Here is a 101,565-nt window from a genome sequence, read left to right on the forward strand (position 1 = left end):
TCTCGTTCCACTATGACTTGGGCGTCGATAATGGACACCATTCGTTGTAGGTCCTCATTCCCACCCAAATTAAGGAGTAGGTATCGGTTATAAAGGAGGCTCCTTCGGGTGTCATCTGAGATAAGAGGCTGGGCCAATTGGGGGATAACAACCGGTTGTGGTACCGGTTGAGGTACCGGCGGAGCTTCTGGGGGAGTAACCGGTTCTTCCGACAATTGCACCGGACTAGGCGGGGGCAAGAATGTGTTTCTTCCATCGCAATAGCAGTACCTTCATCTCCAACAAACTTCTTCCGTCGTTTCAAAGGTCGTCGAATGTTCAAACAAACTTTAACTCTCATAGGGTCCGGCGACATAGCTGAAACATTTTTCATATCATACTCTTTATAGTGGCTAACAAAATTTCTGACCAATTTAGTCAACATCTCATTATAATAACCAGAAAGGAGGTCTTTAATCAGAATCCAAAATCAAAACAGATATTTTTTTGCCTCTAATTCCATAATAGAAACCCCTCTAAAGGATGTCATGAATCTATCAAAAGAGGTCTGCATATTCTGAAAATTGATTGGATTGTATGTGAGAAACATTCCTACTATACAGAAATCATAAGTGACGATCGGAATATCTCTAGAGCTCTTAATAGGGATAACAACATCTTCTTCTTTATCAATAGTCAATTGATACAGATCGTCTTCCATGGATAAGGGAAAAAAATAAATTAAGTTTAAGGAAGAAAAAAATGCGAAAATATCGAGTTACAAATGAATCACAAAAAAAATTTATTGATGGCTAATACAGTTAAGACAGTATTTATATACATTTTTGTAAATCATCCTTTATTTTAATGATTGAATTTATTGTTTGTCAGTGTTGCAGGCAATTTTAGTTTTTGTAATCGTTTCATTATATAATTTTTATCTATTTTATTTTTTACATATAAAAAAAGTAATTTATTATTATTATTTTTAATTATATTCATTTTAAAAATATTAATTTCATTAAATATTAAAAAATATTTTAAAAAATTTATTATAATATAAAATAAAAAAATAATAATTTTAGACTAAAAAAATGATAAAAATTATAGAACAGAATAAATATATTTTATTTTATAATTTTTATATAAATACTTTTCTAGTGATAATTTATTTTTCAAAATCTAATAATCTTATAAAATGTTTAAATTTTATTTAATTAATCGTAATATTGAATTATTATTATTATTATTGTAAATGAGAGCTAAACCGTAGAAGTTTTTTTTTATTATTATTATGCAAGATTGTATTAAAAGATCAAATGGGTGACTAGTTAGAAGGTCCATTGCTTAAATATGAACTAAATCAACAAAGGAAAGTCCACTCAAAATCAAGCCCAGCCCACAACAACTGCCTACTCCAACAACGCCTTCCAGAATCGTCACGTGCAAACTAGCATCGCGAGGATCAGCAAGCACTCGTAGGGCTGAGCGTAAATCGGTTTAAACCGAAAAACCGAACCGAACCGAACCGATCGATTTCGGTTTAATGGTTCGGTTAATCGAAAAGTTCGGTTCGGTTCGGTTAATATTTTTCAATTCATTCAGTTTTCGGTTCGGTTCGGTTTAAACGTGTTAAATAACCGAAAAACCGAAAAATTGATTTTTAATATATTTTTATTATTTAAAATACTGGTTTGATTTATATTTTTAAATTTTATATGGATTTATATGAATTTTTTAAATATTATCCTTATATATTGAGACAATTTTTATTGATAAATTTATGTGAAACATTTATTGAATTATTTTACTGAAATTAGAAGAAAAAATTTTTAAAAAATACAGATTTCGGTTTGAATCGAATCGAACCGAACCGAACCGATTTTTATCGGTTCGATTCGGTTCGGTTATATTTTTATAATCGATTTTTTTGATTTTTAATATTTTTACAATTCAGTTTTCAGTTTTTTCAGTTCGGTTCGATTTGAAACCAAACCGACCGATTGCACAACCCTAGCAAGCAGGCATCCAAAAAGCAAACAACCATAAATCACAACCCCACACCTAGAAAACAAGGCTCAACTATAAAAGAAATAACCAAAGATAAAAGTAGAAAGTGCACTTTACTATTGCCAAGCACAGTCTCGATTGAAAATTAGGGCGCGGAGAATTTGATTCAAATTAAAAAAATTGATTTAATTAAATTAATTTAAAATTTTAATTTAATTTTTTATTTATTTCAATTCGATTTAATTTTTAATTTTAAAAATTTTAATTATTTCAATTCGATTCGATTTTAATTAGAAAAATTAAAAAAAATAAAATCAAACCGATTAATGATAATAATATATTATTTTCAATAATACAGAGCGATTAGATTATATTAAGATTAAAATATTTTAATTAAATTTTAAAATATTAAAAATAAAATATAAAAAATAAAAAATTTATTTAAAATTTAAATCAATCAAATCGAATTGAACTGAATCAGATTGATTCGATTCGATTTTTAACTAAAATCAATTTAGTTTGATTTTTATAAAAACTAAAATTTTAATTTTTAATTTATTTAATTCAATTCAATTTTAAACCGAATCGAATAAATGCTTGCAATCTGAAAATAGAGGCAATGAAAGATCCAATGACATTTTTATTCTATATAATTATAAAGCAACACGATTGAGGGAACCTTGATGTCGATATTCCATCAATTTAAACCATCCGATTCCAATCGGCCCAAGAGAATAGTTTTGCCAAATAAATTGATCCTTCTCTTAAGATAATGGCAAATTTTTTTTAATTAATATAGTGACAATTTGAAGATAGTTTTTATTTAATATTTTATAAATAATTAATGCGAAACTTACATAAATAAAATTTAAGCATTAAATTATTATTAATTTTAAAATGAGCATTATTTTATTGATTTTCCTAAATATTGAAAAGATAGCTGTAAATTATCCTTTTATATATATAATATTTTCTAAAGAATTCTATTTCATAAAATATATTTTTTTTAAAAAACTTATTTTATATCATTTAAATGTTTTTTTTTTTAATTACGCATAAGTTGCATTTCAAGTTTACTGCCATCACCTTTAGCACTGCCAGCGACATCGTTTTACTGCAAAAAAACATAAATGAGTGGATCATAAGGAAAATGGAGCAAAATAAAGTGTGTCCGAAATAAAGAGGAGCACCAAGTAACAATAATCAAATACACAACCTATTTCTCAGGCAAAGTTTCCAGAAAATATCAAAAGCTATGCACACAAATTCCTTCTGAGATCATTCATGAAAGCTACTGATGACCGCTGGATTTCTCCATCCTGATCTGGGGCCAGATTCATGACGACAGCCCATTACTTGGAGGTCCTCTAGTCTCTCGCATGAATCAGGACTAGCCCGCTCAGCCTTAAGACAGGGGTCCACCCAAACCCCCCAGTCAGACCGGCCCAGCCCATTTGGCCCTGAAACCGGACCACCACTTGGTTTGGTCTCTTTCTCTCCAACCCTATCGTGAGAGGAAAGAACAATAAGCCCAATCACTTTGCAGCCTTGTCCATTCGCGCGCCGAAGACAATTAAATGGCCGCCTGACACAGGGAGGGTCACTGCATTATCCGTACGTACAAGCCCATACGACAGAAAATGTGGTTCTGTAGCAGAAAGATCGTGACACGCTACTGAAAAAGCAGGATAAAAGGAGAGACATCCTCCTCACAGGGTAGGTTTTTCTAAGCTAACAGAATCATTTGTAAACCCTATTTGCTAGATCTCAGATTCGCATAATTTTGAAGGGACCATTCGTGAAACAAACTAGTACTTTGGTCTCTATTTCATTCATCTTTTAAAAAAGTTCTAACACGAAAATACGGACATCCGAATAATAAGTTTTTCATATATAAGATTAAATAAATATAGACGGACAAATCAAATCTCTCCGATCAGCGTATAACCCATCAAAAGAACAAAATTATACCAATTGGAGAGAACCATTAAGGGTAAGCGAACTTTGATCGGCTGAAGGCAGCCTCTATTGTACACACGCAATAGACCCTCACACACACAAGAGACAAATGCCTATTTGAAAGAAATTATACATTTAATATAGAGCTAAAAATAAAAATATTGAAATAAAATTCTGTATTTTATTTATAACAGCTCTATTTTAATTTATTTTAAATAAATTAAAAAAGAAAAAATTTTGAATTTTAATTCATGAAGGCCATCTAACTATTTTTTTTTTTAATGATGGACAATATTCTCTCAATGGATTCTTAACAGAGAAAGTAAACAAAAATATCTTTCCTTGTTTTTAATAGAAAATTTCTATGTCCTCCCCTCAAAAGCCTTTATCAAAACAATTTTTATGGAATAATAAAAAATTTATTCTTAATTTATTTTTTCTAAAATGTTTCTAGTAGATATTAAGCTATCTAATATATATATTGGGTAGGAACAAAAGAGCATTAGTCATAGAATTCGTGATATCCAGCTACTTGGATTCTTAACTTGAATTCTTATAAAATACACTGTAAGTAATTTTAGATAATAAACTATATGAATAGATTATATGATATAAGGTGAATTCGTGTGTTATTTAATTATTTTGATCCTAAAACATTTATGAATTTTTCAATGGATGATGGGCAATTTTCTATTTTCATTATTAACAGAGAAAGTAATAGTCTCTCTACAAAAAAAAATCTCTCCTTGTTTTTAATAGAAATTTTCAATGCTCACATCCTTAAAAGTATTTATCAAAACCAGTTTGATAGAATAATAAAAAGTTTATTCTCAATTTATTTTTTCTAGAATATTTCTCGTGGATGTTAAGCTATATCATATATACTTCGAGTAGGAATAAAAGAACATTAGAAGCATTAGTCATAGAATTCGTGATATCCAGCTACTTGATTCTTATGGAATACATAATTTTAGACAATGAAATATATGTATGGATTATATGATATAAGGTGAATTAGTGTGCTATTTAATTATTTTGATCTTGAAAAAATCATGAATTTATTTACCAAAAAATTAAAAACTATTTTTTGAGAAAGTATTCCTATAAAATAAACAGCGAGTTAGTCTTATACTTATAATTTAATTTCTAGTTAGTAAAATTTATTGTAGGTGTATATATATAATAGGCTGAAAATTATATAAAAATTTATAAATTTATATATTACCGATAAAAAAATATTATTCTAATTCGTGCGTGTTATTATTTAAAAAAAAGAGTGATTGTTATTATTATATATATATATATATATTTAATTATCCATAGCAATTTTAGGTAATAAATAAATAACCATAAATTTTGAACTTATTAATTTAGCAAACACAGATGATATTTTCTAAATTTAAATCTCTCAAATTTGAGATATCTTATCAAACCATCAAGAAAATGAGTTTTTTGTGGCAAAAACTTTTTCCACTAAAATACAAATTTCATCGCTATAAATATTAGGGGCGAAATCAAAATTCGCCACGAAATTGCCATTGAAAGTGCAACACAAAAATTATAGCCGCCAAATATTTCCTACTAAAGCTCAATCATTTTTGTGGGGGCCATCCAAGGCTAATCATTTGTGGTGAACATTGTTCCCTGATGGGAGCGGGTATTAAGCGGAAACAACCCAGATCCGAAACACATATCAAGGGAAACTAAAAACATAAATATTAACTGACCTCTTGAAGCGCAGAATCGCTCACCGGTCTTTGTTCCTAAGATCTTGGAGTCACCGACGATCTTCTGCAGTAACCCTAGCTATCTCTCTAGAATGTTTTTCTGAGTGGGCAGAAAAGAATAACGCTAGCGTCTTTTCAACTTAGGGTTTTTCTTATTTATATTCTTCAAAACGTATTTTCCATAGGAAAATAACATTTAATATAAATAAATAAATAATAAATTATTTTATTAAAATAATTATCAATTACTTAAATAAAATAATCCATTTATTATTTAAATAAAAACCCTATTATTCCAAACAACTAGGGTACTACAGGGACCGCAGGAATAAAATAAATTAGGCCACTAATTACAATAAGAACCTATGTAGGACCAACATATTCTTATTATAATTAATCAAGAATTATACCACTAAAAATTCATGATTGAACTCCTTATTTATTTTACAATTCCACAACATAATAATATTATGTTCTCCATGTTAAGATTACTGATGCTGTTATTTAAATAACTCACTGACAATTTATTTAAATAACAATACAACTTTAAGATTGTCGCTCAACTTATTTCATGTGTCGGATTCAAAATCCACCTGCAGGGTTTACACAATGAAACCTTATAAGCATACTTAAAGTGCATCATCAATCTCTAAATCGAGACATGGATTCCATCATTAATTAATATTTCACAAACACAAATTATCTTTGCCCAATCCACCGAGAATATTATTCCAATAATGAAACTCACCCTTTAATGAATCAAAGCACAAGATAACAAATGCTTGCTCATATTAAATTAAATCAAGATTAAGAACATAAACTATATTTCTAATGTCCTAGAGAATATGTTTAATAGCCAGTATAAACATCCATTCTCTATTTGGTCCAATTAGATACATACAAAATGTACTAATCACAATTATTGATCATATGCTGAAAACCAATTTATTTAATGCAAAAATCTAATTAAATACATAGATATAATTGTCAATAGAAAAACATAAAAACTATACTATTACATTTGCATAGTTAATAGTATATCTCTATCAATCTCCCACTTAGACTCATAACCATGCATCAATTATTCTAACTCCCATTCCTTCTACATGACTGTCAAAAGTCTTTGCTGGTAAGCTCTTTGTAAAAGGATCAGCCAAGTTGTTTTCCGATGCGATCTTTGTCACTACCACATCACCCCTTTGAACTATGTCACGTATCAAATGATACTTTCGCTCAATGTGTTTTGCCCTTTTATGGCTCCGTGGTTCTTTCGAGTTTGCAACTGCCCCGCTATTATCACAATAAAGTGTAATAGGCGATTGCACTGAAGAAACCACACCTAGATCCATAAGGAAGTTTCTAAGCCATACAGCCTCCTTAGCAGCCTCAGAGGCTGCTACATACTCAGCTTCCATGGTGGAATCAGCAACACAAGTTTGCTTAATACTCCTCCAAATTATGGCTCCACCTCCTAAGACAAAAACATTTCCTGAGGTAGACTTTCGAGAGTCCCTATCAGACTGAAAATCTGAATCTGTATATCCAATGGGTATAAGATCCTCTGACTGAAAGACTAACATATAATCCCTAGTTCTTTTTAAGTACTTGATTATATGTTTGACTGCAGTCCAATGTTCTCGCCCAGGATTAGACTGAAATCTGCTAACCATGCCAACTGCAAAACAGATATCAGGTCTAGTACACAGCATTGCATACATGAGGCTTCCAACTGCTGAAGCATAAGGAACTGCCTTCATGTTCTCTATCTCATCAGGTGTCTTAGGACACTGATCCTTAGATAGAGTGATTCCATGTCTGAAGGGAAGAAATCCCTTCTTGGAATCTTGCATGCTGAAACGAGCAAGAATAGTATCAATATAAAGTGCTTGAGATAAACCAATCATTCTTTTCTTGCGATCTCGCATGAGCTTGATCCCAAGAATATGAGCAGCTTCTCCCAAATCCTTCATATCAAAACGCTGGGATAACCAATCTTTGACAGAAGTCAACATACCAACACAATTCCCTATAAGCAGAATATCATCCACATATAGTACCAGAAAAACAACTTTATTACCATTCCATTTCTTATACACACAAGACTCATCATGACACTGATCGAAACCAAAAGTTTTGATCGACTGGTCAAAACAAGTGTTCCATGACCTAGATGCTTGTTTAAGCCCATATATGGACTTATTCAATTTGCATAGCAAATTTTCTTGTCCACTTGTTATGAAACCCTCTGGTTGCTTCATATAGATGCATTCATCAAGACTCCCATTTAGGAAAGCTGTCTTGACATCCATTTGCCAAATCTCATAATCAAAATGAGCAGCAATGGATAGAAGAGTTCTAATAGACTTTAGCATGACAACTGGCGAAAAAGTTTCCTCATAATCGATCCCTTCTTTTTGAGTAAACCCTTTTGCAACAAGCCTTGCCTTATAAGTTTGCACTTTACCGTCTATACCCCTCTTTTTCTTATAGATCCACTTGCATCCAATGGGTTTAACCCCTTTTGGTGGTTCTACAAGTTCCCAGACTTGATTAGAGTACATAGACTCCATCTCAGATTTCATAGCTACAAGCCACTTATCAGCATCTTTATCTTGTAGTGCTTCATCGTAACATGCTGGTTCGATATTCACTTCTTCAGGGATTCTGTCAAAAGCTTCTCCCAAAAGTGTATATCGAATCGGCGGTCGTCTAATTCTCCCACTACGACGAAGTACTACATTTTGTGCAATCTCACCTTGATCTTGCTGTGGCTGTAAGGCCAGCAAGTCAATGACTGGTGGTACTACATCCTGGTCATGTTCTAGAGTGTCAACATGTCCTTCATCACCCACAGGCAATGAAATGTCAATAGCTCCAACATGTTCTTGCTCATGTAAAGTTGGATCAACATCTGCAATTTCAGTTCCAACATAACTCCCACTACTTTCGGGCTGTAGTGAAATGTTGGGTGCTGAATGTTCATGCAGAGGTCGATCTACTGGTCCACTAACATGTCTCCCACTACGTTGAGGTAATGGAATGTCAGCTCCGACCATGGATGGATCAGGTTGGTTTTTAAATGGAAAAGTTCTAGTTGGTATATTCTCTCCTCTCAATTCATACAAGGCTAACTGACTTTTGGGAATATGGTTTCTAATATAGTCTTCCTCAAGATAATGTGCATTAGTGCTAACAATGACCTTTTTATCTTGAGAACTATAAAATAGACCACCTTTCGTTCCTCTAGGATATCCAATAAAGAAGCATAAGTCTGTTTTTGAATCCAATTTATCTGCTTTCCCTTTCAGCACATGGGCTGGGCAACCCCACATCCGAACATGTCTTAGACTAGGCTTTCGCCCAGTCCACAGTTCTGTAGGAGTTTTAGGTACTGACTTAGATGGAACCAAATTCAAAATATATGCTGCTGTTTCTATTGCATATCCCCAAAACGAAATAGGCAAATCTGAATAACTCATCATTGATCTAACCATTTCCATAAGTGTCCTATTTCTCCTTTCTGCTACACCATTCTGTTGTGGCATACCAGGTGCAGACAACTGTGAGGTAATTCCTTGTTCTGTTAAATAAGCAATGAATTCCCTAGAGAGGTATTCGCCACCACGGTCAGACCGCAATGACTTGATATATTTTCCATGTTGTTTCTCCGTTACTGCCTTGAATTCTTTGAATTTCTCAAAGCATTCAGACTTACGGCGCAACAGGTAAATATACCCATATCTTGAGTAATCATCTGTGAAAGTCACAAAATACTCAAAACCACCCCTAGCTTGGACACTCATTGGACCACACAAATCAGAATGAATCAATTCAAGCACATCACTAGTTCTATTACCCTTTATAGGAAAAGGCCTCTTAGTCATTTTACCTTCTAAACAAGATTCACAGGTTGGTAGTGCCTCTACTTTCAATGAACTCAATGGTCCATCCTTGACCAACCTAGAAATCCTATCTAAATTAATATGACCAAGCCTTAAATGCCACAAATAGGTATGACTAAAATCAATAGGACGTTTTCTTTTCAATGAAACAATGACATCAAAGTTATTAATTTCAGAATTAGGAATTTGCAGTTCAGGTGAAACTTTGAGAATAAAAAGATCATCAATCATTGAGCCAGAACATATCATTTGTTTTCGAAATTTAATAACGACTGAATCATCATAAAATTCATTGAAACAAACCGAATATCCATTCTTGCTCAAACTAGAAACAGAAATCAAATTCCTTCTAATAGAAGGTACATATAAAACATCCTTCAAAACCAATGTTCTTTTATTCTCAAAATTCAAAGAAACATTTCCTATAGCTAGAACTGCAACTTCTGTGCCATCTCCCAGAAAAATGCTTACATCTCCTTCACTTAGCTGACGAGTTACCTGAAACCCCTGCAATGAATTGCAGACATGATTAGTGGCTCCAGAATCTACACACCATTGGAGTGTAGTCAACACCGCTAAACAAGTTTCAACTATCAGCATATAGAAAAAAGATATACCTTGCTTCTTCTTGGCTAACCAAGTTGGACATTGTGCCTTCCAGTGACCAGGTTGCTTGCAGTGAAAACACTTGCCCTTAGGCTTTTTCACAGCACCATTTGCATTGGGCTTAGCCTTGTGAACATTTTTCTTCTTCTTACCCTTTTTCTGGGCAGAAGAAGAACCTCGCTCAGTATTAAGCACAACAGGTTGAACTCCTTGCTTAATGATAGTCTCAGCAGCTACCAGCTCATTCAGCAATTTAGACAGAGTAAAATCCATCTTATTCATGTTATAGTTCAGACGAAACTGCTGAAAACTGGCGGGCAGTGTGTTCAAGACCATTTCTATCTGTGTAGTCTGGTCAACCACAGCACCTAGAACCTCCATGTCATTCAGAAGACTCATCATCTTCAAGACATGAGTTCTAACAGGGGTTCCCTCTTCCATTTTGGAAGTAAGAATCTCCCTCAGTGCATTTTGCTTGGCCGCACTAGTTTGGTCTCCAAACATCTCCTTGAGATTTGCTAGCATATCATAAGCTGTGTCCATCTTCTGATGCTGATGCTGCAAAACATTTGACATAGAAGCCAAAATGTAACATCGCGCCATCTCATCAGCTTTAACCCATTTCTGGTAAGCCTTGGTGTCCTCCTCAGAGGCACCCTCACCGGGTTTTTCAGGACACTCTTCATTTAGCACAAACTTGTACTCCTCAGCAGTAAGTAAAATGTCCAAATTTCTTTTCCAGTCAACATAGTTTGAACCCTCAAGTTTGTTTTGGGTAAGGATGTTGGCAAGGGGACTGAATGATGCCATTTCTATTGTAAGATTATGCATTAAACAACAAAAAAAAAACAGCATAACAATAATAAAAAAAATGAATTTAAACCAAAAATTGCACATTGACAACAATGATATCAAAATTCACATATGCATATCTAAACATTCATGAATAGTAACCTCGATGGGAGAATTCAACCAAACACATGTTATGCATATTATAATAAGATAAGACCAGCACATACTACTCGATGGGAGATAACATGCTTCTTAAATAAAAATTAATATGTGGGAAAAAATTATATCTAATTCATGTCCCCAATTAATTTATTCAGATGGAGAATTAAATTAATATAGACAAATTAGACTAGCTCAGTAATTATATTAAAACATGACATCTTCCGATGGGGAAGAAATGCAAATAATCACAACTAAAAAGTAATAATTAACACCCACAAATTAATTTTAATATAATTAAAACTTTAATTAAAAAAAATTTAATTAAAATTCATTATAAAGTAAATTTTGCAAAAATAATAAAAATAATGGGACCATTTTGCAAATAAAATTACACATTTTGGACTTCAAAGTGAATAAAAATATATATGGGTCTTTTAAAAAATTTATAAAAATAAGAGCACCAAAACAGAAATTCGGCAGGCAGCAGCTTCTTCTTCACGAAGAAACCCTAGCCGCCGCCGCCACTTCCCTTCAAACTCCATGGCCGCCGTCCGAAGAGCTTCAACCGCGCCGGACCAGGACTCAAGCGGCTTTGCGACCACCGCCCATCCACTCCAGCACCTAGAAGCTCGCCAGCGATCCAAGCCAGAAAACCGATTGGTATTCTTTGCTGCCGTTTTCAAGTTCCGGACGTCAAACCAGTCTACCGGCGACGAGCTAGCGAAGGTTTGAGGCCTTACGCACCGCCTGCCGACGACGAGACTCCGGTTTCACGCCAACTCACCTTCTGTTCTCTACAGTTCATTCTGTTTCCCTTTTTTTTTTTATTTAATATTTAATCACAACAATTCGTTTTTCCAGATTTTTAATCAAAAACGATTTAAATTAAAACCAGTATATAAAACAACAACAATCATGTTTCAATCGCCAGAAAACATCAAACGAACAACATGATATTAATGGCAAAATGAATTTAGCCACCCTGTATGGTTTCGAAAGGCTCTGATACCAATTGATGGGAGCGGGTATTAAGCGGAAACAACCCAGATCCGAAACACATATCAAGGGAAACTAAAAACATAAATATTAACTGACCTCTTGAAGCGCAGAATCGCTCACCGGTCTTTGTTCCTAAGATCTTGGAGTCACCGACGATCTTCTGCAGTAACCCTAGCTATCTCTCTAGAATGTTTTTCTGAGTGGGCAGAAAAGAATAACGCTAGCGTCTTTTCAACTTAGGGTTTTTCTTATTTATATTCTTCAAAACGTATTTTCCATAGGAAAATAACATTTAATATAAATAAATAAATAATAAATTATTTTATTAAAATAATTATCAATTACTTAAATAAAATAATCCATTTATTATTTAAATAAAAACCCTATTATTCCAAACAACTAGGGTACTACAGGGACCGCAGGAATAAAATAAATTAGGCCACTAATTACAATAAGAACCTATGTAGGACCAACATATTCTTATTATAATTAATCAAGAATTATACCACTAAAAATTCATGATTGAACTCCTTATTTATTTTACAATTCCACAACATAATAATATTATGTTCTCCATGTTAAGATTACTGATGCTGTTATTTAAATAACTCACTGACAATTTATTTAAATAACAATACAACTTTAAGATTGTCGCTCAACTTATTTCATGTGTCGGATTCAAAATCCACCTGCAGGGTTTACACAATGAAACCTTATAAGCATACTTAAAGTGCATCATCAATCTCTAAATCGAGACATGGATTCCATCATTAATTAATATTTCACAAACACAAATTATCTTTGCCCAATCCACCGAGAATATTATTCCAATAATGAAACTCACCCTTTAATGAATCAAAGCACAAGATAACAAATGCTTGCTCATATTAAATTAAATCAAGATTAAGAACATAAACTATATTTCTAATGTCCTAGAGAATATGTTTAATAGCCAGTATAAACATCCATTCTCTATTTGGTCCAATTAGATACATACAAAATGTACTAATCACAATTATTGATCATATGCTGAAAACCAATTTATTTAATGCAAAAATCTAATTAAATACATAGATATAATTGTCAATAGAAAAACATAAAAACTATACTATTACATTTGCATGGTTAATAGTATATCTCTATCATTCCCAATAAAAAATAATACATTTGTGGTAAAAAATTCCCCACTAAAAGAAGAGACAACAGTGACAAAATAGTTCCCCACTAGAAGCTAAATATCTGTGGGGAAAAATTTCCACACTAATAATTTGATTGTGGCAAAATTAAAAGTTTCCCACTAATGTCAATTGCTAGGGAATTATTATTATTGTTTGAACACATTTTACTAAACCTATTTATTACACATTTTAGTAAACCTATTTATTACACATAATTGTAAGTGATTATTAAAGAAATATGTATATAGAGAGAGATAGAGTATAAAAAAAATATAAATAATTAAAGTAAAGTATATTCATTAAGAAACTCAAACAAGACACGTGAAAGTCACACGACAACATATTAATACAAGACTATAATACTACAATTTAAAATCAAAGTATTTACTTTTATAAATTAGTAAGAATCCATTTGTCTTTTTTAAAAAAAATTCATACACTAAACACTTAAAAGTCTAATATGAAATATGTATTCATTTGTCCACTTGGATGAACATATACGTTAAATTTATCAAAATAAAATAATATCATTCGTAATATTAGATTTTATGAATGGTGAATTAACCATAGATAAAAATTTTAACAAATAAACAAAAAGCCTAGGAGATTCAAGTAGGGGTGAGCATTCGGTCGGTTCAGTTCAAAACCGAACCGAACCGAATAAACCAAAAACCGAAATTTTAATATTTATGAAAACAGAATCAAACCGATTTTGGTCAGAAACCGAATCGAACCGAACCGGTCTGATTCGGTTCGGTTTGATCGGTTTCGATTTTTAATAATTTTTTATTTTTTACACTTTATTTTTAATATTTTAAAATTTAATTAAAATATTTTAATATTAATATGATTTAATTTCTCTATATTATTGAAAAAATATATTATTATCATTAATCGGTTCGATTCGATTTTTTCAGTTTTTTCTGATCAAAACTGAACCGAACCGAAATAATCGAAAATTTTGAAATTAAAAACCGAACCGAACCGAAATGTATAAAAAATCAAACCAAATTTTTAAATCAATTCGGTTCGATCGGTTTTTTCAGTTTGAACCGAATACTGCTCATCCCTAGATTCAAGTACTATTTCCAGTTGATCTCCTCAGCTTGAAAAAAATATTCCCTATATAAATTTAAATAAAAGTAATCAACCATTGAATGGAGTAGCCAAAACAAGAGTAGGGAGCCAAATAGGCATTAGGCTATATATACATTGGTGGTTGCATGCAGTATTAGGCAATTGTTAATAGCGTGGTCATCTAAAAATGATGATCCCATGAGCTACGAAGCAATAAGATTTGTCGATTTTCAAACCCAATCACTAGCTAAAAACAAGCCTTGGTAAAAAAATAATTAAATGTTCAATCATAAATGCTCGCCTGGCATAATATATAAGATTAGACAGAAAATGTACAATTAAAAAGGGAAACAATTGAATGATACGAAAAAAAATTAAAGATAAAAAATCGTAACCATGTCTAAGTGATAAAATACTGAGTAAAAAAATCCAAAAACAAATACCATTACAAAATTGTATAAGTCAAAATTAAGTACAAAAAAATAGCAAATCAGCAAGAGCCAAAATTAAGCAAAACAAACAGCAGCTTAAGGGGTTCAACAGCCAACTTGAATTCAAGATGATATCATATATATATTTTAACATATGGATGAGAGGACCTAAAAGCATCAAAGCTCAGAACCATGACCTCAAATCTAAAAATGACCTCCTAATATATCAACGAAGTCAAGTTTACATGGTTACATGTCTCTGATTCACTCCTTACTTCATGATTATATGTCTCTGATTCGCTCCCCACTTAGCATCACTGCCATTACCATCTTAACCATCTATTTTCAAAATCAAGTCCAACCATGTATTCTCATATACCACAACATTATATATTATTTTTTAAGCAACTAAAGAATAAATTATTTGTTGTTTTCACCTTCAGAATTTGCCGGTGCATAAACCTTTAGAAGCATCACACTACCTCTCTTTGTTGTCCCACTCACATGTAATTAGTTCATTACAAGACAAGGAATAGAAAAGCTAGGAACAAGGTATAAATTAATCAACACTACATAAACTCTCAAAATAGAACATGGTAAAACACTCTTTAAAATAGGGAAGTCCAGTGCTTCCAGCAGCTAGCCTGAGATCAAGCATTGTATGAGAGACAGTCACATATAGAAGCTCAGCAACCAATTTTAAGCATGTCATTCTGTAATTATCAAAGAGGTAAACATGATCACAAGTTTCAGAAGAGCATAATGAAATAGAGCAAGCACACCCAATTGCAAATTCTGCATAAAAAATAAAAAAATAATCAAAATTGAAAAGGGGGAAATAAAGTGTCAAATGTGACATGAAAGCTTTTTTAGGGCATTGGGAACTTAGTAATTTGGCCTTCAGAATTATTTGTAAAGACATTCAAGGGATGCTAGGAGGTCCTCATCTACTACACAAGCTATTGGTATCAATTCCTTCCTAAAGCTTATGTCAATGGACAATCAAGTGGACTTTCGTCTAGTGAAATTCAGTGCATGAAATAAGGACTATAAGGGCTTAAAAAAGACCCAAGTACTTCCAAGTTGGATCCAAGAAGATCCCCAAAACTGCCTTACTGTCATAAGGAAAAAAAGCTAATCAAAGCCCATTGAAGATAACAACTTATCAGTTGCTAAAGGGGAAAATTAATGAAAGTGGATTTGCAAATTTAACAAGAACTGAAGAATTACTATAAAATGTATGGTTTGCTAATGGCCAAATCAAATCCCATTAAAGTGAAAAAGACTAAAGACCATACCCCATTAGGTTTAGAGCTTCAATGAAACCCTACCTTAAAATGCACTATTTACCAAATCAATAATGGAAAAGACTTCTTAACTAAAAACACAAATATCTATGTTTAGTATGATTTATTTTGTAATTAAAATTTTTAATTAAATTTTTATAAAAATATGTACGATTTTTTTTAATGAAACTTTTATAAATTAAAAAATAAATAAATTCTTATATTTCAAATGAAAAACTTAATAAGAAAGAAATAAATTAAATTAATTTGATTTTGATTTCAATAATGGGTAACAGAATTAATAGACAATTTCAAATAAAAGATCATATTAATTTAAAAGCAGGAAATAAAACCATAACATAAAATAAAATAAAACATTAGAATAATAAAGAGAATATAAATAAAAATAATTTTAAAAAATTTTCCACCGAAGAAAAAAAGGAAACTAATGAAAATGAAATTTCATCACTTGCATATTTTGAAAGGATTTCAATCTCACTCGAGCTAAAGCGATTTGCAATTATTTTAATTCATATAATAATAATTTGCAAAATTAAGATTTCAATTAAAAATTAAAAAAATAACTATTTAAGCTATTAAATTTAATGAAACTTATTAGTTAATTTATTTATTTAAAAAACTCAATAAAATTTTTATGAATTATTAAAAAATTTACTGATATTTTATTAACTCTTTTTAAAAGTAAAACTATTAGTTGTATTAAAAAAAATCATCAAACAAAGAGACGATCGTGTCTAATAGATTCTCTAGCTAAAATATGAGTGGTTAGAGTGGCACAACGACAAACTCATCTAAAATATCAATTCTAGAATCTAACAAAAATTTACAATCATTCAAAATTAAACCCAGTTCAGAAATATCTAAACGTGGAGATTGAAGAATTTGAACCACCTGCAAACAGTTCATAAAAATGCAGCCATTAAAAAGCAAAAATTCTATCGCAAAGAGCAAACAGTGATGGAGTGTAACACCCCTTACCCTAGCAAGTATAGATAAAGCAAGGTCTGTCACAAACTATACCTTTTAGACATATCAAGACTAAACAATTTTCTTTATCTGTAAATACCACGTTTTAGATAGTCCAAGTAAATTTTATAAAGCGATTAAGGTAAATGTTTAAACCAAAATTTTTGTAGAGTCTCCTCTTTTTCATCCACATTTTACCCTGTAGCATATATGAAAAACACATGCAACATTATCAACTGTTATTTGACATCTTACTATTCTTTGATTTACATGACCTTCATAACTCACTCTATTTAATATGTACATGCCAAAATAAAACTATACTATGCCTCAGAGACTCAAAACAACCAGCTATGATAATGGCCTTGATATCTGATGTAGACCTCTAATGAACTTCGCGTGCCTACTCTATCTACAACCTGCGTGAGGTAAAAACCAACACGCTGAGCTAATGCTCAGTGGGTGATAACAACAAATAGCTCGCATATATAGATAATCAAGTAAACAATTATAAGCTAGTAAATGCAAACATGTTAACATTCACCAATAAGTTCACAAGATCAAGTATCAATCTTTATTAAGATCTTAGCCCTTATAAACACATAGTAGGATCGACTAGGTAGATAAGGAGTTATAACGGTAGGCACTAAGTGCCGAACGGTAGGCTCAGAGGCCAAAACTGTGATAGCAGGGCTCTGTGGCCATGCTTATGAGGTACCTGATAAGTAACCTCAAATATAGATCATGTATCGGTAGCAGTACTGCGAACTCTGTATGTTTATATGGCATGCCATACCCTTAAGCTAACCTCGACTCCTATTACGTTTACCAGGGCCAAGTATCATTAACTCAATGTATCAATGTAAATGCATGTCATTTGAAGCTATTTGATTTCTTTTTCCAAAGTACATATATCATATGCCAAGGTTTACAATATGGAAAACTCATGGCAAATAGTGCAAAACTTTATTGACTTAGCATTTCAATATAGAAAACTACATTCTGCCATATATTGCATAAACTTTTCAAGCAGTTTAGAGTTACAATTTGACTTCAGTTTCTTCATAAGAAATGTACATTTATGTCTTATCTTTCCAACAAGGTATGGTTCATGCAAATCTGATCATCCTATCTTAAGTTATAAATTTTTCTTTACAAGCTGCTCAATAAGGTCTTAATCAGTCCAGTATTGGTACTTGTTTATAGTATCACAAAACTTATCAGATTCATGCATTTCCATACAAATTCAAGCTTAAGTGTCTTCTAAAAAGTTTTAGGTATACTTCTTAAGATTCATTTGGCACTGGTCTTAACAAATTTCACTGAGTACATAATTAGTTATGGTATACTCAATAAACTCTGTTCCGGATGTACTACCACTGTATCCAGTTTAAGTTCACTTGCCATTTTCATCATCTTACCTATAGATTCCGAATTTGGTCAATTCATGAAAGTTTTAGATATTTGTCTTAGCTTGCATTTGGTATATCTTAGGCCTAATTTCAATATAGACACAATAAGTTATGAAGTTAGTACTACAAGCTGTCCTGTTACAACCTATTCTGTCAGATTTACACTTTTAGCTCCCATGTTAAATTTCTTTACTCTAAGCCTTTCAAACATCATTTTACCATTCATATAACATATTTATACAATCAAAGCAACATTTCCAGCAAGTAAAATCAACCCCTAATTTCACTTATTCATGGCAGAATCAAAGGAAAACAGAAAATCATTAAAACACCAAACCTTTCTTGAATTCTTCTTTTCTTTTCCTCTTCTAATCTCTAGCTATCTGTAACAGCCCGGAAACCGAACTGCCACCGGCACTAGGATCCAGATCGACTTAAGGTCGCCGGGACCCGTAGTAAGCCTGCTATCCTGTGTATACCTGTGAAATCCCATACATGATCATACATTTTCTGTAAAACACATAAAACTTTTCTTCATTCCAAGGCTTAACCTGTGCATGCACTCTCTCTGTTCTCTACCAATCCCTACTAGAGCTCCTCATGGCTCTAGGCGGATCAAACTCATAATGTTAAGCCTGGTTTTGCTCATACAACAAGAAAGAAACATACATAAACTGATCATGTGACTCTACAAAGGGATTACAAGTCTTATAAGTCAAGCACCATTCTATACACTGTACATATACATTATCTCTATACACTTACATGTCCACACTAGCTAGTACACCACTCTGTACTCTTCCTGTACTCTGCTGAGTTCTCTCTGACCTCTGAACCTGCACCACTGGAATTAGGGGAGAGGGATGAGCTACGATAGCCCAGTGAGTAGAATAGTAATAAAATAACAGGTGATAAAACATGCTCTCATGGAATGCAACATATAAGCACATCACCTCGGCCGGACGGATCAAAACTCCCTCTATCTCATCTGGGGTACCGGAGTACCATGTGCCTGGTCCCCGTAGGGCTGTTCCAGGTCTTTGTGCCTGGTCCCCGTAGGGCTGTTCCAGGTCTTTCCTCTGAGGGCTAATGAATCCTCACGAAGTCCGTGCCGTCTCACATAAGCAATGTACAAGGAGCAATGCCAAGTACAAGGATAAATGCAATGCATCATCTTTGTGTACACTAATGCACTCACCCTATAGCATATTCATGATGCATGAAGCATGATAAAATACTCAGTTCTCAGATTAAAACATTACATTCAGTTAAATTCCACTCACCTCTGGTTATCTTTGCACTGACACTGCAGGTTCTGACACTGGACTCACTGCTGATTTCCCTGATTCCTCTGGTCCATACCTACACAGGTGGACTCAAATGAGGGACCAAACTCACTCAAGAACATCTCTAAGAAACTCCCCAAAACCCCTCTAAACAAACCGAAAACCATCACATAAAACATGCAAAAGAAAGCTGGACAGGGCACTTTCGGCGGCAGGTTCGGCAGCCGAAACCCCACTCCAGAGACGAAACTCATGCATGTTCGGCGGCACCTTCGGCGGCCGAAGGTCTCGTCCAGAGACGAAACTCACACATTTTCAGCGGCCGAACTCCCTCTTTCGGCGGCCGAAAGTCTCTTTCTAAACCGAAAGCCTAGCTTTCGGGAGCAACCTTTGGCAGCCGAAACTGCCTCCACAAGGGGTTCGGCGGCCGAACCTTCCTTCGGCGGCCGAACCTGGTTTTGCCCGAAGGACAGAACCCTGCTCTGTTTCATGCAAACTTTGCCCAAAACCCTACAAACATGCATATCAACTACTCCCAACTAGCATATACACATATATATGCACAAAGGGGTCTAAAACTACCCTAAACCCCCAAACAAACATAGCACATAACACTTAAACATGTTTGAACACCACAAATCACCAAAAACCTCACCTCAACCTAAACATGCATACTACCCATACAAACCTCATAAAACCTTTCAAAATCATCAAAGAAGCTCAGGATCTTCACTTACCTCTTACACAACGTGAGGATGAAGGATCCTAACGTGGAGATATGAAGAAAAGCTCTTCCAAAGCTCCAAGCTGCAAAACTTGGTTCTTTTGCTCAAAACCGTCATAAGTCACCAAAACTCTTAAAACTCTTGAAAGATTTGATGAAAATCATGGAAAACATGAAAGTCAACGTAGGAGAGGCTGAAACTCACCTCTGGCTGCAAGTGGAGGAGAAATAACCTCCTTCCACCGACCCTTGGCCCTTTTATAGGTGGCTGGCCAGACCACCTTCGGCAGCCGAACGTGAAGCCGCAACCATGCAATGTTCGGCGACCGAAAGTGACCTTCGGCGGCCGAACCTTTGCATTTCTCCCTTGTTGCTTTTCTTTCAAAACTCAATGCTTTTCACACTTCAAAACATGAAAACAAGTGAAAAGACCTTGGAAAACATATGCATTACCCTTCTTGAGGGTTCCGACACCCGAGATTCCTCCGAACTACAGGAATTCCGATGCCGGACTCGAGCCGGGTATTACATTCTCCCCCCCTTAAGAACATTCGTCCCCGAATGTCCCTAACACAACATAAACACATAGAACAGGGGAAAAACTAACCTTAAAACAGATATGGGTATTGCTGGAGCATGGACTCCCGAGTCTCCCAAGTGCACTCTTCTAGGTTGTGGTGGTTCCACAGAACTTTCACCATTGGTATCTCCTTGTTTCTTAGCTTTCTGATCTGGGTGTCAAGGATCCGCACGGGTTGCTCTACATAGGTGAGATCACTTAAGATTTCCACCTCAGGTTCACTAAGAACCTTCTCTGGATCTGACACAAACTTCCTCAACATAGAAACATGGAATACCGGGTGAATTCTTTCCATAGAAGCCGGTAAATCTAGCTTATACGACACAGGCCCGATCTTCTGCAAGATCTCAAAGGGACCAATGTACCGTGGAGCTAGCTTACCCTTCCTTCCAAAGCGAACCACTCCCTTCATCAGAGACACCTTAAGCAATACCATATCCCCCTCCTGGAACTCTATCTGCTTCCTACGGATGTCTGCATAGCTTTTCTGTCTGCTTACAGCTGTTCTGATCCTCTCTCTGATGATAGGCACTAACTTGCTGGTTATCTCAACTAACTCTGGCCCTGCAAGAGTTTTCTCTCCTACCTCTTCCCAGCAAACAGGTGTTCGGCACTTCCTCCCATACAGAGCTTCATAAGGAGCCATCCCTATGCTAGCATGATGGCTGTTGTTGTAGGCAAACTCCACCAGAGGTAGATGCTGCCTCCAAGAACCGCCAAAGTCTAACACACACATTCTCAGCATATCTTCAATGGTCTGGATGGTCCTCTCTGACTGACCGTCTGTCTGTGGATGGAAAGCAGTGCTGAAATCCAACCTTGTGCCCATTTCGTTCTGCAGACTCCGCCAAAACCTGGAGGTGAACTGAGGTCCTCGATCTGATACTATCGACACTGGAACTCCATGCAACCTTACTATCTCGTCGACATACACCTGCGCCAACTTGTCTACAGAGTAGTTACTCCTGACTGGAATGAAGTGAGCAGATTTAGTGAGTCTATCCACAATCACCCATATGGAGTCTAGTCTGTTAGACGTCGCCGGTAACCCCACTACAAAATCCATAGCTATGTTCTCCCATTTCCATTCTGGAATCGGCAGTGGGTTAAGCATTCCAGCCGGCTTCTGGTGCTCTAGCTTCACCCTTTGACATGTCTCGCAGGCTGACACGAACTGTGCTACTTCTCTCTTCATTGCTGGCCACCAATACACCCTTCTCAGATCTTGATACATCTTGGTGGCTCCCGGGTGAATGCTATACCGCGCATAATGAGCTTCCCTCATAATGTCTGCCTTCAAACTGCTATCATCTGGTACACATAACCTCTTACCGTGCCGAAGAATCCCCTCACCGTCAAATCTGAACTCTGCACTGTGGCCAGACTGAACAGTCCTGGCAATCTTCACTAACTCGGGGTCTTCGTGCTGTTTCAGAGCCAATTGCTCTAGAAACACTGGTGTCACTCTCATCTGTGCGAGCAAAGCACCTGTACCAGATAACTGCAACTGTAAACCTTCTTCCACGAGCTTGTAGAAATCCTTCACCACCGGTCTTCTCTCTACTGCAATGTGGGATAAACTGCCAAGTGACTTTCGGCTTAAGGCATCAGCTACAACATTAGCCTTGCCCGGATGATACTGGATCTGACAATCGTAATCACTGAGCAATTCTACCCACCGTCTCTGCCTCAAGTTTAACTCTCTCTGACTTAAGATGTGCTGTAGGCTCTTATGATCCGTATAGATTTCACACTTTACCCCATAGAGGTAATGCCTCCACATCTTAAGTGCAAAGATAACAGCTGCCATCTCCAGATCGTGTGTCGGGTAATTGCACTCGTGCTTCTTTAGTTGTCTAGAAGCATAAGCTATTACTCTATCCCTCTGCATCAACACACAACCTAATCCCACTCGGGATGCATCACAGAACACTGTGAAATCTTCATCACTGATCGGCAGCGCTAACACCGGTGCTGAAGTCAACCGTCTCTTCAACTCTGCAAAACTCTCCTCACATTCCTCTGACCACACAAACTTCTGATTCTTTCTGGTCAGTCTGGTCATAGGAACAACTATCTTCGAGAAGTCCTGAACAAACCTCCGATAGTAGCCTGCCAAACCCATAAAACTCTTGATTTCTGTCACTGTAGTGGGTGTAGGCCAATTGGCTACTGCCTCTACCTTTTTGGGATCTACTGTTATACCTTCCTCTGATACGACATGTCCCAAAAAGGAAATGCTCCTTAGCCAGAACTCGCACTTGGAGAACTTGGCATACAAGCCATGCTCTCTCAAGGTTTGCAGCACTATCCGCAGATGCTGGGCATGGTCCTCTGCATTCCTGGAGTACACCAAGATATCATCAATAAAGACGATCACAAAACGATCCAAGTACTCCCTGAAAACCCTGTTCATGAGATCCATGAATGCTGCAGGGGCGTTAGTCAACCCGAACGGCATCACAAGGAACTCATAATGCCCATATCTGGTTCTGAAAGCAGTCTTGGATACATCTCCTTCCCTGATCTTCAACTGGTGGTATCCGGATCTCAGATCTATTTTAGAAAAACAACCTGCTCCTGCCAGCTGGTCGAATAGGTCATCGATCCTGGGTAACGGATACTTGTTTTTGATAGTGACTTTGTTCAACTGTCTGTAGTCGACACAAAGTCTCAGAGATCCATCCTTCTTTCTGACAAATAATACTGGAGCACCCCAGGGTGAGGTACTCGGGCGGATGAAACCCTTAGCTACCAAATCCTGTAACTGCTCTTTCAACTCTTGTAACTCTGCTGGTGCCATCCTGTAGGGAGGAATAGAGATCGGTCTGGCACTGGGCATCAACTCAATCTCGAACTCTATTTCCCTATCAGGTGGTAGTCCTGGAAGCTCTTCAGGAAACAAATCTGGGAAGTCTCTAACAACTGGTACTGAGGATGGTTCCCTAACCTGACTGTCTAGCTCTCTCACATAAGCTAGGAACCCCTGACACCCCTTCCTTAACATCCTACGAGCCTGGAGGGCTGATATCAAACCCCTAGGTGTCCCTCTCCTGTCTCCTCTGAAGACACACTCTGACCCATCCTGGTCTCTGACACTGACTACTTTGTCTCTACAGTTCAGGGTAGCATCATACGTAGATAACCAGTCCATCCCTAGAATGACATCAAAATCTGTCAACTCTAGAACCACCAGGTCAGCTGGAAGGTATCTACCCTCTATGCACACTGGACTGAACCGACAGACTGACTCTGCCAAAGATGGATCACATTTGGGTCCACTGACCCATAGAGGACACGCTAACTCAGACACCATCAGACCCAACCTCTCTGCAGCTCTAGAAGAAATGAAAGAGTGAGAAGCACCGGGGTCCATTAAAGCATACACCTCGGAACACCCAATGATGAGATTACCTGACACCACCGTGTTCGACGTGTCTGCCTCCTGCTGAGTCAGGGTGAAAATCCGTGCTGGGGCTGATGGACCTGCACCTCGGGAACCCATCCCTGATGAAGAGGCTGCCCCTCTTCCTCTTCCTCTACCACTGCTTGGTGGTATGGCTGAAACAACGGGCTGTACTACACTGCCCGCACTCATCTGCTGGGATTGTGCAACCAAAGACGCCTGAGGACATTCCCGTGCATAATGTCCCTCCTGCCCACATCTATAGCAGGCTGTGGATCCCAACTGACAAGCTCCTCTATGCTGTTTGCCACACCTCTTGCACACTGGAAAATCTGCGCCAGAACTGGAGCCACTACTCATTCCCAGACCCGACTTAAGCCTGTTCCAGAACTTGCCTCTCTTTCCTCTGAATTTCTCCCATCTCTTCTTACTTGCACTTGCTGTACTCTGTGAGGAGGAACCGGGTTTAACACCAGAAGACTGTGCCTTGATTACACCTTGACTTATGGCACTGGCCTCCATCTTTCTCGCAGCATCCACAATAGCGTGGAAACTTTCCTTCTCCGCATGAAGAATCAAAGAGAAATACCTGGGATGAAGCCTTGTGGCATATCTCTTTGCCTTCTTCTGATCTGTATCATATGCCTGACCGACATATGGCAACAATTCCAGGAACTTATCTGTATAGTCATCAACGCTCATCTCCTCCGTCTGTCGCAACTGCTCAAACTCCACAACCTTGAGTTCCCTGGAACTGTCAGGAAAAGCCCATCCAGCAAATTCGTTGGCGAACTCTTCCCATGTCATACTCTCAAGTCTCGGGTCCACATAGTTCTTGAACCATTCTCTCGCTTTCTTGCACTTTAAAGTGAACCCTGCCATCTCAATGGCTCTACCGTCATCTGCTCCCAACTCACTTGTTATCATTCTGACTGCACTGAGATACTCAAAGGGATCATCTCCTGTATTGAATTTAGGAGCATCCAACTTTAAGTACTCAGTCATCTTCACCTTACTTCCCCCTGAAAAACTGGGTTGCTGTGCTTCCACAACAGTGGCTACTGGTTCAGGAGGTGGTGGTGGAGGAACTGGTTCCCTCACTTCAGGCTGTACTGGACTTGGATGAACAGGTGGGGGTGGATACATGTGATATGGTGGATAGAAGGAAGGATAGGGCATATATGGCATGTAGGGTGGATATGGAGCAAAGCTGGAGTAATCCGACGTGCCTCCCATCGGATACTCTGGGCCCTGAGGAAAGGGTGGATAGACAAACCCCGAGGCCTGTGCGCCTCCTTGGGACTCCTCCATACCTTCTTCTGACCTTCCTCCACCCATGCTTACATCTCTCCTCTGATCCTCTTCCATCACACCTCTTTCTGCTACTGACCTTCCCCCTCTGCTTACTCCTCTCCTGCTCTCGTCAGAAGACCTTCTAGGGTCTCGTGACGTTCCTTCCCTGCTTGACCTGTGAGATCTTGCCCTTGGCAAGGCAGGTGGACGAGCAGTTGTACCCTCACTTACAGGTGGGACTCCAGTCAATCTCGCGGATCGACGAGTTCCTCGCATCTTCACTCGCTGGAAAAACAACAAATCACATAACACATCAGCAACACATCACAAACATGCACATGCATAACTCATGGCATTGCACATCAGCCTATAGATAGGACTAACATCCTATCCTCGTGGACATGTTTTCCTATGATGCTTGACCTGCTAAACCTCTCTATGAGCCCAACTCTAGCTCTATCGGTCCGACCATGTGAACCTAAGGCTCTGATACCAATCTGTAACAGCCCGGAAACCGAACTGCCACCGGCACTAGGATCCAGATCGACTTAAGGTCGCCGGGACCCGTAGTAAGCCTGCTATCCTGTGTATACCTGTGAAATCCCATACATGATCATACATTTTCTGTAAAACACATAAAACTTTTCTTCATTCCAAGGCTTAACCTGTGCATGCACTCTCTCTGTTCTCTACCAATCCCTACTAGAGCTCCTCATGGCTCTAGGCGGATCAAACTCATAATGTTAAGCCTGGTTTTGCTCATACAACAAGAAAGAAACATACATAAACTGATCATGTGACTCTACAAAGGGATTACAAGTCTTATAAGTCAAGCACCATTCTATACACTGTACATATACATTATCTCTATACACTTACATGTCCACACTAGCTAGTACACCACTCTGTACTCTTCCTGTACTCTGCTGAGTTCTCTCTGACCTCTGAACCTGCACCACTGGAATTAGGGGAGAGGGATGAGCTACGATAGCCCAGTGAGTAGAATAGTAATAAAATAACAGGTGATAAAACATGCTCTCATGGAATGCAACATATAAGCACATCACCTCGGCCGGACGGATCAAAACTCCCTCTATCTCATCTGGGGTACCGGAGTACCATGTGCCTGGTCCCCGTAGGGCTGTTCCAGGTCTTTGTGCCTGGTCCCCGTAGGGCTGTTCCAGGTCTTTCCTCTGAGGGCTAATGAATCCTCACGAAGTCCGTGCCGTCTCACATAAGCAATGTACAAGGAGCAATGCCAAGTACAAGGATAAATGCAATGCATCATCTTTGTGTACACTAATGCACTCACCCTATAGCATATTCATGATGCATGAAGCATGATAAAATACTCAGTAGTTGATATGCATGTTTGTAGGGTTTTGGGCAAAGTTTGCATGAAACAGAGCAGGGTTCTGTCCTTCGGGCAAAACCAGGTTCGGCCGCCGAAGGAAGGTTCGGCCGCCGAAGGAAGGTTCGGCCGCCGAACCCCTTGTGGAGGCAGTTTTGGCTGCCAAAGGTTGCTCCCGAAAGCTAGGCTTTCGGTTTAGAAAGAGACTTTCGGCCGCCGAAAGAGGGAGTTCGGCCGCCGAAAGAGGGAGTTCGGCCGCCGAAAGTGTGTGAGTTTCGTCTCTGGACGAGACCTTCGGCCGCCGAAGGTGCCGCCGAACATGCATGAGTTTCGTCTCTGGAGTGGGGTTTCGGCCGCCGAACCTGCCGCCGAAAGTGCCCTGTCCAGCTTTCTTTTGCATGTTTTATGCACAAAGGGGTCTAAAACTACCCTAAACCCCCAAACAAACATAGCACATAACACTTAAACATGTTTGAACACCACAAATCACCAAAAACCTCACCTCAACCTAAACATGCATACTACCCATACAAACCTCATAAAACCTTTCAAAATCATCAAAGAAGCTCAGGATCTTCACTTACCTCTTACACAACGTGAGGATGAAGGATCCTAACGTGGAGATATGAAGAAAAACTCTTCCAAAGCTCCAAGCTGCAAAACTTGGTTCTTTTGCTCAAAACCGTCATAAGTCACCAAAACTCTTAAAACTCTTGAAAGATTTGATGAAAATCATGGAAAACATGAAAGTCAACGTAGGAGAGGCTGAAACTCACCTCTGGCTGCAAGTGGAGGAGAAATAACCTCCTTCCACCGACCCTTGGCCCTTTTATAGGTGGCTGGCCAGACCACCTTCGGCAGCCGAACGTGAAGCCGCAACCATGCAATGTTCGGCGGCCGAAAGTGACCTTCGGCGGCCGAACCTTTGCATTTCTCCCTTGTTGCTTTTCTTTCAAAACTCAATGCTTTTCACACTTCAAAACATGAAAACAAGTGAAAAGACCTTGGAAAACATATGCATTACCCTTCTCGAGGGTTCCGACACCCGAGATTCCTCCGGACTACAGGAATTCCGATGCCGGACTCGAGCCGGGTATTACACTATCTCCTTTCCCTTTGATGTTCCTTCACCTATGTCAATTTATATCTTAGGGAAGGATTGAATAAACTATAAATTAAAGCTTTATAATTCAACTTTATGCATGAAGAAATGAGATGATGCTATTTCCTACTCATTTCTAAGCTCACCTTTGATTTTCAAGCTTGGTGCATATGGAACCCTAAACTTTTCTTCTTCAATTCTTTCACTATATGGCTGTTCCTTTAGCTCTTGATCTTAGGATGAATTTTTGGTTAAAGAAAGAAGCTGATTTGGTGAGGTTTGGCTTGGCTTTGGTGAGGTTTAGCTTAGCTTTGGTGGGAGAAAGACAAGCAAAGCATTTTCTTTTAACAAAATGGATGACCTACGGCAATGGGAAGGAAGAAAGAAGACAGCCACTTTTTCTATTTTGCTTTGTCATTCTTTCATGCATAATTAGGTGACACATCATCCTTTAACTTTCCATATTTATACTTTGACCTACTAAACTCTTTACCATGTTTCAATTTAGTTTTCAAACTTTCAATATTCATAGATTGACCTACTAAACTCTTTACCATGTTTCAATTTAGTTTTCAAACTTTCAATATTCATAGATTGACCTACTAAACTATAAATTTAGCCTTTAAAAGTCCTTTTCACTTAAGCAAGCATGATGGATGTGAACAAGCACCTCAAGCAAGCACGTCGGGAAACCCTAAGCACCTCCTTTTCGGGACTCATTCCCGACTCGCTAATCACACTGTCTGCTTTATTTCTGGATATGTCTGTTTCTTTATTTGAGTTTTCTATGATTCAGTTATTAGCATATTAGAGTTAAGCTAGCACCTCCCCTAATGCCCCTTACTCTAGGAATGAAATAGCCTACCGATGGCACTACTCTACCTATGGGTTTGAGGATGTTACATGGAGAGCTAAAACTTCAACGATTATCGGCGTACTATTACATTCCGAAAAATCAGAAACACTACGTTAAAATATATTTTCAAAGTTCTCCACAACAAAACCGTAGCCAATAAAATCTTAAACTTGAAACAAAGTCTCATCAACTGAAATTGTCCAAACTTGGTACAAATTCCGGCGGAGCAAAATTACCGAAATCACGCGGTCACAGGTTTATAGGTCTCTGGTTCCGACAAATAGGTGCTATGAAGAAATCACCCCAACTAAACTTGATTTCTTCTTTCTTCAACTTCAGCTGCAAGTCATAAAAAGTCTCTACATGATCCAGTTTCTCACATAGATAGCAAAAAATAGTCGTCTTTCATATTGAAACTTCACAGTAAACACAGTACCATCATCCCAACAAACTTTTTCCACCGTTTCAAAAGTTGTCAAATATCCAAACAAACTTTAACTCTCATAGGACCTGACGACATAGTTTATATCTCCTTTCATTCCCTATAACAAATATCTTTTTGTCTCTAATTCCATAATAGATACACCCTCTAAAAAATATTATAAATCTGTCAAAAAGATCTGCATATTCTGAAAATTAATTGGATTGTATTTGAGAAACATCCCCACTATATGAAAATAATAAGTGACGATCAGAATATCTTTGGAACTCTTAATAAGAATAACAATATCGTTTTCTTCATCGATAGTCAATTAATGTAGATCATCTTCTATGGAGAAGTGGAAAGAAGAAGTTAAGTTTAAGGAAGAGGAAAATACAAGAGTATCGAATTAAAAAGTGACCACATAGGAAAATTTGTATCGAAAGTCGCTAAAGAATGGAGGACTGGTCTTTTATTAACTTTAAATATTAGGTGTATTATTATTTAATTGATATAATATAAATAAAATTTATTAGTTAATTTTTTAATTTTATAAAAATTAAACTAATTAGTATTTTATTTTATATTATTTTAAATTTTTCTTAATATTTAATAATTAAAATTAATAAATTACTAATTAATAGATTTTTTAATAACTCAAAAATATTTTAATATAATTTTTAAAATTAAATAACTAAATAATAATTTTCTCCAAAATTTTACAAGTTATTACTATGAATCACAGATTTAAAGGTGTTGTCTTCTAAATTTTAATTTTCAAATTGAAGCACGTTGAATATATATGAGTGAAATTGAAGTAAACTGCCACATTTAATTCTATAGACCTTTTTTTAAAAAGACTAAAAGGCTGATTTTTTAATTGTTTTAATTAAATAAAAATTTAATAAACTATAGATTTGGGTACTTACTAAAATCTCAGTTGTTAAGTTCTTTTCTACCCGATTACTCTCTCCTTTTCTTTTCCTTCCCTCGTATAGTCATTCATAAATCTGTATTTATTTTTAATTAAGATTGTATACTTTTATTTAAAAACTAAATAAATTCAATACTTTTTTTCATTTGCCAATTAAATTTATATACTTTTGTTAAGAGCTAAATAAATCATAATATAATATAATATTATTTTTAATAATAAAATATTTTTTATAATAAAATTTCATTTCTACAATTTAAAAATTATTTACTATTTCTATGTATTTCTTAAAAATTTTATATTAATAAAGATACAAAATTTTTGATATTTCAAATTTAAAAAAAAAATTATTATTAAAAAATAATATTATATTAAATCATGATTATAACTATGTTTATTGTGGAGATTTACTTTATATTAATATAAATTCTGATTTTAAGAATTGATACTTTAAGCTTAGATTCAATATGGTGTATTTTTTCACTCTGAAGCCTACTCAAATCACATCCAAATTAATTCGGTTATGTTTTATTGAGTTATAATTAAAATTAGTTTCGTTCGGTTTTAAAATATTTAATTTATTCAATTGTACGTAATTGAAATTCATTATAAATAAGATAAGTTTTTGTTCAAATTTACGTTATTGGAGATTTAATTGCATTGAATTAAAAACCGCTGCCCTAACCTTGTCATCCGAAATGTGGGACTAAAGTGGGTATCAGAATTTGTATGTTGCTGGGTTGATAGTCCTAGTGATTGTCAATAGAATAGTGGGCGGTTGGGGGTGGACTCCATGGATGCTTATATAGTGTTTGATAAAAGGCACAAGTAAGAAATTTTATTATTTTATTTTATTTTCTTTCGGTTTATTGCTAAATGTGTCTGCAGCCCAGAGTTTCCTTGCTTTTGGCTATGAATAAATTAGTTAGGATACCCAATGTTCACATTGTAAGAAGGTTGCACATAATGTGTCTGTGATTATTGCTCAACCCTCATCCATTTAAGTAGTGGATATTGTTTTATTTGACGGAATTTTTACGTTTTAAGGCCTGTATTCTTAAGAACCGTTTCTAAGTAATTCAATCTCTTAAGTTTCTACATTTAGATATTTTAAACTGAGTTTGATTTTGAATAATTGTAAATTTTTATATCTTTTAATGGTTGTATTCTTATGAACTGTTTATAAGTAATTTAATCTCTTCGATTTCCACATTTAAATATTTTTAAAATGAGTTTGATTTTAAATAATTATAAATTTTTGTTAAATCCTAAAATTGATATTTCTGTTAGATGGGTTTGTCGTCATGTCACTCTAACCGTTTATATTTTAACTAGAAAATATATTGAATATGGCAGTTTCTCTTTCTCTTTTTGTGATGATATCTCTTTTTATTTGATAAAATTTTATTAATACAATAAATATTTTTACTTTTAAAATATATATATATATATATATATAAATTGATTATACTGTCAAAATATATATATATATATAACTTAAATATATTTTGGATCTATAATAAATTGATTCACGTAAAAATTTTATAGTCGTGAAAATTTTAAAAAAGTTTTTGCATAAATATAGGTTATATATATATTTTTTATTTTTATATTTTCATTGAAAATGGTTGGAATTTGTGGTTGAATTGAAATGACTATTTTAAACATTTTATGGATTAATTGTACAAATAGTTGATATAAAATTAAATGACAGATGACTTTCGGGAATGGTTACCACGACTTTCTATGATATTGTATAAATGATTTTAATGCTATTATATGGTAGGAGAATAAATTGAAAAATTATAAAATATGGATCGTGTGATGTCCCATGACTTCGTGCGATATTATACAAGCGATTCTAATACTATTAAAATATAATTTTAGATGAATTATTATTATATTAAATTATTTCAATATAACTATATGCTAATTAATATTTTAATTATTGTAAATATAGATATTGTGTTTGTTATTAAATATAGTAATAGATTAGGACACTCCATAATATTTTAATTCTTATAATTGTGGACATTGATGGTTACAATAAATATAATAAATTAGAGACTTTAATAAGAGCTCATATTTATATTTTGAAAAATAAATTGAAAAAAAATGTTAATTTAAAATTTTAGGCAAATGGCAGAAAGTGCAAACCGAACTCCAGTTCTTGAAATTGACATACATACATTACCGTCCCACTAAGCAGTCATAACAATAAATTTGTCAATTTATTCCCCTAACATAAAAAAAAATCTCCAAAAATTGCCTCTATGTCAACAACAAACTTCTGAAGATATTTCCACGCCACCAATATCAATTCCACCGTTCGAATAAATTCTACAAGCGGACGGCTATGATGTAACATTTTGTTCCCAGAATGAATTCTATCACCGTAAAGGATAAGAAAAGACCAGTTAAAAGTTGCCACGTAACATCAAAAATGAAATGATTAGATAAACGATAGATACAGAGGGGCTCCCAGCGGCAAATTGATATTCTCCAGTGACATGGCGAGGCATATTACCCACCTGTTGTTCATGGTTTTTAAAAGCGGAGATTTCCAAATTTCTCTTTCAATATTATTATTATTATTAATAGGTTAATATTTATATTTTTAAAAAATATATTAAAATATTTTTATTTTTTATTTTTATTAATAAAATAATTTTTTAATTAAAAATAAATAAATAATAAGAAAAATAATTTTTAAATTTAATTTTATCTTTAATAAAATTTCTTATTTAATTATTAAATATTATTATGATTAACAAGTCAATTATTATACTTTTAAATATTTATTAAAATATTTATATTTTTTGTTAATAAAAATTATTTTTAATTTTTTATTAAAAAATTAAATTAAAAAGATAAATAATTTAATTTTTTATTATATTTTTATTAAAATTAAATAAAATAATTATTTTATTGATAAAAATAAACGTTTTAATAGATTTTTTAAATTTTATAGATTAATTAATATTAATATTTAGAAATTAAATAATTTAATTTAAAAATAATATTTAGTGTTTTATTCAATTAAAATATTATTATTTAATGATTAAAATAATGAATTATAAAAAATATTTTTTATAATAATTGATTAATTACTAGTAAAATAACTACATTAATTAAAATGACTATTAAAATAATTAATATTTTAAAATAAAATTTAAATGATTTATTCCGCATAAATAATTATATAAATAATAAATTAGTAATTAAAAATTTTAATTTTTATATAGATGTATACTTAAAATAAAAAAAAATATTGATGCATAAAAGCGAAGTGTTTAAAATATATACATAACATTAACACATAAAATAACAAATTAATTACATTTATGTTAGCTATATAATTGATTTTATATCTATTAATAAAATATAGTCCATATAGTTAAATAATAAATTTTATATTATAGTTCTTAATACAATCACCACTCCATTTACTTTTTAAAGATCAATTTACTTGTGAAAATAATTTATATTTAAAAAATATTTTTTAATAAAATAATTTATTTTTTATTATTTAATTTTAATTTAAAAAATAAAATATATTAATAAATTCATATATTGAGATTTTAATAAGAATTTTAAAATATGAAAAATAATTTTTTAAAAGAAAAAGTCATTTTTAAAAAATAATTTAATTTTTATTGATAAAAAATATTTTTTATTAAATAATTTTTTAAGTATTTTAAATATTAAAAAAATGAAAAATATAAAAAATATTTTTCACGGAGAATAAAGTTAAATAAGTGTGTATTAAACAGAAATAAAATATAAATTTAATAAATATATTATAATTTTAAAAACGCAAAGTCTATAATTTGAAAACAATAAAAAAATTAAATTCATTATTTAAAAAAGAAAAAATATAAAATAATACGTAAATAAAGACTAATTAGGATATATAAAAATATTTTTTTAAACAACAATTTAAAAAATAATATTGAGTATTTAATGGAGTCAAATAATACATATTTATAGTAATTGTTGATTAATTACTATTAAAACAACGTATATTATCCCTATTAAAAACGCTAGAATTACCAAAACAAGAACCCTCATGAGTTTTTCGAACTAAATAAATTAGATGTTAATTTATTTATATAAATTTATTTTGTTTAAAACTTGATTTAAATAAACTTAGGAATATAAGTACATGAATTTTAAATATTTTTGTAATTTTGCGTCTCGAGTGCTTATAGTGGCAACTACCAACTAGACGAAGTTTTTTCCATTATATAATTTCCAGGAAGGTACATTTGTTGGTATCTGGTGGGTCCCATTAAGCAATTGGAGAGCAAAGAAGCGCAAGTTTAAGTAGCGGCCTTTCGTGCATGCTTTGGAGGGCAGGGCCGGCGATTCCACGGCCACACAGAGAAAGAGAGAGAGAGAGAGAGGAAAGTAAGAGATATTTTCAGATTTCCAGACCTTTCTCTCTCTTCTTCTACCAGGTACTCTACTCATTCTGCTTCTATCCTGCATTTTCCTTCTCTAGATTTCCTTTCTGCTCACATTTTCTGTTTGGTATTTGGTTTCATTAAGTGTCTTCGTTAAAATCCTGTGAAATTCGCCTGAAATCTGTGTTTTCTATGTAATGTTACTCAGATCCAGGTAAAAGCTAGTAATTTCTATTTTGTATTGTAGATTTTTCTCATCCGCATTAAGATCTTCTTTTCCGAGCTTAGATTTGATATATTTATGAATTTAATTTGTAAAATCAGTTATCGGAAATTTATTACCGGTTGTTTTCCGACATTGAAATCATTTTCCTTTTTTTGTTAAGCTTTCGCTCTCTGATGGAGGCTTTACCTTAGTTGATCTGGTGTCCTGTCTATTCCGTGATTTCCTTTAGGCTTGTCACGTGACTTCATGCTCAGTGCTCTTATGTTTTTTTTTTTAAATCTAATACGTTGTTTGGTATGATAGCTCTCTATTTTCTATTATTATATGAGTGATTATCGTTGTTTGGTTTATTATTAATTAAGAAATCTCTGACGGCGATTTCGTTTTGTTTTAAGCGGCTTTATACGGCATCTTGATTTTAATACTGGAAAATGCTTGCTATGGTGTTCTAATGCAATTTCTTGCTTTGGATTCTCCGGATTCCTTATTGGTTTCTCTCTTATTTTATTGAAAAGGTTTTTTAAGGAGTTATATTTTAAATTTAATATCGGATCTTGTATTCTTGTTTGACCGCACATGTAAAGCAAGAATCCGCCAACGGTAGGTTTGTAAAGAAAAGTACGCTAGTTTTGATTTATTAATTTAACACCGGCACTTATGCTAGTCAATATAGGAATTTGCACCTAACAAACATCCAAACATAAATTCCTACCATTGGAATCAAAATGGGCGGTTGCGGCTCAGTGCGGGGAGTCGTGACGAGGTGAAATTAGTTTGCTTTAATCCCTCAAATAGCTGTGATGTGTTTGGCCAATAGCAATTGATTTGGTGGAAGATTTCTGTCAGTGTCACAAAGGAATTGTGTCTGTTCTGGTTAAGAGCGGACTTATTGGAATACAAGCGTTTTTCTGAAGCCACCATTATCTTTCTTTCTTTCTTTCTTACTTTTTTTAATTGTTTGAGACCCCACCTCTAGTTGCTTCCTTTAACTGGCCGCACGGAGTGAAATTTGGGTCCGATTCATTTTGGCCGATAATTATTGACTACTGTAGAGTTCCGGTGAGCTGGGTTTTATCTGTCGATGAAGTGGTTCACTGTATTTCAGCTTTTAAGTTATTTTGGATTGTTGATGGAGTTGTAAACTAATGCTTATTATGGTCATCCCTTGTCTTGGAAAGTCTAACTTTGTTGCTCCAAAAGCTGGTGCATGGTCTACAATTAGTGGTTTTCAACCAATGGGTGGCCCAGAGGGTCCGGTATTGCCGTATTGGAGTCTCTATTTCATCGAATATTTAACAATAATAATAATAATACTAATAAAAAGCAGAATCGATTCATCATCACGTGTCTACATGTGCATGAAGGCACTAAAAACAGAATTACTGCCCCACAGGAGTACAACTGTACAAATTCACATCACTCTGGTACAAATTAGGCTTCACATCTCGTGGACAACCCACGATCTGGCAATTTTTTGCCAATTTGCCTTGTGAGTGCAAATTAGTGTCGGCTTGCTGTGTGTATGTGAAAGATAATTTTCATCTTATTTTTTATTTTTGTGGACCTCGTCTACTTGGATTTTACGGAGCTTATCTGGCATGCTGTGACGTTGATGTTAAACTGTGACGTGTAGGCAAGTTTAGCTCTTGTGCTATCGTAAAAAGAAATTGATGGCAGATAGAGCAATACTCGTAGACGGGATAGAAGGGGTTTTAAGTTAACTCCATTGGGAATCAACAGACTACACAAATTCTGCTTATACTACCACTTAAAATTTTATTGTCGGTTCCGGAACCCTTTAATATATTTTCTTACTCTAAGTGATTTCTGTCTTTAAAAGTCAGCATACTATACATGCTGCGCATATACCGAATCTTGGTCAATTGTGCAATTAGATTATGCACGAAACAAGTGACCGACCACAAGAATTGAAGTATGAAAATTTTGACAAGCATAAATTGTTGCCATTTTGCTTTATGGTAGACTTATCGTTTGTTAATTGCGTGGTCCATGAATGTCTCATGTTCCATTTCTCATCTGAATGTCTGGTGTTACTTTAAGGAAGCATGGGCATTGCCTCGGCTTTCCCCCGACCATTTCTGCATTTACTTTTATTCAAATTCCATCTAGTTTCTTTGTGTTAAGTTATCTCTTTTATTTTCCGCATTCATTCTAGCATCGAATTTAGTTTTATGCCCTCAGTTTAGAAACTGCATTCTGGTGCACCGTGAATTTTGGTTATTTTCTTAGAAAAAGGGCATTTTAGCCTGCTTGAATGCCTATGACGCATATCAAAAGGATTTTCCTTACTGATACTCTTTGGTACATATTTTACCAATGATGATTAGTATTAGGTGAAGAATTGTGCCATTTCTTACACTGTCAATTTTCTGCCATACTAATCCTTTGTGCATCTAGTTTAAGATTTTTATTGCTTGGTTTGCTATATCTGTCCTTACAATAGGTATGAACCTTCCTATTATTATAGGAATTACTTTCTCTTATAGGATTACAGAAGGAAAGAGAGAGAGAAAGATAGAGATGGAACTGTTCCTATTCAAGCTTTCCTTTTGTATCCTCGTGCCTAAGGTTCTTATGAGAAACTGCACGGGCTCTAACTTGATGCATGTAAGATTTAGTGAATAGTTCATTGAGTCGGGTTTTAGCATGATTTGATTTAAGTTAGAGTTTTACATGTTTTTTGTGGTTAATTGACGGTTGATGTTGTAATTGATGGTTTATTTTGGACATGTTAATGCCTCTAGATTGGATTTAGTTCATTATATATCCGCCATGGAGTAACTTACATTACAACCCTTATTTCCAGGTTGTGGAGCCATGGGAGCCGGTGGCAGAATGTCTGTTCCTCCTTCACCCAAGAAGTTGGAATCTGAAATCTTGAAAAGGGTTCCTTACTCAAAACCACCATTCACGCTTGGTCAGATCAAGAAAGCTATCCCACCTCATTGTTTTGAGCGTTCTGTCCTCCGTTCATTTTCTTATGTTATTGTAGACCTAACCGTTGCCTTTATTTTATATTACATCGCCACCAACTACTTCCAACTCCTCCCTCATCCTCTCTCCTATGTGGCCTGGCCAATTTACTGGTGCATCCAGGGATGTGTCCTCACTGGTGTTTGGGTTATAGCACACGAGTGTGGGCACCATGCCTTCAGTGACTATCAATGGCTTGATGATACAGTTGGCCTTATTCTCCACTCCTGCCTGCTGGTTCCTTACTTTTCATGGAAACATAGCCACCGCCGTCATCACTCCAACACAGCCTCCCTTGAGGAAGATGAAGTATTTGTCCCCAAGAAAAAATCTAACACCCGTTGGTTCGCCAGATACCTTAACAACCCACTAGGCCGTCTCCTTACACTTATTATTACTCTTACCCTTGGCTGGCCTCTGTACCTATTATTCAATGTCTCAGGCAGGCATTATGATCGCTTTGCCTGCCACTATGACCCATATGGACCTATCTACACTGACCGTGAGAGGGCTGAGATATTCATATCTGATGCTGGTGTTATTGCAGTCGCCTATGGTCTCTTCCGTATTGCTGCAGCGAAGGGGCTTGCTTGGGTAGTCTGTGTTTATGGAGTTCCTTTGTTGGTGGTGAATGCATTTCTTGTTACGATCACATATCTCCAGCATACTCATCCTGCATTGCCACATTATGATTCTTCCGAATGGGATTGGCTAAGAGGAGCTCTAGCAACCGTCGATAGAGATTATGGTATCTTGAACAAGGTGTTTCATAATATAACAGATACTCATGTAGCGCACCATCTCTTCTCAAAAATGCCACATTATTATGCAATGGAGGCAACAAAGGCCATTAAACCAATTTTGGGCGAATACTACCAATTTGATGGGACTCCTTTCTATAAGGCAATGTGGAGGGAGGCGAAGGAGTGCGTTTATGTTGAGCCAGATGATCGGAGCAAAGGCGTTTACTGGTACAAAAACAAGTTTTGATTATGAGGAAGTTAGCAAAATGGTGGTCTTGAAAGTTATGGCTTTCTGTTAGGAGTTTGTGTTCCCTTTATTGGTAATTTAGGCTGTTAAGTTTTCTTGGATTGAACTTTGAACGTAGTTGTGCCTTTGCTTTGGAATAATTTTGTCTTAAATTATGGTAGAAAAATTAAAAATTGCCGTTCTGTTCTGTTCTGTTATCATGAATGGAAGACTTGTTCCTTGAGCAGAATGACAAACATGCCTCAACCAAGTCTTATCATGCATTGCTCTTGACTTGCATGATGGATTATTATTATTATTATTTTCTAATAAGCGAAGCCAAATGTTAAGGATGGTTCAAAAAACCAAAAGAAAAAGGTAAAGGAAACTTCAACATCCACTGTTTGTCTCTCCATTTTCTCCCCATATGACAAGAATCAGAAGCAGGATATTCCCTTGCCTCACCTTTCACCTAAAGCTACCTCCCAAAACGTGAGGCCATGCGTACAAAGACACATAACTACAGCTTTAAAGATGTAAAACAAAAAAATCTCCGACTACAATTAAATCACTATTTTGCTTATATGAAGCACACATATAATCAAGCAAATCTATAGTATTAAATTTGCTAAAGCATCAAGCTTTTGATGATTACTTATCCTAACTACTAAATCCCACCTTTAAAAAAAATGTATTGAAAACATCACAAGTTTTACCTGAACCCAAGCTATTATACCTATTCAACATGTATATGCTGTATCATCTAAACTAGCCTCTAATATTACGATATATTCAAATTTTATTAGTTAGATATATACATCTAAATGCGTGTAAAATTTCTTTAAGAAAACAGTTAAAAAGTCTTAACTTATTAATAACTTTGAACATTATTAAGAATATACCAAGTATTAGCATTTGAAAAGATGAAATGATTAGAAAATATATAAGTGGAAATAAACCCACAAACCCATTCTCTTAATATTTTGAATTGGATATGATCTTGCCTTCTTTAATTCTAAGTATATTGTGAGTTTTTTCATATTTTTAACAAGTCTGGAAATGAATGGGAGGCTAATTGCCGTGCAGTAATAGAGGTTAAGAGTAAGAGAAAGAGACATAAAGAAGAGATTAGGGTGCTTTAGAAATATAATGATTTGTAAACTAAAATTTCATTTCTTTCACGAAAATATTTATTTTTTTGAATGTTTAAACAATTTAATAATTAAAAAATATTAAAAAATTAAGTTATTTTAAAAAATAATATTTTCCATATTTTTTTATATAAATTTAATAATATATTTTATTTTTTAAATTAAATTAAATAATAAAAAATAAATTATTTTATTTAAAAATATCTTTTAAAAAATATTTTCTTAGATAATTTATACTGCTTAAAGCATTGTTGTTGCATATATAATTTACAAAATCGCAAATCCCCTTTACATCTTTAAAGCTGTAATAAATGATTTATACTGCTTAAGACGTTGCTGCATACATAAAATAATAAATAGGCCGAATTTATGTTAATAAAAAAGAAAAAAATATAACAATAATAAGTGGAAGATAATTTATTAGTGTTGAAACCGTCTCTAGAATTTTAATGTCGCATTTAAAATTTAATAATTTTAATTTGCTTCTATTTTGTTTATTTTTTTTAATATATTAAAAATGTCACTGCTAATAAGAAAATACTCTTGTAAATTAATCTATGTATATATCTAAATCTTATCCGCTGATTGAAGTATAACAGCTAACTATTTTAATATAAAACATTAATACGATGCAAATTATTATCTATGTCATTCAAAATTTGTTTCAGAGTTTATTTTAATTATTAATCATTTAATTTTCATATTTCATAGTATTTAGAGATTAAATAACAAAGTATACAACTTTGTGTCCATTAAGAAACAAACATTTAGACAGTGTAATAATTCTTTAATTATATTCCACACCAATTATACAATACCCCTTTGCGTCCATTAAAGAATAAATATTTAGTCAGTGTAATAAATTATAAACTTATAATTTTTGTTACTGAAAATTACATCCCAACACTTTGAAATAAAAATATAATTAACTTGAAATCTTATAAACTAATAAAATATATATAAAAAAAATTATGTTATTAATACTTAAAAGATATTTTCTATAATTATTTTGATTTTAATCCATTTTGTTTATATTTCACTATTAAATTAAATTCTAATGATTCATCTTACAATGATTATTTGACACAGTGAGATTTATCCTATAAAAAACAAATTATTATAAGAACTCCTTAATCTATTTTTAATGATGACTATAACTATAATTACAAATAGAAGTCCAAAAAGGTTATCTTGCTTGTGTAGGACATCAGTTGTGGCATAAAGTATTCTTCTCTCTGTTTTCTTTTTTCTTTTTTATCGATAAATAATGCAGTTAGATCGATGTTGTCAACTATTGACACTTTAATACTCAAATTAATAATAATAATAAAAAAATAATATTTAATGAGTAAAAAGAGTTCTATAAAATATCATATATATGTCTAAAGATGATTATTTTCTTAAAATTTAAAATTAGGTACGAATATAAAGATATATTCTTAACTACTAACGAGTTAATTTATAGATTCACTTACTTATTGATTTTATTTTTGTTATTATAAATTATTTATTATCTATTATCTATGTTTACTTGTTAAAAAATTAGAGTAATTAATACCTGAATTTGTTAATGTTCATATAGTTTGGTAATTTTTATAGGTGAAACTTAAGGCTTGTTCAAATCCAATATAGAAGTTTTAACACAAATAAAAATATTTAAAATCGAAAAAAATATTATATAATATCCGATGATGACCGTTGGGTCTCACCACCCCGGTATAAGATCCAGGCCATGATAGTGACCTGATCCAAAGGTCCTAGTGCCCTTTTAACGAGCCGGCTTGAACAGCCCAGCCTTGAGATCGGGCCTTCTGCGGACCTCAGTCCTTTCACACCAAGTCCGGCCCGAGACGTGACAGGAGAAAAGATAGCAGACTTAATCACCTCGCAGCCCCATTTACACGCACGTCGGAAGAATTAAATGCCGCCTGGCGTGAAAAGAATATCTGACGGTTTCGTACGTACAGACCTGTATAACAGAGGTAAGTGATATTGTAGCGGAAAGACCGTTAGGCATCACTAGCAGACAAAAAGAAAAGAATAAAGGGGAGAGAGTATATTTCCCTCACCTAAGCCAACCCAACCATTATAAATCTCATTTTCTCTGGATTTCAGATTATCACCCGATAAATTTATATATTAAATTGATTAAATGTATGAATTAATTTATGTATTTGAGTGCGTATAAATTTTTTAATTATTAATAAATATCTCATTGTCAAGCACGAGGATTGACTAAATGTGGAGTAAACAAGAATAGTTGCTCTTAAGATGAGTTTGACGATAGCAATTTAAGTGTTTACATTTATGGATAATGACCTTTTTAGGTCCGTTACAATGTAGTTAAATAATAATAATAATAATAATAGAGTGGTTAAAAGACCCTTGACTTGTATGGTCTGGGTCTTCCTTCTTCATACATTTCAACTTACGTCATATTCGGAACCTAGACAGAATCAATGCATATTGGGAGCAATGAACACACAAATTTTAATGAAAACATGTTTTTTTTTTTAAAGGTTATTTAAAAATTTTAGTTAATAAAAAATAAATTATTTTTTAAAAAATAATTTTCGCTTTTAAAAAAAAGTCATGCTATATTTTTAAGACTTTTATTAAAATTTATATATATAAATTTATTAATAAATTTTATTTTTTAAATTAAAATTAAAAATAAATTATTTTAATAAAAAAAATAAATTAAAAAATAGGTGTAATTTTTATTGTGAAATGTTATTTATAATAGAAAAAATAGACGTTCGGAACTATTATAAAAATGTTGAGATAATATAATAAAATCATAACGGTCATATTTAATATTAAATGTGAATATCAAACATGGAACAACACAAAAATCTCATAAATAAAATTTTTAACGACTATAAAATCTTTTGAATTATCAACAATCCCCACATATTTTAAAAAGATTTTCATTGCTGAGTTTAAAAATTCAGTGCATATATTTCGAATTTGATGTATTTTGAATTTGATGTCTTTTGAATTATGAATCAGATTTAGATTAATAAGACTTAACATACAGATTAATCAGTGAAACTTTCATTTTTATGAATCAAAAATTATTTTTTATATGCTAATATCCTATCAATCTCATACCACTCAATAGATTTTTCAACATTATTTTGTGCTAATAGGCCATGCGTACACTTGATAGTTTATAAGTGCTTTAAAAATTATACCACAATCTCATAGAAGCAGCTCCTTTCTACATTTATATAGGTGATATCATCAAATGTATACTACAATTTATACACCACCCATAATAGATATTAATATCATTAAGTGTATACTATAATTTATACACCACCTATAAAATATATGAATATCATTAAAAATTTTAATCTCATCCTCCCATTAATGCAGTGTAGCACTTCTCACACTATAAGAAGGTACAATATTAAATAGTGTTAGCAGAACTAATAAATAACTTTTATTACCCATATAAACTTTTTTATGGGACCTCCAATTGTAAAGGTTGGATTCCTATCACTGTTAATTTCAGATTGGCTAAGTTTCATTCTGTTCTCCTCAATATTTCATTTATTAACTTCTGTTTTGAAATATTTAGTCAAAGAATTGGCCAAATTCACTTCTAACTCCGCGTAATTAATAGATATAATTTCATTTTCAACAGCTGCTTAACCACATCATGTCTTAGACAAATATATCTACTTTTACTATTAAAAGATTTATTATTTGCAATAGTTATTGTCGTTTGGCAATCACAATATCACTATTAATTTTATATTGGCTAAGCTTCATCCCCATCTCCTCAATATTTCATTTATTAACTTCTTTTTTAAAAGATTTAGTTAGAGAATTGGCCAAATCCACTTCTGGCTCCACGTAATCAACGGATATAATTTCATTTCTCAACAACTGTTCAACCATATCATATCTTAGATAAATATGTCTATTTCTACTATTAAAAGTCTTATTCTTTGCAATAACTATTGCCGTTTGGAAATCACAATATACGAATAATATTGATTTTATTCTCAATATAATATTTGCTAAGAAACTTCTTAGCCACTCAAGTCTCATTGTCATCTAAGCCACTCAAGTCTCATTGTCATCTAATTCCAGAATAATAAACTCCGACTCCATGATATTTTTTATAATAATAATTGATTCAAGTAATTACACAACTATCTAAATTAAATACATAATTTCAATTAGCATCATTGTATTATTCTAATACAGTGGAACATCCATCATATAAAATATCATAATTCATGGTACCTCTCAAATAATTCTTAAGTTTGACTAAAATAGTCCAATGATCATGATTAGATATGTGTAAATATGTTCAATCTATATAGCATAAACTATATTAAGTCTACAAATTTTATTAAATGCAATAATTTTCTAATAATATATGTATATCTAAATTGAACAATAATATAATTTCTATTCTTTTTTAAGAATTAGTATTGTGGGGTATTGAGATATCTAAATTTTTTAAGAAAAAGTTCAACATTAATGCTCTTGCGATATAATTATATTATCATTCTAATTTTAATACCCGAAATCACATTTACTCACTTTATATATTTTATATCAATTTTATATATGTCATATCATAATTTATATCAAATATAAATATATGAGCACATATAACAAGTAACCATTCATTCATCATTTATTAATTTCAATAGAAAAAGTAATGAACTTAATCAAAATTTGGTCAAATTTCTCACGCTACTACTTAAATACTTGTTTCAAAGCATATAAAAATTCAACAATTTTGTAAATTTTATTTTATTCTTCTTTCAAGTTGTACCACAAATTTGTTTTTACAAATCTCTCAAAAATAAAAATTCAATAGATAAATAAAGTTTTATATAATGAAACTAAAATAATTAAATTTAATTTTTTTCTTAATATTATTAAAAATAAAAATAAAAATAAAAATAAATAAATGTAAATTTACCCTTCAAAATAATAGCATAAAAAAAGACGGTCATAGGGATTAATAAATCATAAAAAAATAAAATTATAAAATTTATTTATTTAGTTCATTAAATAGATATGTCAATTAACCAAGAAAATAATTTAGTTAATCTCGTCTAATTGTCTGGTTGGTTCAATCTGATAGTAATTTGTTTAAAAATTATAATTATTTTTTAAATATCATTAATATAATTATCCCGAGATTATCTCTATCGTGACCGTCTTTTATGACAGGGGATTTTTTAAAGTCTATAGGCCATGTTATAAAGGTAGTTTGTTATAATTCCATAGTAAATTTATTAACTTTTTGGTATAGTGATAAATGACAGAATAAATCAATTATAGGGACATTTTTTTTTTCAAAATAAAAATAAGAAAAACAAATTATTATTTCTATTAAATTTAAGGTCAAAATTAGTAAGTCATTATTTAGTCATTTGACAAAATTAATAATTTAATCTTTATAATTTTAAAATTAAATATTTATTTACAAGAAAAATTTAATAATTAATTAATCTCCGATCTATTAATCTTTTTATTTCTTTATAAATTTTGAACATTGTTTCGTTAGCAAAGCAAATAAACATTTACTATAATATCAACAACTAAGTTTTAATGGTAAATTATTAGAGAGCCAACTATAAAAAAAAGAAAAAAAACAAAACTACATAATTTTGTTTGGCTGAAATCAATTCATAATAATAATAATAATAATTTTAAGGTAAAAATAATTTTTCCCCATAATTGTTTTCATAACTTTTTACTTAAATTAAATTTTTATTCAATACAATCAATAGTTTATATTTTTATGAGGTAAGAGATTGGTGGGATTATTAAATTTGAATTATATTTAATTTACTACATAAAAATTAATTCAGAGGTAGAGTGTCTATGACCCTTTTAAGGGGTATATTCCAAATCGATATTTGATTCTCCCTCATGTTTAAAATTTTATTGGAGTCTAAAATATTTAAAAGACTTTAATGTATGTTAAATTTAGAACAAGTTTAATTCATTTTCGATGTTGGATTCATAAATATTTCACACTTTAATATAGTTCTAAACATGAGAGAGGGTATTTAATTTCATATTTATTTGAAATAGAGATAATATGCTCTTTAAAAAGGTTTTAAATACTTCTATTTTTCAGCACTCACAAGATTTAGTCTAGTGATGAGTGCATCTGAGTAAATTTGAGAGATCTCATTTTTTACTCTTACAATTTCCATTTCAAAAAAAAAAATTATTATTCATTAAGTTAGTTTTTAAAATGAGTTAATTCTAACTCAATTTTAATAGCAACCATAATAATTTTTTTAGTGTTTTATACCATTTAAACCAATGGTTTTATTAATACTATTGCCAAATTATGTTTGAAGCATATTTTACTTTCCGATTAAATGGTTATAAATTGTCTGAATTTTAATTATTATCATAATTTATTTTATTGTGTTTCGCATTCTCATAATTTTTTTTTTCAAATAAGAAGGTTAAATTTTTGTTTAAAAGTTTTCTTGAAATCATTTGAAAAAATTCTTAGAACGAGCGTTATTTATTACTTTAAGGCTCTATTTCTTTCATAAAAATATTTTTTATATTTTTAATATTTAAAATACTTAAAAAATTTAATTAAAATAAATATTTTTCACACTTTAAAAATTTTATTAATAAATTTTATTTTTTATCAAATCATTATAAATTACTCTATATCGACGAAAAAAGAAGGAAAAGAAAAGGAGGACCAAGTCAACGCGTTTACAGATGCCATTCTGTTTGGAAACGCATTGCACCTGCCACGTGGCATCACTTTAGGGTGAACAATACTGTGCGAGGTGTGGGGCCGGCATTTCCTGGCGTAGCCGGCAACCACGAGACTCGTGTGCTCGGTGTTGCCACGTCACTTCTTCTCCAATCTGTCAGCCCTTCACGTGCACTTCTTACTGCTTATCATTCTCTCTTCCAACTGCAACGGCCTACGGGTAATGCTAAGTTCTCTTTTTTTTTTTTTTTTTTTTAATAAAAAATCCATAAAACTTTTGAATTATTTCCTAACTTCTAAGAATAATGCCTCTTTCCTTATAAATTAATATTTTAATTCCACTAAAATACTTCAAAATTATTTATAAAAATACTTTTTTTACCTTATTATACGGCTACAAAATATGGTAATATTTATAAAAGTGACAGGCTAGTTATAATCCATTCAAATTGTAAAATATTTTTTAAATAAAATTTAATAAACTGTTTATTTTATATTTAATTTAAATTATGAAATTATAATTTGCATAGAAGTTGGAGTTAATAAGTAATTAATTATTGATACGTGTATTGAATATGAATAGTCCGTTAGCGAGGAAAGCCACATGAATTCGTACGGTAGCAAGAAGATGAAAGCAAAAGACAAATGAATAGATTAAAGATTATTTAATTTTATTAATTATTTCTATAATGATGTGAGATTCTCTATCCTAAAATTAGTATTAAAATTAATTATTAAAAATAAATTAAAATTAAAGGGTTTAATTAATTAATTAATAATTTCATGCCACTATAAAAGTACAGCTGGATTGCCTTATACGACTTACAAATGGCTGCAATAATACAAATTACCATTTTTTTATAAGAGTTCCTGTATAATATGTAAATAAAATTTATATTTGAAATTAAATCTGAATAGTTGAAATGGAGGGACTAAAATAAAAAAAAATGAAAAAATGAGAGGGCATTGGAGAAATAATATAAAATAGAAGGAGTGGGGTGGAAAATATTGGAAAATGAAGATTAATATCCATTTTGGTTCTGAAACGCGGATACGGTACGGCTGTCGTTTATGCAACCCCATGACAATTGACATTGCTTCATGCTTTCTTTTTATTTTTTATTTTTTATTTATTTTATATTTCCAACTATGCATTACATATATTCTTTGTCATAAAGAGAGTAGTGGTATCACACACACAAATTTATAATATCTCAATTGTAATTAAATGATTTTCAAGTCCAAACCCTAACTTCAGGATCTCCCATTATGCATTTGTTTACTTTTTTGCCCTCGTGAATAATTGCAAATAGCTACTTAATATTCGCAAAAACAAATGAATTCACTGAAAATTGATAATTTATTATTTATTAATAAATTTTAATCTATTGATAATATTATAAATAAAATAAAAAATATTATTATAATATTTTATTAATAAACGGTCAGCAATTCATTAATTGATATGTTAAATAATTGATATTTTAATCTACCAGTCACTTTTTATATAATTTAGTCAATAATTTTTTTTTTATAAAAAATTATCAAAAACATTAAGAATTAAATAATATATCTAATGAAAATTACAATCACCAAATAATTAATTAAATAAAGTTAATATTATTAAATTTGAGTTAAATTTGATTCACTCTAAAAATAAATTTAAAAAAAAATATTTATAATTCATATAAAATAATATATTATTATTTTTTAAATCGATGTAATATTTTTAATAAATATATATCCAATTATTTTGGAAACTGTGTGAAATAAATTAAAATTAATCCCAACTTGATCCTAATACATCATTCTCAAGGCAAATGACCAAATTGATTTTTGTGTTTCCTCTTTCCCTTTCTAATAACAATGACAAATTAAGATTATATAAGCAAGTGGCCCTGAAATAAAAATAGAAAGAAAAGGTCTTTTCAGTCATTTCAAGAAAAACCCATTTCCTTATTTAATTTATATAATATTCAAAATAATATCTCCAAGTAAGAATTAGAGTCATTGTGTTCATGTTCATACCCATCATCTCTCTCTCTCTCTCCCAAAAATTGCATAAAAATATTTATAAAAATATTATAAAATATAATTAAATTAGTAAATCTTAACAAGGAAACTTGGGGGACCATTTTGGTTCTATTACTTTATTGACTCTTTAGCCATTTTGGCAGACAATGATTCATACATCTCTCTTCCTCTCAACAGACAGCTTGTTTTTCTCTTTAAAATTTCATCTTTGTCTGAAATCTAAAATTTCATAAAAATTTAATTATTTTTAACTTAAAAATATTTTTATTTTAAAAAAATAGAAATAAAATCAGAGATTAGCAATTTTTTTTCCTCTTTTATATATATATAGAGGATATCCTTCTCCTTTCTCTCTAAACAACTACACCAACTCTTTCTCTCTCCCTCTCTCTCTCACACAGATACAGACATAAAGCAAATCTTCATCAATGGAGAATATCATCATGAAGAAACAAGCTTCTTCTCTAGCTCCATCACCACTAGCCATGCATAAAGATTCACAAACAATATCAAAAGTGAAGCCAAAGATTCGCATAATTCACATATTTGCTCCAGAAATCATCAAGACGGATGTTGCAAATTTTAGAGAATTGGTGCAAAGACTCACAGGGAAACCAGCTGACAAGGCCTGCAAGAAGAAACCAAGAATTCCCAAAAGAACACAAGCGCCGCCAACAGCAGCCGCCATGAAAATGGAGATCAGAAGTGGGTTTGCGAGAGACAAGGTTAAAGAAGAAGATCATGAAGAAGAAATGTGGAATGGTGCAAATTCAGGTGGTTTCTTAGCTGGGTTTGCAGATTTGGATGGTTTTATTCAAGAACTCGGTGAATTCCCAATGCTGCCTATGGAGGCTAATTATCAAATGCATAGCTTTGGAGAGAGTCAACTTGTCTAATGGAAATCGTTTAGGTTTAATTTTCTTCCATTTTCCTGGAAAATATGCTTGATCTCTTTCAGACCTTTTTTTCCTTTTTATTTTATCTTTTGGGGGATTGATTAAATTAGATAATTTAACTGATGAATTCTTGCTATATGTTCTTATTTGTTTGCCCATCTTTAATTTTCACTCCTCTGCTGCATGTAAATACTGATGGAAAAACAAAAAGAAAAAGAAAAAAAAAAGGAACTTATTGCTTGTTTTTCTTTCAGAGAAAGTGTCTGCTTAAGAAAACTGAAATTATTTTCATTCTTTTTCCTCCATTTTCTATGTTTGATTCTAGAGAAAATTAATTGGTTTGTTTCATTTGGAAGCAGTGGGAGTAGCCATTGTCTTTTATCTCTATGTGGGCCTCTCTCTCTTTCTTTCTGCAGGCATGAGATGAACATATTGGTTTGGCAGACCAAACATGAACGTGCAGAACTCAACATATTATTTTCATATATAAATTACTTTTCTTGCAAGCATTATTTTATTTAAAGAAAATATTAAATTTATTTTAGTCTTAGCAAATGCTTCATGCTTATCCTTTTCTTTTCTTTTACTTTATATTAACAGGTTTTACTACATCACCATAAATAAGATTATCCAAAGTTTTAGGAGAACATTGAATTTCAAATGCCCACTGCCCAAAGCATATATATCTCTTAATAATTAGTTTTTTTTTTTTTAATTAATGGAGAGAAAATAAAAAAAATATTAATGTTTAAATACCCAATTAACTTTTTTTAAATAAAAAGCAAGATGATTAAATTGTTAAACCTGAAAATTATCAAAATTTAACTAAATGAACTAATTAACTTTCAGTATTTAGTGTTGTCTAGCCCACTAGATGAGTTTGTAACGCAATATTAAAGATATTTTAAACTTTTTTATAATATTTAACAGTAAAATTAAAATAAAAAATTAATCAGTAGATTTCATAAATATTTTAATATATTTTTTAAAATTTAAGAATTAACTAGTGAATTTTTCTATATTACAAAGATTAAATAATAATTTTTTTAAATTTATAATACAATCGAGTGTAATACGTAGTATTATCTTTTTTTATTTTATTTTATTATCAATTTGATAATAAAGTTAATTTATATTTAATAATTTTTTTTATTTTAAAAAATTTAGTAAGTTACAATTTTAAATTAATGATTCAATTGATTAATCTCAAAAAATAAATGGCCATAAATATGTATTTAACCTATAAAATTTTGAAGGTGAAACTTTTCATTTGTTGCTTATCAAATAAAATTAAAAACTAATACCCATTTTTAGTCTCTCCCCTATTATACCAAAATAAATAAAGTAGATAAATAAATGTTCTTAGGATATATTTAAAAATAAAAAAATAAAAAAACTAGTCATTTTCTTTGAAGTCACAGTCTGTCATTGTTGAAACTGAAAGTGCATGCATATATATTATCTCAAATATATTTACATCAACATGATGTCCACTAGCTTTTTATTTCTTCATTTTTAGTAACGTTAATCTTCAGAAAATAATTTATATTTAAAAATTATATTTTATAAAAAATATTTTTTAATAAAATAATTTTTTTATAATTAAAAAATATTTTTTATTGATTAAATTTTCTAAATTTTCAAATATCAAAAAATATAAAAATTATTTTTTAAAAAATATTTTTTATAAAACAAATGAAACTTAAATCAGGTTCGCTGCATCCAAACAAAATCTTTATGATAATCTCAATACAGCCAATGGGTGATCTTGATTTTTGAGACTTTATTAGATGTGAAACCTTAACAAAATGAGGCAACTTTCCTTTATTTTATTTCATAAAAATAGTTTCCCTTTAGAAAGAGCTTTCATGGAGTATAAAATAAATAAATAATTTACTTAAATATATTAATAATTTTTATTTAAAAAATTACTATTTAATCCTCCAAATTTAATGAAACTCACTAGTTAATCTCTCCATTAATTTTAATCGTTATATATCGAAAAAAGTCTAAAATGAAAAATTAATTAGTTTAATTTTTATAAAATTAAAGGACCAATTAATAAATTTTATTCATATTATAGAGACTAAATAGTAAAAAAACTTAATGTTTAAAGTTAAAAAAATTGATTAATAAATTACTTTAATAAATTTTTTTAAATTAATAGATTAACTGATGAGTTTTAATGAATAATTAAATAGTTATTTTTTTTATTTATAAGAGATTTTATGGAAAATATATATTTTTATACAACTTTCAACGCAAATTTTTCTATGTGATTCCTTTGTTACTCGATGATCTCGCCTTTTCCTTTCTTTAAACCTAACTTCTTATTTCCCCTTTTTCATGAAAGACAATCTGCGTCAATTGACTATCGATGAAGAAGAAAACGTTGTTGTTCTTATTAAGAGCTCCAGAGATATTTCAATCGTCACTTATAATTTCTGGGAATGTTTCTCACATACAATCCAATCAATTTTTAGAATATGCAGACATCTTTTACATATTTATGGCGGCAATTCTTGGACAGTTATTGTATTGAAAGATTTGGTTTCTAGTTACAAGTCGAATATTTTATTTTTGATGGAAACAAAAATTTTTAGTTCTCGTATAGAATTTTTTTGTAATTTTTTATATTTTGATTGTTGCTTCTCAGTCAATAGATAAGGAATGAGAGGAGACATTTCGTTAATGTGGAAGAGTCATGGGTCTGTTTTTGTGGTTGACTTTTTTTCAAATTTTATTGATTCGGTTGTTTCGGAAGGTAATATTCAATGGAGGTTTACTAGTTATTATGGGTTTCCAGAATTGAAAAGACAACGTCAGTTTGGAATCTTATTTGAGATTTATTTCGTACAAACTCTCTTTCATAATTTTGTTTGGAAGATTTTAATGATTTATGTTCGAGAGATGTGAAAGGAGGAGTATTTTTACTAAATTATCTTATGCAGGGTTTAGACAGACATTTGATGAGTATTTTTGTCAAATTATTTTATACAAGGATTTGATTTTGAATGATTGTAAATCGTTGTTGTAATACCCGGCAGATTCAGACATCGGAATTTCTACCGTCCGGTGGAAGTCGAGGATGTCAGAGGTTTCTAGACGGGTAAGAGAAGGTTTTCTCCATTCTTTGTAAGTATTTTAACGGTTTAGACTGAAACATGAGTGAGTTGTGAAGAGAACAGGCATTGGGGACAAAGGATAGGTTCGGCTGCCGAAGGTAAGTTCGGCCGCCGAAAGTGCCCAATGTTCGGCCCCCGAAGGTTATGTTCGGCCCCCGAACGTTGCATGGTTTTGCATGCAGTTTCGGCAGCCGAAGCTGAGTTGGCCAGCCAATGTGTGGGCACTCCTTAGTCTTTGATTTGGGACAGATGTTACCTCCAAATCGTCCCAGAGGTTATGCCACGTCTCCCATGACTCATCTATAAGTTTTTCATCACTCATGCATAGGTTTGAGGGTGGTAAAGTGTTTAGAACGTTGTGAACCAAAAGAAGAGAGTTTTGGTGTTTTGGTGAAGGAAAAGAGGTGTTGGTGCATAGCTTGGTGTTCAGGGTGTCCAGCTTCTGATTTCAGGAGGTAAGGGAAGTCTGTATACTTGTTTTAATAAGGCTAAGGGTAGAGTTATGGTTATAGGTTTAGTTGTGATGTTTTAATGGTTTATGCATGATTATGTGTTATGTGTGTTGATTGTTGGGGTTGATAGGTAGGTTTGGACCCCTTGGAGCATATACTTGGGTATATGTAAGTTGAGGTTTGGAGTTATGCATGGTTAGCGAGGAGGAAAAGATGGAGGAGCTAGGTTGCGGAAGAAGCTGAGTTCGTGAAGAACTCAGGTTCGGCAGCCGAAGAAGGAATTCGGCCGCCGAACCCCTTGCATGGTGGCTTAAGCTGCCACAGCTTGCCCCGAGTGTTTTTGAGGTTCGGCTCTGTTTAGGGGATTCGGCCGCCGAAGGTGCCGCCGAAGGTTAGAGACTTTCGTCTCTGGAGTGAGTTGTAGCCCCCGAACCTTGCCCCCGAAAGTGGAGATTCGGCCGCCGAAGGTACTTGAGTTTCGGCTCTGGAGAGGACATTCGGCCGCCGAACCTGCCGCCGAAAGTGTTCTGTCCAGCCTTCCTTTGCTTGTTTTGCATGCATGTTTTGAAGTGTTCTAGAGGGGTTTTGGGGCAGTGTTTATCAGTTATAGCGAGTATGTTTTGGTGCCTCATTTGCGTCCTCCATTGTAGGATTGGACCCGAGGAACCGAAGAGTTTAGCAGTCGTAGCTGTCTCAGAGGTAAAGGTAGCCCAGAGGTAGCCAAGCAGAGGCTACAGGTGAGTGGAACTAACTGTACTATTTTACATTCAGAAATGACACGAATCTAGCATGATCCATGCATCATAAAATGCCATGTTATGTATTAGGTTGTATTGCATTAGATTCCACGAATATGCTGCATTGCATAAGCTGATATTTGTGTGGATGAATGTTGGATGATCCTTAGCCCTTGATAGAGCACAGATACAGAGTTGTGGCATGAGATAGCCATACCAGGTCGCCCCTGGTTAGTCCAGGTCGCTCCTGGTACTATGAGTGAGACAGCTGGGCTGTCATATCAGAGCTCAGAGCAGTCCAGGTGAGGCCTAATCGCCCCTGGCACAGTTGGACATGTTATGATATGAGTTACTTCAGAGAAGTCCAGGTGAGGCCTAATCGCCCCTGGCACAGTTGGACATACTATTATGTATGTAGAGGGCTATGGTGACAAGTTCATCCTTGAGATGATATGTTTGTGATGTGATGCATTTCATGAGAGCATGTAATGAATGAACTGTTTTTATTGTTCCTCCTCACTGGGCTCTAGAGCTCATCCCACTCCCTTGACCCCAGTTTTGCAGGTTCTGAGATAGCGATGGGAAGTTAACGTCAGCAAGAGTACAGAGGACAGTTATGCGTGAATGTATGTTGTAATAAGATAGTGGACATGATGTAATTGAAAGATTAGTTGTAATGTAATAGAGAAATATGTACTGTCATATACTGGATAGACTTATGCTTTCCCTAGTGTCACTGCTATAGTGTGATGTATGATTCATCCCTTGTACACAATCCTGTTTTACGTTTCTTGATGAGAAATGTGTGAGTTAGGCTTAATGTATGGCTTCGATGAGATACCAGTGGGATGTGTTACAGATTGTGTTAATCCCTGGACCACAGCAGATAGTAGTCCCTGGTACAGGCCCTGAGGGCCATTTCAGATTGACATATCTGAGTAGCAGCAGTTAAGCCTACAGAGTATTACAGGATTGTGAGTATTGTTTTGTCTTATGACTGGGATTTATCAGGTACACAGAGAGTATAGTTGGCTGACTACGGGTCCCGGCGGCCTTAAGCCGATCTGGATCCTAGTGCCAGTGATGGTTCGGACCGTTACTGAGGGGTACCGGTTTCCGGGTCGTTACAGATTGGTATCAGAGCATAGGGCCTCAAGAGTACGGTGTGTTGGGATAGCCCACATCGGAAAGAGGTCGTGTCTTGTATAGGAGGGAAAGCACAATAAGTTAAGATCATGTCCACTAGGATAGGATGTGGAGTCCTGTCGTGCATGATGATGTGAAATGCCATGATGAGCAACATGTGCTATGAATACGTTTGATCTGTGCTAAGGATTCATGTGTTCTCACATGGATCATGTGATGATATTTTTGTGTGCTGTTGTGCTTTACAGAGGCAGGATGAGAGGAACTCGTCGATCTGGTAGATTGACTGGAGCTCCGCCGGAGGATGAGGACATGGATGCTCACCTCCCCGTTCTGCAAAGGGCAACATCAGATAGTGTAAGCAGAGAAGGTACATCAAGGGACCCTAGAAGGTCTGTTGAGGAGAGTAGAAGGGGAGTTGTCCAGAGTGGTATGTCAGGGCTTATGAGAGAAAGAGAGGAGGATGACCAGAGTAGAGAGGGCGGCTTTGGTATGAGCGGATTAGGAGGAGATATGGGTGAGTCCCAAGGAGGCACTCAGGCCTCGAGATTTGTTCCACCTCAGTATCCACCTTACCAGTGGGGGGCTGAGTACCCGATGAAAGATACAGCAGAGTTTCCTAGGTATCACCCATATCCTACCTTTATGCCCTATCCTCCCTTTTATCCGCCATATCCACCATCATATCCACAGTATACCATGTGTCCACCCTTCTTTTGTTACCCAAGGTTAGTAAACCCTAACCCAGGGCAAGTTACACCTCCTCCACCACCAGTAGAACCAGTAGCCCCAGTCATCCAAACACCTAAGCTTAGTTCACCTGGAGAAAGTATGGTGCAGCTGACAGATTATTTGAGGTTAGATGTTCCCCAGTTTGAGACTGGTGATGACCCTGTTGAGTATCTTAGACTGGTTAAGATGATAACTGATGAGTTGGGAGCCAGTGAGAGTAGAGCCATTCAGATGGCAGGGGTCACATTGAAATGTGAAAAGGCAAGGGAATGGTTCAACCAGTATGTGAACCCGAGGTTAGAAAGCTTAGCCTGGGAGCAGTTTGCTCATGAGTTTGTAGGAGGGGTTATCAATAGGTCAAGGGCGAGTTCCCATGATATAGTAGATATGGCACAGAAGAGAGAAGCTAGTGCCAAACGTGCAGGGACAAGTGATGTGAAGCTCTCCCCTCTGCATGAGGCTAATACAAAGAATAAGAAAGGAGGTAGAGGCCTCAGACGATCAAAGAAGAATAAGTTCTGGAAGCAGATAAGTCTGGTCTGGGACTAGGTGAGGGTTCGAGTTCTGGTTTGACTACCTCAAAATGTCCGAGGTACGGTAGGTCGCACAAAGGAGTCTGTTTCGTAGGGACAACAGCATGTTTCAGGTGCGGACAAGAGGGGCACATAGCACGTGAGTGTTCCACCGCTACTTTGCTAACACAGTCCCAGCAAACAGTCTCAGACATAGTGGCTCAGCCAGAAGCTCTAGCCATGGCGCAGGACAGAGGCAGAAGGAGCGGGATCACTCCTTCTTCCACAGGTTCCCCAGGGGAAGATCCATCAGTGCCAGCACGGATCTTCGCTTTGACGCAGCAGGAGACTGACACATCGGACATGGCGGTGACAGGTACTTTTCACTTCCATATGTTTTGATGTGTTTGTTCATAGCGACTTTGATGTTTCGCTTTCCTTAGGGCCGTGAGAGCCGTCGAGAGTATGGGTTTGATAACTTCTGGGATTAGAATGTCCTCTTTGGGTCAATAGACTCAAGTGTGATCCATCAGTGGCAGAATTAATCTGCCAGAGTGCGAGTTTTGAGTAGGTGCCTTCCAGCTGACCTTGTGGTTCTAGAGTGACTGGTTGATGTCATTCTAGGGGTGGATGGACTAGCTACTCATCGTACTACCTTCGATAGCGGAGGCAGATTAGTCAGGCTTAGACCAGGATGGATGGATCACAGGTAATGTGTGAGGGGACAAAGTAGAGATGCCTAGAAGTTTGCTATCAGCCCTAGAGGCTCTTACGCTGTTTAGGAGAGGTTATCAAAGGTTTCTTGCTTGTGTCAGAAAACAGCATAGTTAGTCAGATTAGAAGGGGAACAGTTGTAGTGCCCACAGCCAGAGACAAGTTATCGATAGGACCCAGACAAGTCATCAGGTGTACCACCCGCTAAACGAAGAGAGTGAGAACGAAGAATGGTAAGGAGAGTGCGAGAGATAGGAAAAGCCAAATGAGGAATAGCGAGATAGTGAACCAGGAAAGATATTCGAGAGTGTTGCTATGAGATGCTATTTATCCAGGTATAGGGATAGGGAGAGTGATCTCTCATCTCCGAGTGCAGCCCTCAAAGATAAGAAATAAGTCAAAGAACAGAAAAGAATAAGAGTAAGAGAAAAGTAAGTGTCATAGATCAGAGTAACAAAACAAGAGAAAGAAAAGAGTAAGACTAAGGGTAAGTTCAAGAGGAGCTTTCAGTTTACTCTGGGACTCGGTGCTAAATTGAGGCAGAGGAAAGGGTTAGCCTTTTCATTAGTATGTTCCCGAGAGAAGGTCCGTTACCTATAGTTCGGATCTTCATTCTGACTCCGTAGGAAACTATCACATCGAACACAGTGACGTCAGGGATGTTCACTTGTGGATGTTCGGATGTGTATGCTTTGTTTTGAACCCGCGTGTTCCTACTTCCTTGTGACTTAGTGAGCTGTAACTCGAGTGGGTTGAATGACTTCTAGGCTTCGAGTATATTTCTCTGGGTTCGTGGACCCGAGTATGATCCATCTGAGGCAGAGTCAGTCAGTCAGAGCAGTTTAGCGGTTGGAGTGAGTAGAGACTATCCAGCTGACCTTATGCTTCTGGAGTTGACTAGTTGATGTCATTCTAGGGCGGATTGGCTACTTACTCATTGTACTACTTGTGTCTGTGTCTGTAGAGACAAGGTAAGAGAGTTCAGAGGCTAAGATGGATCAGAGAGAGTCCTTGAAAGGGACAAAGTATAGGTGCCTAGAGATTTGATGTCAGCCCAATAGACTCAACGGTACACAGGAAAGGATATCAGAGGGTTCTAACTCTTGTGAGCGAGTTTAGGAGTCAGATCAGGGACTCAGCCTCAACGCCCATTGCTAGTGAGTTCTAGATGGTTGTCCCAGACGAGCTGTCAGGTTTACCATTTGTCAGGGAGTCAGAGTGTGGAATAGAAGTGGTGTCTGGACGCGGAACCATTTCTTTCCTTCTACCCTACAGAATGGCACCTGCAGAGAGAGCCTAGTCAGCATAGGATAGAGACGCTTGGTAGAGAAAGGTTATATCCGACCTTGTACCTCATCCTGGAATGGTCCAGTGTCAGTATGAGAAACGAAGGATGAAACCTTGAAATTTTGTAACGACTGTGAGCAGTTGTACAAAATCACTACCAGGACAGGTGTTTCCATGTAACATGGATGAGCTATAGGACCAGCTAGTAGAAGCTAGTGGTTTTCTAGAAGAGATCTGAGAGTTGGGAACTATATGTCGAAAGTTAGATCATAGTGAAGAGTCTAAACCCGTAATAAGGGGTAAACCTGCTCAGCGACTCTGAGTATACCAGACAGTATCTACTGGGTAAGGCAACTGAGATGTGAGCTACCCTCAGTCAGAAGTCGCTTGTCAGTTAAGCCTATAGAACCAGCTAAGCTAGAGAGCTAGCGAGCGCTCTACAGATAGTTCAGTGTAGGTCAAAGGGAGAGAAGAAGAAAAGCGGGCAAGGATCAGAGTGCGCAGCAAAAGCGTAGAATAGTTTAGAAACAAACAGAGAAGCATGCCCAGTAGCTACTCAGTGTAGTAGTAGCTAGAGAACATGGCATGAAGGCCAAGATCAGGGCATGTCTATTCCCTTGTGTTGTGAGTCATTGCTCCTCTGACCGGAGTGAGTACAAGGAAACTAGCATAGTGAGAAAGCTAAGAAGAGCCAAAGAGAAACAGAAAAGGTAGCAGTCCCTATAGAGGAAGGACACAGATGACGCAGATAAGAATCCACAGAGTCAGACAATATGGCTAACCCGGGAGTATGTACTCCAGTGGTATCTGTGTCGCTTCTGAGAGGAAGGTGGTAGGCTTTCCTTATTTACTTGTGTGTATATGAGTTTGTTTGTTTTTAACATTCGAGGGCGAATGTTCTTTAAGGGGGGAAGAATGTAATACCCGGCAGATTCAGACATCGGAATTTCTACCGTCCGGTGGAAGTCGAGGATGTCAGAGGTTTCTAGACGGGTAAGAGAAGGTTTTCTCCATTCTTTGTAAGTATTTTAACGGTTTAGACTGAAACATGAGTGAGTTGTGAAGAGAACAGGCATTGGGGACAAAGGATAGGTTCGGCTGCCGAAGGTAAGTTCGGCCGCCGAAAGTGCCCAATGTTCGGCCCCCGAAGGTTATGTTCGGCCCCCGAACGTTGTATGGTTTTGCATGCAGTTTCGGCAGCCGAAGCTGAGTTGGCCAGCCAATGTGTGGGCACTCCTTAGTCTTTGATTTGGGACAGATGTTACCTCCAAATCGTCCCAGAGGTTATGCCACGTCTCCCATGACTCATCTATAAGTTTTTCATCACTCATGCACAGGTTTGAGGGTGGTAAAGTGTTTAGAACGTTGTGAACCAAAAGAAGAGAGTTTTGGTGTTTTGGTGAAGGAAAAGAGGTGTTGGTGCATAGCTTGGTGTTCAGGGTGTCCAGCTTCTGATTTCAGGAGGTAAGGGAAGTCTGTATACTTGTTTTAATAAGGCTAAGGGTAGAGTTATGGTTATAGGTTTAGTTGTGATGTTTTAATGGTTTATGCATGATTATGTGTTATGTGTGTTGATTGTTGGGGTTGATAGGTAGGTTTGGACCCCTTGGAGCATATACTTGGGTATATGTAAGTTGAGGTTTGGAGTTATGCATGGTTAGCGAGGAGGAAAAGATGGAGGAGCTAGGTTGCGGAAGAAGCTGAGTTCGTGAAGAACTCAGGTTCGGCAGCCGAAGAAGGAATTCGGCCGCCGAACCCCTTGCATGGTGGCTTAAGCTGCCACAGCTTGCCCCGAGTGTTTTTGAGGTTCGACTCTGTTTAGGGGATTCGGCCGCCGAAGGTGCCGCCGAAGGTTAGAGACTTTCGTCTCTGGAGTGAGTTGTAGCCCCCGAACCTTGCCCCCGAAAGTGGAGATTCGGCCGCCGAAGGTACTTGAGTTTCGGCTCTGGAGAGGACATTCGGCCGCCGAACCTGCCGCCGAAAGTGTTCTGTCCAGCCTTCCTTTGCTTGTTTTGCATGCATGTTTTGAAGTGTTCTAGAGGGGTTTTGGGGCAGTGTTTATCAGTTATAGCGAGTATGTTTTGGTGCCTCATTTGCGTCCTCCATTGTAGGATTGGACCCGAGGAACCGAAGAGTTTAGCAGTCGTAGCTGTCTCAGAGGTAAAGGTAGCCCAGAGGTAGCCAAGCAGAGGCTACAGGTGAGTGGAACTAACTGTACTATTTTACATTCAGAAATGACACGAATCTAGCATGATCCATGCATCATAAAATGCCATGTTATGTATTAGGTTGTATTGCATTAGATTCCACGAATATGCTGCATTGCATAAGCTGATATTTGTGTGGATGAATGTTGGATGATCCTTAGCCCTTGATAGAGCACAGATACAGAGTTGTGGCATGAGATAGCCATACCAGGTCGCCCCTGGTTAGTCCAGGTCGCTCCTGGTACTATGAGTGAGACAGCTGGGCTGTCATATCAGAGCTCAGAGCAGTCCAGGTGAGGCCTAATCGCCCCTGGCACAGTTGGACATGTTATGATATGAGTTACTTCAGAGAAGTCCAGGTGAGGCCTAATCGCCCCTGGCACAGTTGGACATACTATTATGTATGTAGAGGGCTATGGTGACAAGTTCATCCTTGAGATGATATGTTTGTGATGTGATGCATTTCATGAGAGCATGTAATGAATGAACTGTTTTTATTGTTCCTCCTCACTGGGCTCTAGAGCTCATCCCACTCCCTTGACCCCAGTTTTGCAGGTTCTGAGATAGCGATGGGAAGTTAACGTCAGCAAGAGTACAGAGGACAGTTATGCGTGAATGTATGTTGTAATAAGATAGTGGACATGATGTAATTGAAAGATTAGTTGTAATGTAATAGAGAAATATGTACTGTCATATACTGGATAGACTTATGCTTTCCCTAGTGTCACTGCTATAGTGTGATGTATGATTCATCCCTTGTACACAATCCTGTTTTACGTTTCTTGATGAGAAATGTGTGAGTTAGGCTTAATGTATGGCTTCGATGAGATACCAGTGGGATGTGTTACAGATTGTGTTAATCCCTGGACCACAGCAGATAGTAGTCCCTGGTACAGGCCCTGAGGGCCATTTCAGATTGACATATCTGAGTAGCAGCAGTTAAGCCTACAGAGTATTACAGGATTGTGAGTATTGTTTTGTCTTATGACTGGGATTTATCAGGTACACAGAGAGTATAGTTGGCTGACTACGGGTCCCGGCGGCCTTAAGCCGATCTGGATCCTAGTGCCAGTGATGGTTCGGACCGTTACTGAGGGGTACCGGTTTCCGGGTCGTTACAGTTGTTAGACTCTAAAACTGACATTTCTGTTAGATAAATTCGTCGTAATACTATTCTGACTGCTCATATTTTGGCTAGAGAATCTATCAGGCATAATCGTCTTTCTGTTTGGAATGATATCTCTCTTTGTTTGATGACTTTTATTAATACAGTCTTATTACTTTGCTTTAAAAAAAAATTTTAATAGAATGAGTAATAATTAAAAGGCAATAAAGTAATTATTTCTCCTAATAAATGTTACTATAAAAAAATGATAAATTTTAGAATAAGTTAAATTACGATAAGAGTATTGATATATAAGAATATTCGAATTTAAAATATATATACTATTAACATTTTTAGGCTTAAGTAAATTCAATTATTATATAATTACACTATTTTAAATTCTTTTTTTTTAAATCCTTCATTTACTATATTTCGGAACATAAGCATTGATTAAAAAAACAATTAAACTGAATTTTATAAAAAAATTTCAATTTTAAAAATGGAAGAAAACAATTAATTAACAAGAGGAGAATTGATATAGAGATGAGAATACAAGTAGTTCCAAAGTTGTACTTTTCACCAAAGCTTGTGGGTAAAGGCTTATAACAATTAACATTAAAATTTGACTTTAAAAAAAAAAAAAGAAAATCCAAGTCAACATTTTTAATAAATTTTATTTGCAAATTGCAGAAATAATATATATGTAAAATAAAAGGGGCGGCACGCCATAGAATTTAAGCTAACCCATTTGCATACAAAACATAAATATCTAATTAATCAATGCTGTTATTCTTAGGGCTAGTTTGGTAATATCATTCCTTAATTGTTCTAAAGAAAAATTATTATTTAATTTTTATATATAGAAAATTTAAATTTTTTTAATATTTTAAAAAATCTATTAAATCTCTCCATAATTTTAGTCATTAAATATTTTATTATTTAACTCTTTATAATTTTTTAAAAAATTTACTAATTAATTCTTTCGTATAAGTGGTATTTTAGATTTTTTAGAATATTTAACGATTAAAATTAATGAAAAGACTATTTAGTAGATTTTTTAAAATTTTAAAATTATTTAAATTATTAAAATTAATTAAAATAATAATAGATAATACTTTAAAAAAAATTGAATTAAATTTAATATAAGAAAATAAGGATTACTCTTCATGGGAGGCAATACCATGAAAAGAAATGTCATATGGAAATATCTTGAAAACTGATACACAGTATAGATTTGCAATTTGGAAGTTTCCCACTATTTTATTTCAGATTTTTGTTATGATTAATATAAAAAAAATAGTTTATACAATTAATAAAATTAAAATAATCTACAATTAATGAAAAAAATCAACGGTTTGAATTTATCATTAATCCCAAATTACATGGTATTGAATAATGAAACCTACTACTTCGATAGACTTTGATTGTTCAATTTGTTGGAAAAGGGCATAAATGCACAAATTATTACAGAATTGTTTACTATGCTAAAAATTTCTTCCTAACATTCCTGTATAATTTTTATTTAATTATTTTAAAATATTATTATTTTTTATGGACATTGTAATTAGTATGACAATTAATTATTATAATTTTAGTTTATTTTATTTTATTTTTAATATCATATCTTATTAATTAATTTTTTTAAAAAAAATTCAAAATATTTCTTATTTAATTTAAATCAGAATCAGAATTTATATATAATTGGAGAGAATTTATAATTAAAAAATAAAAAAAAATTTCAACGATTCCACGTATTTATATTTTAATTTAATTATTTTAAGGTAATTTAACATGTAACATATATTATTATTATTATTTAATTTTAATTATGAATTAATGACCAAATGATTGAAAAAGACTAAACATTCCATTAAATTCTAATCGAAAATTAAATTTTAATCGAAACATTTACATTTTAGATGAATTTCACTAACGTTTGCATTTGGTTCTAACATTTTGTTATCTTTTAAATATAAACTAATTATATATATATAAATAATATTAACTCATTCTTAATTATAATTAAATAATATATTTAATTTTAATAATAATAATAATCTAACTTTTGAATATGCGATCGATAATTTTACCATTAGATAGATTTTATTTTTCAAAAATTTTAGAGTAAATATATTATTTTTAATTATTTTATATATATTATTATTTTAAATTAAATAATATATCTGCTATAAAATATTTATAATTGTTACCGTAAATAAAATTTATTATTATTGAAAATGTGAATTATATATTTAATGATCTGCTATAAAATATTTATAATTGTTACCGTAAATAAAATTCATTATTATTGAAAATGTGAATTATATATTTAATGATTAAATTATTTTTTTTTAATTTTAATTTTAAAAATTATTTAAAATTACACTTCAACACAAATGATGAGCTAATTTATCTAAAATTTAAATATTTAAATTAAAATATAAAATAACATAATTATTGAGATTTTTTTCAATCACTTAGCCTAATAATAATACATGTAGTATGCTAGCTAAATTTTTTTTTTTTTTTTTAAAACAGGGGTTGGGAGAGTCGAACCTCAGACCTCTCAGGATGCACTTTCCACCAGGCTAAGCATAAGAGTTCATGCTAGCTAAATTATTAAATTTAGTAATTTGTAAATTGATTAAAATTGTATTAAAACGTAAGTGTTGGACAATTAAACTAAAATTATAAGAATTAAATTAAAATAAAAATATATGCAAAATCCTTTTGGATCAATTTGATAAAAAAAATAAAAATATATATCCGTAGTAATATGATAACTTATTATCCAACAAAACAGTGGGATGAACAAAATAAAATAAAAATAGTTTAAAATAAAAAAAAAACCACTAATGACTAGCATGGAATTTAGGTGTGAAAATGTTTTAGAAAATATTCAAGATTACAAATTATGAAAGAAATTAAGTGCATAGAAAATTTTTTAGACTCATAATTAGAGCGAAATACTGAAAATTTAATTTTTATTAAATATATATATATTCCAAAGTTGGTGCAGCCATCCACCCTATACCTCTTGTTTTCAAACTGTATGTTATTTATAATAGTTTTATTATTTTAATAAAATTTAATTTTTTAATTTTATATTAAAAATAAACATAATTGAAAGATAGTAAAAAAATTGTTTTTAATTAAAATAATTATTAATTCGTAATATATTTAAAAAAGAAGCGAATAAAAATTATGAAAAGTATCAAACGTGGAGCAGTGCTTTCATTTGGTTTTTGAAATGGCCTAATTTTAAATGATTGCCGTATAACAATTTCTCGAGGAAAAACAAGTAGGGCAGGAGAGAAATTGCCGGCAGAAGATACATCATTAGTACAAGAAATGGAGGATATTTTGGTATTAACAAATTGAAATTATATTAAACAATATGGAAAATCCATACAAGTTGGAAAGTGACGATGAACTTGGAAGAGACATTGGTTAAAGGGTAACATGTAATGGAAGAAAAATATGCTTCTAGAGACATAAGAGATTCCAATTTATAAAATTAAATAAATAAAAAAAATAAAATTATTAAATAAACTCGATTTATATAAAAATTACACAAAAATTAAGGGTTTTATCAAATAAGGTTTGAAGAGAAAAAAAGTTATCAAACAAAGCCAACATTAATGAATTTGTCCACCTATTGATGGCAGAATATTTTTTTTAATAAAAGAAAGAAAACTATTGTCTGCCCGCCACCGGTCATACATGCAGGCTGATATTATAGAAAGGAAAAAAAAAGGTAAACTGCAATTTAGTTCATTTGATTTAGTGAAATATAATATTTCATCCTTTTATTTTAAAAAATTTTTAATTTAATTCTTCACATTTAAAAAAACTGTAAAATAGTCCTTACTGTCAAATTTTCAGTTAACCTTCCATTTATTTTAATAAAAATGACTAAACTACCATTTTCTCCTTCTCCTCCTTCTTCTCCTCCTCCTCCTCCTCCTCCTCCTCCTCCTCCTCTGTTGGGATGGAGTGAATACTGTTTGGTTGAATTTTTTTACTTAAAAGATAGTTTAGTCATTTTCATTAAAATAAACAGAAGGTTAATTGAAAATTTGACGGTAGGGACTATTTTGCAGTTTTTTTTTAAATGTGAAGGATTAAATTGAAGGTTTTTTAAAACAGAGTGATGAAAGATTATATTTCACTAAATCAGAGGGATTAAATTGCAGTTTATCCAAAAAAAATATAAAGTTAAAAGGCAAGTGCACTTATTGAGATGGACAAATTCACCTATGTTTTACAAAAATTTTTATTTTCACTTTTATTTGATAAAATTTTTTTTCTTAGATTACAAGGTTTAGAACTTAAGCATTTCATGCAAGTAATATTTTTTTAATTACTGAATCAAATAAATTCTTTATCTTTCAATTGCTCCAAACACCGTAACTAGTGTTTGAAAATCAAAATAAACCGCCCCTGTGGACTTTAGACTATGATGTTGGATATATATGTAAGAAATTATTTTAATTTCTGAATTCAATCATCACCAATGCTCCCAACCACTTGGTCTGGGGTAGAAGAGATATTTCCTATAAATCATTGAGGCAATTACCAAAACAAAGTCAGATGATTACCTTCCTAATGTCGGTCCTTTAGGTAAGGAAACCGTATCGTTAAAGCTTTAGATCCGATTGCTGGTCGCGGCGTAAGTAAATGGCTGATGGCTGTTGGCAATTGCAAAGCGTCGTGCCTGACAGCTTCTGCTAAAAGTCAAAAGTTAGAAAATTAATATTTAAGATTTTGGAAGGCACAAGGAAAATCTCTATTTCAAGATCATTAAAAAAAAAAATTGCAAATCAACCTGCCTTCCACAGTAGAGCAAAGCCAAGTCCTTGTGAGAAGCGGTGGTGAGATTAATCAGCATTACAGCAAAGCAAATATTAGTCAACTGTCACGGAGCATCTCAGGATAAAAATGTTCACACTTCAAACCAAACTCTGGACTACACAATAATTTACTCCAACCTTCTATAGCTGATGGTGAAAGCCCTTCATTTCTTGGAGTAAAATTTGCAATTTTGTCAATGAAAACAAAAACAAATACATATTTGAAATTGGGTGTGAATTCAACAGGTGAAATTTTAAAAAATGCCAGTATGAAAGCATGCACAATACGTGACCTTCTAAAAATCACACCAGTAATATTGTTGGAAATCAAGTACTTGCACTATGTTCGGAAGAAAGTTTTAATAGGTAAAATAAGGATTTTTTAAATAACATTCATATTTAGGTAGAAGGTTTTTTAAGAAAAATAAGAATTTTAGAGATAAAGAGTTTTAAAAGTAAATTCGTGTATGGAATGAAGGTCATTAAAAAAAAAGTTCTTTTTTTTCCTGAAGGTTTTGAAATTTCAGAAAACTTCACTTTTTCAATTTTTAAATCTATCAAATTTGGAAGTTTTATTTTTATAAAATAGCCCTTCACTTCCTCCAAACACAGTGTTACTCTTCCACTGCTACATTTGATCGATTATAGTATAATGTAATGCAATCAATTTTTTTTTATTAAAAGTGTGATTGCATTAATAGAAATTTGGTAGACCATAATATAATGTAAATATGTAACTTAATCAAACTTCTAATTTCATAGAAAACTTGATTACATTACATTCTACCAAATATTTCACAAATGGAGTAAATTTCACCAACTCTTTGGAGACCTTTCTTCTGGTCGACGACAACCGAGTATTTCATCCATAAAAATGGAAACAAAATAGGATAAAAGAGAACAATGGCTGTCTTATTGAGAGCAAATGTGAGAAAATGAACTGTTGAATCTATATACTGTAATGGAAATTCAAAAGATAGTATGGGAGAAAACGTTTAACAATACATTGTAGCAGAAGTTTGGGAGAAAAAAAATATATAGTTAAAATTTATGTACATCTAGCTCTCATACTCAATGTTGGGCTCTGCAATGGGAGATGCAGGGGCATCCAACCTTGTAAGAACTTCAGGTACTCCAGCAGTATCCCGAATTATCTGTGTCAGGAAGCAGGACAAGATTTCAGGAACTGATTAGGTTTTGTATCCCTTCGGTTGCTCTTCTACATATATCAGTCTTAAAGCAAGCTACTAAAATTTTCATGATTACCTTTTAATGTAGCAAACTGATGATAAGACATAAGGCTCATATCTATACACATAAGCATCCCTTAACCATGACAAGAGGGACTATAGTGATTACATACATATAAAGGCTACGTTAGAAGTAGATCTAACAATATTGCTTCTATGACAGTCTCAAAGAGAAGAGGTTAGCTGGTGAAAAATCAACGCTAACAGATCAACTTCAACATTTCTATGAAATAAAGAAGCTCAGGAGAAAAAGCTTAGAAGAGAGTTTTAAGTGTATTTAGTTGAATTTAATAGCATTTTAGAATTTCTTGTTCATGATGACATCCAAAATATCTATTAGGATTCTAGAATTTCTAGAGTTGCCTTTGTATGCCATCACATTAGAATAAATGCAAATACTACTGAAGTGTTAATACCCAATTCTGCAATGAAACCACTAAGATAAGAACTTGAGAGATGCATGCATATAAGGGCAGCTATGAATTGATTCCCAAGACATTTGAGTAGCATACTTACAAGTATCTCCTCATCAAGATAAGAAATCATGAAGAGCCTCTGCAAAGAACTAGCTGTAAATTTGAGAAAAAGAAAATCTTAGAACAAACTTTTAATAATAACTCCACGAACATCTTTGAAAATTTACCATAAAGCATTATTAGGTATCCAAATTATTTAAATGGAAGCAAATGCAGCACCTAAACAACAATGCCAAATAGCTAAAATAGTTGTATATACAAAAACACAGAGCATTCAGAATGAAAACATCAATGACATCTACAGTATGCTTCTGAACCAAAACTATCTCACTATCTTCAGAGAAAATCAATGGTGCATTTGTAGAAAAATGAGGAAAGGGACAAACAACCAGGGGGGATTCAACCAGATGAGCATTATGGAGCAACAATTACAACTCCCAAAAGTAGCCCCAAGGGAACACCCAAAAAATCTCTAAAGCAATAGTTATATGAGTTGAAGTTGCAAAGTAAAAAATAGGGCACATTGGCAACTAAAGCAAATATAAACATCATGCTACAACAAATTTGCCAGTTACTTGAACTTTCATATGCTAGTTCATAATCACACCAAACTCTCAGCTGCAAAACAACATGCAGATTCCAGTAGAAAAGCATATAGGTTGGTATACAAGATTTGTTTGTCATTCTTGTTGAGCTTACTGTTAAGAAAAAGCAACATAATTATGTTGGTTAGGGAGTATTAAAAATTTAGTTAAAATTAAATTTGAAATATTTTTAATCATATGATCAAAACAACTAAATAGCTTTTTTCAACATCTAAAATAGCACTTTTATGAAAATGTAAATAGCTTTTCTCAACATTTAAAATAGCAGTTCTACAAAAAGCGCTTTGTCAAAAAGCAATTTTTGCGCCTTTTAAGTTCCAACCTCAATCCCAAACAGGGCCATAAGAAATCATATATTTACTTGCTTGATTGCTTAATATCTTCAAGGGGATGCTTTGGATGCTTTGATTTGAAATCTATTTTCAATAGCAGGATAGCCAGACACTGGTTCTTCATAGAACTAATGTAGGATAGGAAAGAGAAAACCCAAAAACGAATGAGAGGAAGTGATTTCAATTTCTCAAATGTATCAAATTGCTTTTGTACCATTGAACCCTTGAACTCATACGCTACAGGACAGTCACTGCTGTCCAAAAATATCAACAGTACTTACATAGGGGAATTGTTAACCCACTGGAGACAGCATCCCTAATGGGGACTGGAAGTTGTTGCACCACGCTAACAGCCTGGCCAAGTGCACCTTTTAGCTGTTCAGGTACAGATTCTTCAATGATTTTTGGTGTCTCAAGCAATCCTTCAACATATTCCTCTCTCATTCTAAGAGGTCCCTCCACGGATAACTTGGTGGACAGAATAAATTTGCTTTCTATCTGCATTGCACCAGGGAAAAAAATAAAAGAAAGGTCCATAATAAATCTCAAAAACAACAATGGCATACAGAAGAGGTTCGCAATGATTATAAGAGTATTAATTGTTGATGGCCGTCAGGGTTGCATTGACTTTGGAAGTTCTGTCCTAGCATTTATATTCAAAACCAAGAGGAACAAGTGGAAGTTTGAAACATGATCAAAACAACAAACTATGTAGATCATCCTCCAACTTCTATCACATACCTGAATCATGCCCCAAAATTCAATGTTAACCACAAACTATCACCAAATGTTTCAAACTCCCAATATACCACATAATCGCACAAATATATGCAGCATTAGGCCACATAACAAATACATGATCAGATCTTACGAGTGAAGAAAATCCCTCAAAAGTGGTTTAGAAACAATTCAATCAATGGTAACATTCCTTTCACCCTCATTACAAAATAAGTTCAAAAAATGTAATGAATTATTTTAATTATACTAAAAAAATCTAGCCAGAGTGACTCTTGTTGAGTCTCTTATAATGGGAGTGCTTGTACTGTGTAAGTGGTTCTACAGTTAAAATATAACATAAGCTTTCCAGAGTGAGAGAGAGAAAAAGAAAAAGGGAAGGCCCCAATCTGCTCTTCCCATCCAAGTCCCTCCCATATCAGTGCTATAAGATACATTTAGCATCACTATTGGGCATAACTACCAAATTTGCATGACAAGAACTAGTAGCTATTTGCAAAAGTATATCAATGCAATTCATTAGCTATTTGCAAAAGCTTCAATTTTTTTTTTCAAACTTCAGCTTTTGACACATGAAAATCAAATTGTAAAAAACCGATTCTGTTACCACAAGAATTCTTTCTAAAGCTGCTATTGGCAACAATAATGACAAACACGGTCGAAGAATATGAGAATCATTTAAACCTGAGAGCATCCATAACTCTGCTAAAACAACCCAACTCCTCATCCAAATTATACTCCAGATTATCCTCGCACATCCATTGACCATAAGCAACAAGACAAGTCCCATGTATCAAGCAAGCAATGGAAATAATGCAAATACCAGCTTTATTTCAAGCAATGTAGTCCACAGAATGAAACATTGCCAAAGGACGGATAGATTCAAAAATTTAGATTAATTTTTCCAACAAATGTGAAGTCTAAATAGTTAAATATGCATCAGGAGAGGAACTCCATTTGCATGCTTGCTAGTTATTGGCCTTAATTGTTTTAGGAATTAATTTCAACAGACCCAGCCAACGTTAATACAGCATCAGTTGAAGATTATGCTTATTAGGTGAGAAGTAATCCATCAAATAACATTCCAAAGAGGATAAAGATAGAAGAGTACCGAAGACAGTAGCTTCATGCTTGCAGTAATCTTTGCATATGCATCTTTAATCAGCACATCCATCTTTGATAAATTGGCCAAATTCGAAGGAAACCTCCTGCAACAATATACAGTTAGACCAACACAATTAACAGTTTCCCAAATTAGGCTCCATTTAGATAGATGTTGACTTTCAAATGATGTACTTGAATTTGATATTATGTTAAAATTTTGTAAGTTTTCACCTAAGACACAAACCAACATCCTCAATTATTTCAACTGCACAGAACCCAAGTGAAAGGGCCCTGAGGAACAACTGATACAGCAGCAAACAAATCACATTCCCTTTGTTTCCACAAGTGAGCGAATCATTCATCTGGAAGAGAAGAGGAAAGAAAGAAGTATATCTATCTAAATTGTACTCACTCCAATAAAAATCTAGCAGCAAAGAATCCTGGGCTTCCAGATCCAAACCACTCGAAATTCCATCGACCTTCCAAAAATGGCGACCTAAGTAGCTGAAGAAACAAGTGAACGTCCCATAATAAAAAGTTAAATGCAAATGGAAGTGCTTTGATCAAATAAGCACCTACGTAGTTGGTCTAGGCGTTGGATTGAGCCGCTCAAGACCAGTTATCCTCTCATTCACATCAATCCTCTGCACATCTGTGGTCTTCCCCGTCACTAGAGCTTCAAAACCCCCAGAGTCTTTAAACTGAATCAAAGTAACGCTCCACCATTAGACGCATAGCCAGAATTGAGAACTCGATTCAATTCTCAAATAAAGATCATTGCGAGGCATCAATTCAGAGTAATTTAAAAAAAAAAATTGTTTCAATTGCTGAAGAAATAAGATTGTAAAATTGTGAGACTTAACAGCGAGAAGCAACGATTCCTTAGCAGAGAGCCGCTCCATCTCCTTGGCGTAGGTGGCCGGAGCTCCCTGTACTGCCTGCTGAACCATAGCTGTGAAGGCCATTTTACGGCTACTCCGGTGAGTCTCCAGCGGCCGGGGGAAGGAGACGAGAGAAGTGGTGGCATGATGTGAATTGAACGACGAGGAATAGCGAGAACCAATCGCAGAAATTGCAGGAAACGAGATGTGTACTGCAGCCATTCCGGAAATAATGAAATGGGAGATGCTTTGAGTGTGAAATGAAATGCAAATAGCTGCATTTCAGTTTCAAGTTCAAGCCAAAACTTAAACCGCATGTCACATTTCTTTCTTCTTTTTTTTATTCTGAAAGTTATTGTTAGGGAAAGTACAAAATTTCGGATGATGCCTCACTATTTTCAGCTTAGTCCTGCTATCGTTAGATTGTATTGGCAAAGCAAAATATAATTGTTAATTAATTTTTTTTAATATTTAAAAGATATAAAAATATGATAATTTTATTAATTTTTTAATTTAAAATTTTAATTTAATTTATAATAAAATAATATATTATGTTATAATTATTATAAAAAAATAAAATATAACATAATTAATTGATTTTTTTTTTTTTGAAATAGGGGTTAGGAAGTCGAATCTCAGACCTCTCAGGTCTATCAGGATGCACTTTCTACCAGACTAAGTCTCGGAGTGCTAATTGATTTATTTCTTTATTTTTATAACTTTAACACTTTTATTTATAAGATTTAATTCTATTAAAATTTAAAATTTTTTCTTAAAAAAATTTTATTTTATTTTTATAACTTTAACAACTTTTATGTGCGAGATTTAATTCTATTAAATTTTAAAATTTTAAAATTTTTTCATTGAAAAATTTATGTTAATTCAATCATTTACATTTGATCAAAGGAAAAATAATAAATAAAATTTTAAAAATACCTTTAATAATAATAAAATAAAAAATTATTATTTAGTCTTTATAATATAAAGAAACTCACTAGTTAATTTTTAATTTTAAAAAATATATTAAAATATTCCTAACATTTTAAAAAGTCTATTAATTTTATTACTAAATATTTTACTATTTAGTTTTTATAATTTTAAAAAATTTATTAATTAGCCTTTCAAATTATTAAAAGGTTTACTAATTAATATTTTTATATTAGAGATATTTTAAATTTTTTTATAATATTTAACGACTAGAATTAACAGACAAACTAACTAATAAACTTTTTAAAATGTTAGAAATATTTAAATATATTTTTCAAAGCAATAATGATAACCAGACGTTTCATAAAAGTAATTTTTATTTAGTTTTAATTTTTAATTTTATTTTATATATTTTGATTTTTATTATATTTTTTCACTTTAAAATTTAAATTTATTAAAAATTTTATTTATTTATAGGATTGAATTTGAAATTTTTTTTTTAGATTTTGATGGTGTTGAATTCAAAAAATAAAAGAATAAATCTGTTAATTATGTAATATTTTAATGATGAAAAGTATTTTTTTTTTTTATCCTTTAACAGAGGAACTTATAAATTTATAGAAATTAAATTTTAAATATTAAAGTGTTGGTTCTAAAAATAGTAGTTTGATAATTTTTTCTGTCATTAACAATATTTTTTAAGGATAAACCTTTAATTTTAACAGAATCAAATTTTATTATTTTTAAAAATTATTATTGTTTATTAAAAATATGATATGATAAAATATTATTTTGATACAAATTAAATTATATATTTTAAAAAATCAATGAAATATAGTTTTTTTATATATGTTATTGTCATTATCATTATTACTATGCAAATTCTTTGTATTTTTCTCAAATATTTTATTAAATATAATATAAAAATTTTCAATTTTTTAAATTTATTACAATTATAATCAATTCTTAAAATATTTTTAATTTAGTATATATGTTATGTGTTATTTTAATCCTTTTTAATTACTAATTAAATTCATATAAGAAAATTTTTTAACTCTATTAATCACATGCCCTAAAAATCCTCAACTTTTATTATTGCAATTCATAATTTTAAAATCTAAAATAAGGATAGTACAAGTTAAGTATTTTATATATATATATAGTTAGTTAACTAAAAGATTTTTTTTATGTGATTTTGAAAGTGCTAAAACATTATTCTAGCATAACATGTGCACTAATTAAAACTGATTTCTTATTTTAAAGATTGATTATAATAATAACAAATTAAAAATATTGGATATGATATTCTGAAATCTATAAAATAGAGTTTTATAATGGTTTAGTAAGCTTGATCTGAGAGAGAGGAGGATGCTCCTCCCTTTTTTATTCGTTTTTTTTGTTCGCTAGTGACGTATAGCAACTTTCTCGTTATTAGGCCACATGTTCCTGTCCTGCTGATATGTATGTACGAAAGAATCAGGTCTCTGCGCCATGCTAACGGCCATTTAATGAATCAGGCCTCTGCGCCATGCTAACGGCCATTTAATTCTCCATTTTAGAACGCGTGTGAACCGAACAATTCGGAACTGGGCCAGTGATTCTTATTTTGCTAAGCTTCCAAGCCGGACTCGGAAAGAGAATGCTGGATCCTGAAAAAAGCCCAGCTCTATAACAGTGGGCTCAGCCTCTTACTTGAGTAGTGAAACCCAGCGGTCATCAGGGTATAAAATTAAAAATTTTAAATTTTTATATCTAATTTAATAAATTATTTTAAAAGTTATTGTAATAAATTAAAAAGGTGTGACTTTGTTACTTGAAATTAAAAATTATAATTATAATTATGAATTAAACATAAAGTTTTGATTTTATATATTCAATAAGTCTTTTATGAACATAATATATCACATGGAAGGTTTACTTATTATATGTATGATACTATTTTAAAATTTAATTAAAATTACATCAAAATGAAAATTTGAATTTTTATTATTCAATATTTAAAAAATATTTAAATTAAAATATAAAAATGCATAAAAAAATTTACCTTTATCACCTAGTTTTATTATTATTATTATTATTATTATTGATTAAGTAAAAATGAATTGCCCTGTGCTAATGAAACTATCTAGAGCTTATGCACATTTTTTTGGAATTTATTTTGTTAGGGATAATAATTAAAAATATTTAAATTATTCAAATATAAAAGTTAATTAATATTCTCTAAACTAATCACATAAATTTATTTATACCATATTATTAAGTTTCACCATTAGATTTAATGAAATATCACGTCATCATTCTAATTAATATCAAAAATTAATATTTTAATATAATTTAAATATATAATCATCAAAATAAATTTAAATTTTATTAATTTTAATAATTATACCTTCAATTATTTTTAATAAATATAATCTAAACCATTTCTTATTTATTTTTAATTTTGATTTAATTTATTAGAAAATATATTTCTAACAACCCATAAATTATTTTTTTATCGACAAGTGCAATTTTTTTTATACTGATATTGTGATAACAATACTATCAGTAAATTAAGAATTACGATTTTCACTACTTAATTAATTATATTAATTATATTTATTTTAATAAAAATAAAAATTAATAATAAATTAAAATAATAAAATTTTATTTAATTTATAATTATATTTAATATAATAAATATAATAATTTTAAATTATTAAATTAATTATTAATTTTCAGTCTAATCAAAATGAATACAGTAAATATAACTAATTTTTTAAATTAAAAAAATATAATTATTTATTTACTAGACTTAATATTATCACAATAATTATAATTTATAATTACGTAAAAAATTATATTTATCGATGTAAAAAAGTTGAAAAATATATTATCGGATTATCAATATAAAAAAATTGAAAAATGTATTATCAAATTTAAAAATATGTCATTTAATATTATAAATAAATTGAATTAAAATTAAAATTAAATTAAACTGAAAAATTAATTTGAAATGTATTTATTAAAAAAATTAAATTATAATTATTGAAATTGATAAAATTTAAAAAATTTTAAGTTATATTAAAATATTAATTTTTTATATGACTAGAATGATAATTTAACAATATTATATAAATAAATTTATATTTATATGATTATTTTATAGTATATTAATAATTTTTTATAATTTAAAATATATTTATTAAAATATGAATAATTTAGGTTTTTTTGCTATTTTTTATCTTATAAAATGATGTAATTGTATGAAAAAATAAATTTAAGGAACTAATTCTAAAAGGGAATCAAAATATTAATAATAATAAAAATTAAAGATTAAATAATAATTTACCGATAAATATTCATAAATACACGCTAATAATATTTTGTAATTTTATAATTTTAGTATTTACCAATTATGATGATAAAAAAATATTATATTTTGTAGATTTTCCTTTGCAAAAATATCTTTCATTTGATTTAAATTAAAAACTTTTACAAACTGGAGATGCGGGGTATCGAACCCCGTGCCTCTCGCATGCAAAGCGAGCGCTCTACCGTTTGAGCTACATCCCCGACTACTTCAACTTAATTGCCAACATTTTACTTATTAAAACCAACTCAGGGTATTTAGGGAAACCAAATTAGCATCTTCATTTATTTATAATTTTTGAGAATATAACAATAAGGTAAAGAGTGCTTTGGAATCTCATATAGATAGTATTTTGTTAAAATTATTATGATTTTGTTAACCGTATAATTTTCTTTTTAAATCTAACATGTGTGTGTTTTATTTTTAATAAAAAAAATAATAAGAAAAAGAAATTTCATAAATGACACTAAAAGTTTATAAATATATAATAGTAAGTAGGGCTGTAATCGAACCGAATCGAATCGAGTTTTGATAAATTTAAGTTCGATTAGAAAATAAATTTAAAAGTTCGAGTTTGAGTTTGAGCTCGAGTTCGAGTTCGAGTTTGAGCTCAAGTTCGAGCTCGAGTTCAATCGAACCGAACCGAGTCGAGTTTTGATAAATTCAGTTTTGATTAGAAAATAAATTTAAAAGTTCAAGTTCGAGTTCGAACTCGAGTTAGAGCTCGAGTTTGACTCAAGTTTCATTTATAAGATCGAGCTTGATTCATAAAATAAATATTAAACTTAAGTTCGATTCGAGCACGATTCATAATAATCTCGATTCGAGCTCGATTCATAATAAACGCGTTTATCACGTTAACGATCCAACTCAAACTCCACTAAAAAAACTCGAATTTGAGCTTATTTAGGCTCGAATTTGAGTTCAATTATATTATAAATAAGCTCAATATAATTCAAATTCATTTAAATTATAAATAAATAAATTTAAATTAAAAATAAAATTTAAATTATAAAGTTTGTAATACCCGGCTTGAGTCCGTCATCGGAATTCGTGTAGACCGGTGGAATCTCGAGTGTCGGAACCCTCGAGAAGGGTAAGACATTTGTTTTCATGTGTTTTGAAGTGTTTTGAATGTTTTCAAGTGTTAAAGGAAATGGGTTTTGAACGAAAAGCAATAAGGGAGAAATGCAAAGGTTCGGCCGCCGAATGTCACTTTCGGCCGCCGAACATTGCATGGTTTCGGATTCACGTTCGGCTGCTGAAGGTGGTCTGGCCAGCCACCTATAAAAGGGCCAAAGGTCGGTGGAAGGAGGATATTTCTCCTCCACTTGCAGCCAAAGGTGAGTTCCAGCCTCTCCCAAGTTGACTTTCATATTTTTCATGTTTTTCACCAAATCTTTCAAGGGTTTGAAGACTCTTGGTGTATTTTGAAGGTTTTGAGTGTATAGACTTGTGCTTGACTTATAAGAGTTGTAATCCCTTTGTACATACACATGATCAGTTTATATTTACATATTTTCATTGTATGTTTATGAGAACACCAGACTTAACAGTATGAGTTTTATCCGCCTAGAGCAATGAGGAGCTCTAGTAGGGATTGTTATAGAACAGAGATAGTGCATGCACAGGTTAAGCCTTGGAGTAAAGAAAAATTTTATGTGTTTTACAGAAAATGTATGATCATGTATGGGATATCACAGGTACACAGACAGTATAGTAGGCTTACTACGGGTCCCGGCGACCTTAAGTCGATCTGGATCCTAGTGCCGGTAGCAGTTCGGTTTCCGGGCTGTTACAAAGTTATTAAGAAACTTAAATTAAATGTTTTTATTTAATTAGAGCCTCTCAAACCCAAAACTAATAAAAATAAACGTAGAAGGATTATCCTTATATAAAGAAGTCACAATCCTCTGTATTTTTTCAATTTTCACGTGGGATTGGTGTTGGCCAACAAGTATGCTCATGAACTTGTTCGCGAGCCTACTCGTAAGCCTGTTCGTGAGTCTGCTCACACGAGTTTGTTCGCGAGCCTGCTCACTAGCTTGTTCGCAAACCTGTGCACGAACTTATTCGTAAGCCTGCTCACGAGTTTGAAAACAAGCTGAACTTGCGAGTTTAAACGAGCCGAATACTTTTAAGCTCAAACTCGGCTCGTTTATTAAACAGAGCTTAAAAAGTGAGCTTGAGTTCGGCTCGTTTAAAAAACGAATCGAGCCCGATTGAACTTTTATAGAGCCGAATCTCGAATAACTCACGAACAGTTTGATTCATTTACACCCCTAATAGTAAGTCACTTTAACTTTATTGTATATCACAAAACTCTCTAATATCTAATTTGATTAACATAAAAGTTTGCATATTAGAAAAACATAAAAATCATTTTAACTGTTAACAATCTGTTTCTGGTTTTATTGGTGAAAATTTTTTATTGAAAAATTTATTATTTAATTTTTATATTATCAAAAAAATCATTAATTTATCTTTTAATTTTAAAATATATATTAAAATATTATTAACATTTAAAAATATCTATTTATATTAAACCATTTATTTATTTTGATCATTAAATAATTTACTATTTAATTTTTATATTTTAAAAAACTTTATTAATCAGTGGATCTCATAATTTTATAAAATATCTATTAATTAAATTTTTTATATCGAAAATATTTTAAATATTTTTATAATAATTAACCATTAAAATTATTAAAAAAATTAATTTATAAACTTTTTAAAACGTTGAAAATATTTAAATATATTTTTTAAAATTGATCCACCATGAATTTTACTATAATATAATAACTAAATAGTAAATTTAATATTTTTTTTCCTTTTCTTCCTATGCAGCATTTGTAAAAAAAAAAGCTATCAATCTTTTAAATCTACTTTTGTTTTTTCTCATTTACTACGTGTCTTTTTTATCGTATCTCCTCAATTTGACTCACTGTTTTTTATATACTTCTATTTTAATTTATTATATATTGAAATAATAGATTTTGGTTTAAACATAAAGTGAGCAAAGAGAGCAATTAAACTATTAATCTTTTGAGGAGAGGGAAGAGAGAAGAGAAGTGTAAAAAGGAAGATGAAGGGATAATGGGATTGAAGGTAGGTGCTAAGGGTTTGATTTTTCAGTCTTCTTTTGATTTTTTCTTTAGGTTTTGTTTCTTTCTTACCTTCGAGTAAGGATATGAGGTTTTATTTTTGTGTCATCGTTTGTTTTAGTTCTCCCTGGCCAAAGATGAATGGGCTTATCATGTTTTACTTTTTCTTTTGTTGTTGTTTTGTCTTTCTAGGTCTTGGTATTGGACTTTGTGAGGCAGTTTGATATGACATGATATGTTGCTCCAGATTTTGACTTGCTCAAGATTTTGACTCTAGCTTCCGATCGAAAGAATTGCTCTGTTTGTGATGTCATCAATTCAGGACTCCATCAATATGTTCGGTGGCCAATGCTTCCTCGACATTTTTTCGGCTGGACTCTACGATATCTCCTTCCTCGGTTTGCTTCTGTTGGTGGATAACTCTTGCTATTAAAGGCCCGTTGCTTATTTGTGTGTGTTATTTGTTGGTTGCTTCTGGTTTTTTTGCTTGTATGCTTTTCTACTACGATGTGTTCGTGCAGTCGATGTCATTCCTGTGGTGCCAATGCATGTAGCTTGCATTCGTGTTTTTGTTCGTTTCTTGCCTATGGATTTGCTTACTTGTTCTAATGCCATTTCCGGTGTTTGAAAATCGTGACTATAATTCGATATATATTAATAAAATCGGTGGACGCAGTGCTAATGATGTACGGGATTGAATAGTTCGATTTTGATTTTGATTTGTTTTGTTATTGATTTTAGTTTGTGCCTAATTTAGTTTTGGTTATACTAGTTTAATTTTCTTTATGGTTTAAGTTTTATTTTCTGTAACTCTTTGTATAACTCTATAGATCTTGCACAAATATAATATATTTAGCATCCATAAAAAAAGTGAGAAAAATATAATAAAAGGGATGAAATAAGAAAAATAAAATAAATTTGAGAGTGAGAAAAACAAATAACATATTTTATAGAGATATATAATAGCAACATATTACATAGAAATAAATCTCATATCAATTTAGTTAATAAAATTGATTCCTCTTCTCATAATTAAACTCTAGTATACAATTTATAAATTAATTTTTTAAAATAATGAATTGAATTTATGAGGGAAAAAAATCAAAATGCTAAATAGGATAATATTAAAAAAGAAAAAATTACAAGAATCCCAATCAAATTTTTTGAGAAGGAAATAAAATAAGTATAAAAAGAAATAATGGAGATGCAGGGTATCGAACCCTGTACCTCTCGCATGCAAAGCGAGCGCTCTACCATTTGAGCTACATCCCCATTCGTCTTTAAATTTATGTTCTTTTTTATCTATTTTTTGAACTAGGGTTTCCATTTTCTTATTAATCAACAAATTTTAATGAATAATTATTTTGAAATTGGTTCACAAACATTCAAATCTTATTTAATTGAATCAAGTAAGATTAGATATTAAAAATTATCTTCCAACAAAGCCCATGTCATAAAATCCAATATTGAACCTTAATCAATTTAGAAATGATCCCAATCAATTTTGGTGTTCATATCATTGTTAAATAAATAAATAAAAAGAGTCTTATTTTTAAGCTCAATTTTCCCAACGGCTATATTTCCCCTAGTGCCAGTTATTCACATAATTGCCTGCGTGGTTTCTCTCAACGGTCCATTTCCCGCTACTGTACAAACATACCCACATCTATATTAAAATTTTCTTTTACTTTCCTCATCGCCTCAATCTTTCTCTCTCTCACTTGTGTTATCCAAAAATGGAGACTACGGCTGCCTATGCTGCTCCCACAGTTCAACGAGTGACCAAGAAATCGTCAGATGAGCTGCTGAGGAAATTCGCAGAACTCGGGGAAGATGAGCCAAAGAAAAGGCCAAAAATAAGCAAGACAAGCAAGGAAGTTGTAGCTTATTGTGAGAGCCCTAACAGTATCACCTTAGTAGAGAGAAGGTCTCTTCTTCTTCCTCAGCTCTCTGAGAAGTCCATTTTGCTCAGGCAACTTGGGTCTCGGCTTAGAGCTAGGGATATCAAGAACACGCCAATATTTGTTGCCATTGAAAAGGTAGCAGTACAGCTTTTGCTTAATGACATGGGAAGTTAATGTATAATATTGATTTTGTTTTCTTAAAATTATGCAGACATGGCGTAAGACATTAGAAGGAGCTTCCAAACTGCTTCTAGAGAAGCATTGCAATCGACATAGGCGCTTGATTAGTGATGTCGTCTAGCTTCAAATCTTTGTCTTCTGCTTTAGAAGTAATTAATATATTTAAAAATAAAAAAAAGAATAATATAAACTTATGTAGATTACACTGATGCAAAAATCTAATATTTTTGTTATTATATAAATTTAATATAAATTTTATTTTATTTTAATTATAGTTAGGGGTGAGTAGTTAAAATCAAACTGAACTGAATAAACTAAAAATTGAAATTTTAGTATTTATAAAAATCGAATCGAATCGATTTTGATTAGAAACTAAATTGAATCGAATCAGTCTGATTTGATTTGATTCAGTGCAATTTAATCAGTTTGAATTTTTAATAATTTTTTATTTTTAACATTTTATTTTTAATATTTTAAAATTTAATTAGAATATTTTTTAACTTAATATAATATAATTCCTCTATATTATTAAAAATAATATATTATTATCACTAATCGGTTTGATTTAGTTTTTTTTAATTTTTTTTTATTTAAAATCGAATCGAATCAAAATAACTGAAATTTTTAAAATTAAAAATTAAACTGAATTAAAATAAATAAAAAATTAAACCGAACATTCAGTTCGATCAAATTTTTTATTTTGAATCGAATACTGCTAAATAATGACGTATTATATTAATTTTATTGTCTAAGCAAGACAGGGACAACCACATAACTAGCATAAACGAAGGCCCTATGCGTGAAGAAGAAGAAAAAAAGAAATCAAACCTAAAGCTACAAGCACAATCACTCTCTTGTGACACTTGAAAGCCTATATAGTTTTCACATGTCTCATGTGTTTTTGTTTTGTTTGAAAACTACTTCCTTCTACCTCCCTTACCAAGTTCCCTCTTCATAAATTTTTATAAAATTATTTATAATTTTTATTTTTTTAATTAAAAATATTTAATTTTTTATTTTAAACGGAAATTAATAATTTAAAATTATAAGAGTATCATAAAAATGTGATGATCTAATGGTTAATAGTTAAATGGCGTTGCTGATGAAGTAGACCTTTGGTAAAGTTGAGATTGGCCTGCCACCTACTGCCTTGCTGTGTCACATGTGTCTCGTATCAACCCATTTTTCTTGGATATGGATAGCATAATACTCTAACTTTTTAAATTAATATTTACATTTAAATGCAAGTAGGAAAGAAAATAAAAAAAGAAAGAAAGAAAAGCTAGAAAAATACTTTTTAAAAAGCAAAAGATTCATCGCCCAATTCAATTAGATTCTTAACAACTCAAAATATGGATTTTTTTTATTATTTTATTTTATCTTAAAAGTCCTTTTATGCTTAATATAAATGTGTGTATAAATCATATTTTATTAAAAATCTTAATTATTTATTAGCCATTTATATATATTTAATTAAATATACAATTATTTGAAAATTTAAAATATTTATAAATTTTAAAATAATTATAGTTTTCAAGTATTATGTACTTATAAAATAACTTTCAGAAATTCTATTAGTTGGTCGTTTCGTTAATTTTAACTATTAAATATTTTACTATTTAGTATCTATAATTTAAAATATTTATTAGTTAGTTTCTTAAATTTTTAAAAAATTTACTAATTAATTTCTACATATCAAGATAATTCTAGATTTTTTTGTAATGCTTAACAACTAAAACTAATAAAGAGACTAAATAGTACACTTTTTAAAATATTAGAGATATTTTAATATATTTTTTAAAATAGAGAGATCAACTAGTTAGTAATGCAATTTTATGCGAGTGAGTAATGCAATTTTACGTGAGTGAGTAATGCAATTTTACGCGAAAAAAGAAAGACTCAAATATTTTAACACCCGATTCATCGTCAAGACTAATTCGAGTCTTGGCACAAGCACAAAGTTATCTGTCACAATCTAACGTATCTCCATTACGCATATAATTGCGGGATCATCAATAGTTGGCAATATCTTTTACGAAGCAGCTAACCATATTATCGCCGAATTATTAAAAAATATTATATTTATAAATATTTTTTTATAATATAAAAGAAAACGAATACAGATAAAAAAGCACTTAATTTTTTTTATAACTATCTCAAATTTTATAATCACTTTATTTTTCGGTTTATTAATTAAGTGTAGTAGTAGTTACTGTAAATTCATCTCTTTACATTCTCATAGGTCTAACCAATTATAATATATCTCTATTTTCTGGCAGATTAGAAATAATATCAATAAATATACCTAAATTTTGTCATATCCATAAATGGAGGAAAAAAATGAAAATATGATTTTATTGAAATATCTATAATTTGGTCATGATAAAGTTGTGTGATTATAAATATTTCACAATTATTATGCGATTCCTTGTTAATTTTGTAGTATAATAAAAATTTTAAATTTAAATTTTCAAGAATTTATTTATTTTTTTAAAATTTGAATGAAAAATAATATTAAAATTAATTTCTATACTCATGGCTAAGTTTGAAAACCTTTGTATGGCTTTTTCCTCTTATATGCTTCCTAAAATAAAGTCAACAAACCATCTAATGAAATGGAAGTCATCGCAATTTAATTAATCATTAAGTATATTTAATAATCTTAATTATAATATATAATTTATCGCATAATAAAAAAAAAATTTTTATGCTTTCTACTTTCTCGGTTTGTAATAATTCTTTTTTAAATTAATTTTCTAAAATTATGTAAGATAAAATCTTTTAAAATTAAAAATAATTTCTTTTATTTAAATAAAAAATTAATTGAATTAAATTTTTTATTTGAAACTACTGTTAAATAGATCGGGCCAGCAAGGCATTTTCGATCCGATTTTTTTAATTATCATCCGATAGTTTAAAATTTCATTCAAATTTAGTTTTGGTTATGATGCAATTTAGTTGTTGAATTTTAATTTAATTTTCATGAAATTCAATTAAATATTTATTTTTTGACAAAAAAGTATTTATTTTTCAAAAATAATTATTTTGAAAGATTGTTAATTTTAAAATAAAATTGAACTGATTATTTTTCATTTTAATTTAATTACCGACTCAAATTAATTATAAATTTCACTAATATCAGTCTGATTTAAACTGATTTCGTTTATAATTAGAGCTGGCCCAGGACCGGATAAAAGTCTTTTTATGGGATTTTTTTAATTTTATTTTTACATATTTTTTTAATTGATTCCCTAAATTTTATCAAATTAACTAATTTATCTTATTTCAAAACCATCCACTTAAATGTTTTTATATTTTATAAAATATAACTTTTTAATTATTTTTAATTATTTAAATTATTTTATCTTTATAATTTTAATTATATATATTACTTAATATTTATTAATTTAAATATTTATACTATTTAATTTTATAATTTAAATTAAAATAAATTTATTAATAGTTTATTTAATAAAAAATTAAAAAATTTAATTTTATAAAAAATATATATTTTAATTAAATAATTTTAAAATAAAAATGAATTAATAAATTTTTTTAAAAAATTTTCTCTTTTTAAATCAGTAGTAATTGATTTTTTTTTTTTCTTTTGCGGGGAAAAAAGTCATTGAATTTTTTTTAAAAGAAATAATAATAATAAAAGAGAGGGGGAGAGAAGAGAAAAAGAAAACACGAAGAAAATTTTTGATTAGTCGCAGGCGCAGCCATTGTCAACTCTCCCTTCCCATCTCTCTCCCTCTGCAACTCTCTCTCTCTCTCTCTCTCTCTCTCTCTCTCTTTCACAGAACCCAGATGTTCTCTTTCTCTCTCCCTTCCTCTTTCTTTACAAAATTTATCTCTTTCTTAAATTCACTCTCAAATTTTCTTCTCTTTTTGTAGAATGATGCATCAATCTCCTGCCATTTCTTGTTCTTTAATTACACTGTATCTCTAATTTTCTCCCTGCATTTCATATGATTCTAATCTTACTTGTTTCTTTTCCCATCAATTTCTGATTCTCTTCCCCGTCAATTTACTTTGATCCACCCTATCTCACGAAACTTTGCTGACCCAAATTCCCAAATCTTCTTCTTAGTCTTCTCTATATCGAAATTCATAATCTTGCAAGTTCTTTATCTCTTTTTCTCTTTCTTGATTGTTGTAAAGTGGGTTTTGGTTTAAAAGGAAATGAGGGATGTTCTCGTGGCTGGCAAGGGTAGCAATGGCGTGTTGGAGACCGGTCAGTCGATATGCCCGTATGAGCAAGGATGATAGTATCAATAATGATGATGATGATTCTTCCATCGGTGACTCGCTTCTCTGGTCCAAAGACCTTGAGAAACACTCTTATGGGGAATTCTCTTTTGCTGTGGTTCAAGCCAATGAGATCATTGAAGACCACAGCCAAGTGGAAATTGGCCGCGATGCCACCTTTGTTGGAGTTTATGATGGGCATGGTGGGCCTGAGGCCTCTAGGTTCATTTGTGATCATCTGTTCAAAAATCTCATGAGTGAGTTTTTCTTTTCCTTTCTTTTACTAATTCAGTCTGTTGGTGTTTAATATATTTGGATTTTGATGGTGATGTGAGAGGATACTTGTGTTTTTCTGTTGAATTTTGAATTGTAGTTCATTGGATTCATGTTGAATTGGGTTAAAACGATGTTGGATTCTGTGATTTTTATTATGCTTTTGAAAAATTTGTTTGTGCTGAGAGCCTTAAGCTTCTCTGGTGGATTCTCTAATGGTTTTTTAAGCAATCCCAAAACTTTTTTTGATCAAAATCTTTGTGCATTATTTTCTACTATAGGGCTTTCTAGAGAAAGAGGAACCATGTCCGAAGAAATCCTTAGAAGTGCCTTCTCTGCAACTGAGGATGGATTTCTTACTCTTGTAAGAAGGACTTGTGGAATAAAACCATTGATTGCAGCAGTTGGATCTTGTTGTTTGGTTGGAGTTATATGGAGAGGAACATTATATGTTGCCAATCTGGGCGATTCTCGAGCTGTAATTGGTTGTTTAGGAAGATCTAATAAGATAGTTGCTGAGCAGTTGACTAAGGATCATAATGCTTGTTTAGAAGAGGTTAGACAAGAGCTTAAATCCTTACATCCAGATGATTCGCATATTGTAGTTATGAAGAATGGCGTTTGGCGTATCAAAGGCATTATTCAGGTTTGCTTCTCTCCTAATGCTGCCTGCTGCTGACTGATGTTCCTGTTTAGAACTTCCAATACATGTCCTGTGTTTTTACTGTTTTCTAATTTTTAAAGAGGGAAAATTTTTGGACCCTTACAACATTCATTCATTCAAGTTGCCTTATTAAATTTAGTGCGGATATGGCTTATTGGGTTTATAATCTTTCCAGTTTCCTCGCCAAGACCATTTTGCAGAATCCAATATGATATTTACTAGAATGCAGCATTGTGCTTGTTAATAATAAATTAGTTTAAGTCTTTCTGACACATTTGTAAAAATCAATTTCTAATAAGGTTATTACAAGTTGTATTCTCATTTTCCACCGTAATACCATTAAGATGGATAGTCGATTCACTGGGTACCCTCTATATTTGCCGGATGATTATTGATATTTTTACATCTTAGTTTGAAGAATTTACAATACCAATTGAAAATAAATCTTTAAGAGCCTGGGGATTTTTTTGCTAATTTTTTCTCTCCTCTGCTTGCCTCTCTCCTGTTCCAACTTCGGTGTTCACTTTTCCAGTAAAGGTTTATCTGGGATATTCAGACTATTTAGCCAGCTGTTGCTTAAGATATTAAATGACAGTTTCATATAGCATTATCAAGGTTAACTTGGCAGACATGTGCCTCAGTTTAATTCTCCTTGCATTTTTTAATATGACCATCATATTGGTTACTTATCTAAGTATCTTTAAGTTGGAATGTGGTTAAATAACTGCTGTCATTAGATATTTGCAATTGGACAAGGCCACAAGAGTTCTAACAGAACACTGCTACTTTGCTAAAAAAAAAATGAACAACTCCCAGATGAGGTACAATGTGACTGCAAAGTTGACACTTAGCTCCTCCACGAAGGCACAAGCTCCCACCCCTGAAAATGCATACCAAGTCATCTTTTAGCGAAGAAAGGAGATTTGTGTAAAGATTAGATGGGATTAGGCTTGTGCATAGATAGTTATCATCTGCTTTTCGGTTAAACTGCGACTTCCCCCTATATTTTTTGTACACTGTGTTCGTTGGAATTTGTTCGTTATTGATTAGTTACTAAAACCTTTTTTCTTTGTTCTGTTTCTCTTGTATGTTGGCATTAGGTATCTAGATCTATAGGTGATGCATACTTGAAGAGGCCAGAGTTTTCACTTGATCCTTCATTTCCACGATTTCACCTTCCTGATCCCATTCGCCGCCCTGTGCTAACATCAGACCCATCAATATGCTCAAGAGTTTTACGAGCTGACGATAAATTTCTCATATTTGCATCGGATGGGCTTTGGGAACACTTGACAAACAAGGAAGCTGTGGAGATTGTGTACAACTATCCACGTGCTGTATGTATCATTCTAACGTATCTGTTCATCTTTTTCGTATCTGCGTGTTTGAGCTGCAAGGAACTTATTTTCCTTTTTGACTCCATTGAAATGTCAGGGAATCGCAAAAAGGCTTGTTAAAACAGCTCTAAAAGAGGCAGCTAAGAAGAGGGAGATCATGTATGATGATCTTAAGAAAATTGATAAAGGAAGCAGGCGGCTTTTTCACGATGATATAACAGTGATTGTCATCTTCATAGACCATGAATTGCTGAGTGAAAATATATCTGTACCAGAGGTATCAATAAGGGGTTTTGTTGACTCTGTTGGACCATCAAATTTTAACATTCTCCATGGAATTTGAAGCCATTACAAAGAAAAACTCTCTCTTTCTCTTATTTTCCTAGAGTTTTCTCTTTCAAGATCTATTATAGCTGATTTCTTTTGAACTTTGAAGAAGCAGCTGATATTTTTTGTGTTTAACATGCTGGACTTTTGTGTATACTCAAGTTTGTAAAATTCACACACGGTGTTTGAATAATTTTGTGATTGTCTTGTTCTTCAGTTTGGGATTTGATTCTGACAAAGTCAGGTTTTCTATATTTGGATTTTTCGTTTGAAATTTGAAGGTAGGCGACATGAGAATTGTTTTGTCTTCTTCTGTGGCTGGAACAATCTTGGGCTTTTTATTAAAGAAGTGCTGAGTTCAGAAAAATTTTATCAGAACAAAAAATATTTATGAAACAGAAGTTACCATTGTCAACCTTAATTTTGTCTTTTTGTAAATAATAATATTTAAAAAATATTATATTATAAAATTATAAAAAAATATTATATTATAAAAATATTAATATGGGATAAAGTGTATTAATGGTAAAAGTTGTTTTTGTATAGCTTTCATCCCATCTTTAACCAAAATTTTTGTTTACTCTAATCCTTGTTTACAATCATAAATTTTGAAAGAATTTAACCTAATTTTTTTCTATTAATTATTTTTTTAAATAAAAATTTTAATTTTTTAAATTAAAAAATATTTTAAAATAATGGATGCATTTACCAAAAATTATTTATTATTTTTTTTGCAAAATGAATATTTCTAAGGTAAATATTTCCCACAAAAAATTAATTGCATAGTTTATTTTTCTTGTCTATTGCTTTAGTTTTTTTATAGTGAAATTTTGTCATATTCTTTGAGATTGTATAACTAAAAAACATTGTTGAAGTGACGACGTCGGAGTGACGACAAAAGGCTAAGAATTTATTTATTTTTTATTTTTTATTATATTATAATAATATATTTATATTATATTAATTTGATAATATTATTTACAATATAATTTTTATGATAATAAACATTTTTAATTATTTTTTATAATTTTTAATATATTAATATTTAATATATTTTATTATTATTTAAATAAAAAATTAATAGGATTATATAATTTTAATATTATAAAATTAATATTATGTTATAATTAAATGTATGTAATAATTTAATAAAATATAAATTTAATTTTTATAATTTTAAATATTTAATAATTAATTATTTTTTTATAAATTATAAACAATTCAGTATAATATAATTTTATAACTCTAAATATTAATATATTTTATTATTAATATTTAAATAAAAAATTATTGTTATTATATAATTTTAGTACTATAAAATTAATATTATATATTAGATTGCAATTATACATTTATGATTGTATGAGAGTATTTTAATAAAATATAAATTTAATTTTTATAATTTTAAATATTTATATTAATTAATTAATTAATTCAAATAATATTATAAATAATATTATTAAATTAATATAATATAATATTTAAATAATTAAAAAAATAAAAAAATCTTGACGTGGTGTCACAGCGCAGGCCAAAATTTATAATTAAAATAATTGTTTAATATCGGCTCGTAGAAAATCTTTGTCATGCAACATATTTTTTTAAATAAAATAGCGTAGTAGTCAAACTCTTAAAATAAGTTTACCATAAATCCAAATTAATAATAAAAAAAAAATTTAACCTCAAAAAGATAAAAAAAAATCCAAAGATTTATAATAAAATTTGCATGTTATTAGGACTTGGATTAGATAAATATATAAAATTAAAAACGTTGAATATTCCGGTAACATTATGTAATATCATTAAACCTTCTCTTCTTAGGTTTCTGGAGAGAAATTTCCTGTTTTTGTTGTTTTTTCCTTAAGAGTAACAAAGCCTTTCCTGTATTGATTATGCAGCTTTCCCTTAACGGCCTCCCTCTAGCCGGGTGTGGGTGTTCCCTCCTGCCAATTATGCTGGTGTAAACAAGTTATTTTGGGATTTTTTAGTAGGTGTCTGTGAGTATTGAGAGGGGTTGTGTTTTGTGACCTGTAGTATTTTGGTGAGAGGTTTGTATGTTTTTAGGGATGAGTACCTCCTATACTCGTGACAAGTTTGAATACTGATATGGTAGCCCATCAACATCAATATGGGTGAAAAAAACCTTTGTCCACCACCTTCTCATGGCTATTGCCTATCTGTTTTCTCTATTTTCTGGCCAGCTCCAATATTAGAGTTTCCAACATTCGGCAACAGTAACTGGAAGGGTGCTTATGATGAGACTCTTTGAACTTCTTTTTGGTTTCTAGCCTTTTTGGCACTATAGTTGAATTACTCTCTATTTCTTTGGCTTTGAATGCCTCTCCTACTTGTGGCGTTGCGATTGAAAGTTTTGAACTTGCATATCCATTTGTATGAAGTTGGAGCAATGTTTTGTAACAGTGTATATTTTCTGCGATTTGCAAAAGGCTCCATGTTGTTGAATCCCTGATCGTCGGTGGTGGAACAGGTCGCGGTAGAAGTTCTAAAGTCTTCTTTGAGTTAGGATTTGGGTTTTGGACTTGAGCCAGGATTTGGTTGTTCTTTTGAGCCTTTTGTTTTTGTTTTTTTTTCCCAAGTCTCTATTCAGAAGCTGTATTGGGCTGGACCCTTTTGTTCTGATAATGAAAGTTATCCATCTTAGATATAAAAAAATGGGCAACATCCTGCAACATGCCAAGGATGCAATAGAACATCAAAAGGAAAAATAATTACTTGTTTTATTTAATTTAAATGACTCTAAATAGCCAATAATGATGTAATGAATCCCTTAAAATTAAACCGAAATCAAATCAATTACAATAAACAACTCTTCTACAATCAAATAACAAAATTTTTAAAGAAAGAATCTGAAATTGAACCGCTCGCCCTCGTTTTATCCAGACATGAACAGGCAAAACAGAAAAAATATATATATATATATATAATTTAAAAAAATAAACAAATTATGTAAATGAAATAAAGAGAAGAAAATTTTGCAACCACTTGATTAGAAGCCTTTTGCAACATAAAAGATTACGTAGCAAGTGTTTTGCCATTTCAACTTTGAATGATTAGAAGCATTTCCTGTGGACAATTGATGGTCCAGATTCATCATACTCTGCCTTTGCAATCCACATCTGCAATGCAAAAATAACACAAAGTTTCTCCAATCAGATCAGAATGGCACAGCCAAAGAGTGTATTGACTTCATAACTAAATTAGCTCATCACCTAATGGTTTTAAATTCAGCATCCTTTTAGACAAAATATTATCATACTTTTCAGTATTGTAAAAAAATGTTACTGCACAAAGCACTTCTAAAATTGATCATTAAGATAGAAAATTTAATCAACAATAATAAATATACCTGCATAAATGCTATTAAGCCGTCTGCCACCAGTAAGTAATTAGATGCTAATCATCACACATTGTTCTTAAGCATAAAACAAAATGTACCAGCCAATACCACTCAACATGAGCATGCAACCAAAAGATCCACCTTACCAGAATCAGGTTTGCAGTCAGAAAACGAAAATAGGCATAATACCTGCTGGAAGGTGCTGAGGGATGCCAAAATGGAGCCTCCTATCCAGACACTATATTTCCTCTCTGGTGGTGCCACCACCTTAATCTTCATGCTGCTGGGAGCCAATGCTGAAATCTCCTTGCTCATCCTATCAGCAATGCCAGGGAACATAGTAGTGCCACCACTGAGAACAATATTACCATAGAGATCCTTCCTAATATCGACGTCACATTTCATGATGGAGTTGTAAGTGGTTTCATGGATTCCAGCTGATTCCATCCCAATCATAGATGGTTGGAAAAGGACTTCTGGACAACGGAATCTCTCAGCTCCAATGGTGATAACCTGCCCATCTGGCAACTCATAGCTCTTCTCAACAGTTGAGCTGGTCTTTGACGTCTCTAACTCTTGTTCATAGTCAAGTGCAATGTAGGCTAGTTTTTCCTTCATGTCTCTGACAATTTCTCGCTCTGCACTGGTGGTGAAAGAGTAACCACGCTCAGTCAAGATTTTCATAAGAGCATCAGTGAGATCACGACCTGCCAGATCCAGACGCAAAATGGCATGTGGGAGGGCATAGCCTTCATAGATTGGAACTGTGTGGCTCACACCATCTCCAGAGTCCAGAACAATACCTAAAATTACCACATAGATCATGAAAATATTAACTCCCACAATTCATTGCAATCATAAAAGAACTGTGATAATAGTAAGCTAAAACAAATGAGTCTTGTGAAAGGTACTTTTTTGGGTTTCAATGCGACTAAATTGATCCCAATAGATATTACATAAAATTTCCACAAATGAATTGCCGGACCCATTTAATAATTTGTTTCTTAGTCATGTGACTGATGCTGCTCATTTGTTAAAATAGATTGAACGGCAACTGAGTTCCCATTCAGTGATACTGAGTGTTCTAGTAGCTGTTTAGCTAAAAGTTAAGGGAGCATCGTGTTCATGATCCACCATCTAATCATTATAGATAGTGTTTTGAGCCTAGTCAAAACATTAAATATTAGGTCACAAGTTGTTGGCAAACAGGGCCTAAGACAATAGAAATGCTGATGATTTATAAATTTCCCAAAATATTCCATTTTCTTAGTGATGTACATATGCATGCTTTCTCAAAGTTTATACTAATTTTCATCAATTAGAAAATATAGGTTATTAACTGCTCAAATTAGGTAAACTATTTGAATATCTTAATTCAAACATCAAAAGAACATGATCTGTGCTTTTAAATATCACCTGTTTCACGAAGTTGTCAAGACTTTACATGTAAATATATTGGAAATGAAAAAATCAATGCTGTAGCTATATTTCCATGCATCAAATTGAGAACAACAAATAGATAATGGATATATCACTCACCAGTGGTACGACCGCTGGCATAAAGGGAAAGAACAGCCTGGATAGCAACATACATTGCAGGAGCATTAAAGGTCTCAAACATAATTTGAGTCATTTTCTCACGATTGGCCTTAGGGTTGAGAGGAGCTTCAGTGAGAAGAACTGGATGCTCTTCAGGAGCCACACGGAGCTCATTGTAGAAGGTGTGATGCCAAATTTTCTCCATGTCATCCCAGTTGTTAACAATACCATGCTCAATTGGGTATTTCAAAGTCAAAATACCTCTCTTTGACTGAGCCTCATCCCCAACATAGGCATCTTTTTGGCCCATACCAACCATCACACCAGTATGACGAGGGCGACCCACGATGCTAGGGAATACAGCCCTTGGAGCATCATCTCCAGCAAAGCCAGCCTAAAAATTTCATGATTAGTCACAATCAAGATAAATATTAAGAAACAATATCGTTAGATTTTATAATAAACATGTTGACATAATATATGAGTTGGCAAAGGACTTGGATATACCTTGACCATTCCAGTACCATTGTCGCATACGAGAGGTTGAATATCCTCACCGTCTGCCATTTCGTTATGCCTGCCAAACAAATGACAACTTTATATGAGAACGCATATAACTAATTCTCATCTTATCATTATAACCTACAAACCTCAAGACATCAAAACAATTTTGATGCAGAATTTGAGACAAAAATTCAATGATTCAAAGGCCACAACCCAGTTTATAATGCATTCAAATGCATATTTACAAAAACATACTTTAAAGTTAAAACAATTCGTTTCCCATTCAATGCACTCAAACACCCAATCCCGAATACATGCCAAAAATGCAATGTGCCTTTTCGGAAGATTAGAATACATCACCACATACGTAACCAACAAAGCTGGTTTAGAATTAGAAGGTAAGTTTGGAATATAACGCCTTGGCAGTGCGTGATGATCACATAGCTAACCGCAATCACAGAGTAATTGCGGATTACTGAGTCATTGCTGTTATCGTACAAAACGAAATCTGAGTACATTGAGTTATAAACCAATGCAGAATGATGATGATGCTTCATTCATTTAGAATAAATTCTGACCCGAAAACAAAAATCGTGATAACGATCACCACATTTTCAATTCAATTTCGTAATCCATTAATTTTAACAAAATAGATAGCAAATTTAACAGTCCTGGTTAGAACTGAAGCACGAAATGAAAACCAAAAAAAAAGGAGAAAAAAAGCACTGATATAATGAAAAATGAGACCAGCAAATTTTCTCGAGGAAATGCCAGGAATTTTCTCGCGCGAGAAGAGAAAATTTCGAACCAAACACAAAATTACCTTTCTATAAAACTAGATTTTTAGGTTTTTTGTTTCCTTTTCTTTCTCGGTGACTCTGAAATGGGTGCTGGCTGTAGCTGAGCGTTTAGGTTCTGGCTCTCTCTTTGTTTTCAAAAAAAGAGAGGAAAGTGAAGAAATGAAATTGGCCTCAAATGAAATTCGACTTAAATGAACCTCAAATTCGCACTCGAGTGATCCTGGTCGTTGGTTTAGAATATCGGATTAACGGACCCCATGACACGTCACTCTTATGCTGCCAACAGCTGGCTCACTTTCGATTGCTTCACTTTTAAGGACGGATATACCCTCGCCCATTCCCCAAATTGCTCCATCCAACATTTCTCTCTAACCAAGGGCATTTTGGGAAATACACTCTGTTTTTAAGTTTTCACCTTCAACTTTATAGTACTTATATTTTCAAAAATCATAAGAAAATACTTAAAATTTCCAGAAAATTATTTCACTCACATTAATGTGAGTCTTACATTTTGAAAGTTAATAATTAATTATTTTTACAAATATTTTATATATAATTTTGCTAACTTGTGGAATATTAAATTAGTTAACATTTATTAAATATTAATTTTATATAAATATAACTGTATTTAGTAAATTTTAACGTATATAAATTATATAATATTTCACTAATTAGAAATTTTGTTTTGTAATTATTACTTTTTTATTTTCTTGTTATTTATTTATTTAATAATTTATTCTGTTAAATAAATCATGAATGTGTAGTTCAAGTTTGGGATGCATTATTATGATGTATATTGAATTAATTTGAAATTATTTATTTAAAATAAAAATTACTCATAATAAAAATTTATTTATAATATTTTAATGCTCCATTTTATTTAATTATCTTTTGTAGGTTTTAATTTAGTAGCCATAAATACCCTTAAAATAAGTTGGGATATGCTGATGAAATTTTATTAGACAAGGGGCAAAATAGTCATACTACTAGACCCACTAAAAAAGGCAAGTATTTCTCTTTTTTTTATATTTGGCAGAGAGTAAAATTATTGGTGGGTCCAAATTGCCAACTCAGCATTCCAAATTCTACTATTTAGAGAAGATATCGGATTATTAGTTCAGGTGCTCCCAATCCTATGGCCACATGTATGATACGCCTTCACTTTCGCTTCTATGATTTGAGCTTTCGTTGACCAGAGATTGCGGTCAAAGATCAAACGGTAGAACAGTGTGTCGTGGCATGCATGATTACCATAAAATTAAAATTTAATAGCGAACGACGAGGTCACCTATCTGACCGGAATTACTGGCTGACCGCAATTAGTTAATTTTCCGCTAATTTTGGTGTAGTTTAGTTTTATTAGCCTTCAAGTTTGAGAAATTATGGCAGTGATTACGCGATTAATACATAAGATCTACTAATTATAAATTTATTTAACTATTATTAAATATATATACAACAACACTGAATTAAATAATTAATAAATAAATAAATAAATTAATTAATATAAATATTTAAAATTATAAAAATTAAATTTATTTTTATTAAACTAGACAATTATACATAATCACAAATTTTTTTTTATTTTTTATTTATTTTCAGAATGGCTTGACGCCCGACTACTATTTATTTTTTTAATTATTAAAATATTATAATTATACCAATATATTATTTTTATATTATATTAATTTAATAATTATATTTATATTATAATTTTTATTAAAATAAATTTTTTATAATATATTTTATTAATTTTAATATATTTTTATAATAATATTATAATTAAATAATACTAATTATAAATTTATTTAACTATTATTAAATATATATACAAAAACACTGGATTAAATAATTAATAAAAAAATAAATAAATAAATTAATATGAATATTTAAAATTATAAAAATTAAATTTATTTTATTAGACTTAATTACAAATTTTTCTTTATTTATTTTTTTTATTTTCAGAATGGCCCGAGACCTGACCATTATTTATTTTTTTAATTATTAAAATATTATAATTATATTAATATATTATTTTTATATTATATTAATTTAATAATTATATTTATATTATATTTTTTATTAGAATAAAATTTTTATAATATATTTTATTAATTTTAATATATTTTTAAAATAATATTATAATTAAATAATACTAATTATAAATTTATTTAACTATTATTAAATATATATACAAGAACACTGGATTAAATAATTAATAAAAAAATAAATTAATTAATTAATATGAATATTTAAAATTATAAAAATTAAATTTATTTTATTGGACTTAATTACAAATTTTTATTTATTTATTTATTTTTTATTTTTAGAATGGCCCGAGACCCGACCATTATTTATTTTTTTAATTATTAAAATATTATAATTATACTAATATATTATTTTTATATTATATTAATTTAATAATTATATTTATATTATATTTTTTATTAAAATAAATTTTTTATAATATATTTTATTAATTTTAATATATTTTTATAATAATATTATAATTAAATAATACTAAAGCGGACGGAAGTATAGCCCAAATGAGAAGGAAGCAATTGCAGGTGAGGTTTTAGAGTTTTTTTTTTTTTTTTTTTTTTTTTTTGTTTTTCCTGAAAGAGATTTCAAAACAGAAAACGATGGTTTTATAGTGGTTTTGTATTTTCATATTTAAACGAGTGAAAAATAAAAAAAATAAAAAAAAATAAAAAATAAAAAAATATCTTTTAATATAAATTCAATTAAATTTTTGTATTTTTATTGCAAACCATAGTCTTATTTATTTAGTTTTTGCTAATTAAATCTTTATAGTTTTATTTAAAAGTAAAATAAATCCAAATATAAAATATTATTATTTTTTAATAATAAAATATATTTTTATTAATAAATTTTTTTATAATTATTTACTATCATTATGTATTTTTTATATTTTTATATTAATTAAAATACTAATTTCAAATTTAAAAAATAATATTTTTGCTAAAAAAATATTATATTAAGTCAGAATTTAATTAGTTCTTAAATAAAAGTGCATAAATTTGTATAAATAAAAAAAATAGATTTAATTTACCCTTAAATAAAAATATATGAGCTTAATTAGAGTTATTTTTATAAATTTTTTATTTCAATTACTTTATTAATAAAATAAAATAAATTATCAATCATTTTTATCTGTCTTTATATTTTCTCATATTTTTTTATATTTTTTATAAAAAAATATAAATTTATAATTAATAATAAAGTGTTGATAATATAAATAATCGTGAATTAATTGACTAGACCATTGAGTGGTAAATTTCTGTATATGTCATCAATTTGAATATACAAAAGAATATTTAGTTTTATTGATAAATTAATGGTAAAATAAATACAATCTAATAAATTTTTTAATTAATAAAATAAAAATATTAAAATATTTTAATATAATTTTAAAATTTAAGAGTAGTTTAAAATAAAATATGAAAATAATATTAAAACTGTTTTTGATTTTGATTAATAGATTAACGCTACAATTAATTGTATTTTTGATAGATTAACGCTATTATGATGTATATTGAATTAACGCTAATAGATTAACGCTACAATAAATCATGAATGTGTAGTTCAAGTTTGGGATGCATTATTATGATGTATATTGAATTAATTTGAAATTATTTATATAAAATAAAAATTACTCATAATAAAAATTTATTTATAATATTTTAATGCTCCATTTTATTTAATTATCTTTTGTAGGTTTTAATTTAGTAGCCATAAATACCCTTAAAATAAGTTGGGATATGCTGATGAAATTTTATTAGACAAGGGGCAAAATAGTCATACTACTAGACCCACTAAAAAAGGCAAGTATTTCTCTTTTTTTTATATTTGGCAGAGAGTAAAATTATTGGTGGGTCCAAATTGCCAACTCAGCATTCCAAATTCTACTATTTAGAGAAGATATCGGATTATTAGTTCAGGTGCTCCCAATCCTATGGCCACATGTATGATACGCCTTCACTTTCGCTTCTATGATTTGAGCTTTCGTTGACCAGAGATTGCGGTCAAAGATCAAACGGTAGAACAGTGTGTCGTGGCATGCATGATTACCATAAAATTAAAATTTAATAGCGAACGACGAGGTCACCTATCTGACCGGAATTACTGGCTGACCGCAATTAGTTAATTTTCCGCTAATTTTGGTGTAGTTTAGTTTTATTAGCCTTCAAGTTTGAGAAATTATGGCAGTGATTACGCGATTAATACATAAGATCTACTAATTATAAATTTATTTAACTATTATTAAATATATATACAACAACACTGAATTAAATAATTAATAAATAAATAAATAAATAAATTAATATAAATATTTAAAATTATAAAAATTAAATTTATTTTTATTGAACTAGAGAGTTCTACATAATCACAAATTTTTTTTATTTTTTATTTATTTTCAAAATGACTCCACGCCCGACTATTATTTATTTTTTTAATTATTAAAATATTATAATTATATTAATATATTATTTTTATATTATATTAATTTAATAATTATATTTATATTATAATTTTTATTAGAATAAATTTTTTATAATATATTTTATTAATTTTAATATATTTTTATAATAATATTATAATTAAATAATACTAATTATAAATTTATTTAACTATTATTAAATATATATACAAAAACACTGGATTAAATAATTAATAAAAAAATAAATAAATAAATTAATATAAATATTTAAAATTATAAAAATTAAATTTATTTTATTGGACTTAATTACAAATTTTTCTTTATTTATTTTTTTTATTTTCAGAATGGCCCTGACCATTATTTATTTTTTTAATTATTAAAATATTATAATTATATTAATATATTATTTTTATATTATATTAATTTAATAATTATATTTATATTATATTTTTTATTAGAATAAATTTTTTATAATATATTTTATTAATTTTAATATATTTTTATAATAATATTATAATTAAATAATACTAATTATAAATTTATTTAACTATTATTAAATATATATACAAGAATACTGGATTAAATAATTAATAAAAAAATAAATAAATTAATTAATATGAATATTTAAAATTATAAAAATTAAATTTATTTTATTGGACTTAATTACAAATTTTTCTTTATTTATTTTTTTTTATTTTTAGAATGGCCCGAGACCCGACTATTATTTATTTTTTTAATTATTAAAATATTATAATTATACTAATATATTATTTTTATATTATATTAATTTAATAATTATATTTATATTATATTTTTTATTAAAATAAATTTTTTATAATATATTTTATTAATTTTAATATATTTTTATAATAATATTATAATTAAATAATACTAAAGCGGACGGAAGTATAGCCCAAATGAGAAGGAAGCAATTGCAGGTGAGGTTTTAGAGGAGAAAGAGATTTTTTTTTTTTTTTTTTTTTTGTTTTTCCTGAAAGAAATTTCAAAACAGAAAACGATGGTTTTATAGTGGTTTTGTATTTTCATATTTAAATGAGTGAAAAATAAAAAAATAAAAAAAAAATAAAAAATAAAAAAAATATCTTTTAATATAAATTCAATTAAATTTTTGTATTTTTATTGCAAACCATAGTCTTATTTATTTAGTTTTTGCTAATTAAATCTTTATATTTTTATTTAAAAGTAAAATAAATCCAAATATAAAATATTATTATTTTTTAATAATAAAATATATTTTTATTAATAAATTTTTTTATAATTATTTACTATCATTATGTATTTTTTATATTTTTATATTAATTAAAATACTAATTTCAAATTTAAAAAATAATATTTTGCTAAAAAAATATTATATTAAGTCAGAATTTTATTAGTTCTTAAATAAAAGTGCATAAATTTGTATAAATAAAAAAAATAGATTTAATTTACCCTTAAATAAAAATATATGAGCTTAATTAGAGTTATTTTTATAAATTTTTTATTTCAATTACTTTATTAATAAAATAAAATAAATTATTAATCTTTATTATCTGTCTTTATATTTTCTCATATTTCTTTATATTTTTTATAAAAAAATATAAATTTATAATTAATAATAAAGTGTTGATAATATAAATAATCGCGAATTAATTGACGAGACCATCGAGTCGTAAATTTTTGTATATGTCATCAATTTGAATATACAAAAGAATATTTAGTTTTATTGATAAATTAATGGTAAAATAAATACAATCTAATAAATTTTTTAATTAATAAAATAAAAATATTAAAATATTTTAATATAATTTTAAAATTTAAGAGTAGTTTAAAATAAAATATGAAAATAATATTAAAACTGTTTTTGATTTTGATTAATAGATTAACGCTACAATTAATTGTATTTTTTTAGTTAATGAAATAAAATATAAAAATATTTTAATATAATTATACAATTATAAAAATATTTTAATTAGTTAAAGTAAGAATGTAATAGTCCATAAATCTAGTTAGGGAATGATTGTCATCTATCTCCAGCATTTGATATAATTAAGGGAAATGTTAAAAGGGAAATTTTGTAATTGATTTATTAATTTTAAAAAATATATTAAAATAATTTTAATGTTAAAAAAGTTTAATAATTATATTTTTTATTAATTTTACTTGTATTATAAGAAAGTTTAAAATATTTTTGATATAGAAATACTAATTAATAAATTTTTTATGAAATTAATGAATTAATTATTAAATTTTTTTAAAATATAAAAATTAAATAATAAAATATTTAATGAGTAAAATTAATAGAAAGACTAACTAGTAAATATTTTAATATATTTATTATAATTAAAATATTAATTAATTAATTTTTCTATAGTATGAAAATTTGAATAATAAATTATTAGTAATTTTTTTAAACCGATAAATATTTTAATATATTTATTAAAATTAAGATATTAATTAATAA

At 31.3% G+C, this 101,565-nt stretch overlaps 6 protein-coding genes and 2 non-coding genes across 11 annotated transcripts; 4 read left to right on the forward strand and 4 right to left on the reverse strand.

Moving 5' to 3' along the window:
- Nucleotides 1–34,732: 34,732 nt before the first annotated feature.
- On the forward strand, nucleotides 34,733–39,263 carry LOC110622513 (delta(12)-fatty-acid desaturase FAD2). 3 transcript variants are annotated; one of them, XM_021767039.2, is made up of 2 exons: nucleotides 34,733–34,920; nucleotides 37,920–39,263. In XM_021767039.2, exon 2 carries the CDS (start codon nucleotides 37,931–37,933, stop codon nucleotides 39,074–39,076), a length of 1,146 nt encoding a protein of 381 aa, XP_021622731.1. In that variant the 5' UTR covers nucleotides 34,733–34,920; nucleotides 37,920–37,930; the 3' UTR covers nucleotides 39,077–39,263. The 3 variants fall into 3 exon arrangements, with proteins under 3 accessions (XP_021622731.1, XP_043815893.1, XP_043815894.1); XM_043959958.1 differs by lacking the exon at nucleotides 34,733–34,920 and adding an exon at nucleotides 35,501–37,025; XM_043959959.1 differs by lacking the exon at nucleotides 34,733–34,920 and adding an exon at nucleotides 37,088–37,720.
- Nucleotides 39,264–49,315: 10,052 nt separating this feature from the next.
- Nucleotides 49,316–50,002, forward strand: LOC110622514 (VQ motif-containing protein 25). The gene has a single exon (XM_021767040.2). The coding sequence runs from the start codon at nucleotides 49,399–49,401 to the stop codon at nucleotides 49,864–49,866; it is 468 nt and encodes a 155-aa protein (XP_021622732.1). The 5' UTR covers nucleotides 49,316–49,398; the 3' UTR covers nucleotides 49,867–50,002.
- A 17,662-nt stretch (nucleotides 50,003–67,664) lies between these two features.
- On the reverse strand, nucleotides 67,665–72,425 carry LOC110621867 (probable plastid-lipid-associated protein 13, chloroplastic). The gene is made up of 7 exons (XM_021766143.2): nucleotides 72,102–72,425; nucleotides 71,818–71,939; nucleotides 71,651–71,734; nucleotides 71,246–71,342; nucleotides 69,681–69,897; nucleotides 68,503–68,555; nucleotides 67,665–67,890 (listed from the first exon to the last, which is right to left on the reverse strand). Exons 1-7 carry the CDS (start codon nucleotides 72,339–72,341, stop codon nucleotides 67,795–67,797), a joined length of 909 nt encoding a protein of 302 aa, XP_021621835.1. The 5' UTR covers nucleotides 72,342–72,425; the 3' UTR covers nucleotides 67,665–67,794.
- A 4,103-nt stretch (nucleotides 72,426–76,528) lies between these two features.
- On the reverse strand, nucleotides 76,529–76,601 carry TRNAA-UGC. The gene has a single exon. It is a non-coding gene; the product is annotated as a tRNA-Ala (tRNA).
- Nucleotides 76,602–80,704: 4,103 nt separating this feature from the next.
- TRNAA-UGC lies at nucleotides 80,705–80,777 on the reverse strand. Its single transcript has one exon. It is a non-coding gene; the product is annotated as a tRNA-Ala (tRNA).
- A 402-nt stretch (nucleotides 80,778–81,179) lies between these two features.
- Nucleotides 81,180–81,795, forward strand: LOC110621885. The gene is made up of 2 exons (XM_021766163.2): nucleotides 81,180–81,544; nucleotides 81,621–81,795. The coding sequence occupies exons 1-2, from the start codon at nucleotides 81,242–81,244 to the stop codon at nucleotides 81,708–81,710; spliced, it is 393 nt and encodes a 130-aa protein (XP_021621855.1). The 5' UTR covers nucleotides 81,180–81,241; the 3' UTR covers nucleotides 81,711–81,795.
- Nucleotides 81,796–85,280: 3,485 nt separating this feature from the next.
- Nucleotides 85,281–88,657, forward strand: LOC110621872 (probable protein phosphatase 2C 68). Its single transcript, XM_021766147.2, has 4 exons — nucleotides 85,281–86,097; nucleotides 86,395–86,759; nucleotides 87,878–88,114; nucleotides 88,212–88,657. The coding sequence occupies exons 1-4, from the start codon at nucleotides 85,782–85,784 to the stop codon at nucleotides 88,455–88,457; spliced, it is 1,164 nt and encodes a 387-aa protein (XP_021621839.1). The 5' UTR covers nucleotides 85,281–85,781; the 3' UTR covers nucleotides 88,458–88,657.
- A 2,499-nt stretch (nucleotides 88,658–91,156) lies between these two features.
- LOC110622366 (actin) lies at nucleotides 91,157–94,792 on the reverse strand. Of its 2 annotated transcripts, none has more exons than XM_021766850.2 (5): nucleotides 94,666–94,792; nucleotides 93,846–93,915; nucleotides 93,339–93,732; nucleotides 91,989–92,602; nucleotides 91,157–91,578 (listed from the first exon to the last, which is right to left on the reverse strand). In XM_021766850.2, the coding sequence occupies exons 2-5, from the start codon at nucleotides 93,903–93,905 to the stop codon at nucleotides 91,513–91,515; spliced, it is 1,134 nt and encodes a 377-aa protein (XP_021622542.1). In that variant the 5' UTR covers nucleotides 93,906–93,915; nucleotides 94,666–94,792; the 3' UTR covers nucleotides 91,157–91,512. The 2 variants fall into 2 exon arrangements, with proteins under 2 accessions (XP_021622542.1, XP_043815478.1); XM_043959543.1 differs by having other exon boundaries at nucleotides 91,157–91,583.
- Between the last annotated feature and the right edge of the window lie 6,773 nt (nucleotides 94,793–101,565).

The sequence above is a fragment of the Manihot esculenta genome, chromosome 9 (assembly GCF_001659605.2).
Source record: "Manihot esculenta cultivar AM560-2 chromosome 9, M.esculenta_v8, whole genome shotgun sequence".
In the NCBI taxonomy this organism is placed as follows: Eukaryota; Viridiplantae; Streptophyta; class Magnoliopsida; order Malpighiales; family Euphorbiaceae; genus Manihot; species Manihot esculenta.

Bases quoted from the DNA above. Each gene is read 5' to 3' on its own strand.
- LOC110621872 (XM_021766147.2), top strand. From the start codon at position 85,782: ATGTTCTCGTGGCTGGCAAGGGTAGCAATGGCGTGTTGGAGACCGGTC. The intron at 86,760-87,877 runs GTTTGCTTCTCT...TGTTGGCATTAG, and splicing joins GTATCAAAGGCATTATTCAG to GTATCTAGATCTATAGGTGA. The intron at 88,115-88,211 runs GTATGTATCATT...TTGAAATGTCAG, and splicing joins TGTACAACTATCCACGTGCT to GGAATCGCAAAAAGGCTTGT.
- LOC110622366 (XM_043959543.1), bottom strand. From the start codon at position 93,905: ATGGCAGACGGTGAGGATATTCAACCTCTCGTATGCGACAATGGTACT. The intron at 93,733-93,845 runs GTATATCCAAGT...TGAAATTTTTAG, and splicing joins ATGGTACTGGAATGGTCAAG to GCTGGCTTTGCTGGAGATGA. The intron at 92,603-93,338 runs GTGAGTGATATA...TGGTAATTTTAG, and splicing joins TGCCAGCGGTCGTACCACTG to GTATTGTTCTGGACTCTGGA.
- LOC110622513 (XM_021767039.2), top strand. From the start codon at position 37,931: ATGGGAGCCGGTGGCAGAATGTCTGTTCCTCCTTCACCCAAGAAGTTG.
- LOC110621885 (XM_021766163.2), top strand. From the start codon at position 81,242: ATGGAGACTACGGCTGCCTATGCTGCTCCCACAGTTCAACGAGTGACC. The intron at 81,545-81,620 runs GTAGCAGTACAG...AAAATTATGCAG, and splicing joins TATTTGTTGCCATTGAAAAG to ACATGGCGTAAGACATTAGA.
- LOC110622514 (XM_021767040.2), top strand. From the start codon at position 49,399: ATGGAGAATATCATCATGAAGAAACAAGCTTCTTCTCTAGCTCCATCA.
- LOC110621867 (XM_021766143.2), bottom strand. From the start codon at position 72,341: ATGGCTGCAGTACACATCTCGTTTCCTGCAATTTCTGCGATTGGTTCT. The intron at 71,735-71,817 runs GTAGGTGCTTAT...TCAGCTACTTAG, and splicing joins CCAACGCCTAGACCAACTAC to GTCGCCATTTTTGGAAGGTC. The intron at 68,556-69,680 runs GTAAGTACTGTT...TCAAATTTACAG, and splicing joins TGGGTTAACAATTCCCCTAT to CTAGTTCTTTGCAGAGGCTC.